This window comes from Anabrus simplex, chromosome 1 (genome assembly GCF_040414725.1).
Source record: "Anabrus simplex isolate iqAnaSimp1 chromosome 1, ASM4041472v1, whole genome shotgun sequence".
NCBI lineage: Eukaryota > Metazoa > Arthropoda > Insecta > Orthoptera > Tettigoniidae > Anabrus > Anabrus simplex.
This window is the reverse complement of record NC_090265.1, coordinates 742201961-742346139: the sequence shown is the minus strand read 5'-3', so window position 1 is coordinate 742346139 and position 144179 is coordinate 742201961. Positions and strand designations below refer to the sequence as shown.

At 40.0% G+C, this 144179-nt stretch overlaps 1 protein-coding gene across 1 annotated transcript; it reads left to right on the top strand.

Annotated features, from left to right (window-relative positions):
• The first annotated feature begins 39545 nt into the window (after window positions 1–39545).
• Window positions 39546–115376, top strand: Msr-110. The gene is made up of 7 exons (XM_067146673.2): window positions 39546–39695; window positions 64068–64244; window positions 95206–95385; window positions 98589–98779; window positions 104535–104805; window positions 107184–107595; window positions 115104–115376. Exons 1-7 carry the CDS (start codon window positions 39603–39605, stop codon window positions 115196–115198), a joined length of 1419 nt encoding a protein of 472 aa, XP_067002774.2. The 5' UTR covers window positions 39546–39602; the 3' UTR covers window positions 115199–115376.
• Window positions 115377–144179: the final 28803 nt, after the last annotated feature.

The following is a 144179-nucleotide window of genomic DNA, read 5'->3' as shown; positions in this document are numbered from 1 at the left end:
ACCACTACCCACCATTTTCCATCTTATTGATACTTTTTATTTATGCATGTCCTAGCTAGGATTGTGTCGATTGTATTTCTCTGAGTGACTTTAAAACAGGTTTTCGCTCCGTATTTCACTTCTGGTTGAACCACCGCCTTGTGACGTTTTAATTCTGTTTTGGTCGATATACATTTTATTGTATGAATGCCACTTTATTATATTATACAGGTTTGCTCTAACGACACAATAAAGTTTGCACAAAATAATATATACTTTACTACTGTACCATTACAGTATTCTAAATGTGAACTTTGAATCAAGTCAGAGTAAACGCGATTACCCGTAACGAGATTAAGTAGATGGAATAATTTCATTGTATGTCATAGAATTCTAGATTAACATAATATCGAAAGATATATAATCATGATGTCAGTATAAAGACGAAAACATGGGATTTGGATTGTTCAGAAGACCAACACTGAGAAAAAAATGACAAATTCATTGGCAATCCCAGCATACGGACGTATTGAAGATAACAGGTAAAATTATTCCGATAAAAGCTTCCTAAAAGAAGAGAATCGAACAAAAGGAGCATATTAACCATATTGATCCATTGAGTTATCTCAAAAACAAGGCCAAATATAAATAGAAAACGCGTAAATTCATCTTAAATACGTAACAAGACTAAAGAACACGCAGCTATAAAATGCCAATTAAAATCAAACGACCAAAGAAGAAAGGGGCTACAATAACGCGTTCATCTTGCCAAAACTTGTGAAACAGACCAGTTTAATGTAAATTTCGTGATAACTGCCGACATATTGAAGGTCTGAGCATACAAATTAGAGACCAACCCAAGAAATTTATAAAGAAAAATAGTTGATCAATTAGAAGGCCTTGAATACTGTATTTTTAACATGTGTCAGCTGATATAAATTATGTATTCTAATTGCTGTGCGCATGCGCGTGGCTCGCTCTGACGTCACGCTGCAAGCTTGAGCTTGCCATTCTAGCATCTGACGTCATGTGTACTAGACGTTACAGGAGACGTTTCCCTCTTTACAGAGCTCCTAGAGCTCCTGTTAACCCCTCAGCGCCGACCTCTATACGTGGTATAGACCCCCTTTTCTTCCGTAGCCGCCGACCTCTATACGTGGTATAGACCCATACATGGTTTCGCATTTACGGCTATAGCGCGAAGAGTTTTGGTGTTATGGATATGCAAATTGTTTTGTTTCCGAGAAGACATTTTCGGGTTTAACAGTGTTCTAAATAAGTATTGAAAATCGTTAAATTGTAGCTGCGTTTGCAAGGATAAGTATTTGTCAATTATGTCTGAGCACCAATCCCTGCTTTTTTTATAGTCCGTTTGCTTCATTCTTTCCCACAGAATAAAATAAAGAAATGATGAACTCAGAAGTTTTTCTTTTCGTGTGATGTTCTTTGCTCTAATTTTGTATTAAGAGTGCGGTTTATTTATTATATTTGTCTTTATTTCTCAGCTTGTAGTCTTTTCGTAACTCTCTACGAGTACTCTGTATAGGCATCAGTTAGTGCTGCTTTCTGTCATACGACACGAGAAGCAGTTGTGCATGGTATATATCTCGTTTGAAAGACGATGTATCGACCTTTTAATCTGAAATATGTATCGAGTTGTTTTGATTCGTCATAAATGTTATTCCCCTCATTCAGTTTCGTCCTGCCGCTTTCGGTCCCGCTGCAGCTTCATCAGCTTGTGTGACGCACCGCGCTCAATGGCTAGCTCCTGTTGAGTGTAGCGTGCTTGAAATATTGTATAATTCAAATGAAAGTTTAGTCGGAAGTAGTAGTGGCAGTATTAGCAGTAGTGATAATGAAATAGATGATGTAGCAGTGGTAAATGATGAGAGTGACGATGAGGAGGAACCAGTACTTGAAAATTTCGTATAGGAGGCTATAGGTACGCATACAGGTCAAAGGGAAGCTTTCAACAGTGAATTATGATTCCTAGATTCTCCAATAATATTTAGGCAAGTCACAGGGACAAACATTGAGCAGTTATCTTATCAGTTTCAGCTGATGGAAGGTTTGTTTACGTAGTACAAAATACGCTTCTCGGGCGGGAAACGAAATATTCAAGGCCGGCGCGCATCAGATAATACAGTTCCAAGGTTGCAGGAAATAAGTTTTATCAGGAAATTAGCACCCAAGAGTGAGAAATCCAAACCTCAGAGACGTTGTATCGCGTGTTCAAAACACGGTGAAGAGAAGACATCGGTGTACTGCTGCCAGGAGTGTGCCTTGGGTCTCTGTCTCGAAGAGTGCTTCGAACTCTATCACACGGAACTAAATTACTAAGGAAATGTGAAACAATTATGTAATTATCTTCATGTACATAGTTCTACCATAAGGAATTCCAAATTTCGTGAATATCGGGCCACTCTTATACTAGTAGTAACGCTTTAAGTGAATCAATGTATTTCAGTCGCGCGTAGTTGAAATCTCATCCGGCCGCGGGATAGGAAGCTCTTTAAACGGCTGCGACGCTGAGGGGTTAAAAGGAAAATTATATATTTTGAAGGAAATGCTACGGGAGATGGGCTACATTGGTAGTAATATGGGCGACAGGCTACCCGAGGTTATCTGAGCCAAACCATGACGAGCCCGAATCGCAAAGAACGTCTGCCTAGCCAGCCAGCCCCCACCACGAGGAACTCTCCCAGCTGCAGAAAATGAACCATATCTAGGCCATTCCAGGATCGGGCGGGAATAAGATAAGTTTCTTATATTAAATTATGTAATTTGGTAAATAATATTTGTGTAGACCATGTATAGTCAAGTTTTGTAGTAGTGCAGCTTTTGTTCGTCAAAAATAACCTACAAAATGTTAGATTCTCGCGAGTGATTTCAGTATAGATGGATGTAAAAGGAGTTAGGTAGTCATCCAAAAAAATAAGCAAATCCCAGTTAATTAAAAATAAATTATAATCCAAGAAACGTTATGCCATAGCTGAAGTCGAAGTTCTTATAAGAAGAATGTGTTTTTAGATTATGTAGATTCCAAGTAGTAATACGAAAGGAACGTAGGTGATATATTCTGAGAATGCAAAAAGGTAATATGTTGTTATTGTAAGATAAGATGTTATGAGAAGTAGAAACGTCATCAGACAGGATAAATGGTATTACGATTGAAGAAGATATTGATCCTATGTTAATAGTATATGGGAATAAGATTAATTGTGCGTCGAGGGCAGTCATTATTATGACAAGTTGATGTTAATAAGAAGAAATATGAGTTGAAAGGGATAATTTATGAAGGCATAAGGTTATTATAGGAAATGAATGAAACATGAATTCAATGAAAGGATATACTACGATGAAATGAAAGAAGAGATGGAAGGTTTAGAGTAATGTACGTAACGATTGACGCAAAGTAGGATCGCAAGTGCTACTAATAGAATAATATTGTATGATATAAAGAATCCACGCTTTATAATAATGACAGCGTATAGTTTAAACCTCCATGAAGTAGGATGATAGGTCGTGGTCATCAAAGGGTATCCTTACGAAAGCAAATATTTGTTGTACTTGGACATGTTAAGTAGATTTTCTGTTAAATAGTTACATACTTTTAAATGAATCATGGCATCATTAGATTATCATAGAGGATCGTTGTTACTGCATATAAGAATACGTACAGGACTGATATCGTATTATATCTTCAAGTATGCGTTTTCCCTAACGTTAGTTATTTCACGCGAGATATGATAGTTCTAGTTATAATTATTCAAGGTTGTATATGTCAATCCAGACTTTATGGTAACTTGACTTTGAACAGGAATATGATATAATTATGAATGATAGAATAGTATTAATTTATTGTCAGCATATATTTGGTTGAAAGAGCAAGAAACTTATCGAATTTCCCGATGCTTGTGAAACTAGAGAAAATAATATGAGATAATTCAAGAATACAGTTATTAAGCATTGTTTTTAATGAACTGTGATATAAACATGCTAGAATATTGAAACGAAGTATATTAACTTAAGAGAACGTTATAGTAATGAAACGTAATTCTTTTTTCCACGAGAAGATTGCACGTAATAATTGTTATTGATCAATGTTGTAAATAAGAGGAGTTTTTAGCCGATTTCAATGATGATGAGCAGAAATTACGGATAAAATGTAATCATCAACAAATTAATTGAGCTAGTAGAAATTTATCAAGCATTCAATTTCGAATTTTAAGTATATTACATTAATTTTCTCTTCCTAGATGTTTATATTGTTTCTTAATAAATGATAGTAAGCTAACAGTAACTTGAAATCTTTTCTACAGTAGTATAAGATACTTTAGATTTAAGGCGATGAGTCTTCGAGTGATAACATTGAACCACGGGTACGTCGGATGGAGACGTCCATCGAATTTACTATCAGATAGGTAATGTAGGATTCGGCGAATCAGATTTTCTTAGATCGCACGTAAAACAACTAGACTTTCAAGAACCCTGAGAAGCTGGTTGGGATTCCTTTTACGTTCACCATCCCGGACGCGGGCAGGGCGTATTAAGTATCCTTATGAATGCTATATAGCATAGAACTGCGAGTGTCACTCGGAAGCTGCAATATTTCTCTGACCGCACTTTTCATCATACTGTCAGCTTTCATTGCACTCTTCTTGGGAGTTTTATACACTGAAGCCATTGGAAGGGTTTATTTACGTGGGACTAAAACTGGTTGAAGACTATCAGCTTCTGATATGGATGAAGTAGGTTCCTCCAGGACTCGATTTCCAGGGTCTGTTTGAAAGTGCCTCCCAAATGTTTGACCTTGTCGTTTTCATGCTACCGTTGACTGCTAGTGTTTACCATCATTGATTTATCGGTATTAACATGCAGGCATGTTTCTCCAAGAACGTTGTTGATATTATTTATCAATAACACCCACGGTAACAGCTGTCTTTCGTAAAAGGCGACTAAAAGGGGCCCCAGGAAGTGTTCACTTGGGAGCGTGGGTTGGCGACCACGGGCCTTTTAGCTGATTCCTGTCATTGCTTCCACTTACTTGTGCCAGACTCCTCACTTTCATACATCCTATCCGACTTCCCTTTTTAAATGCTATTTATTCGAGGCGTCGATCAAAGAAGATCTTTTGTCCCTACTTTTCACCATATGTTATGAACCTGCGTGTGTTTGGAAATGGTGGAAGTGTAAAGTGTTGAATGTGAGGAAAGGAACATTAAGGACGACATAAACACCCAGTCCCCAGGCCAGGATTATTAATCATTTACAATTAAAAACCCTTGACCCTGCCGAAAATCGAACCCAGATCCGCCGGGTGACAGGCGGATGCGTTGCCCCCTACACCGCGGGGCCGGACTCTGACTTCCCTTATTCAACTCTTGTTCCGAGATTCTACAGAGTATTTAATTTAGCGCCCTTCATGGCCTTTGTCTTACTTTGGCCGATACCGTCATTTCTCGAAGTCTTGTTAGATAAATCTTGTTAAAAGCAATTGACTTTTTACATTTCTGTAATTTTATGTTCCTAACAAGTTATTGTAAAACGTACCGCTTCATGTAATTCTTGGAAGAATTTATGCTGGAATATTGAAATAACAAGTTACATTTAAAGAATCCGTGGCTGTAATCGGTCGTACCGCGCTCTCTACCAGCCAAGCTTCTACACGACGTGTATTTGAAGTAGAGTTTTCCTTACCTTACACTTATTATTCATTTTAATATTTGTTTGGCGTATGGTGCGTATATGACAATCTCTTACGAACTAATGTGAAATGGAACAACATCGTAAGAGAAATACAAATTAATAAACTTAAACAGCGATTATCTGTACTGCACTTTGAACTACAGTTATCACTCGAGCGAATTATGACTCAAGTGAAAGTTCTAATTCAGGATCCGTCAGAATTAGTACATCGGTTAAACAGCAGCTGAACGAAGATAGTAAAAACGCCCTGAAATTTTTTATATGTTGTATATTTACGATTTGTCTTATGTCGCACCGAGACAGATAGATCTCATGGTGAACGATGGGACATGGAAGGACTGGGAGTGGGAAGGAAGCTTCCGTTGTCGTAATTCAGGCATAATTTGGCTGGTGTGAAAATGGGAAACCAAGGAAAACCAACTTCAGGGTTGCCGACAGTGGGGTTCGAACCCAGTATCTCCCGAATGCAAGCTCAGAACTGCAAGCTTCCTAACTGCACGGTCAACTCATTTGGTATAAATAAATAAATAAATAAATAAATAAATAAATAAATAAATAAATAAATAAATAAATAAATAAATACATATAAACAAACAAATAAATAAATACATTTGTATACATATTGCTCCGTTCTCGCGTCCAGGTTGAGTCACAAAGAAATCCTGACTAGCTCAATTTATCATTATCTATCAACCAAGTATCGATTTCGGGTCGTAGGTTCCGAGAGTAGAGTCATCGGTGAGATGAACGGTTAAATTCGCATAATATCAGCTCGTTGGACGTCTCCAACTCGTGAATTAATTCATATCGCTTCATAAATATCTATCGTAGTTAACCTACAGATACTTACAAGTATTTATTTAACCTAAGACATCACTAAAAGAGTGAATACATTCATCTGACATCTCCTTATTAAATTAAAAGATCTTGAAATAGAGTGGAAATTGAATATTTTTGAAAATCTGACTATTTCTCCAGCTAAATAATCTAATTAATATCTATATGAAAATATTTAAAGATCTATGATTTCAGAGAAAAATAAATCCTGACTATATACTTTACTTCTGTTAAAAAATAGAAAATCATTCAGAGATGTTCATCATTATGACAAATTATTAAATTAAAATCATGTTTAGGTTATTCTTTCTTTTCTCTTAAACACAACATAATTCCTTGAATTCTTCTCCTAAAATTGTATATAATGTATTGCAGATGTATTCACAAGTTATCAGTCTATTTGCCTGCATGTATCTGTCAATATTTTACAATTATATTCATATCACGTTCACTAATCGTTAGTATAATGAAAGCATTCGTTTTCTTATTCATTTTTCGAGTATTTCAGATTGAATGTCTTTTATCTTCATACACACAAGGAAAAAAGATAAAGTTAAGTCATTTAAACATTACTTCATTTTAAATAATAAAAAATTTCCATTACTAATCATTATGTAGATCATTTATCACAAATAAAAATAAATTCCCAAAATTAAGTGCCTATTATTTATATCACGTGCGATCTGTCAGCGTGTCACCAGTAACTCCTAACACCTTATTCAATGTTATTTCTGGAAATTCTGTGGTCTGTCATCTCAGAATACTTTAATAACCAATGCCATCATCATCTAATTATGGAGAACCTCTTCAGTGACATCACTGAATTGAGCTAGTAAGCATCCTAACTCTATTTATTTAAATAATCATGATTGTGGTTAAGAATTCTGGATAATATGGGCTAATTCCACTCACTCATCCCTATATGGATTCATTTTTGATGATCTACGGGTATCTATCCGACATATGTAAATTACATGGATCATATTTAATGCTGGATGTGGAATACTGAAGGATTAATATACGTTACGGAACTAATTACATTCACTCTTAACCTTAAATAGCGTCAACTAACTTAATATCACCATTAAAATACATCCATCTCTTCTATCTCGACGAAATAGTAATATCAGTATCATTCTTCTTCTTATTACACAACTATTCTTCATGTATATAACATCTGTTTCATGTTCTTTGTATCATTTCTCATCCTGCATTTGAATAATCCAAATAATCTATCTTAACTTGACGCATATGACTTCATAATTATTATTTATCCACATATATATGACGTACCAGTAAAGCCTAGGTCCTGGTCCATAGTTATCAAAAGAAATGTTGTTCCAGCATATAAGATCCGTCCGACGTACGAACATCTAAGTAAAAGAATGTTCCAGTATGTACCAGACTCCATGAGTGCGCTAGGCCAACACTGCCTAGATGACAAAGCCTTCCAGCTCAACCATGACGTCACTGCTTGTAGGCGAACGCTGCCTATCTGACATCCGAGAGGACCAATAACCAAATCGAGTTTCGTTTCGGAAAAAAGCCGCCACCTCCTGTATTATTCTTCATAATAAATACAATGCAATAATAATATATGGAAATGATTCAAAGTTAGCATTTAAAAGTCAGGAATTCAATTTTAATTATGGTGATTTATCACGTCGTAAGTTTCTCACAAAAATATCATTTTTAAATTGGCTTTATTACCATAGCATAGTAGCAATGCTCGTGTTAGATATAGCCTACATTAATTTTTTTTACCACATTTTGTGTTAAAAATAACTGAAATATACAAACAATATTGAGTCATTACCTTTGAAAGGAAAACAATCTGACCCTCTACGATTTGAAAAAAATACTTTAAATACCAGATAATTAACTCAAGAGTCATTGATAAATGAATTACTGAAATATTGCTAAAATTAGAGATGCAGCATTTCACATATTTTGATATATCTTTGGTTTTGTTTAAGAAACTCAATTGAGTTTCAACTTATTTTCAAAGAAAAATATCGGTCTTTCATTTTAAGCACCTTTCAAGTCCCATATTTTTTTAAAGTTTTAATTTTCAAGCACAAAATGACAAGAACTATAATTTTAATTTCTCAGAATCCTATACCTTACATTTAAAATAAATATATTAATTAAAGTCTAAAGTTGAACGCAAAAATGTGCCTACCATACTGTATTCTTAAAGTCTGACGCAAGAACTCAAAAAATCTTGTTATTATTTATTTTGTTAAGTGGTGTGTTCATTCTGAGTCTAATTACTCTCACGATGTTTTTGTAACATACCTACAATTAAAAGTTTGATAGGCCACCACTACTGAAATTTTGAACTTTGCTCTTTCTGAGAAAAAACAAGAAAAGGTAAAATTGAAACATATATACCATTTCTGATGGATCAGCTGCACAGTGTAGGAATAAAAATTCTACCTGCTTTACGTCGCACCGACACAGATAGGTCTTATGGCGACGATGGGACAGGAAATGCCTAGGGATGGGAAGGAAGCGGCTGTGGCCTTAATTACGGTACAGACTGGTGTAAAAATGGGAAACCACAGAAAACCATTTTCAGGGTTGCCGACAGTGGTGTCCGAACCCACTATCTCCCGGATGCGAGCTCACAGCTGCACGCTCCTAACCGCATCACCAACTCGCCCGGTGGAATAAAAGTGATTTGATTAACCTTTGTAACAATGAGGCTGATTTTAATGTGTATGGTTAATGGCATTTCTACGCAACATCCAATGGGACGAGTGCATATGATGGTGTGGCAGGAACTGTTATGCGACTAGCTACACATGTCAGACAACAGCAATCAAATTTTGGCAACTCTTCAGCTTTATGATTGGTGCATAGAAAATATCATAACAAGCTGTAATTTTGCATACCTTACAACTTAAAAGTATTGCCAAGAAGAGCTTATTTGTTTATAAACCCAAGAACACTGGCAGGAACTTTGAGATTACATACCTTCATTCCGATCAGTTTACACAAATTACCAACAAAATGTTACTCAAATGCTAATAAATACTGGAAGAAAACATAACACTGCAACAGGAAGAGTTAAAGTTTGAAGATATTTCAGCATTTGTTGCTTGTTTTTGTTTTTCTATATGTTTTAAATCATACTGACACAGACAGGGTACATGGCAACAAGCATGCAACTGTGTTCTTAATTAAAGGACAGCCACAGCATATGCCTCGTGTGAGAAGGAATATTCAAGCCTGCGAATAGTGGGGTTTGAACCCCTACCTTCTGAATGAAAGGTGACAACTACGTGACCTGCGTAGCCATCTCACTCAGTTCATTTGTTATGATAATAAATGATTGTTGTATGGGGTAGTTTCATTTTATTTCATTTCATTTTATTTGTGTCCCCCAAAACCAGGCATTCATAATAATTTTCAGAAATCAATTATAAAAGTTGATGTGAAAACTATTACTGGAAGTACCTACTGTATTACAGCTGCAGAGACTTCCACATTATTTACAAATATGATTATAATGTGCTGAAACATAATACCTACTATGTATAGCACAGTCAAATTGAATTACCAAGTAAGAGTTAAGTTCTTATATAAATAACTTGGTGCATGTGGAATTACAGCTCACTATCTTAGTCTATGTAAAGATGTATTTTTAAAAATAAAAAATTGCCTACACCTGATATTCTAGCAGTTTAACTGATTTTATAAAACCAATAACTCCAAAAGGCCTATCTAGGAATATGCTTGTAATACTCTGTATAAAGTACCAGTTCCACATATTATTAGGCCTACGTTTGTGTCAAACCAGTAAAATCCAAAATGGTTTGAAAACAGTACTTTGGTTCATTAATTTCACATCTTAATCTTATTAGCACAGTGTTTCCAATATTTACACCTTAGCATTGAACTAAATGCAATTTTATTTTCATGAAAATATTACCATTGGAATTATTCTTCACAATAATTAGACTACAACAGACAATTATGATAATTATAACAGACTTAAAATGTAAGCAAATCAAGTTTTTTCATACGAAAATACTGTATAATGAAGTATCTACAACCTAATAGCTCTATACTTATAAAATATAGGCCTACCATAAAATAATACTTTATCACTATTATAATAAGCCCACATAACTAAAATTATTTTCCACAATCTAATAACATGAACATTTTATTTACAATGATTATGTGCAGGAGCTTTTAAGTAACAGTGTGGAAATTAAATTAGTTTCTTTCTGATAACACATGGGCTTATTTTGCTGGTCAGAGTACTCAACTTTCTTTTACCAATATGTTTTTTGGACAGATTTGTCATTGTTCACCATTTTGCAATAATTGTTCATCAGGATATTAATACAAATCCATGTAATTTTTCCCCAAACCTCCTTACATTCATGCTGTGCACAAAACTGATACATAACAAATTCATCAATCGACCAGATTAATTCAGATATCAGTTTCAAAGCTGTTGGCCTTTGATTTTTTAATTTAAAAAAGGTTTCAATGTTCTCCTCACCTAACAGCTTCTGCATGAACACATATGTACACATAACAATCATTACTGGCAATTCCTGAGGATATTTTAATCCTCCCCTATCTAACTCTGTGATTAACTCATGCTCTTTACCACATGCCAATTTCTTATCCAGTACTAAAAATTCATAACAGTTTTGACACTTGAGCTTCCTTAAAATAGAATAACAGCAACAGCCAGCAACATACGTCAATACTGCCAAGTCTGAATCAGATATTTTCAAATCAGTTTCAGATACATTTTTGTGCTTGAAATGTTCAGTTTCTAAACAATCATTATGGAGTGGATAATCTTCTTCATCTACATTTAGTTTGCTGATGGTTAGCTTACTGGAAGTGCCATGCTTTAAAGATAGTTGAAGTGAACTTGGAAGTCTTAATTTTTTTTCAGCTTCAAATATCTGTCTAACAGAAACATGATACTGAGAACCAGACAACCGCCTATATAAGCCAAACCTTGCTTCCAACGCATCAGTTTGAAACTTACCAGGTAGAAGATATGACATTTTGAGCTCAGACAGACAATATTCAGCCAATTCAATTAAACCATAAGTGGTTAATTTAAGAGCAGAGTGAGTCTCTTTTGTTAGTGTTCCACCTGGTAAATTCATATTTTCCCAATCATCAAGCCAAAGCAGAAACTGTTTCAAGAAATTTCTTCGTTCATCTGATGGATTGTTAGTTAAAGGTTTCTGTATCTCCTCCCTTGATCGTAATCCTTTGAGTGGTGTCTTTACATTTACAATACTCCACCATTTGTTTATTATTTCTATAAACTTGGCAGTGCCTTCGTAGTTCTGGAGATTGTTCGTAGGACCTAGCTTTAAGAGACTGTTCTCAATATGACCACTAAACACTTGCATTACAAGCTTGACATTTTGCCTCTCTAAATTTGATGGCCATACAGCCTTAATAATCAAACCATATCCAAATTTTCACAATTTATGACTTTCTGAGTCAAACAGACCTCGAAGAGCAGAAAATGAAGCATAGTTAGTGTTGTCCCTTTCAATGAAATCAGGATAGACAAATGTACAGCCATCATTCTTCAAATTTATCCAATTATTTCTTATGCACTTAAATATATGGACAGCATCAATTAAAAAGAATAATGGCCTTGTAGGTTCAGCTTGGTGGGGGTACACAATACTCATTTGAGGTGGGTTTGCAAAATTATAAATAGCTCGCCTATTTATAGAGTTATTATCAGTAATTATACAAATTACCTTAAAACCTAATTTCTCCAAGCCAACCACAACATTTTTTGTTACATCAAACAATTTGTCTGCAGTCATTTTATTGACAGGCAAAATATTAACCACATCCTTGAGAGAGGAAACAACACCCTGAACCATAAACACATGTGCTGTTGTAGCAAGCATGGCTGTATCATATGCCATACCAACAACATTACCACCTTTATAATCTAAGTATGGTTTTAGGTGTATTTCATCTAACATGAGTGTTACTACATGCTCATAGTCCTCTAGTTGTGGTACCTTATCTTTCATGTATGACAAAAAGTTTTCATTACTAGGATTAACATTCACATATCCACATAACTTTCTTATGGTGTTTGGATGAGGTAGAATAATACATCCATAACTTCTTAAGAATGTATATGCATGGGCTGATATGAAAAACAGTAAAGATGTGAATATCAATACATTTGAGTCAAACCTATGTCTTTCAGGTTGTGTAACACATAACTGAAGTTGGTATTTTAAGAATTCAACAGTTTTTTCTCCACAATTTAAGTTGTCCATGAGTTGCACAATGAGATCACTACACTGGTGATTATTAGTTCTTTCTAACATGAAACTCTGACAGGTTTTCATGATATTTTCTATTTCTGAAATAGAAGACACTACTTTAGGAATATCTTCACAGTTAATTTCATAACCACCTAAAAATACACCAACACTGAGGTTTCCATCAATAATTATATATACAATATCATGTGGCACTTTGTCAGAATCTATGTACAGAAAAATAACACTCTGGTTCTTATTTACAACTGACCATTTATCACCAACACTTACATAACTTAATCTCTCAGTTAAGTCATCAAATGTTTGAAAGGAATATTTTTCTCTGAATTCACTTAATGTGTTTAAACTGTTGGCAATAGCTAACTGTAATGCTCTTGCTTCTTGCATTTCTTTCTTTTCTGATGGTGCACCTCGATGGAATGTGGATGCCTTGTTTAAATATGATGGGCAGTTTGGAAGTTTACATGGTATAGCTGTTTTAGTTAACTGCGGTTTACTTAATGGCACAGTTAAGGTCTTCCAAGTCTTTGAATCTACAGCTTTCGATTCCCACAATATGTCATTTTCCATGAAATGTAAGTGACACACCTGTTGAAAATTAAAAACATGGCATTAGCTAGGTAGATTACCATAACCAAATAAATTATCCTGACAGGCCTAAATGTACCTACTCCTGTTTTAAGAACCTTCTGTAATAACCCAGGGAATGACAGAACGTCACTTTTTATCTGCATGAGTCGGTCTAACTACACGGTTGGGTAAGTAATGTAGATACTTGACCTATATCATCTAGACATAACCTCATTGCTGAATCTCTTATTCTTATAATAATTATAAGCTATAAACCTGCTCATATCTGAGGAGAAGGGAAACTGGTTGTCCCGAACAGTATAACATATGCCACGATAAATAAAGTCAATAACTGTACTCACCACTGAATTCTTTGTAGGTTTCCTCTTAATGCCTCTTAACCATTTGTTCCTCAAATCTTCATTTTGGGGAAATATAAAAACATGCACTTTGTTTGCACTATAGTAATTCCCTCTGCAATTAGGGACACAGCACTTAAAAACCATTATTATATCAACAGCAATAACCTGTTAAGAATATTTCCACTGATAAATCAAACACCACGTGCACACCACTATCGACAATACGACCACGGAACTCACGTTCGCCTGTTGATAGTGACGTCACCAGCTTCAGAGCACAGAGCTGGTAGGCTTTGTAATCTAGGTGGCGTTGGCTAGGCGGAGTCAAGTGACGTCACCTGTCGTTTAAAGCTCACCTCCCCTAGAGATACTTCTCGAAAATATCTTTCTTTTCGCAAGTTTTCAACGCCTGTACTAATTTTAATGGAGCAAGCGCTAAATTGTAGCGGACGTCATGAAAATTAACCTCTATAAATTCCAAATTAATCCATCCTATGGTTGCTGAGTTACAATGATTTAAAATCTAACAGAAATTACGCACTCACGGTCACATGGCCGAGAGGAACTACCCCTCCCAGCGCCAGCTATATATGCCACTGGGTCAAGGCTAACAGGTAGTTGTGTGTTGAGTTGAGTTCAGTTCATTGCAAGCAGTCCAGTCTAGTAGTGCAGTATGTGTATGAGTAAGAGAGAGGGGAGACTGGCCCTCACATAGTATGTTCGTGCAGTCTCGAAGACAGTACTTTTCGTCGTGTTTCGCGGAGACGAAATTACGGGCTAGTATATCGCCATCATACTTGAAAAAAAAAGACGTCGCACCGTAAGTAGTCTATTGTGCCGCGACTACGATATAACTTACAGACATTTCGAAGTATAACACGTACGAAATCAGTGAAGTTCGAAGTTATATATTGGACATTCACAACATGACGTGTGGACTTAATTAACTGCACACAATATTAAATTACCAACAGAAACTGTCGTGTACAGTAACTTTAACTACTCTAGAACTTATTTTCTAACATAGCACATCCTTGGACTGTGTCTTTTTATTTATGTGCTATATTAGGACATGACGTGTTACAGTGATAAACTTAGTGAAAGTTAACAACTTTTTCTAAAATAATATAGTTCTCTCAACATTAGAGAATTAGTGTTATCTGTCAGGATAACGATTCAAAGACTGTGGTTAGAGACGGTAATGAGAAATATTACGTGTTTGCACTGTGTTGGACGTTCTCAGTGACAGTTTAAAATAGTGTTTTTTTTGCAACAAGGACTGCGATCACTCATTTGACGTCCTAAAATTAACATAGCATCTGTATATACTACTTGCATGTCCCGTGTGTTAAGATCATTTCCACGAGCAGCAGAAATCTTCAGAAAATTCTACAAGATCCAACTACCTTCAACATCATTTCATCTATGACGTCAACGTGGTTTCTTCGTGGAACTTCAAGTTCGAGTCATCATACGCACCCGCGGAATGTTCCAGATTCTCATCAGTATTCGTAAGCTAAGTTTTTTAATAAGTGAGTAGTCACAAACTGACTTTTTTTTTTCCTTTCTTACCAATCGTGAACAGTGGTTTACCCACTGCTGCGTGTGACGATACTTCGTAGTTTTCCACCATTACTCAAAATTCATTTTTTAATGATAAATCTGTTTTTAAAATCTATTTCACATAAGAAAACTCTAGGAGTTTCAAGTGTTCTATGTTTCAAGGCTCACAAACTGAGAAACTCTCAACAGAAGTTCAAATTCTTATTTTCAATTATAAGTGTGTTCATGTCATGTCATAATACTTAGAAAGACTTTAGGTGAAAAACTGACACTTTATGTTTTCGCAAAAGACTATTGGATCTGTGAGATTTATTTATTTTCACAAATTGCATTCAAGAAGATTTACGTTAACCCTTTTGATTTCAACAAATTATTTGCATTCTATATCGACATTGCAGGGTGGTGAATTGATTAACATTATTAATAAATTGTTTGAAAAAGGGTATAACCATCTATTATTCGCCCTGCGAGTCTATCCTGCTCTGTACCGGCTCCAAAAACCAACTTCCACTGCCTGAGATCCTTCTCACGCCTTACGCCCCGAACTTTTACTGGTACAATATATATATCATTTCCTTCTCAATTTTCTTCAGATTCATCTCATATTGCTCATATGTCTTCTTATGATCCCAATATAACCTGTATATCGTATCGCATCATATCCATTTCGTGGTATAACACCCTAATTTAATCATAACATTAACCACAATGTCGTTATAATATTCACAACCGAAGTAATTTAACCTCGTATTTAATATAGACAGCATTACGAACGCATAACCTGCTATCACTGATCAAATACACTGACTGACAGAGCAAATGCAACACCAAGGAGGAGTGGTTCGAAAGGGATGAAAGTTGGGGAATAAACAGAGACGGCACGGACGAATATTTGATGTTTATTTCAAACCGATATGCAGGTTACACAATGCGCACGGCATCGACTCAGTAGGATGTAGGACCACCGCGAGCGGCGATGCACGCAGAAACACGTCGAGGTACAGAGTCAATAAGAGTGCGGATGGTGTCCTGAGGGATGGTTCTCCATTCTCTGTCAACCATTTGCCACAGTTGGTCGTCCGTACGAGGCTGGGGCAGAGTTTGCAAACGGCGTCCAATGAGATCCCACACGTGTTCGATTGGTGAAAGATCCGGAGAGTACGCTGGCCACGGAAGCATCTGTACACCTCGTAGAGCCTGTTGGGAGATGCGAGCAGTGTGTGGGCGGGCATTATCCTGCTGAAACAGAGCATTGGGCAGCCCCTGAAGGTACGGGAGTGCCACCGGCCGCAGCACATGCTGCACGTAGCGGTGGGCATTTAACGTGCCTTGAATACGCACTAGAGGTGACGTGGAATCATACGCAATAGCGCCCCAAACCATGATGCCGCGTTGTCTAGCGGTAGGGCGCTCCACAGTTACTGCCGGATTTGACCTTTCTCCACGCCGACGCCACACTCGTCTGCGGTGACTATCACTGACAGAACAGAAGCGTGACTCATCGGAGAACACGACGTTCCGCCATTCCCTCATCCAAGTCGCTCTAGCCCGGCACCATGCCAGGCGTGCACGTCTATGCTGTGGAGTCAATGGTAGTCTTCTGAGCGGACGCCGGGAGAGCAGGCCTCCTTCAACCAATCGACGGGAAATCGTTCTAGTCGATATTGGAACAGCCAGGGTGTCTTGCACATGCTGAAGAATGGCGGTTGACGTGGCGTGCGGGGCTGCCACCGCTTGGCGGCGGATGCGCCGATCCTCGCGTGCTGACGTCACTCGGGCTGCGCCTGGACCGCTCGCACGTGCCACATGTCCCTGCGCCAACCATCTTCGCCACAGGCGCTGCACCGTGGACACATCCCTATGGGTATCGGCTGCGATTTGACGAAGCGACCAACCTGCCCTTCTCAGCCCGATCACCATACCCCTCGTAAAGTCGTCTGTCTGCTGGAAATGCCTCCGTTGACGGCGGCCTGGCATTCTTAGCTGTACACGTGTCCTGTGGCACACGACAACACGTTCTACAATGACTGTCGGCTGAGAAATCACGGTACGAAGTGGGCCATTCGCCAACGCCGTGTCCCATTTATCGTTCGCTACGTGCGCAGCACAGCGGCGCATTTCACATCATGAGCATACCTCAGTGACGTCAGTCTACCCTGCAATTGGCATAAAGTTCTGACCACTCCTTCTTGGTGTTGCATTTAATCTGTCAGTCAGTGTACATCCTAACCAAAGGATTTTCATTTTAAGTTAGATGACTACCTATTGTCCTCCCACGTCGTTATATCAATGCTATTTCACACATGAATTCACTCTTCTTGAATATAACTCTATGACAGCACTGCACACTTATATTACATGCAATCTGAAAATGGCACTTTTCAAAACAAGCTATTAAAGTTACTTACGCTAATGTTATCTCAATAAACTTATCTTCCCTTTCCTGTATTCCGTCGCTGGCGTGTCCTAATGCGTTAGGACATCTCGTCAGATACGTGTGCTACATCGTGCCGGTCTCTGGGAAACATATGGGTAGGTCATTCCTCCTTCTCCGTCATCTAGGGATAGCTCCACCGACTTCAGGTCACCATCTCCAGACAGTCCGCCTTGATCTTCTTAGTGCATGATGCTGGCCATCTCCTGCGCAGTTAGGACAAAAATACATATAAACATGGTCAGTTTCGTCATCTTAGTATTCAAAGCCTTCTAACATTCATAAACGTATTGGAAAGAATGCTACTTTTAATTAGATTCAGCTCAGGACTTGCAGACTACTGATATGGCTATTAAAATCTCAATTATAATTCGCTTTAGTTTCCTATATCTTATTTTCGATTACCGCACTATTTATTGTTTGTCGCTAGTAGTTTAGAATGATGTGTGCTACTTTCGCGCGGTGTTGTACCGATCAGCTAGAGATAGTTTCTTCTGGAATGATTTTTGTAATAATAAATTTGTAACAATCCTGTATCCTTCATTCTTTTTCACCGCCTTCTTGATACTATTTCTCGGCTTATCCCTGATATGAATATAATCTTCTCGACATTGGCGATTAACTTTGTGTGTCGTGTTTAATTTTCTCGCGTCATTTCGACCATTTTTGTCCCAAGATGTTGATTCCTAACAGTGAAATGGCACAATATATAAATTCATGTTTATATATCTGTCTCGAATGGACTTAAAAACTACTGGACCGATTTCGCTGCCAATTTTACGAATTATTACTCCTGGGAGGAGTTTGGGAAGTGGTTTGAGCGAAATTCGATGTGTAGTTCTTTTATGGTGAGTATTTTGATCTAATTAATTTAATTGCAAAGCCGCACCAGGATTTCGATCGACTTTATGGATAGATCGTCGCTAGGCGACAGCGATTTACCCTGTATCATGATGGTTCGATAATAAATACTGTGTATAGGAGAATAGGAGCACGGCGCCATGTTTATGAGGTACCTTTTCACATCTCATCCTGAACCACTGGAGCAATTTCAACCAAACTTGGGCCGATGACCTTCGATGTTAGGCCCCTTAAAAGAACAAGCATCATCATCATCAACCAAACTTGGTACTCTGCGTGTAAGTCATCGCTAGCACCCCTAGGTATGGGAGTGCGAGGGGTTGGCACATAAAAATAATCGGAAATAGTGTCCAATCCATAGTTTTGGGGGTTACTGAGATGAACAGTGACACCTCGGATGACGTTTAAGTAAAGGTTCAGTCCCCATCGGCAAAGGAAGAGAGAAGAATATGTCAAAAAGTAACCGAGATTATGGAAATATGTGTGTTCCTGCATAGCTCTCAACCAAAATATGACTTACTATCTGGAAAAAAACATGCTGTGAGGGTAAGCCACCATTAGTACACACTAGGCGAAGGGGTGATTATAAATCGAAAACGACCGATATTAGCCTCGACCTCATAGTTTTAGGGGTCGCTAAGATGTAATATTTATTTATTTATTTATTTATTTATTTATTTATTTATTTATTTATTTATTTATTTATTTATTTATTTATTTATTTGGGAAACCAAAAGAGTGAGAAGCCGAATTACAGAGTTCCGCATTGAAAAATATATTTACAATGGTGTAGCATAATGCAAACATAAAAACGTGTAAGTAAAAGAACAATGACGAAAAATCATCTAATGATAAAAGAAGCGGAAGAAAATTATAAACCAACAAAAGAGCTGTAGAGACACAACAATTAACAATAAAATATAAAGACAAAAGAAAAGAGCGAGGAAAATTAAGGATTGAAAGTAAAACGAGGAGAATAGATGGCACAGTAAGATAGATGTCAATCAATACTGATCTGCATTTAGGGCAGTCGCCCAGGTGGCAGATTCCCTATCTGTTGCTTTCCTAGCCTTTTCCGAAATGATTTCAAAGAAATTGGAAATTTATTGAACATCTCCCTTGGTAAGTTATTCCAATCCCTAACTCCCCTTCCTATAAATGAATATTTGCCCCAGTTTGTCCTCTGCAGACATTACACATAAGTAACGGTATAGTACAGTAAAAAAATAAATAAATACTAAATTATTTACAACAGAAAAGACAGCGATGAGAAGAGAAAAAATGAATATGAAGAAAATGAGCTAAGTTAAGGAAGAATCGATTAAAGGAGTCATAGGAGGAAAAACGTCCATGTTCTTGTCAGAAGATAAAGAGTTCAGGAGATTTGGAACGCGGATGAATACTGTCAAGTTCTTTAAACAGGAGGGAGGCAGGAATACGGAATATGAAGGGGTGGATTTATTCTGGTTTTGCGATATGACAATTTGGATGCCATTCAAGTTCATCCTCCATTGTCATGGAGGTTCAGAAGTGGTGAGCAAGAATATATCCAAAATGACTGATATTCCTGTTGAGCCCAGAGTTTTTTGTCCCTAGCCTGATAGTCCCAGTGACAGATGGAATGGTGTACATCTTACCTATTGCTCGCGGAATAAATACATAGAGTTATAACTAACTTTTATTATTTATTGGAAAGGATCACCTACCTCCCTGACAGTCTGGGTTGCCACAAATAAATAGTCTAAATTTACAAAGGAGTTCATGAACTATCAATCAACGTCACCATAAAGAAAGCTAAGAGAACATCACTTCAAACAGTTAATACCTAAAATTAATCATTCAAAGAAAGTGTCGCCTACTACTAGAAGTTGTGCCGTACAAGAAAGGAACTCAGTGTTTTATTTCACTTTCACGGGAAATGCATGCGCCAATGATTCCTGTTCTGCTTCATGAGCTGAGCTTCTACCGCAGTGATCAACGTGTGTATTATGTCCATATGACACAGAGAAAGTGCTGGGCTCAAGAAAAAATACGGGCAGCAGTGCGTGTTACTTTTCGATATTTCCTTCTGCATTCCATTTCAGGCTGTTTTAGTTTCTTACCTTCTGAGTTCGGTTCAACTTTCAGACTCTGCTTGGAATGCTTGACATATAAAAATATTATTATTATTATTATTATTATTAATAATAATAATAATAATAATAATAATAATAATAATAATAATAATAATTACAAGCAAGTGCAGAAAGACTATATGAAGCGAACCAAACTCAGTGAGATAATGGACTCTCCACGAACAAAGTGTTGGTGCTTGTGTTCGGCTGATGTGAACCATCATATTAACAGATCAGTAACGTCCGATCAACCGTTCTCAGTTCTCTCTGTGTATCAGCGGTAGAGATCGGGGGTTCAAACTCAGCACAGTTAGTGGGATTTTTGAAGAGCGGAAAAAAGGCCACTCGACACTCCATGTTGTATGATCGCTGGCTACACATTTGGGGTTTACCGGATAACAATAATTAAATATCAGTGATAGACCGCCCAATAGACATTAGGTCTACTATGTCATTTGCTACACTGAAACGAAACCTGAAAATTGATCCGGAACCAGTTATTATTATTATTATTATTATTATTATTATTATTATTATTATTATTATTATTACGGGGATTCTGTGGAACGCAGAGGTGAAGGAAGGTGTGGGCATGAATGGGTGGATATATAAAAGATGGAAGATTAATTTAAAAGTCAAAAAGTTGTGATATATTTCTTTCCGGTTTTTTTCAAACTTTACACTTTGCTAAGCAAATAAAAAGAATTAGGTACAAAGTCTAGCTCTTGAGCTTGAGTAACAATACTAGAATAATCAGATAACAATAATTTAACGTCATGAGCTTGACGCTCCATAGTTTCACATTTTGACAAGAGCAGTGCTGCTCCCTTCAAGCCACACACAAGGAGACGGAGCTCCAAATTTTACATCAGTAGGAAGAGCGTCTCTAGGAGACCATTCTCCAAAATTTTAACGTTCCAGACCTATGAAAGGCACAACTTACATTTAACAAAACAAACAGTAGACACGGTCTTCTATGCTGAACGGTCTGATTTACCTTAAAAGGAAGAGACAGAAGTTGACTTGGGTAACAAGTACATGGCCTTTGTAAAAACGACAGGTTAAAGTTACTGCCAAAAATCAACATGTTAGGAAGTGAACACTTGCACACGGAAATACTTAAAACCTTAGTGGGCTTATGGTTCGACTACACAGAGGCTACGGAGGTGACTAGATGAAAAGAAAATATTAAGTTACAAAATAACGGGATCAGTTTAAGTTTTATGAAAACATAGTCACCTCAATACCAACTTGAAGGGGAATACAAGAGGGTACCACTCTTTATTCCCTTAGTTAGACTAGAGTCCTCAGACTTACTTGAAATTTACATTACAAAATATTGAAACCTTCCCCTCAAACTGTCTTTCTGAGACTATTACATGATTACTCAGAGTCCGCCATTACCTTGAGCTGGTGTACCTCCCGGAGGTGGATGAGGCAGCCCTTCCTCCTGCCTCCGTTACGAACACACTCCAAAACCCATGACTGGGGCGATCACAAATTCAACATGGCCCGAAATGTCCCAGGTTTTATAGCGTAGAGAAAGGTTCCAGATTTCTCTGGGCCAAAATCCTAACACATCCTCAATTTTCATTGGACAATCATGTTACAAGTGAACTATGTAATGCGAGTGGAATGGTTTTTTTTTGAAGACTTTGTTTGTAAAATATGATATGATGTTTTATTTTTATTGACCTAACCTGTACTGTATAATGTTGTAACATAGGCATTTGTAAATAGTAGAATTCTGTCTATAGTTCCTGGAAAGATCCAGTAAGTTACATAACTTTTGTACAGCGTGTGTTACTTTGTTGGTATGAGTTCTAGAAAATGTTTTCTGTCTATTCTGGAAAAATACGACTTTCGCGATCATGCGTATTCTAGAATGTTAGTCAAAGTTCGCGATCGAAAGTAAGGTTGTGATTGGTGAGTCTAGGTGGCGATAGGGAACTCGTGCACGCTGATTGGCTGCCTCCAAGGCCGAAATTTCCTATATATAGTGAGTGAGGCAGTGTTCGAGCTAATGCTGTATCCTGAAATCTGTCGGTCTTTGTCTATCTGTCTGCGAGCAGCCTATCTGGATGACGTCCCCCGGTTTCCGGGATGGCACTCTCCTCGGGTAAGCACTCTTGAATTCCGTCCCTGTTAAAATTTCCGTAATGTTCGGATTTGCTTTTCATACAGTAGTCTGCCCTAACCTCGCCTAAATTCACCAAATTAGTTACTTATGACGCCTTAGTTTTTCAGCTGGACTTACCTGTTCGTTTCCGAGGCATTCTCATTTCTTGTTTCACTAAAACATGTATATTGTAGTTTAACATTATTTCCCTTGGGGGTTGCCTCTGGTAGTTCTGTATCACTTGAGGTACGCTAGATTTTGGATAACCTGTAAATTGCATTGTACTACTGCATTGGTAACTAGATGTATAGTTGATTTGAAATTTGAATTTACACTGCTACGAAATAACCTATGTATATCACTGAACTTATAGCTCATAACTTGGAATGTATTTGTAAAATTATCTTGTAAATAATATTTTTAAAATCTAAGGATCACGGTGATTTATTTCGGAATCCGCTATCTAAGCCATGTCCATGCCTTTGGTAGGTTCCCAGCTCTTTCATCTTCCCGGTTTGTTGTTCACTAGTTGGCCCTACTGATATTTACGTACATGTTTTGTTGGAGATCCGAGTAATGCAAACCTTGACACACAAAATTACTTCAAAAATTAATTGTTTATCCTTGCCCTAGAGAGAGCACCTAAGTTGATAGTAGAGACATCTGTCGAAAAACGTTCAAACTTCTTTTATCACATAGTTTGATGTCCCAGTTTCAGATAGCCTTCTCCATAGCGCTTAATTTAAATCCACGGGGCTGGTGTACCTCCGGTACAATTATTATTATTATTATTATTATTATTATTATTATTATTATTATTATTATTATTATTATTAGACACTTGCTCCTTCACAGCATTCGTTATAAATGGGTCAGATACGTGTTTTTATATGGAATTGCTCCATTCGCTGCCCAGGTATGTCCATGTACAGCTCAGGGTGTTGTACAGTATGTTTACATTTGGAGAAGAGTATGCATTTGGTTTTAGTTTTGGAAAACTTGAACCCTGTAACTTTAGCCCATTTTTTGATATTATGAATTACTTGTTAATTATGAGTGAAGTGATTTTTTTCTAGATTTCTTTATTGTGACGTTGACTGATATTCTACGAGCTACTTTGTAGTTTTAGGGTTATTGATGTATCTTTAATTTAAACTACTTTTTTTCTCGTGGAATGTTATACTTGTGGCAGCTCAGAGAAGTAGCTGAAATATTATGTTTCATCAATGTTTCAATTAGATAGTCTTCCCACACCATGTCATATGCCTTCTCAATGTCTAAACTAACAGCTATGAGGTGCTCATTATTCAGGAAAGCTTCTCGGATTTCTGATTCTAAACATCACAGTTTCTGTTGTTGAACGTGTTTTACGAAAACCATTTTGTGCATCACCAGAAAAGTGTATATGTTCCAAATACCAGCGTAATCTCTTGTTAGCAATTTTCTCCATTAGCTAACATATTGTATTTGTCAAGGCGATGGGACGATAATTATCTGGAATCAAAATGTCCTTTCCTGGTTTGAGTATAGGCACTACAATACCACAACGCCACTGATCTGAAAATAGTTTGGAACTCCATATATAGTTGAAAATAGCAAGCAGATAATTGAGTGCACTATGTCGAAGCTGTTTCAAACATTCATATGGAATGGTGTCTGGGCCAGGACTAGATCATTTGTTGAGTTCTGTAACAATTTCTTGTAACTGTAAAGTATCATTATAAGCATAGTTCAGTGTAGGTACAGTTTCACGTAAGTCTATTGGATCTAGAGTTGTTTTCAAGTGAAGAAATTCAGGTTCATAATTGTTATCGCTAGAGATGTTTGAAAATGATTTAGCCAGTTGATCAGCTATGTGTTGAGGTTCATTTACAATTGACTGGATCTCTTAGAGAAGTAATACAGAATTTATTGTATTTACCACTTATTCTTTGGATTTTATTCCACATAACGTTTTGTGAAGTTTGGGGGGTTAAGGAGGAGACGAATGTTAACCAGGAGGTTTTCTTACTTTATTTTATTTTATTTTATTTCGTGCTATTGCTCGTTATTTCTGAAAATTGATTTTATTTTCAGGCGTGGGATTTCTTTTGTACAGGTAGTAAGCACGGTTTTTATTTTTGATAGCCTCTTTACAGGAGTCATTCCACCAGGGAACCGTTTTCTTGAAGGGCTCAGGAGTTGTTTTTGGGATACTCTGGTCAGCAGATTTAATTATTACTTCAGTGAAGTCTTGAACAATATCATTGATGTTCTTAGAAGGAAATTTATTTGTTGGAATTAGATCATTTAAATAGTTATTTACAGTTTTTCTAAATGATTGCCAATTTGCCTTATTTAAATTCCATTTACAGTATTGGAGTTTTGAAGTGTTGTCTGGAGAACTTTGATCATCGTTAATTATGATGGGGAAGTGGTCACTTCCTTGTAGAGTTGAATAATGGACCAGTTAAATAGTGCAGCTATGTCTGGCGTACATATAGTTAAATCTATGCTACTGTATGTTCCGTGTGCTATATCAAAACGAGTTGGAGCAGTTGAGTTCAATAATACTAGAGTAAATTCTTCTAGAATCTTCTCTATTTCTTTCACCCTTGCATCAGTATTACGATTACCCCATAAACTGTTGTCGCTATTAAAATCATCCATCAAAATGAAGGGTTTGGGGAGTTGGTGTATTAGGTTTCTTAAATCATCAGCGTGAGATGTACTATTCGTAGGAAAATAAACATTACATACGCATATAGCTTGTGGGAGGTATAATAAAACTGCGACTGCTTCTAAATCAGTAGTTAAAGGAACCTCTTGATGGTGTAAATTATTTTTAACATAAGTAGCTACGCCTTCACTTGCATGATTTGGATTAATTCGGTTTCTATAATGTTCGTTTAACTGTCTTAAATTGGAAACAAAGTTGTCTCCAAAGTGAGTTTCTTGTAGACAGACATCTGAAGGCTGATGTTTATTTAGTAGAAGTTGTAAATACTCTCGCTGTGATCGAAAACTGTTGAGATTCCATTGAAGTAATGTTATAGTCATAAGAATGACAAACAAGTGTAGAGGGAATTTTATCATCATTATGTGAGGGAAGTAGAGTAATCGCTGGAGTAATCTGGAAATAAACTGTTAACTGCTTCACTTCGGTTTTCACTGCTAGCCTTAAGCAGTTTCTTGACTATTCGAGTACTCCTGTTCTTAATGGATTTTTCAGTGTAGTATGGATATAGTTTTTGAAAGGCTTGGGCTAAACCCTCTAGATCTTGGGTGTAATTGGAAGCTATTGTTGCTATGTCATTAACTCCAGTACTGTTTTCAAAAAAGGATTGGAGTTTTAGGTAACTGAGGGGAAAGGACTGAGGGTTGGCTTCTAGAACTTGCTTAATTGGCTTAAGCATATCACTAATAGTTGTGCTTTCTTTTTATGTCTTTGGTTTCTTGTAAGTTTGTTTTGTCTTGTGTTTCCCTGCCTGTTCACTTGTCTTAGGTTCCGTTGTTAGGGGAGGTTCCTTAAAATCAAGATCTTTTCTGCCTGTAGTTTCACTGCTAGGTAGTGATATTGGCCTCTTTGATCCAGCAGATTAACACATGGGAGGTTTTGAGGACATTCCAAAGGAGAGGTTAGAGTCGTTTCGACGGAGGGTAAATGCCCACAGTTTTTATTTGGAGACCACTGAAGAGACGTAGATGTAGCAGTTGTCTGAAAAGTAGTTTGCGAGGGAGTACAGGTAATATTTTCTTGACAGTATGTTTTAGTTTTTTGTGTATTCTCTGCTAGTTGGGGAGATTCCGTTAGATTGATCCTGCCACGAGAACGACTGTTTTGATTTAATGAGGAGCCTTCATTTATTATTTCATCATTATCAGGACTGTTTCTAGCTAAGTGCGCCTCAGTTTTACAAAGAAAGCAGGTGGGTGTGTCAGAGGATAAATAAATCTAGTAATTGGTACCCTCATATTCAATTTGGAGTGAGTCTGGAAGTTTGTTAAAGTCATTTTGAAAATAAATCTGTCTCCGAAAACTGAGAATGTGAGAAAATCCAGGGATTGTTAAACCTGCTCTAATAGGTGATATCTTTGACATTGGTTTAATGACAAGTTTGAGAAGTTCTTTTTCAATAACAATATTAGGAATCACAGGACAAACATTAGATAGAATAACTCGTTTATTTTTAGTTATGAGAGGTCTTATTTCCAAGGAAACATTATTTATGAGAATCTTGGGATGTTTTGACATTAATTCTTCAACACACTTTTGACTTGCAAGGAAGATACGTATTCTTCCATTAGATATCCGTGAGACAAATCGGATGTTACTAGGGCTAGTCACTTTTCCAATTGATAGAATATAATCTTGTATACTAATACCATCACAAGATTCAATAACAATAGCTTTATCTTTGGTAGGATAGGATTGCATTGCTGCAGAGTAACTTAACCTTGGATTGTTAGGAGATTGGTTAAGTGTGTTAGGAACAGTAATAGAGGTTGTCATGAGGTTACCTGGTTCACCGGTACGGGTGGGAATTATGCTTTCTTTATTCTGTCGATTCGTGAGGTTACTTGAGACTTGCTGATTTTCATTATTTAGATTCAGTGAGTTAGAAAAATCTTGCCAACCTACATCAACAGAGGCGGCCATTATCGGTTAGCTAACACGATGAGGTTATAGGTATGAGATTGATCCTTTAATGAACACTAATCTCCAAAATGAAGGTTTAAAACCACAGTCACTACAAAAGTACTTAGCAGCTTCACTCTGGTGATTCAGACGGGAAATTTTAGCTTAGAATTATCGATTATTCAATAGTTCCAAGCGACAATATTACACGCGAACATCATGTAAGTCACTGCCATCTTGATCGTTTCTTTTCTTTTCAAACTAAGCAAATAACAAACAATCAGGTACAAGGTCTAGCTCGTGAGCTCGAGAAATACTATAAGAAACAGTAGCGGTGATTGGGAATTAAAAGTGCGGGGGCCCAAGAAAAAGCCGACAACAAACAGTACCCGGGTTTGTGGGATATAGCGTAGGGGGAGAGGGGGTATATACATCAAAACTAAAAAAGGCCAAAATTGTAAGTTTTTAATGCTCTCAGCAGATTTCGACACAGAGGTAAAGACTGACAATTTATCAACTTAACTGCAATAATAATAGTCTTTTGACGTTTTGATTCAACACTATACAATGAAACTTCGAGCAAAAGAACAATATTACACATTAATTACAATAAAAAAGGAATACGGTGTGATTATACAATGAAAATAATTTAGTATTTGACTATTCATTAAAAATTTAGACACTGAAGAGACCGCCAGACTGACGAATGCACGTGGCTAGGTGGTGGATCATACCTCAGTGTCTGTGACCTTAGAAAAAAATACGGCCGTGCTACCCTTCCTCATACCACAGGCAAAAACTTCACTATTTGCTGTAGCTCTGTACAAATCGGTTAGCCTAGACGAAGGACATTTTGTGCGTATTTCTGCCAATAATTTTGGTAATGAATAAAGAAAAGAATTATTTGATAAGACAACACGGCTTGTAAAAATGCCACTGCTCTCTTCAATAAATGCTCAAGGAGAGTGAGCTCCAAAGTTTACTACAGTAGAAGGAGACTATTCTCGAACATTCACAGTTCCAGGCCTTCTTTAAGGCACAATCTACATTGAACAATAACCAACAGTATTCACTGTCTTGTTTGCTCAGCAGTCGAAATTACACGGGGAAATAGAATGGAAATAATGAACTTTAACAGGGGCAATATGTGCCTATTCTACCTGGCCTTAGTTAGAAAAGAAAAGGTTAAAGTTACTTTTTCTTTTGCTAGGGGTTTTACGTCGCACCGACACAGATAGGTCTTATGGCGACGATGGGATAGGAAAGGCCTAGGAGTTGGAAGGAAGCGGCCGTGGCCTTAAGTAAGGTACAGCCCCAGCATTTGACTGGTGTAAAAATGGGAAACCACGGAAAACCATGTTCAGGGCTGTCGATAGTGAGATTCGAACCTACTATCTCCCGGATGTAAGATCACACTGCCAACTTGCCCGGTGGTTAAAGTTACAAATGTTATGAGGCGAACACTTGCACTCACAGCGCCATTAAAACCCTGTGTGGGCTTTCGCATTAAGTTACAGAACCTGAGCCTATACTGTGGAGGTGACTAGATGAAAAAAAAAATTGTTACGAGAAAGATTTTAAAGGTTACAAAATCCTAGTCACCTCAATGCCAAGTTGAAGGATTCCCACTCTTTATACCCTGAGTTACGTCACGTTCTTTAGATTCGTTTGAAAGGTTATATCTAGAAAAAGAAGTTTGCATTATCTTCCCTTCCCCTCGAACTATCTTTTAGAGATTGTTACATAATTACAAGGAGTCTGCCATTACCTTGAGCTGGAGGACCTCTCGGCGATGGACGAGGCAGCTCTCCGCTACGAACACACTGTAAACCTCTTGAATGGACTGATCGAAAGACAACATAGTCCGAAATGTCCCAGCTTTTATAGCAGAGAGGAAGGCTCCAGATTTCTCTGGGTCGAAGCCCTGATTCACCCCCAATTTCCATTGGACAATCAAATAAATATAAAAATGTTCTCATTGGTGAATTAAATAAATGTACAAAATTCCCTGTTGGCTTCAATATTAAGTTGGCGGGACGAGACAGAAGGGTTGATAACTTAGAACACACAAAAAAAATTATTTAGAAACAATTTCGTTTCACCAACTAATGACTAAAAAAATTTCTCTTGAAATTTATTGTCTATCCTCTCATCAGAGAGAGTACTGTACCTAGGTTGACATTAGAGACGTCTGTCGAAAAACGTTCAAACTTCTTCTATCACATACTTTAAAGTACAAGTTGCAGATGGCCATATAAACGGAGCTTAATTTAAATGCACCGAGTGGGTGTACCTCCAGTACAATTATTATTATTATTATTATTATTATTATTATTATTATTATTATTATTATTATTATTATTATTATCAACGTTTGGTTGTAGTTATTGGACTATAAATTGTCAATGCTTAAGGATCTAACTGTACTACGTTTTATTTTTTAGTAGGTATTTCGTTTACCCTTCAAGCAAGCTCTTCCTTCTCACTAGCATTGTCTGTGAACCAAGGACACTTGTTGTTGTTGTTGTTCTGATTTGGGGAATCAGCGCATACACTGGTTTGATGCAGCCCTCCAAGTCACCCTATCCTGTGTTAAGTTTTTCATTTCTACGTAACAACAACACTCTGCATCTACTCTAAACTGATCTACCCCTGTCGTCTTCACCATCTACACTTCCATCAAACACCAATCGAACAAGTGCTGGATGTCTTAAGATGTGTCTTATCATTCTATCTCTTCTTCTCGTCAAATATCGCCGAATCGATCTCCTCTCACCAATTCGATTCAGTACCTGTTCAATCGTAATTCGACCTACCCGTCTCACCTTCATCATTATTCTGTAACACCACATTTGTAATGCTTCTATTTTATTTCTTTGTGAACTGGTTATCGTCCATGTTACACTTCCATACAATGCTACCCTCCAGACGAAAATCTTCAAAAACATATTTCTAATTCTTATGCAAATAGTTGAAGTGAGCAAATGTCATTTCTTAAAAAAAGGCCTCCCTTGCTTGTGCTAGCCTGCATTTTATGTCCTCCTTACTTCTTCTACCCAGGTTACAATATTCATTTACTTCCTTTAAGACTTCATTTCCTAATCTGATATTTCCTGCATCACCAGACTTCATTCGACTGCACTCCATTACTTGTGTCTTACTTTCATCTTGTACTCCTCCTCCAACACTGTGTCCATACCATTCATCAACTTCTTCTGCAGACTTAGATAAAATAACAATATCATCAGCACCTCTCCTTGGATTCTGATTCCCTTTCCAAATTCCTCTTTGATTTACTTTACCGTCTGTTCTATATAAACATTGAAATAGACATTGGCAAACTTCAGCCTTACCTTAATCTTTTCTGAAATTATGCTTCTTTTTCAAAGCCATCGATTCTTATCACTGCAGAATGATTTGTGTTCACACCGTAGACAATTCTTCTTTCTCGGTACCTGATCCCGATACCTTGATAATCTCCAACAGCATGGTCCAATCAACATTATCGAATGCCTTTTCTAGATCTATGAATGCAACGTATATAGGCTTGTTCTTCTTAATTCGATCCTCTAACATCAGACGTAAAGTCAGGATCATTTCATGTGTTCCTACGTTTCTTCTGAAGCCAAGCGAATCTTCTCCCAACTCAGTTTCAACTTGTATTCCCATTTGGGGAATCAGAGTTTAATACTATGTCCTCAATTGAGGACAGGGTGACCAAAATGGCTAAACTAATGGTGCGGTAGTTTTCACACTTGTCATGACCTGATTTCTTAGGAATAGATATAGCAACATTCTGCCTAAAATCGGATAGCACTTCTCCTCTATCATACATCTTACACACAAAATGGAATATACTCCCCATTATGGTTTCTCCTGAAGAATACAGTATTTCTAAGGGTATGTCATAAATTCCAGGTGCCTTGTTCCTATTTAGGTCTCTCAAAGCTCTGCCGAATTCTGACCTCAAAATTGGGTTTCACATTTTATCAGCATCAACATCCTCTTCTTGATCCAGAACATAATCACCTACTTCTTTCCCTTGATATAACTGTTTAATATGGTCCTGCCATCTTTCCGGCTTGTCTTCTTTCCCTAGAAGTGGTTTTCCATCTGAGCTCTTAATATTCATACACCTAGTTTTCCTGTCTCCAAAGATTTCTTTGGTTTTCTTGATGACCTGCACTTTCTATCTACTTCATTTTTTAATCCCCTGTATCTCTTCTGCCCTCCCCATTTTTGCATTCTTGTATTTTCGCCGTTCATCAATCGGGTATAATATCTCCCGAGTTATCGACTGATTCTTACTTGAACTTTACTTTCTACCTAACCTTTCTTCAAGCAGCCCTATTGACCTCATTCTTCACGACAGTCTACTCTTCATCTGTTGTGTTTCCTTCAGTCTTTCCATTTAGTCCTTGTGCCACGTGTTCCGTGATACAATCCGCTACTTTCTTCAACCTACAGTATATAGATCCCATCTTCTTGCATCTCCACCTTTCTTCAATTTCTTAAACTTTATATGACATTTCATGACCACCACGTTGTGATCAGACTCCCTGTCTGCTCCTGGGAATTTCTTGCAATTCCTATTTCTTTTCATTTTCTTATTCATTCTTAAACCAACTCCTGCATTAACCCTGTTTGATTTTGTGTTGATCATAATTCCGTAGTCGCCTGATAAAAAGTCCTGCTCTTCCTGCCAACGCAGTTCACTTATGCCGACTACATCTTACCTTATTCTTTCCATTTCCTTTTTCTGATTCTCTAGCCTACCACAATGATTCAAACTTCTAACATTCCACGTTCCGACTTGCAGAATGTCAGTATCCATCTTCCTGAGATTGTCCCCTCCCGTGTAGTGACTATTTTTTCTCCCGATTATTTTACGCGGAAGTAAGCCATCATTGACTGATACAGAGAGAGCTGCATGTTCTCGGCTGTAGCTTACCGTGCAGCAGTATCAAAGCAGCTAATATATGTTAAGTATTATTCAATCATCTAGACTGCTGCCCTTGCAACTTCCGAAAGGCTACTACTCCACTTTCGATGAACCAGTCGCTAGTCTGGTTTCTCGGCAGATACCCCTCCGATATGGTTGCACCTGCGACTCGGCTATCTGCTTCATTGGGACACGCAAGCCTCTCCACCGCGGCAAGTTCGCATGGTTCGCAGGGGAGGAAGGACACTCTCGAGGATTTAAAAGAAATAAAATGCCAATATCTACTATAGAGGTTGAGACTCTTGATTAAGACAACCATTCGTATTTATATAAAAGACTTCTTGAGATCAAGCTTGCTTAGCTTCAAGGACGATATTATATGGATGCTTTTTTCACAGGGGGCGATGTAAAAAGAATATGAATATCAAGTCAGTTATTTTAAATGGATTTAAAGTTTTATTATTTACATCTTAATAGTGCTTCTTCTATGGATAGGGGGACTAAGAGGGGGATCAGTGGATCTAAATTTGTGAGTGTGGGTTGGTGACTGCCATTCTGCTATATAAGTCTGGCATTGATTCCACTTACTTGTGCCAGTCTCGTCACTTTCATCTATCCTGTCCGACCTCCCTTGGCCAACTCTTGATCTCTTACAACAGCGACAGTATTAGGATCTCAAGGCCTAGGGAGTCTTTCATTTTTATGCTCTTCATGGCCCTTCTCTTTCTTGGCCGATACTTCCATTGTTTGAAGTGTCGGACTTCTGGCTAGTGTTATGCCCAGCTCCATCTTAATTGTGCCTTTGAAGATGTCTGCAATAATAATTTATCGAAGTTCTTTTCTGGAACTTACGTTTGGTTGTGTTCATAAGACGGATATAACTGCTCGGTCACAGTCATGGAGCAAGGCCTCGTCTAGGACAAGGTCTAACAAGCAAAGCTATGATTGCACGGCGAACTGAAAGCGAGTCTCCAGCCAGACAGAATGTTCAAACTTTAGCAGGAGGCACTTTTGTTTCTATTCAGTCCAAAATTCTCCTCAGTTTTGATATGGAGTAAGAGCATATGGTACCCTTCATGGTGATTCGTCCCTCGGGTGGGATCCGATCCCCTTTGTGCTCTGAGGCCATGTATCGGCACCGGATTTCACTCTCATATCACATGGCATGAACTTCCCTGATGATTTTGACGTCAGGAAGTGTATCCGGTCGTAAAGACTCGCTGCGAAGAATTATCTCACTTCATACCCGACCCCGTAGAGCAACGGGATACGTATGGGGGCCCGCCGTTAGGGTGTCTTCAGTGTTGTATGTGCTGTATTAAGAAACATCCATTCCCCCAGATAGACGAATTAAGCATGCGCAGTCAAATCCCTGGCCCGACTGGGAATCGAGCCCCGGACCCCTACCGTGATGATTCGCCCAGGGGGACGAACGTTTTGTTCATTTGAATATTTTTACATAATAATATAAATTAACGCCGTGAAAATAAAATACTCCCTAGGTGTGACAAACTAGCATTATGTGTGTTCGTGGTTGGAGGCGTGTGGATCTGTAGAATCCAACTGTACTCTTTGTTATCTACATTGTAGGCGCTAGTCCACGAACTTATTGACAGCAGTACCTAAGTGTACTCTGTGTTGTCTACACTGTAGGCACCAGTCCACAAACTTATTGACAGCAATACCTAAGTGTACTCTGTGTTGTCTACACTGTAGGCAACAGTCCACGAACTTATTGACAGTAGTACGCAACTGTACTCTGTGTTGTCTACACTGTAGGCACCTAATAAATAATAATAATGCTATTTGCTGTACGTCCCACTAACTACTTTTACGGTCCTCGGAGACGCCGAGGTGCCGGAATTTAGTCCCGCAGGAGTTCTTTTACGTGCCAGTAATTCTACCGACACGAGGCTGTCGTATTTGAGCACCTTCAAATACCACCGGACTGAGCTAGGATCGAACCTGCCAGGTTGGTGTTAGAAGGCCAGCGCCTTAACCGTCTTTGCCACTCAGCCCGGCACTGTAGGCACCAGTCCACAAACTTATTGAGAGTAGTACGCAACTGTACACTGTGTTGTCTACACTGTAGGCGCTAATCCACGAACTTATTAGCTGCAGTACGGAAGTGTACACTGTGTTGTCTACATTGCAGGCGCTAGTCCACGAACTTATTGACTGCAGTACGCAAGTGTACACTGTGTTGTCTACATTGTAGGAGCCAATCCACAAACGTATTGTTTCATGCTAACTAAAGAGCCAGTTGAAAAATTATAGCTTAATAACAATATTCACAAAATGATTATCGCTATTTCTTGCATTGTTATTCAGTCTGAATTAGCTTTCTTTCAGTAACAGGAAAGCTCATTTTGAGTGGTTTCTCGAAAATATTCGTTATTCTTCCGGTTCACGATATCTCTGTCCTGGAGGTAATTCTTAAATTCTATTAATACAGGAAAGAAGACAACTGGGCGGACTCAGCTCCTGTGAAGTGACGAGGAAGACGACGGTTGGTTGCTAGGTAACTGTGTATCACCGTCTTACAAACTCTACTAACATTTGAAAGTCGAACTGCAGCGTCTACAGGGTGTAAGAGAAATATGGGACATAACTTCATCAGTAGATTCCTCATGTGTAATATCCACAAGGGTTCCTAGTGTATGCAATACATTATTGCATGTGTATTTGTGTTGGTTGAATTGAACGACACTACATGAGGTTGTTAGACTTGAAAAATGTCAGAGCTTGTACAGAACTCAAGAAGGCGACGATATGAGGTTTGCACTCACATAGTGATTGAATATTTTGAGCATCATTTCCGGAAATAATCACATTGGAACCCAGTGAAGTCATAATTGAGAGTAAGATAATGCTGTCGTATTTGAATGCCTTCAAATACCACCGGACTGAGCGAGGTTCGAAGTTACCAGCTTGAGCTCAGAAGGCGAGCGCTCTATAGTCTGAGCTACTCAGCCTGGCGACGGCATTAGCAGGTTTATTTTAAATATCCTAATAATATTTGAGATGCCTGCTTGTTCCTTTTCCACTCTGGAGCTGCTTGAACACTTTTCAACTGGCTTCGTGCCAATTTCAAAGTCTCATTTTATTTGCCGGTGTATACTGTGTTCGAGTAAGTAGCCCGCACCTGGAGGGCCTGTGTTAGCTCTCGGCTCCTTTTGGATTGAGGGCTGCTGTGACCCACACGGAAACCGTCTGTTATGAGAGGCAGCGCAGCCGGCCAGCAATAGTGATGACCACATGGCAAGTGCTATATCGTTTGCTTTTCTTTGCTTTGCTTTGTCCCTGTGATCCTAAAGTTCAGTTCTACACTAAGCTGTTAGAAAACCTCTCGTTTCGATTTAACATTGCTAGGTGTCACCCTCCAGTTCCAGAACAAGAGTGTAAACGATTTCCTTCCCGCTGAGGCTTCCAATCCTCTCTGTTTTGAATCCTTTTCTCTTCGCCCAAGTTTTCCTTCTCATTTCTATTGTCTACTGTCTTCTTCTTCTTTTTCTTCATATATAGGGGCTAACGACACCACCATCGTCTATGTTGTAGCTAACAAACTCGATATTCCAAACCTGAATTTGTGAATCTGGGACGGCAGGAATGTATCGAACATGAGAGGATTTCCCATAATTTTAGTCATGGACACCTTTTAGACAGAACGAATATTTCCAGAGATCTTCAGAAGTTTGTGAAAGTGTAATAATAGTAAATCATGTATCTCCGTTCCTATTCCTCATGAGGCAAAGACATCAAACATCAGATATTATATTTTGCATACATTCTGTTATGTAAAGTTTTGCGATATAGTTAATTTGTGAGAAATTTGATGTTTCTTGTTTTGATACCGTTAATATTGCCACGCAACTAGAAGTAGACAAGGAAGCAAACAAACAAACAAACAAACAGGCGCACAAACGAACAAAACGAAAAAATCAAACAGACATGCAAATCTCCAAACAAAAGTAAAGAAAATCAGACAGACAGACCAAAAAACAAGCAAACAAATGGACAAAGAGACAGGTAAGCGAAAAAATAGACTAACAAGCAAACAGACAGACAGACAAACAGATAGATAAAATTATAAGCAAAGACAAAAAGAAATACATACAAACTCACAAACCAACACCCATACAAACAAATAAATAGGAAGTCAGTCAGAAGAAAATTAAATTGGCCTGTTGAAATGAGTATTGCAAAAGATGAAGTACTCCACTCTTTGTTCCTGCACGTATTCTATCACAACATCTCTCTATATTGTTATTATTATTTATATTCCTACACATATATTACCGATCGATCGCTCTTTAATCACTGATTGCTGGAAGTCCGTAGCCATGCTGATCTTCCTTGCACGAAGAAGCTTCGTGTCGGTAGATTTACTGGCGCGTGAAGGAACACATGCGGACAACATTCCGGCACCTCGACATCTCCGAAAACTTTATAAGTTGTTGATGGGACATAAATCCAATATGTTATTATTATTATTCATCACGATTTCTACTGGACAATAGTTAGTAATAATCAACATTTTATTGAACACTGGAGAACGAAGTGAGAGGTAAGACAGGTATCGTTTACAATTTAACTCGTTTTTTACAAAGAGTCCAACACTGCCGTATTATTGCTTCCTCAGATGTACTTCTGCTCTTATTCCATCTCTTATTGAGTCTAGCTGTCGAACTTTATCCGCTTATTAGTCTTATATTTGGACACTCTTCAGTGGTACACCAAAATTCATCAATATTCTGTAATTGCGGTCATATTTTATTTTCCTGGTCCTTTTGATAAGTGTTGTGGAGATCATTCAGACGGCATCTACACGCCGAGCAAGAAGTGAGTTTCCAATGCCATGCAATACTTTTTCAGCTATAATGTTCTGAAGGGTTTCATCGATTTTTCACTTGAGACCCACTGCCCCAATTTCCAATACGTCTCAATCTGGCACGGATGAGGAGCTGTCCCACTGGGTTTTCCTGACGACAGTCTGGGTGAATAGAAAGACACATTAATCGGTTCCAAAAATTCAGTGAGACACATATTCAGATATCTGTAAGAAGCACCCGTACTTCTGACCCCAGCATATCCTTCCCCATATGCTCTCATTCGAACAGTTCTACTATGTGAATCTAAGGCGTGAAATTCTTTACCTTCTTATGAAACGGCATAATCCCAAAAGCATATACAATATCATGTCCATATTAATACTGATTTAGTGTCTCGTTTGGTTTTGCAGCTATAATCGCACACCAAGTAATGTGCCTACCCCTAGCCCACTGTGGCGCACTGACTGTCATATTTCCTCCAATGTTCTACATTTGCCATCAATCGACCAGTCCGATTAGTTCTTAAGTTGGAAGTCCCAATACAAGCACATGATGTATGCAACCTGTCAAGTCAAAAGTTCACGTTCTCAAGTAAAATAGTCTGACATAGTCGAGAACTTGAGATTCCTTAAATCACATCAAACAAGGTTTCTAGTTGGTTTGACCACGACAGTGGTAACGTCACCACACGACTTGTAGGTCTGAATTATAAATAAATATTTGTGTGGAGAACATTAGTGAGTTCTTTTAGGTATCATTCCCCTCTTGGGAGAGGGAATAAAACAATTACTTCGTAAGAGTTCACTCTCAACTTTGGGTTGACGACTACTAGACTGGTATTTCTTCACTTACTTGTGTCAGCTCCTTCCTACCCTACCTCAGTTCTCATCCCGACTGTCTGAGGTTTTCCTAGATCTTCACTGTTCGATAGTCTTTTTCTATTCTAATTTCAATGTACGGCCTGCTTATTTGGTAGTACTGTAAAACAGCTCGAGGTTAGCGCGCCGGTCTGTAGTCCAAGGGGACCCGGGTTCGGTTACCAACCTGGTCGGGGATGTTAACCTTCATTGGTTAAAGCTAATGGTTCGCGCGCTGGGTATTCTCACAGATACGCAGGTTGCCTACAGGCTTCAATTCGAAAGACAACACACGCCTCAAAAGAAATACTTCCAAAATATGCTGACTGCCATATCACAATTGCCACATTATTTTCAATTTCATAACACTACACTGCAGGTTTTCTTCGATATAGACAGGCGTAAAAGGCATGTGGCGGTCTACTATTTGTTCCAAGATCACCACGTTTTAACACCAATTAGGGAAAAATACGTGCGTACTTACTTAGTTCATCAAAAAGGTTATAAATAGGAAGAAATCGCTTTTTAAAATTCACATTTCTGTCACAACTCTGTCTACAATTTTGAGTCATAATACTTTTTGTGCAGTTAACAACACCAGTAAGTACAAATGTAACTAAAGTAACTAAAAAGTATACTACCCTATTAAAACGGGCTCTCAAAAAAAATTCCATAAAAAATTGGGATTGGTTAGTAGCATCCGTCTTCTTAATCTTATTATTATTATTATTATTATTATTATTATTATTATTATTATTATTATTATTATTATTATTATTACACCACCGCTTACCGTGCACCTGTGGGTTTTAAGGAAAAACATAATTTTCACAAGCCTTCCTCGTGGTTCTTAGCCAATTAATAAGTCAACTCGGTTATGGTTTCTGATAAAATGTACCTAAACATACCTCACTTTCGGAAATATAACGTGTCGCCATATTTAAGCAGTTACTTTTTACAGGAGCATACACATACTGTAATAAGGAAAGCGAACTGTATTATAAAAGTAAAAATCAAAATGTCAATGTTTATGACCTCTCACGTGCAAATGCCCTTAAGATCACGTCACCGCCATAATATGAACTACATATTAATCTAACTGAACCTAATTTTGGAATTTTGTGCTCTTCTGTAAATTATTGTTGAAGATTATGAATAACAAAGGTGAAAGATTATAGCCTCGTTGAAAAACTTGCAACGTAAACATTTCGAGATAAAATTCAAAATCCAGTTATTCGAGTGCCGAGTACAGACGTGTCAAGTAGTGTATAAGGAATGATAATAATAATAATAATAATAATAATAATAATAATAATAATAATAATAATAATAATAATAATGCTCGAACGTGGTAGTAGAACAATGGGCGCTTTCTCTGGCAGCAGTGGCCCCGTTGGCACAGCCAATGGCAGGCGGGGACCTACATCTGGCGAAGAGTGGTATAGCGAGAACTGGCCGTTCTCTCGGCAGTGCGCAGACAGCCGCAGAAGGAACACCATGGAGAAACAAGACACGCAACCCGACAGCCTGGCTACTGTGGCCGTCAAGGAGTATGCGCCCTCCGAGTCGTACACCTCCGAGCCGCCTCCGGTAAGTGCAGACTCACAATGACTTTACTGCTTCACCATCCGAGGTGCTAGGGTGATACACATATCTTGTTCGTCTACGCTTATGAGATAATTTTTAAGGGCATACCAATGTGATGTTGCTAAAGGCTAAGTGAGCTAAGTACGAGCGCCTTTGCTCCTGGTGAACCTCGGGGTCATGTTCTTCTTCAGGAACGGAGATCTCCATTGTAACTTTCTCGACGTTCTGGTGGTGAACCAGAGACGCCTTTAAGGTCTAAGCTAGGCAGCCCGTAATGCAACTAGACAGTTCCAAAGAATACTCGTACTTGTTAGAGTCAGAACGAAGAATTCTATCCTCCCTGATCATGAAAATGTTTCATCCGGCTCCATGGCTAAATGGTTAGCATGCTGGCCTTTGGTCACAGGGGTCCCGGGTTCGAGATCCGGCAGGGTAGGGAATTTTAACCATCATTGGTTAATTTCGTTTGCACGGGGGCTGGGTGTAAGTGTCGTCTTCATCATCACTTCATTCTCATCACGACACGCAGGTCACCTACGGGAGTCAAATCAAAAGACCTGCACTTGGCGAGCCGAACATGTCCTTGGACACTCCCGGCACTGAAAGCCATAAGCCATTTCATGAATGTTTCGATCGATCGCTTATATAATCTATAAATATGAATCGAATTCGTCGAATTTCATGTAGGATCAAACCGATAACATATGATTACATATTGAGGAAATAGAAACTATAAAGTGTCCAGTTCCGAGCGACTGCGGACTGGTGTACCTAGGGGATGATGGGTTCGAACTAGCAAATTGGCAGCCTTGAAGATTGCTTTCCTGGGAAGTCGCCAATTCACCCCAGTCAAATGCCGAAAATCTATGTTAATACGTTATTGAACGGCAAAAAGAAAACAAATTCAAACAACTTCCATGTAAACATCAGGCGCAGAAATGGCACAAATTTGTAAATTATAAAGTTGTAATATTTCAACTCGGTATATTTATAGAATCCGGCCCCGTGGTGTAGGGGTAGCGTGCCTGCCTCTTAGCAGAAGGCCCAGGATTCGATTCCCGGCCAGGTCAGGGATTTTTACCTGGACCTGGGGGCTGGTTCGAAGTCCACTCAGCCTACGTGATTAGAATTGAGAAGCTATCTGACGGTGAGATAGCGGCCCCGGTCTAGAAAGCCAAGAATAACGGCCGAAAGGATACGTCGTGCTGACCACATGACAACTCGTAATCTGCAGGCCTTCTGGCTGAGCAGCGGTCGCTTAGTAGACCAAGGCCCTCCAAGGGCTGTGGTGCCATGCGGTTTGGTTTTGTATTTATAGGAACTACTTATCTCAAGTATTAAGCTTAGGCGGGATGTTTATTCTAATAGATAATGAGATAACAGCTTTTAAAGAGCACACGACAGCAAGTCCTCAGAAGAAAGATTCTTCTCACTTTGCGGCGGGGTGCGCTCTTATATATTACGCCAGTATTCGCTAACCTTGTTCACCTTCTTATTATCCTCGTTGTTATTAGCCGGCCTCTCTCTAGGGGTAGCGTGCTCGACTCTCGCCCGGAGGTTCCGATTTCAATTTCCGAGCAGGCTTTCCCCATTTGGGCGCGGGGTGGTAAAACAACATCCACGCTAACCCCGACCTTTCGTAAGAGGTAACTAAAAGGGGCCCCGACGGCTCTTATCTTTAGAACGTAGAATGGCCAGCATGGGGCCCTTAGATGAGTACTTGCATTGCTTCCACTTACTTGTGCCAGGCTCCTCAATTTCATCTCTCCTATCGGACTTCTCTTGGTCAAATATTGTTCTTTTCCGACCCCAACGGTATTAGGTATGGAGGTCTAAGGAGTCTTTCATTTTCACGCTCATTGTGACTTTCATTTTTCGAATTTCGGACCCCTTCAATTTTCCCCTCCAGCTAGTGTTAATAGAGGATGGTTTACCAGTAGTCTTGAAACAATAATCACCACCACCATGCCGGGCAGGTCACGGACTGTCACCAACATCTGAGGGCTTACTCGAGATTTATTCAGCCTACTTAATTGGAATTGAGGAGCTAAGTGACGGTGAGATAGTGAAACCGGTCTAGAAAAGCAAGAATGAACACCGACAGGAATGGTCACATTGACCATGCATCACCTCATATCCTGCAGTCTTTTATGTTTATCAGTGGTCGCTTGGTTCGCCAAGGCCCTTCAGAACTGCAGGGGTTTCGTTTATTATTATTATTATTATTATTATTATTATTATTATTATTATTATTATTATTATTATTATTATACATCCCTTTCTGGGTCAGTGGTACATTATCGGCCTCCGGATTCCAATATGGCGGGTTCGAACCCGGCAGATTTATTTGGATTTTTAAGCGTCTATTCGACACTCCATATAGTGCGATGTGGGCAAGTACTCACACATTTGGTGTTTACCTGAAAAATGTCATTAAAACTCAGCTACAGGTCGCCCTACTTAGGTATGTTTTCTACACTATCTGGTGTGAAAAACTGAAACTTGGAAATTAACACGCAGGCACTCTAAAAGCTTTGGATTGAAATCCCTACAGACGGTGGCTGAGTACGTGCGATTATAAACTGTTATAATGACTCGTTGGTGTGTCGTGAACTGTGCTGCCTTGTGGTGTGAAGAGCACGTCACGAACCAGGAGGTCAACCCTCGTAAAACTCAGCCTCATACGACTGGTCACAGCAGTGTGGTGGTGATTATTGTTTTAAGAGGAAATACAACTGTGCAGCCATGCTGTAATTAGAAGGGATGAAGTGAAGGGCTTCGACAGTTCGAAAACTGAAGATATCGGCGAAAGAAATATACGGGCCACGAAGGGCGCTAGGCCTCCATACGTAATATCATAGGCGTCGGAAGAGAGCAAGAGTTGTCCAAGAGATGTCGGATAATATAAACGGAGCCTGGTCGAAGAAATGGGGGGACCACTGGTCGCCAAGCCACGCTCCCAACTTAAGAGCACCCCTTTTAGTCGCCCCTTATAACAGGTAGGGGATGCCAACCCCACCCACAAGGGAAACACAGAAAGGCGAGGAGAAGATTATTCTGGAGGCGGAACCTCGAACAGTAGTTTTTTTTTGGCTAGTTGTTTTACGTCGCACCGACACAGATAGGTCTTACGGCGACGAAGGGACAGGAAAGGGCTAGGAGTGGGAAGGAAGCAGCCGTGTCCTTAATTAAGGTAATTGCCTGGTGTGAAAATGGGAAACCACGGAAGACCATTTTCAGGGCTGCCGACAGTGGGGTTCGAACCTACTATCACCCGAATACTGGATACTGGCCGCACTTAAACGACTGCAGCTATCGAGCTTGGTCGTACAGTAGTTGGACGTCCTTCATTACGCGACTCTGCTAGTAGTTACTCCATGACAGTCACCAAGGTACCGCTATAATAATAATAATAATAATAATAATAATAATAATAATAATAATAATAATAATAATAATAATAATAATAATAATAATAATAATAATAATAATAATAATAATAATAATAATAATAATAATAATAATAATAATAATAATAATAATAATTTTATTTTCAAAATATTCCTCCACATGGAGGCTGCCTAAAGCAAAGAATACAATAAAAATTTCATTTTAAAAAATTGGAAAATTTAAAGTAAATTTTAGGTCTGGCGAATACAAGTGATGTTTGAGTATCAAATAGAACAGTACATATCCTGTCCTCCGCCTTCGGAGATTATTTTATTGAAATGCCAACGTCAAGTTAATATTTTTGTGCCGGGATGAGCTGGACTGCAGCATAAGCGGGAAGTGCGCGCTGGGGAGGTTGTTGACTTACGCACTCAGCATTATGCACCTACGGTGAGTGTGACAGTACAATAGCTTTTTTCATTGTGGTAGTGCTCTTGTGTCATTTCAATCAAGGCATGGCCGGAAAAATGAAAACAACAGGCTACGATAACAAACGTCTAAAAATAGAGATAAAAAAACATCAACTTAATTAATTTTATTTGTTGTGATTTTTATGTTTGATTTGTATATTTTACTTAAGTTTTATACTGTATTTAATTACAGTACTATGTTTGATTTCAATACATAGAGTATAATTAGGACTATTTACAACAGGAAGCTTTATAAAGTCTAGGTATACCGAGCTCGATAGCTGCAGTCGTTTAAGTGCGGCCAGTATCCAGTATTCGGGAGATAGTAGGTTCGAACCCCACTGTCCGCAGCCCTGAAATTGGTTTTCCGTGGTTTCCCATTTTCACACTAGGCAAATGCTGGGGCTGTACCTTAATTAAGGCCACGGCCGCTTCCTTCCCACTCCTAGCCCTTTCCTGCCCCATCGTCGCCATAAGACCTATCTGTGTCGGTGCGACGTAAATCAATTAGAAAAAAAATGTCTAGGTATGAATTCGGCTGTATTTAAAGAAAGCTCTTTGATATCCGGACTTCGTGGTATCCGGACCACCCCGTTGCAAAGCAATCTGGATATCAGAGGTTTTATAATAATAATAATAATAATAATAATAATAATAATAATAATAATAATAACGACCGTGTTAGATACATTCACATTGTTTAGAGATGGCCGCTTTATGCTCGTATTATTCCGCCACCTTGTCACTTCACAGCTGATCTTAGGGGTACAGCCTGCCTTTGTTTCATGTTTTTGACACAGGCTGCAAACAATCGAGTATTATGTAACCACACGCTCACGTTCACGCTTGAGATGTGTGATTAGTAACTCCGAAACCAAAACACATACCAAGATTGTGTCTACAGACGCCTTGCATTCGCATAACCAAACGGTCGAAAGAAAACAGCAGAAAAGGAGCCCAAAATTTGCACTCGAAGATGCCTACCTTAAAGATCCCTCATGTAGAGGGATGACGTGATGGTAATTTAAAAGTTACCCTACAACCGTCACAGTCAAAGTTATGCACCGTGGAACACCGTGTTCTTAAGATGATTTGTCCCAGATAACTGTACCCTTGCGGAACACTTAGGACAATTATAACACAGATTACGGCATTACTAACTGCTTCAAAACATTATGCTCACGCTATCTCACGACTAGCCAGATAACAGAGTTCGTAATAACTTCACATAAGCTGTAAAGACATTATTTTTTTTTTTGTTGACGTGGCAAATTACGATGCTATTCGTCTCTTAAGTCGTTCATTTCTTACCACACGAGACTTACGCTGAGCTCTGTTATATGACGAGGGATGGGTTTCCAGACGAATCAGATAAAATTAATATAAGTTTATAACATCGCATGCACCATGGAAGGAAACAGCAGACTCATTGATGATTGTTTGATAGTGTTAACATTTAAATCTAAAGATGCACGACAGAGCCAAGAAACGAAACCAAAAACAGGGGAAAATTAGAGAATTCATGGTAATAATAATAACAGGATCCACAAAACTACTGTCTAGGAATACGACTGCAACCTCAATGATATTCCACAGAACGGTGGGTTGAGGTCTCTCTCACTGTCTACCCAGCGAGTAGTCACGAGAGTAGACGAATGATGACGAACATGGCATGACGTGACTGCCTTCGCGGTGTGTGCGCAGTTGCTAACAGACCACGAAGTTGCGAGCTATGAGGGAGCCAGCCACTCGCGGAAGAACATTACCTCCCAATGTCCAGTATATTCAGTTATTTGAAAAGTAAACGGAAAAGTTTAATGGACAAAAATATTTAAAATAAAGGGATGTTTTACAAATGAGTCTATAGGTTTCACAGAACATCAACAGCACACAAGAAAACATTGAATAACTGTTTTCATTTTCCTTTAAACTTGCAATATGTAGAGAGATGCGTAGACTCAAAATATTAAGTTTGATCGAAATATATAGAGACTTTTTCTCGTAATGGTGAAACAAACAAACCAACAAACAAACAAAGACGAAAGCTGAGGACCTGAAGAACAGAAGACAGGAGCAGATAAATATCCTAAGATACTGGAAAAGAAAATAACGTACAGACTACAGGTAATAGACGTCTTTATAGTCATTAATCAGTGTTTTATTAATAATTCTTCTCTGTGGGTGAATGGGAAGTGTCATGTTCACAATGTGGTGGGTTCGATTCCAGGTCGGGTTGGGGATTTTATCCGCGTCTTGCTAATTATTTCGGCTCGGAGACTGGGTGTTTGTGGTTTTGTCAGATACCCACCTCATCACATTTAAACAATATACTGCACTAGCAACCAGCGCAGAAACACACGACAGCGAATCTATCCTCCACATAGGATTGCCGTCAGGAAGGGCATCCTGCCTTAAAACAGAGCCAATCGACACAGTGAGCCCCCGCGACCCCATAAGGAGAGGGGAAAATGGCAGAAGGAAGAATTAATATTTATTGATAATTTATTCATTACCAAGTAGCGTAATTATTAATAATATAATATGTAGTGCACCTTACGTGTTTGTAAATAACTATGTCCTTTCAGACACAGTACCATACTCGTGTCAACAGTATGATAGACTGCAATGGTGTATGGAAAGACGTCACTGGGGGCAGAAATGGCAGCATATAGTGTTTTCGGGCGAATTCAGGTTCTGTTTGTTTGAAAATGATGGCCACATTTTGGTTCTCCGCAGACAGGGGGAGAGGCATCACATTGACTGCATTCGCATAAGACATACAGGCTTTATGGTGTGGGGTGCTATTGGGTACAACCACGTGTCCAGGGCACTGTGACCAGTTTAACCTACGAGAATGACATCCTGCGACCCGTAGCCATACCCTTTCTGCACGACACCCCAGGCCCGATATTTCAGCAGTACAATGTGCGACCACATGTTGCTGCACGAACATGTGCCTTCTTGTTGTCACAGATGTCAGACTGTTGCCCTGTCTTGTCGCTAATCGAAAATGTGTGGGATGTGGTGAAATGACGGGTGCGGCGCTGTGACCCATTGCCAACCACCAAAGATGAAGTGTGGAACCATGTGAATGCAGCATGGACGGCTATACCCCAGGACGCCATTCGCGCCTTATACGCGTCGATGTCATCACGCATGGAACAAGTTATCAGTGCCCATGGAGGACCCAGTGCCTACTAGGCAACAGGGCACATGCTGAACCTAGGTGACTGAAATGCTAATCGTTTCTGCAGAACATACTAATGAATATGTCCTGTGAATATGAACTTCCTATCTCTAGTCTTTCAAGATGTTCTGTTTTTATGAACATGAGTGTAGTTCATTACGTGCTCCATTTCAAGGGATTGTACATAAAGATGTTCTTCATTTACGGCTACCTTTGTGAGAAAATGACGAAAGAAGGGTTGGCAGTGTTGGCACACATCGGAAAAAGTTTCTTTCAACGTCAATAAGTCCTGTGAGTTCAAATGAAAGTGTTAGTTTCAATATCGCATATTACTTTTGTTCCAGTTTTAATACAGATTTCTTACAATTACAGGCTGACAGTCTGTTCCTGTCACCGCGAGCTACCCTTCCCCGTAATTGTCGTTTCCTGAAATTCTGCTTATAAATGGTTGTGACAAACAACGTGAATCGGGCATATGAGCGTTAGAGGTTTGGTCACACTGATATCGATATCTCGTGTGTCTTTTATGAGCTGCTGAAGTTAGCCAATCAGATCGCTTCGTGGGCGAATTCAAATGGACTTTGCGAGGCGATGTGGCTAAATCTCCGCGTTGCTCAAGACCGGCTTTGGAGCGACCATAAACACGAACAAAGTAGCGTGTTCCTGTCAGCTCGGAGGTTCCTGGTGCTCTTATTGCAGGTGCACCGCCTTGCAAAGATCCTTTGAATTCTCCCGCGAAGCGATCTGATTGATTAACTTCAACAGCTCATAAAATGACAACGACGCGAGATATCGAAGTAAGACCAACTCTTATGTAGGTGACTCACGGTGTTTCGGACCACCCTGTATGAATTCGCGGCATGCGTCGACATTTTCAAATTTTGCCACTAATTTTTTGACACTTTGAACTAATTTTTGTGAGATCTTGCGCTAATTTTTGTAACTTCAAGTTGCAGTCGTAACTTTATAGTTCGCAATATTCTGCACAAAATGACTTTTACTTGAGTTGACTCGTGTCGCATTGTCAAAGTAGAATGGCTGCTCGCAAGTGATCTTCAATATTCTCGAGACTCCTGCTCAACCGTGCCGTTCATACTTTCTAAGTTCCTAAAACCCTATCTGTTTTCTGCTCGCTTAACTTTCCAATCTGCGATGTCAACAATTAAATTGTATTTTGTTTATTATTAGAAGACATCATTACTACGTTCAGATTTGTCCCAAACTGCATCAGAGTTGTACTTCACGTGAGTCCTCTTGACCGTTATTCTTGGCTTTCTAGACAGGGGCTGTCAGATAGTAGGCTGAATGGACCTAAAACCAGCCCGCAGATCCACTCAAATACCTCTGACCTGAGTGCGAATCGAACCCGGGGCCTCCGGGCAAGTGTCAAGCACGCTAGTCTTACACCACGGGACAGACTAATATTAAATGAATGTTCACTACATGCACATAGTAATAACACCAGTGATGTCTGAAGCGTGGCCACTACAAATTATTACATTTTGCCAAGAATCTGTTGAGAGCAATATTTATTTTGTTAATCAGTTTTTGGACTGCCCTGATGTAGTTATCGTCTTACTCTGTCCCTCCAGTCCTCCGGTCTCTCGTAGCGATCCCTTGGCCAGTTTTATCCGATACCTGTTCCTTCAAGGCTAATGAACAAGTATTCCGTGTCATTTTACAGTCAAATATCACCAATTCGTTCTCTTTACACGTGGGCCTACTTGGTTATTTTGAACTTAATTTCCAGTGCGACTCAAGTGACGAAACCTAAATATGAATAATAATACCTAGAAGGCGCTGACTTTGATATAATCTGAGTGACATTCTAAATGTTTCCAGTAACTATGATGTCGCCAACGAGGCCAACGTGTGTTGTACAATAGGCAGTGAAAGCTACCGAGATGTTCAGTCCACTGTGAGGGACGCGGCTCTTCTTACCCAACGTGCTAGTGACCCGTGCGTAACGGAAAACACCAACATGTTCATCATTCTACTAGTAACTCTTGTGTTTAGCCTCTCCCAACAATGACCTAGTTCTCTGCACTGTTTTCCCCCTTTGAACTCAGACCTTTCTGAGATATGGTAACCATTGGATACTTACGAGAGGAGAGATACCAGAAAGGTTTTTTAATGGAAAGTAGAAAAGGTCATTCACAGGATTTTTAAGCAATTTTAGCACTGAGTTTCTACCAAATAATACAAACATAACAAACAGTTTTCTCTAGTGCATGCTTGCACTTTAGCACGCATTTCACATATTTTCAACTGAACTTCATGGCGGAGGAAAATGGTAGTCAAAATTTCGCTCATCCTGGGGGAAAAACCAGGTAAGTAATTTTTCGAGGCTTTTTTTTTTTTTTTTTACAATTTTTCAATAACCTGCTAAGGTGAATGCTCTCCGTCCTTTGACACTAACAAGATAAGTCATTTCATCACAATATTGAAGAAACAGCCAAATATTATTTCCAGATTATTTCGAAATGCAAAACAGTCACCGATAAGAACCAGATAAGTCGGTTTTTCTTGTGTGTAGTATAAATTCAGTTGGTATTGTGGGCTTGGACATTATTATATTGCAAATTAATTATTGGTAGTGAATTCACACAGCTGTCTTTGTTAAAGGGAGCTGCTAAATCTTACGAGCTAACAATACAGAAATGTGACTTACACGACTTTTGCTGAATCGGTGATTTTCTATTGTTTAAAAAAACAAAATGTACTTCCCATAAGAACTAAAACTTCTTTCAATTATCCTGTTATACCATGGGATGTGATTTAAAATCAGAACACCCAGTTATGCATAAATCAGTTCAAACAATTTGCGTGATTTCAGTTTTGCAGGTCAGTATTATGTGCAAAAACTGTTCGAATAGGCCACAATTGGCGACCTAGTCTTGTCATCATTGGTTCTGAACAGTGGCACATACTCCCCATTAATGGAATCTAGACATGACATCTGTCTAATTTGTAGCCTCATATCTAAGAAACTACCACAGTGAAGAATAGACTCATAATGTCAGTGTATATCTCCTTGCTTCAGCAACAAAGATGTAAATATAAACAAGCCACGTTTTCTTGCAGAAAGTCACATACAGTTTTGACGGAGTAATAACTTTTTTGTACAGAGACTTACAAGTGTATCCAAAAAGTATTTCACTCTAGTAAAATCGACTCTCAGAAACAAAATATATGTTCCCTTGGAGGTGGTGAGTACCGTGCTATTTACAATTTAAAGAGATATATATTTTTTGAAAGATTAGTATATTTTCGGCCATTAGGAAAGTTTGATTTCTCTAAATCCTATGAGAAAATTATATCTAAATATTAAATAGCCATTTAAAACATATTTTTATTAGAGGAACGTACACATATTGTACTCAGGAAAGTTAAAACAAGGGACAAGTCGAATGGTGAAGTTTTGACAACTTTCCACGTCGTTAACGACAGTGAAAGGTACTATAACAACAACAACAAGTGCCATGACTGGAAGTTTTGACATTATGCTGCACCAAGTCATGGTCATACACTTTCACTGCTGGGAGACTCAAACCCAGAACCTTCTCATCCTTGTGAGGAAGTAGGTCGAGCGGGGCAATGACACCACCTCTCTCAGAGCTAGAAAGTGTGAGTACTGTTCATGATCTAGCTCCTTACATAACTCTAGAGCTGCTTTATGCGCACTCTCTTGAAATATTGTTTGCTATACTCGGGGCAGTTGAGGCAGCTGTGTTTTTATGCCTGTTGTTGGTAGTTCTTAGGTTTGGTTCTCTTTGAAATGGGACAGACGGGCACAACTTCCGCTCCGTAACGGCAGAAATACTTCACTTATTTTTCACGTCTAGATTACTCGACGTCAATCCAAAAGGTAGCTACGTCGAATGCGCCTTCCTTTGCAAGTATTTGTGCAAGGATGACCTGTTTTAATGGTGAAAACCTTTTTTAGCAGACAAAGTAGCGATCCCCAGACTACGAAAAACATTTCCTCAATCGTGCCGAAAGTTAAAAGGCTAGAGCGCCCTACAATTGTGAGTCTTGGATAGCTCTATCAAACTAAAACACAAATTTCGAAAATCACTTCCACCCTAAATGCATTTCCGGTAAAACAGCCTAAAATCTCTCCTTTCTTTGCTCGTTTTGTTTTGTATTCAAATCCTAGCCATATTAACGTAAGAGATCCTCGTGGCTCAGGCGGCAGCACGTCGGCCTTTCGCCACTGGATTCCGTGGTTCAAATACCACTCACTCCATGTGAGATTTGTGTTGGACAAACCGGAGGTGGGACAGGTTTTCCTCCGGGTAGTCCGGTTTTCCCTGTTATCTTTCATTCCAGCAACACTCTCCAATATCATTTCATTTCATCTGTCAGTCATTAATCACTGTCCCAGACGAGTGCAACAGACTTCGGCAGCCAGCACAGTTCCTATCCTCACCGGTAGATTCCTTTCCTGACCCAGTTGAATGACTGGAAACAGGCTGTGGATTTTCATTAGTTGTAATTTAAAACAGACACTTCAGTCTTGGTAGTAAGTGTGAAAAGCCTTGACACTAGGCGCAGAAGAACTAAAAAACCTCCAAAAAGTTTGTAAGTTTACGTACCTGGGTTCGACACTCGAAGACACAGGTAGCTGCGAATGGGAAATATAGCGTCGGGACTTACTGGAACGTGCAGATAGTCTACGAAGAAAATACAAGTCCTGTCACTTGTCTTCTCGATCTTCCTGTATGTATGTAAAACTTGGACCACAAAATTTGAACACAGAAACGGAATTAACGCCTTTGAAATGTGGTGGAGGAGAAGGATGAATGGCCAGACGAACAAATGATTCTGTCAGCCAGGAAGTTGGTATTCAAGTGGTACGCCAGAGAATCTTGCAATTGAAAAACACTGATTATCCAAGGAAACTTTATGGCAAATATCACCAGGATGGTACACAATAAGGTGGATGAATCATCTGGGGAGGATTACAGACTTGCCATGCAGATCTACTGTCCGGAAGAATGACACCAACTTATGAACGAAACGACGAAGCCCTTGGGCCACGATACTCAGTCCTGAGAGGAACAATTAGACAGAGAGTGGCACTTAGTTAATCTGCAAGGTAGAATTAAATACACACTTTGAAAGCTCCTGAAGTAGGAACGACAATATTCAACTGTCCAAGAGAATGCAGCAAGTAAATTCTCCTTTGCACATGTGCAATACTGGGCACTTAAGGGTTATGATAAAGTTTGGAGTCAGCGTGCTGAATGTGTGCAATGCCTGGAGTGTTGCATGGTGAACATTTAGAGCACTTCTTGTGTTGCGTACACGTAGTTGGCGACAACTACTCTGCGTAGGATGTGGGATTATCCTTGTGAGTGGGTGATACAATGTGTCCTGCTTGACTTCCCGGGGACTGGAGTGGGGACAGCCTCCTCATTTTCATGTATTCTATCCTACTTCTCGTACAAACGTAGACTACAACTTCCTAACTTCTAGTTGCATATATTTCCTCGTTATACTTCTTTTCGCACTTTCCTCATTTTCTGTGTTCTCCTTCGTTTTTAACATCCTCCTTTTAATTCAGTGTAAAGAGCAAGTTCACATCTATACATATATTTTCTCTGATTTTCCACGTCTATTGTTTCTTTATAGTCGTTTAGTGGGTGCGTCACTTCCATACCTTCTGCATAACATTCACAGGTGACTAAGTAAAGAAACACAGGGAAAGACGTTTTGTTATAAATATTCAAAGACGAAATATTTTTGCTTTTCAGAAAGTAGCTCCCAGAGAGTTTCCTTGACTAAAAATTAACTGATATGTAATCAACAGTACCAATACGTCAGATCAACGAAGAACATTGTTTTTGAATAGAGGATCTCCTTGCAGTCCCTTGTTCAGTGATGGCTCACTGCTTGGTTTACCTTGGCCGAGTTAATTCCCAACAGAAGAGAAAGGGACATCAATGAGGACTCGCTGTTGTTCGTTGGTATCTGAACTGTAATATTGATTATTTAAGTAACTACGTATTTATGAAGAAAAACTTCTGAATGAAATATGATCCTCTTACCCGAGCGTTGAACTCTCCATTTATCAGGTCAAGGAATACAACACTACCTCAGAGCTTCTATGGCATGGTTTATAAACTGTAGGGATATCATGAAATTCAGCCTCGTGGTTCGAACACACATGTTGCACCGCCATATAACACGATAATTCTTAATCATTTTAACGTGACAAGCTCAGACTACACAAATTCGAATTTTAGAATAAGGAAATTATGTGCTCACACTCAGGTTTCTACTTCCGGAGCTCATCCGAACCGTTGAATATGTCTGACGACTTTCAGGTACACGATTGTGTTTGCGAGGAATAACTCTGTACATTCTCGTACAGATAGGAAGGGGCTCAAATTATTTAATTTTGATTTTTGAAGAATATCGTCTATTTGATCATCTAGATGTACAGTTGGAAAGCAGAAGGGCTACCCCACAATCCTGAGAGACAATGTTATCCGGGAATCGAGGACGTGAGATTTTCTTAATTTGCTTCATATCGACTTGTGAATGTAAAATGTGTCACTGAATCCGGCAGACTTAGCACAATACTGTAGGAAATGATTACCGTGTTCGGCATCAAACTCTTCTCAGAAGTCAACTTCGTAAACTGTGATCGCATATAAACGCTCGTGCCGATCGGTACTCATTGCTACGGTTCGAGCATGCGCCGTGCCACAGGCCAACCAGCCACATAAATTGTTCGTAATTCGTCTCTTAACATGAGCCAATTGTGAATTAAATTGTATTGAACTGACGTGTATTTCACTTCACTAGCGTCGCGAAAACGCTGCGGGACAGTCAAGAGAACTATGAGAAAGTTGTTCAGTAACTGAACTTGTTCTGAAAAGAACCGTTAGAAATTTTAGTTAAACTTCTCAATAAATTTTATTAGTCTGGAATGTGGCAGGCAAGGGCGAGGCATGTCTGAATGTATATTTTCTGTTGCTCTGTTTGGAACTGAAACACATCAGCTGCTAATAAACCAATAATATTAATGTTGTTATTTACTTTACATCACACTAACTACTTTTACTGTTTTGGAGACGCCGATGTGCCGGAATTTAGTCCCGCAGGAGCTATTTTACGTGCTAGTAAATCTACCGGCACGAGGCTAACGTATTTGAGCACCTTCAAACACCACCGGACTGAGCCTGCCAGAAGGCCAGCGCTCAACCGTCTGAGCCACTCAGCTCGGCGCTAATAAACTAAGTTGGTTGGGTGTGGACATGTATCCAATATAAAATCAGAAGGATCAGGGCTGTAACTGAATGGTTTTAGTACCGCTACTTTCATCCTAGCTGTAACTCGTTGGCTGAACGGTCAGCGTACTGGCCTTCGGTTCAGAGGGTCCCCGATTCCCGGCCGGGTCGGGGATTTTAACCTTAATTGGTTAATTCCAATGGCCCGGGGCTGGGTATTTGTGCTGTCCCCAACATCCCTGCAACTCACACACCACACATAGCACTATCCTCCACCACAATAACACGCAGATACCTACACATGGCAGATGCCGCCCACCCTCATCGGAGGGTCTGCCTTACAAGGGCTGCACTCGGCTAGTAATAGCCACACTAAATTATTATTATTATTATTATTATTATTATTATTATTATTATTATTATTATTATCATCCTAGCTGTATATTTTTAATGGGCTATTTCCGCAAAATATGATCCCCACATTCTTGATATAGAGCCCTACAAGATCAGTCTCGAGATCGCACTCCGTCGATATATATCGATATGAAAGGCAGGTTTTCATTGGTTGATTTTTCTCATAATCACCACAGAGTGCCGAATGTCATTTATGCAATTATAACGTTTACAGCGTAATCATAAAAGTAAGATTGTGAATAAACGGAAAATGGAAGGGGAAGTTCTCAAAAACATTTGGTGACAGAAAGAAGACTTGTCTGTTAATTCAGTAAGAGAAAGTGAGGTGGTAAACAACCCCTGGTTGTAGAGCGAGCTTTCTCTGCTGTAGCTTATTTGTGTGCCTGCAGTTCCGTCTCTCTGTGACCTTCACACGCCTTTGTTATGGTAATATATCCGGCCACACCTTCCCTGCACCTAACGCTTGACGTAATGCGCGAGGCTGAATTACTGACCTCACTCCATAGCTGTGCGTTATTGTTTGGCTTCCACCTCACCGATAGGTTATTAAAGATAACAGACATGAAATGTCACCCAAAACACATTTTTTAAAAATAGAACAACCTTTTGTGAATCCGAATATGTCTAATATACGTATGTTCTGGAATCCTTAAATCGGTTCCGATCTGAGAAATCAAACATCTTTTCATGGGTATCTATGCTTCCAACAGGATGGCTTTCAAGGGAAAGGTCTGATACTGTGTTGCTCTTAATTCTTAGAACGTGGCCTCTCCGATTTTTCCTTTTCTAACTCCTTCATTTACACAATATATCAAGTTTTGTTATTTCTAAAGTAGTTTTGTGATAGTCGCTTAAATGCGGCCAGTATCCAGTATTCGGGAGATAGTAGGTTCGAACCCTACTATCGGCAGCCCTGAAAATGGTTTTCCGTGGTTTCCCATTTTCACACCAGGCAAATGCTGGGGCTGTACCTTAATTAAGGCCACGGCCGCTTCCTTCCAACTCCTAGGCCTTTCCTATCCCATCGTCGCCATAAGACCTATCTGTGCGGATGCGACGTAAAGCAACTAGCAAAGTAGTTTTGTTATTCTTCGAGGGAGTATCCGTTCACTAATCTAAGAAACGAACTTTTAAATGAACTTGTTGTGTTTGTACACTCCTGTATATTAATTCTGGCCCACGTTTTATAAAATTTAAGTTTGGTGTCATGTTTTAGTGCTCGTCGGATTGTTCTCCACCACCACTGACATCTTCTTCGCCTCACCAACCTCATTAAGAACCAAGGTTCTAATGGAATTGTTTTACCTATTAGGTCGTGTTCCTTACATACAGTACGTTTTGAATAGATGTTAACTGTAAGGTACAAGGTTGTAGTGGAAAACTCTGAATTACTGCTACTACAGTAAGGTAAGAGTTATTCTGCCCGACGGCAGGTCCGAACCTCCGCAGAGGTGTTCCTGAGCCGGAGTTTACGTGCGGTAGGGTGGCCAGTTCCTTTCCGCTCCTCCATTCCCTGTTGGGTTGCCACCAACAACGCGTGGCAACCCATCCAAATCCTGACCACGCCCAATGTTGCTTAACTTCGGAGATCTCACGGGATCCGGCGTTTCAACACGGCTACGGCCGTTGACCCCATACTACGAAAAACGTAAAATTAACCAATTTTAGCATAACTTGAAGGGAAAAACGGCCCACAAAGGTTTCAAATTGCGAGTCTTGTATAGCTCTATCAAACTTAAACAATTAAAACTCACTTCCGGCCTAAATGCAGTTCCGGAAAAACAGCCTAAAATCACTTGTTTCTTTACTCGTTTTCTTTTTATTAAAATTCTAGCCAAATTAACTTATTTAAATAATTATTTCTGTAATGTGTTTCTTGATTCAATATCCTCACGCTTTTCTGATTTTTTGAATTATGTCCACACTGAATGTAGTTATAAGGGCTTAAGTGAAACTCTGCATTGACTCACATTACCGCCCGTAGTGGTGGAAAGAGGCAAACTGCTAATCTAACTCACCGGATAAGGATGATTAAGAAAATTATTTTAATTTTTAGAAATAAGGAAATTATATATTTTCATCATCATCATCATCATCTGTTTACCCTCCAGGTTCGGTTTTTCCCTCGGACTTAGCGAGGGATCCCACCTCTACCGCCTCAAGGGCAGTGTCCTGGAGCTTCAGACTCTTGGTCGGGGGATACAACTGGGAGTATGACCACTACCTCGCCCAGGCGGCCTCACCTGCTATGCTGAACAGGGGCCTTGTGGAGGGATGGGAAGATTGGAAGGGATAGGCAAGGAAGAGGGAAGGAAGCGGCCGTGGCCTTAAGTTAGGTACCATCCCGGCATTCGCCTGGAGGAGAAGTGGGAAACCACGGAAAACCACTTCCAGGATGGCTGAGGTGGGAATCGAACCCACCTCTACTCAGTTGACCTCCCGAGGCTGAGTGGACCCCGTTACAGCCCTCGTACCACTTTTCAAATTTCGTGGCAGAGCCGGGAATCGAACCCGGACCTCCGGGGGTGGCAGCTAATCACGCTAACCACTACACCACAGAGGCGGACATATATTTTCATACTGTACTTTATTATGCTTTATATACCTAAAATTCGTAGCTGATATCCCTGGGATGTTTTCAACATTGAGTTGCTTGACTGAAGGACTAGAACTGTGGATTTTCGCTCTGGTAGGGTGCTTCCCCTGCCATACCTATATTAGTCTATTATTATTATTATTATTATTACTACATAACTTGGAAGCCAAATTTCATTACACCATATCCTGTTATTGCGCTAGAAAGGACGTTTTAGTTTCCTTTTCAATTCATTCCAAATTTCTGCTCGTTTAACCGGCGAGTGGAGTGTCTTGTGCTTCATTCGTCCAGTGAGAAGATGACGGTGGTCTACAACATTATCTTTTAAATATTCTCATCAATCAGTCTCTGTTTTTTCACTACTAACACAATTTTTTCATATCTTACACCCTTTTTTATCGACCTTATTGCAAAATTATGTTCGGATACTAATTTTTATGGATGTATGTTGTTCTAATATTGAGGATCACATTTTACACTTTGTCAAATTAAAAGCCCAATAGTGTCAATTAAAGAGAACTACAGATGTCTTCTGAGGAATGCAACTATAAGGTTCTTGAATATAAAAATCGAACCCACGGCCTCCTGTCCTACATACCGAGCTATGGGAGCATTTCTTCTTAGAAGAGAAATTCGTTTCTGTTGAGTTCCGAGAAAGGTCTTGGTGACAGGTGACCTCGTTACACGGTCCACCCCCGCTAGGATCACACCACCCAGCGAGAGCATCGGTAAGTGGCATGTGGGAACAGGCTGGCAAGAGAAGTCTCGTCAGACAGAGAGAGTTTCATTTGTAGCATCACAGGAGGGAAATTTATTGGAAAAGAGTGAAGAGAGAGTGACCAAGTCTTTCGTCTATCGAGAGCAATGAAGTGCAGCTCCTACGCGGAGATGAAGATGCTTTAGTAAATAATGCTGATCACATCTCTCGAAAATGAAAAATATCGGCTAAAGAAATAAAGTAAGGTCATGCGGAGTGGCAAAATCACAAGACCATCTAAACCTTATTTTCTGCCACTTTTACACACATGCGACCCAGTTTTACGCCCTGCTCCCCTTCATATGGAGGGATATATTCAGTATTCACTGTTTCTCTCGTGGTTGGTAGCATCAGGTTCAAGACGTACAGTTTCATAACTTCATACCATTCTTCTTCCTCTGCTTTTCCCCCATCTGTGGAGTCGCTGGTGCGCATGTGGATTTGGCCCTGTTTTACGGCCGGATGCCGTTTCTGGTTGGTAGTGTGATGTGTTGTCTGAATATAAAGAGGAGAGTGTTGGGAAAAATACGAACACCCAGTGTCTGGGCCAGAAGATTAATCAGACGTAATAAAATCCCCGACCCGGCCTGGAATCGAACCTGGACCCTGTGAACCGAAAGCGTCAACACTGACCATTGAGCCAACGAGTCGGACAAATAACTTCACACAATTACTTGAAATAAATGGAGCTGCTAAAGGTTGAGCGGAGTACGACTAAACAACCATCGTCACTCTGTTCTCGTAAGCTAAAGATCTCCTGAAACACCAGTATCACCTGTCGTGACAGCGCGGCGAAGGGCAGTGAAAGGTGAGCCTAGTGACCTTCAGTGGCTGGCACCGCCTCCTGTCGTGACTCATACATACATATTGGTACTGCCTTCAACTCCCAGTGCGAGACAAAACTTCTACGTCTACGAACATAGTCTTGGAGAAGGAGTACAAGGCGAAAATAAATAAATGCAAAACATTTCATGGGGTATAATCGAACGAAAAGAGGTGATGCAGGAAATATGAAGCGTTAAAGGACGTAGATAAATATTGTTGCTTGGGTAGTGAAATAAGTAAAGAGGATATAAGAAAGATGTTTGGCATCGTATGGAACTGATATATGCTCGATAACTATCTCGAAAAGGAAGAGAATAGAAGCCTGTGAAATGTGGTGTTACTGAACAATGAAGAGGTACTGGATCGAATTGATACGAGAACAACAAATTGGGGGAAATTTGATGGGAAGAAGAGATAGAATTGAATAAGACAAAGAGGAGTTGTTCAGTAGGTTTTCGAGGGAAGTATAGGTGGTAAGAACGGCAGAGGTAGAAATATAAATTACTTTAAATGAATAATTTGAAATTTGTGATGTAGACTCACGTTACAAACGAATGAAATGAAAGCTGTGTGGTGCGGCACAGTAAGCTGACGAACAAGAGGAGTTACAATTTTAATATTAACTTTGAATGAACTCAACAGATGTTTAAAGTCACTTAAATCAATTATCTTTTTACCTAAACGTAAATTATAGACTGAGACTAAAATAGAATTAAAGTAAAATATGAAACAGGAATATAAACTGCTTAAACAAACTAGCAAAAAACAAGAATCAAGAGAAATAGAAATTAAGATTTGTTCTGGAAGAAAACCTGGAATTAGCTATTTTAACTCAGCTGATGCGCACACCGCTAAAAGACTGATAGCTCCTCATCTGAATGGTCTGCGTACCGAGGGTTCTGGGTTCGATTATCAGCCAGCCCGAGGAATTTAAGTGCTTATGGTCTGTCTTAATACAACACAAAATCATCACATCAGGAAGGGCATTATGCCGTAAAGCTGGGCCGCTTGCTGGCCCTAAGTAATCCTCATTGGAGCCTGGAATTCAATAAATTCCTTACTTTATGCAAAGTTGTGAGTAACTAGAACCTTCTCTAGGAGTAGCATCCTCACTGTAATCCTCCTTTACGATTCATTCGTCTTCCGTTATCTTCATCAGTGGTAGTGATAAGGACCCCGCAGACCCCGCCCATGGCTTGTGAGGGGCCCATTACTGTTTCTTACTTCAGTAGCTGAAAAGTGATTTTGCATACGATGAAGGTACAGCACACAACACAGTATCATTTGTATTACAGAGGGTTATTTCAAACGTAGGCCGTCGTAGTGCAGAGATTCTTCCTTCCTTCAATAGTACGGTAGTTATTACAGAAAAAATGTGGGTTTTCCAACCTGTTCCAATAATAACCACCCGTTGCTGCCACTCACAACAAGGCTTTTGAAGTAACATCCAGTTCTAAGAACCCAAGTAGTCAGCGAAGATGCGACAACAAAGACATCCTCCTTATCAAAACTAAATGCTGAAGTTTCGAGCCTGTTTATAACTCTCGGCAGTCAGTGTAGCTAAGTAGGGCTGCGATGAACGGTTGAGTTGTAAATTATTTCGTCCTAGGAAGGAAATTATTTCTTAATATTGTGACGGTCAGTGTGTTTTGGTTACACATAATTGGAATATGTATTTCGTGTGTGCGTGTGTGTGTTCGTACCATATAAGTGTATTATTTTAATTCCTTTCGGATTTGAGAACTAAATTATGTAATTCTTCTTATTATTTTTATCGCTGCGTCGTAGTTGTTCTTTGTAATAATATACAGCCCTCTACTACGAAATAAGGTTGTAAATATCCTTATCAGGAAACGAGGGGCCCATATTCTGTTATTGCGAGGTTATTGCGAGCTTCTTAGCGCCACTACTGATCTTCGTGATCAGTAAGGACTGATGACCGCGCGGTTTATAATATCAACCTTGGCGGATAAACAATAAACGTTAATGTTTGCATTATTATAGCTTGTACGACAAAAATGTATCCGATATGAAATAAGATTTCCTACAGTGTTTCTTATATATATATATATATATATATATATATATATATATATATATATATATATATATATATATATATATATATATATACTTTTCACAAAGTAATATTTCCAGAGATAATTTGAAGCTTGTTGTAGGTTAAAAACATAAATCATGAACTTAAAGTTTATACAAATGGTATTATGCACAGTTATCGCACGAAGTTCTGGTTCCCGCAATATTGCCACTCACAACCGGGCGATTCCTCAACTTAAATACCGAGTTGAGAGACATTCTGTTTGTGTATTTTCCGTCATAGACAAATGTTGAACTGAGTCTATTTTCCACTTAGTATACCTAATCCGAAATAAGTACGAAGTACCAGGCACATATTATTATTGGAAGATCCGTGCTGCTGCGGAACATTCGTTATAACGAGGTGCAATAATGCGCCATGCATTGGCCAGGTACTTTTTTGGATGTTTACCCATTTTGGTTGAGAGCTACGCTGGAACATACATACATACACTCATGTTCATAAAAAGCAGAACACCTTGAAAGACTAGAGATAAGTTCACATTCACAGGACATGTTCATTAGTATGTTCTGCAGAAACGATTAGCATTTCAGTCACTTACGTACAGCGTGTGTCCTGTTGCCTAGTAGGCACTGGGTCCCCCATGGGCACTGATAACGTGTTCCATGCGTTATGGCATCGACGCGTATAAGGCGCGAATGGCGTCCTGGGGTATAGCCATCCATGCTGCATTCACATGGTTCCACAGTTCGTCTTTGGTGGTTGGCATTGGGTCACAGCGCCGCATCCGTCGTTTCACCATATCCCACACTTTTTCGATTGGCGACAAATCCGGTAATCGGGCGGGCCAAGGTAACAGTCTGACATCCTGTGACAACAAGAAGGCACGTGTTCGTGCAGCAACATGTGGTCGCGCATTGTCCTGCTGAAATATCGGGCCTGGGGTGTCGTGCAGAAAGGGTGTGGCTACGGGTCGCATGATGCCTTTCTCGTAGGTTAAACTTGTCACAGTGCCCTGGACACGTGGTTGTACCCAATAGCACCCCACACCGTAAGGCTTTGACTTGGCGCTATATGCCTTGTGCGAATGCAGTGAATGTGATGCGTCTCCTACTGTCTTGGGCGAACCAAAATGCGGGCATCATTTTCAAACAAACAGAACCTGGATTCATCCAAAAACACTATCTGCTGCCATTCCTGTCCCCAGTGACGTCGTTCCGTTCACCATTGCAGTCTAGCATGTTTATGCACATTAGTCAAAGGTAGGCGGAGAAGTGGACGACGCGCTGGTAATCCAGACCGTAATAAACCACGACGGACTGTCACTCCTGATAGTGTACGATGTGTTACACTATTCCCTTGCTGCGCCAGAGCCGAAGTGGACGCAGATCTGTCCTGCAATGTCATTCGGATGAGGTGACGATATTCTCGGGGGGGGGGGGGGGGGATGGCTGGTGCTACCAGACCCAACTCGTCGTGTTCTACGGTCTTTTCTGAAGCATTCTGTACACATCCGTTGCACTGCTGACACACTTCGTCCCACACGAGCAGCAATTTCTCGGTTGGATGCATCACGTTCTCTCATGCCAATAATGCACCCTCTTTCAAACTACCTCATTTTGACGGTACGGTTCTCGCATACGTCTGCGTGGCATCCTGCACGTCTTCTCAAGTCACACTGATCCATTACCTTTGGTTTATTGCGGCAACGAGAGCTGCATTCACATTTTACCATTCGGTAATGGTGCGTCGAGATAACGATGTGAACCTTGAACCTGAGGGCCGACATAGTTCAAACATTAATCATTTCTTCAGAACATACTACTGTGCATGTCCTGTAAATATGAACTTCCTATCACTAGTCTTTCAAGGTGTTCTGGTTTTTATGAACATGTGTGTACATCCATAATCTCAGTCATCTGAACATTTCTTCCCCCCCCCCGCCCCCCTTCCCCCAATATCGATGAAGATTCAAAAGGTATCGTGAGAGCCACTATTCATCTTAGCCATCCCGAGAAATATCAATTGGTGATGTTCGATTATGTTTTCATGTCACTCCCTTCTAACTCCCAATCCTAGGGGGTGCTAGGGGGACTTTTCTCAAACACATTTTTATCCATGAACTAAATCGTATATGTACCAAATTTGGTTGAAAGCTATGCTGAAACATGCCCACGTACATCCATAATTTCTGTCATTTTGGAAATTTTATTTTTCACCTCCAATGCCGATGGAGACTTAAACGGCATCCGGAGTGTCACTATTCATCTCAACGACCCCGAAAACTATGGAATGAACACGAATACAGGTCGCTTTCGATTATTTTTACAATTCACCCCCTCCCCACTCCACCCTTACAGGTGTCGTAACTGCGCAGTTTCTTTCTCCAGATGTTTACCAAATTTGGTTTGAACTGGAGGTTTGCCTATAGACGCCGGCCATTGTTAATCGTTTAATTTCGCCGATATATTTACGTGAACTGTAAACCCACGAAGTACAGTCATTTAGTGATTTGATTTTAGGATTACTTGAAGTTGGTTGAACTTACAGACCTATCAATACCTGATAATTCATCGTCAGGTAATTCCGGAGAGAAGCAAATCTGTCCAGTAGAACTTACGGACTGGACATCGGTGTTGTAGTAAAGTTTTTAATGGGGGACCAACACTTTTGACCGACCAAAAATGCGATTTTTCAATTTATTTTTTTCATTTAAATTGAACTTTTCTCTTTTATAACAGTGCAAAATTTTTGTTAGTATCTCCAATACTTCTGGAGTTATGAAAAAAGCATGAAGCCCTGTCACCGAAGCAAGTCCTTTATCGGTAAGCTTTTTGCTTGTGTCCCGTATCTTTTGTTTTTTATAACCGTTTCCCTGATAAATCTGCGAGTTTTTAAGATATTAAGATGGCATTTTGCATGAATGTATATTTCATAGATAAGGAGATATATTGGTTAAGTTTAAATATTTTCAAATGGCAATTAATTTAATAAATGCCTACTCGAAAATAGCTTTACGAAAAAAAAATATACTAGATGGACTTCACTGATTCTAGTACATGCTGTAGCTATATCATTTCTAATCATAATGAAAATGTACCATAGAAAATATTCATGTGTTTAGAAATTGTCAGGGAAACGGTAAAACCGTGGCCATGATACACCGCCATTTTGAACAATTAATTATATGTAATGGCATACTGTTATATGATTTCTAAATATATAGACAAATTATTACGCAACAATGTGTTTGTTATACTAAGTTTCCTTTTAGTATTAATTTCCACTACTGCGGAAAAAAGTTCAATACACCTCATTTTTCTATGTTCACATGTGTAGGTTCCCCCTTATTATTATTATTATTATTATTATTATTATTATTATTATTATTATTATTATTATTATTATTATTATCGAAGTGGGCGTTGTGTTCCAGGCGTACCAGAAGCCGCGCTCCACGGCGGTGCAGGTGACTCGTATCGTGGCCGTCACCCTCATCCTGATGAGCTTCATCCTGGGCGCCTTCATCCTCGCCGCCGCCTGGGTGCAGGCTAGCACGTCCTGCCAGCATCTACAGGAGCAGCTCATGATGCAACAGCAGCAACAGCACCAGGTAGGAGACACGCTATTCCTTCCACTGGCCAGCCTTCAAATTGCCAGCAATGAGAGAAAACTCAGTTTGAATAATTCAAAGAAAATTACTTTCTACTTGTTTGAAAATTACCGGGCGAGTTGGCCGTGCGGTTAGGGCCGCCAAACTGTGAGCTTCCATTCGGAAGAAAATGGGTTCGAACCCCACTGTTGGCAGCCCTGAAGATGATTTTCCGTGGTTTCCCATTTTCACACCAGGAAAATGCTGAGGCTGTATGTTAATTAAAGCCACGACCGCTTCCTTCGCACTCCTATTCCATCGTCGTCGTGAGACCTCTATGTGTCAGTACTACGCAAGGCAAATTGTAAAAACAGAATTAAAAATCATATTGCACGCTTTTAGACACGTAGTTCATGATGTAACCGCACAAAAAGCTGCAGTCTTGAAAGATAGATCGTGAAGGACTCAATTCTTCCTCCACATGATACTGTTATGAACACATAATTTAACGAAAAGGGTTCAGTACATCGATACTCTATGGAAAATTCTCTGTAAAGTTAAATATGAATGAGCTTTTCAAGAGATCTACTGGCAACAAAGATTCCTACTCTCCTGATTTAGGAATTGGAATAATTTATCAACGGAAATGTTCAATAAATTTCCAATTTCTTTGCAATCGTTTAAGAAAAAGCTAGGGAAAAAACAGATAGAGAATCTGCCACCTGGGCGACTGTCCTAAATGCAGATCAGTAGTGACTGATGATGTAGATCTGTGAGGGCACATTCAGTGCAATGACTTCCAGCAACAGCACTTTGAAGGATGACATTCTTGAAAAAACATTTTACATATTTCTCGCACTACAATACATAACCTATCCGCCTTGTGAGGTTGGTTACCATGCAATTATATTTTTCTCAGTTTATTTTCTAGTTTCTGTGGATAACATACCATATATATAAATATATCCGACAATGATTTAAACTTGTTTGTTTAAATATTGATTAACGTGAGGTTCAGTTAAATAATTTAATATTATAGTATCTTATTTCCATATTTTCACTTTCGGCCACTGAGTACTCCAAATGCAGAATGTTGCAGTATGTTGCCCAGAGATGAGTATACTGTGTGTAACACAATTCTAGGCATAATAAAAAGAACGTTTTATTAAATAACCGAAAGTTAGGTTAGAATGGAACTATTTATTGTTCAAAGCTCACCCCAATAGTTCATATTTACAGTTGTCGAACGTGTGCGACACGTGCCACCTCAAAGATGGCAGCAGGAAGAAGTAAGGGATCAATCCTTCACATTCCTATTATAGCGAGGTCGGGATGTCAGAATTTTGTCCGGATGAGCTCTCCAACGTACCTGAAGCTGCTTACTAGATGGGATTGTTACTACTAACTTGATGATACAAGGACAACGACTGACCTATTACCTCACTCAGTTTGACTTTTAATGAACTTTCATTACGGAAAAATATATGAGATGGCACTTCTTGTACGATGTCGTGAAGTGCACTCCCCTACTATGAGACCGGAACAATCACGATGTGTTTTACCGTTGGGAGGTTCCTGTCACCGTGAAATAAAATACCGCTAATTGTGCCGTTATTAGCGCGCCCTCTCTGTCTCGAAGAGTGTTACTGCAGTTCAGCTCAATTGGAATCCCGGCCAATGGATGTGTGACTTTTGAAATGACAAGGCACGCCCCTGTCGTAAGACTGGAGACACCATCGCTCTGATCACAGTCACGTAAAGAGAAAAGTTTGCTCAAAACTAGGATATCCATGGCCACGTAGCTATACACGGGCGGTGGATTGGCACCATCACAAGCGCTCTACTTGTAGTAACTAGGGAGCCGTCAAGAGGGAGAGTAATTCGCTTATCAGGGTTTTTCTTTAAATTTGCTTTACGTCGCACCGACATAGATAGGTCTTACGGCGACGATGGGATAGCAAAGGCCTAGGAGTGGAAAGGAAGTGGCTGTGGCCTTAATTAAGGAACAGCCGCAGTATTTGCTTGGTATGACAATGGGAATCCACGGAAAACCATCTTCAGGGCTGCCGACAGTGTTGGGTCGAACCCACTATCTCTTGAATGCAAGCTGACAGGTACGAGAACCAAACCGGCCAGCCACTTGCTTGGCGCCGGGGTTTTAAGCTGCAGGTGGACAGGTCTTGGGTCCGAAGCCCGACTCTATCATAGTTTTCTCATTGAGTAGTTCTGCTTCACCTAGTCTCGTGCCTCTTACAGGAAGGCCCCGGGTTCGATTCCCACGTAGGTCAGGGGAATTCTAACTCGATCTGAGAGATTGTACAGACAAAGCGAGAGGAGCTACCTGACTGAGCAGGTACAGAAAGTACCCGTCACCTCGTAATCTCCACGCCTTCGAGCTGAGCAGCGGTCGCTTATAAGCCAAGGCCTGTCATGGCTATTGTTTTATTTATAGTTCTTCTTAGCACATGCAGTGTTCCCAATAAGCACGCTCTACACCCACATCTCTCACCGCTAGACTTTCTCTCACACGGTCGCCGCGCCGGCGCCGGGGAGATAAGACTTCTCTGTGTGATGTAGGGCAAGTCACCAGCACGCGCCTACGTTCACATCTAGTTGGAAGACTACCGAACTTGGAACGAACCTGCCACAACACTTCGCACATCTCACGCCGCCAGGTGGCTACATATTGGGCACATTTCTTATCTGTTGACCAGAGGTGGTTTATTATCTACAGGACCGTTATGAACAATGAGTGCGCACATTTCGAACACTTTCTATACCGATGTGTTGCATGTTATAATGTAATGGCTTGTGGCCTCCAAAGAGGCCTTTCGAGCTGTCGCCGTGTAGGTGACCTGCGCGTCTATGTGATGAATTCTAGTGATGAAGACGCGGAGGCATCGGAATTAACCAATCAGAGTTAAAATACCCGACTCGTCCGGGAATCGAACCCGGGGCCCTTTAGACCAAAGACCAGCACGCTAACCATTTAGTCACGGAACCGGACTACATGTTTAAATGACGTATGTCGATGTTTAGAGCATGTCTGCTTCTTTTGTCGCATACTATATATTCGTCTGTTCTTGATTATCCATACGGACCCAAACAGGAACAAATCACGTTTAAAAATTCCACATTCTGGCACGAACTGTTGTTTCATGCACTCGTGGATGGCCACGTGGATCCAAAAGAGAAAACAAATAGTCATTTTCATCGAGAAAAGAAGTTCTAAAACAAGTTAGGAAACTTTATTTACTAAAACATGAAAATAACTTTACGAACAATGAAAAACTGAAGGACACTAACTATAATACAAGTGTGTGGATAAAATGGATAAAGAATTCCTCAGAATCATAAGTGATGGACGTTGTAAATTGTTGAGTCTTAATCCCACCTAATTGACGACGTACTTTACCGCTCTGCTCTCAAAATAAAACATTTCCCTCTCAAAAATTCGCAGTGGACGGAACGTATTTTCTGCAAGTCTCTCTTGTTGCTTTGAATTTGCAGTGGGCGAAACGCACTTTGTGCAAGTCTCTCTTGTTGCTCTCAGGCAAATAAAATAGTATACTGGGTTGTATTGCTCACGGTTCCTGATAAAAATGTACGTAAAAGTGTTAGTGTCATATTTAAAATACACTTGTGTTCCACGAACATATATTATATACTCTCTATCAAGAAAGTGAAAAAAAAAAAATTGTTTGCATGACTTCCCCATGTTTTACAGCACTGTGCCAGGTGTTTGTCAGAATAACGTATATCTTTAAAGTCACGCCACTGAAACTTGTAACTGAGGAAACTGCGTAGGTGATGGAGCGAGGGTTCTTCACCCTCTTAGGTCAAGGTCCTTCTGGATGGTGAATCTGAAGGGTTGAGCCGTAACAAGCAGGCGAGGGAAAGGATTAGTTTGGGAGTGGTGAAGGAATAATAATAAGGAAGGTGGGACTTGTAGACATTGGTGGTGATGGGATCTGCGGTCTGCGCCAAGTGGGAACTTCCACCGTGTGTCTAATTCAGCAGAAGGACAAACTTCCGGTGCGAGGCGTTGCTGGCGATTCATGAGTAGAACAGTTGAAGGCTGCGGGTGGTACCGGAGGAATACTTTCTCCACCCACCACGCTTTCTCTGGACTACTTCCGCAGCAGGAAATGGGGCTCGAAGTGGAGACAGCTCCGTCTACACTCTGTGACAGGAGCTTTCTTTCAGCCAAGATTGAAGAATAGAAATATTTGTTTTCACAGCCAGCTACAATGTAAGCGCATCCTCCATTTTGATGCTACAATGATATCAGTCCGACTCGTTGGCTGAATGGTCAGCGTACTGGCCTTCGGTTCAGAGGGTCCCGAGTTCGATTCCCGGCCGGGTCGGGAATTTTAATCAATTCTGATTAATTCTTCTGGCTCGGGGACTGGGTGTATGTGTATGTCCCAACACTTTCCTCATCATATTCAGACAACATACCACACTACCAACCACCACAGAAGCACGCAATAGTGATTACATCCCTCCATATAGGGTTGGCGTCAGGAAGGGCATCCGTCCGGAAAACAAGTTCAAATCCACATGTGCGACACAGTTTGCACCCGCGACTCCACAGCAAAAGAAGAAGAAAAATGCTACAATGATATCAGTCTATTAAGAGAGGTCTTTCGGTCCTGGGTTCATTCCGTGTCAAGGTTGTAGAACTTTACTCGTCAACTGCCAATTTCGTTGCCTAGAAAACATTCCTGCAACTCACACACTGACGACACTAACACAGCAGACGCCTCCCTTACCCGTCTCATGACCTCGCTTTTACGGGTTGCACCCTGTGGATCTCTGAATCCCAAGATTAGGGGTCCAAACCTGTTAAACGGCACGAGAAGTTAGATAGATAGATAGATAGAGAAATGTCTTTATTGGCGTAGTTAAGGCCATTTGGTAAAGTAAAACAAAACGTGGAAATTGATTCGCAGGCAGCTCAAAGGGCGTCAAATAAAATGTCAGCAGCACAGTAGTTGAGGTCGTATGGTTATTATTATTATTATTATTATTATTATTATTATTATTATTATTATTATTATTATTATTATTATGTGAGACGAAAGGCAGTTGACGCGGTCAAAAAAGTCATTCAATAGGACTGAGGATGTCTTTACCGTGACCAAATGGCCCAGGGTAGCTCAAGGTTCTAGCGGCCTGTTCATTAGTCTGTTTGTTTGTTTGTTTGTTTGTTTATACTTATCTTTTCAACTGCTTTATGCGAGACTAACATTACTGGTTCATCATAACACCTCTACTCTCTACAAAAAGACTATAGTACAGAGACAGTCAGGAGGAATGGCTGCTTCTGGAAAATTACTGTAGAAAAATTCTATTTGCCTGAAGCATGAAGCCATGAAAGTTAGTTCAGTGCTTTTAAATCTTTGCGAAGAAATTTACGTATTTTGAAAAAAATCCACAAGTTTCTACAGTATTTTTAAAGCAAGTCACAGTGATAATGCCATAGCTGAAGCATCCTAATCTGTGGAATGAAGAGTAGCTTAGATGTGTGAACGATTACAAGACATTCTTATATAAAATTTTAAAATGCTACTTTAAATGAGGTTTTAAAGTAAAAATGTTCTTCTAAATTTGGGTGAGTGCCTAATGCATTTATTTCTGAAATACCGAGCGAAATGCTATGGAGCCAAGACTAGTGGGTTCGAACCCCACCGTCGGACATCATGAGAATGGATTTCCTGGTTCCCTATTTTCTACTCCCAGGCCACAGCCACTCTCCTCACCCATCTTCATTCACCCTCATTCATTTCATCTGCATTAGCTCCTCAACTTAGGTCGGCGTCAGGAAGGGCATCCGGCCGTAAAACTTCACATTACCTCATCCCCGACCCCCCATCAGGAAACAGGACACACATTTATTTCTCGTATGCGTTCCATTTTCTCAAAAAATATTTGACATTCTCGAAAATGTCACTTTTATTTCGTGATCCTCTCGTACGGGTCGGAAGCTTCTGTTTCACAAATGATCAGTTCTTATAAATGCTATAAGACCCAGGAAGACCTTGTCTAAGGTTTACCGGCTGTAAGACAGTAATGAGAGATCCACTTAGCGAGAAATGGCCACTCGCCTATTTAAATATCCATTACAGTTGAAGACAGAACAAAGAGGACTACCTCAAGTACTCTCACGGCCGCAAATTAATATCGCAATGAACACTTGATGCCCGGAACGTGCCGGGGTACAGGAGAAAGTTCTCTGGTGCTATATTAGTGTAGCTCTCGGAGAAAGTGGTATTTCGCACGACTTTCGTTGAACCGAGAAGATGAGTTCACCCGCAAGAAGACAACAATAAATCACGGTCCGTCATGCTGAGTCGTGCGAGTACGAGGGAGGGTCGTACACATGTCAGTCGGAACCACAACAAAGCTTTCAGCAAAGGACAAAGCAACATATCAAGGCCTTGGTGTGACAGTAACGTAACGACGAGAATTAAACTGTTGGAAGATACACTTTTTAAATACAAAATTGTTGAATGAAATTATTTAAGAATCAAAATATCACACTTAAAGTAAATGTTCGTTTTTATAGCATATGTTTAGAACGTTCTTAAAACATAAGTAAAGCTTTTAATAATCACTGAGATGCGTCACCAAACAAGCTGAAATTATTCAGCTACACTGCTGTCACTATGCATATCATCTGCTTGTTTCTGTCGCTGTAGGATTTGCTTCACATGAAATAAATATACCGTCATTTTTTGAATTGTCTCAGATGAAAGACTTTTCAGAACTGAGATACGCATTTCTATCTCCAAATAGAAGAACGAATTTGCAGTTCTTACAGATAATTTTAAAAACTGAGAATCTACTGTGTAGGTCGTCATTGTTGGCATATTACGCAGTCGCTGTAATCGACTGTTTCGTTTCCAACACCAGATGACTCTCTCCACTACTCAGGCACCGTTCCATTATCTTTAAACAACATTTTTCTTGCAATTTATTTTACGTCGCACCGATACAGATAGGTCTTAATGGCCACGATAGGTTAGGAAAAGGCTTACAGTGGGAAGGAATCTGCCGTGGCGTTAATTAAGTTACAGCCTCAGTATTTGCTTGATGTGAAAATGGGAAACCACGGAAAACTATCTTCACGGTTGCCGACAGTGGGGTTCAACCCCACTATATCCTGGATGCCAGCTCACAGCTGCGCGCCTCTAACTGCACGGCCAACTCGCCCGGTCAACATTTGTTTTAATGTGAGAGCTCTAATGTGGAATTTTAGGTCGATTTAAACAATATAATATTCGAATTAAACACCGTGTTTATAGAAATGTCAAGGAACCGTGAGAAAAGTTCAAATCATTCACGAATTCGGACTTAAAACATTCAAATTAACCTAGTATTAACATACCAATTGTATGTCTTGTCGGATGTTTCAAATAATTTATAGAATGCAAAACTATATCAAAAGACAGAATGTTTGTTGTTTTCTTGTGAAATTTCGGAGCTAATAGTCCTCTGCGTTACCCCAGTACTAGTGTTGGCTACTGAATGCATGATTCGAAGCAGTGTATCGATTCAATCAAGTGTCCGAGTGAATCGATTCACAGGAACGGCGAGCTCACGGCACACGATTCAGCTTACTCCCAGCGGACAGTGCTGAGTGGCGCACTCACTGGACGTTGGCGGGGAGCCGAGCTTCCGCTGCAGCGAGACAGTGAATCATGGCACATCGAAAGAATTGCGAACGAGCGCGGCTCAGTGAGACACAAGATACACACGGCTCCTTATCGGCACACTGGACAGTGGACGCTGGCGGAGAGCCGGGCTTCCTCTGAAGCAATACATACAGAGCCATGGTACATTGAAAGAATCGTACGCTAAATGGACTCACGAGCTCAGCTCATTTGCAAATAATATCCACTTGCATTCACTGTCCTTTTCTTACAGGGAGGTTTAAATAATATATGGATTTATTTTCAGAGTTAAAAAGGTAGTCAAAACATAATTCTAAAGTAGCTAGTAAGTAGGTAGGCTATTAGGTTATACTATTTATTAGTTTAATGAATCTTAGTATTATAACTTAGTTGACATTTGACAATTAATTAAACTCGACTCTAGCCTGCCCTGTGACTATTAGTCATTCTCATGACCACTCAAAAGTACCTGTTTTATATTGGGAAGAACGGCTCAGTATTGTCTCAGTTCGTATGTCACATCGTTGCACAAGACTTCAATAATATGTGGACAGTAAGTGAACCGACTGACGCAATAACTTAACCAACAGTATGTTGAATCAGAAAACCAGTGGGCTACTGTACATCTCGGGTAGCCTATACAAAATATGACGATTTAAAAAATCCTCTGCTGATAGAAAAACAGTACATATTTTCAAAAATGACTTAGCGAGTTGGACGTGTGGTTAGTATCGCGTAGCTATGCGTTTGCATTCGGGGGATGGTAGGTTCGAATCCCACCGTCGGCAGCCGTTACGATGGTTTTCCGTAGTTTTCCCATTTTTACACCAGGAAATCCTGGGACTGTACCTTAATTAAGGCCATGGCTGCTACCTTCCTAATTCAGGACCTTTCCCATCCTGCGTCGCCGGAAACCTTCGATGTATTAGAGTGACTAGCATTTATTTTCCAAGAAAGGAGTTCAGATGGCAGCAGCGAACAATGAATACTGTTGCTGCTGTCTTAGCGTTACATACTACACAGATGCAGTAGGAGCGGTGACTCTAATGTGCTATGAATCGGATCACTGTATCGATTCAGTAACGTGAACGGAATCAAATGAATCGAATGTCCCATCACTACCCAGTACATGTCACTCATACGGGCCTTGAGCGACGATGATATTATGAAGCAACCGGGGTTTCCCCTAGTGCGAAAATAGGAAACCACGGAAACATATTATCATAGTGGGGTTTGAACCCACTATCCCTCAAACAGTACAACGTGGCCAAATCACTTGAATTTTAACAAGTGCTGGGGGATGATGATCACAATGCCCTTTCAGGCCCAATTTTGTGTGTCCTGTACAAAAATCAGTATCGTTTCCTTATCATAACGTTCTACAGAATCCAATAAATGAATTAAATGCTTTCCGAGAAATGCCATGTTGAAAATCCAAAATGTTGATGTGATACGTTAATTGTAGACGGCGGTTACCACACGTTTTACCCGCACATCCTTGACGAGCCAGCGCAGACGCTACGTCTAAATGATTTTTACAGCCAAATCCAAGCTGGTAGATGTACAACGGTCACTTCAGGAAATGTGAAACTGCATAACGATATGTGTTCCCTTTAGCTTTCATCAGGAAATTGAGCAAGATACGTCTTAACGAGATTCTCTGTGTCTTCGAATTGCAACACCACACATGCACCGGAAAAACTGCCGACGACTATCATAAGAAATGTATTGTGCCACAAATTAACAGCTAACATTAAGAACAAATCTTCTTAACGAATACTATTCTGTTTATTGTGAGGACCACAAACAAGTGGCATGAAAGAAATAATATTTAAACGTTTCCGTTTCGACGCATTAATATTGCAGTTCATCGAATAATAATAATAATAATAATAATAATAATAATAATAATAATAATAATAATAATAATAATGGCATGTGGATTAAGAGGAGAACAGCGGACGTCTACTCATTAACTGACAGGTTCACTGATGCCGTACGCAAGAGACGCCTGAAATTCCATGTCCATATCTATAGAGTGGACAGCGACAGACTCAACAAAAATTTATTTAAAGTAATCAACTCAAAGAAGATGAAAATAAACTGGCTAGCAGAAACTAAGTTGGACCTCCAAGAAATGAATATTACAGGTGATATCATAGAGGATCGTGGAGCCTTTAGTACAATAGTAGCCAAGCACAAATTCGTGGAGAAACCTAAAAATAAAACTGGTAGGAAGTGGTCCACTTATCGCAAGATGCATCACAGTGCATGCATGAAGAGATTCTGGGAGGATGAAATGAATGAAAACCTACAACTGTTTTCCAGTCATTGACCGGGTCAGGGATGGAATGAATGAAGCAGATATAGGCTGTTAGTACGATGGGGTCGCCACTCACAAAGTGATGTATTAATGAATGATACATGCTATGAAATGAGAATGGAGAGTGTTGCTGGAATGAAATATGACAGGGAAAACCGGAGTACCCGGAGAAAAACCTGTCCCGCCTCCGCTTTGTTCTGGGAGGATAAAAAGGCGAAAACCATCAGACCGACGAACAAGTTCAAACACGCTCTTTGAAGAGGCATGGCGAAGAAATAATAACAATATGGATGGTATGAAGGGCAACACAAGGAATTTGTGATGGGAATGCAATACTGTTTTTAGATTAAGGGGGTTACGAATAAGAAACACAAATCTCCAAGAAGTGTATTAAAGAACAGAATACGTTTATGTTGTGGTGTTCCGGTGGGGTGGACATGAGAGGTCACGGCTCAGTGATTCTGATAGAGCAGTAAATCTGTTTACGCCGTAGTTAGTGATCTCTTCATTAAACGACGTTTGGTGGCAACATGCTCTAATTCTGGAACGTGACTCAGTCCGAGGTGAAACACCTACTTTTCTCTCATGCTCAGCGCGGGTTTCCAGTGAGAGGTATTTGTTTCTGGGGCATCGATCAGGACGGAGTGAGTGCAATGCGCTATTAGAACACAAACCTCAAGTGAACGAGAAAGGAAGCAAAGGAACTTGTTTGAATGCACGTCATGTGATCACAGCTATGAGACGAAGCGGGAGGAAGTAAAATTTGTACGAAATTTCACTATACTATCATGGCCTGCCTTATAGCTCAGCAGGATAGAATCTCAAGTAGCAGTAGACTTAATTTCATTTCCTAGGATATGTGAAATGTGAACATTCAATAATCTTCCTAGTAAGATTTTGAAACGTATTAATTATTTTTTACTTACTAATTACGTAGATTGAAATAAACGTTGAAAGTCTTGCAGCCTACGATCTTTCTACTGTCTATGGGCAACATACGCCTTTGAATTGGGCTTTCATTTCCTTTTCGTAGAGGCTGTGTTGATAGGGAATCATATTGAAGTAGTCGAACTCGCTAGATGAAGTGACCAGTGTTTCTCGCCAGTGTGGTGGCGGGATGGCCAGTCTTTATGCCGCCGTCGAGGCGACTGAAATGCCGCAAGCAACACTTCTACTGTTCTGCATTTTGCGTTTCCCTTACGTACAGAAAAACTTGTTCTCTCTTGTGGAAAATAACTCATTTAAATACGAATATTTATTTTTCCAGTGAGAGCCATCCACACAGATTGTTTCTTTTCTATTACGGAGCACAACTTTACATGAGTGAGGAGATTGGTTCGGTAGTTATCACTAGCACTTGTTCATTCATCAAGCAATAAAAATACAAGTTTTTTTAACATTTTCGGAACAATATGTTCATTTCATTTCTGTTTCGTTTCTTAATATTATCATCTCGTCGCTGCAACTGTTCTTTGAACTGGCCTTACCATTTCTTCGCAGCCTGTGTGCCTTTTGAAATTTTCACCCTTTTCCTTCATTCTCTAATACTTTGCGTTCGATGATTTTTCGTTGTGACACAACTGTATAATACTGAAATAGAATCAGTTTGTTGTGCAATTTCGGGACATGTTCCCCACTTACTTTACCGTTCCTAAATATGTACTTCGCTATTCGGCACAAACTCTACACTACAATTATGTTCATTATTGCTAATCTGTGCATGGTGGAACTCAGACTCAGACTATCAGGTCCGCTATATAATCTAAACAATGTAACTGTTTAAAATTAAAAGTAAATTTAATTTAGCCAGGGCTGTGTGACTCAGACGTTCGAGGCGCTGGCCTTCACAGCCCAATTTGCCAGGTTATATCCTGGCTCAGTCCGGTGGTATTTGAAGTCTCGTGTGGATAGATTTAATGACAAGTAAAATAACTCGTGCGGGACAAAATTCTAGCATCTCGACGTCTCCGAAAACAGTAAAATTGTAGTTAGTGGGACGTAAAATCAATGATACTAAATTTAAAATTGTACATAACATGTAACTTAATTGAGCTTTATATTAATATAACAACTAACGTTGAAACTATTAAAATAAATATACAGTACTATAAAAATAGATCTTGATAAGTTTCAACTGTAATGTTACATGAAATGTATATAATGATCTGAGTTTTTGAAGATGCGAAGTGCTTTCTTTAAGCGCAACTTCCAGCACCTTCTTTTGGTCTCTAACTTCACGGGGACCGAGCTCGATAGTTGCAGTCGCGTAAGTGCGGCCAGTATCCAGTATTCGGGAGATAGTAGGTTCGAACCCCACTATCGGCAGCCCTGAAGATGGTTTTCCGTGGTTTCTCATTTTCACACCAGGCAAATGCTGGGGCTGTACCTTAATTAAGGCGACGGCCGCTTCGTTCCCACTCCTAGCTCTTTCCAGTCCCATCGTCGCCGTAAGACCTATCTGTGTCGGTGCGACGTAAAGCAACTAGAAAAAAAAATCACGAGGTAGGGGTGAAATTTCATGAACGTACTGTATGGTCCCCGGTACAAATGCGTTCTTGTACATGAGGAGTGGGGAGGATTGTGTTGATGACCTTGGGAATGTCCTCATCACTCTCACCTGATTTCATGTCCAACAATAAATAATCCTCACCTGGGAACCTCTTAACTACAGCAATCATGAACAGCTCTTTCCAATTTGTTAACACCATTATCGTAGCTCACACACGTATTGTATGTAACAAAGACTTTTGTTCCGGCGGTTTTGATCCTTTTGATTATTGTCAAACTAAGTGCAAAACCGAGCTCGCTTAAGTGAGGCCAGTATCCAGTATTCGGAAGATAGTAGGTTCGAACCCCACTATCGGCAGCCCTGAAAATGGTTTTCCGTGGTTTCCCATTTTCACACCAGACAAATGCTGGGGCTGTACCTTAATTAAGGCGACGGCCGCTTCGTTCCCACTCCTAGCCCTTTCCAGTCCCATCGTCGCCGTAAGACCTATCTGTGTCGGTGCGAGGTAAAGCAACTAGCAAAAAAAAAAAAAAAAAACCAACTAAGTGCAAATGTACTCTTCAAAGGCACATCACAGACCTTCGTTCCGTAGATAAATCCGTTTTAACAGAAATGTAATGTAGACGTTTGTGATGTTTAACGGGCATATCACTGTAGCTGTATGCAGAATGTAAAACACAACGAGCTATCTGTAAAAGAAGAACTGGACATCTCCAAGTGGAGCGATCGTCCAGCGTGTGAGTACTCTCTCAAAGACAGGAACGACCTCCTTCCTTCGGCTTTCACGACCCTTTCACTACTCAACGTCAACATAGGAGAGAGCGGGGCATTGTGCATTACCGTAGAGTTAGTTTGTGGTTTTGTTTTTGTATAACGTCCCACGAATACATCGAAGGTTTTCGCCTACGAAAGACCTGCCGCGGCCTTAATTAAGGTAAAGCCTTAGCATTTGCGTGCTGTGAAAATGTGAAACCACGGAAAGGGCAGCCGGTGGTGGAATTCGAAACCACCTCTTTCCGAATGCAAGCTCACTAATACACCAAATCAGAGTAAAGATTCAGCAGAGGTCATGGCATTGCTTCCACTTACTTATGCGAGACTCATCTATCCTGTCCAACTCTTGTTCTTTTCCGACCCCTACGGTATTAGAGCACTGGAGGCCTAGGGAGTCTTTCGTTTTCACGCCTTTCGTGGCTCTTGTCTTCCTTTGGCTGATACCTTCATTTTTCGAAATGTCTGGTCCCTTTTTTCTCTCTGATTAGCGTTATGTAGAGGATGGTTGCCTCGTTGTTCTTTCTTTTAAAACGGTAATCACCACTACCACCACCACCACCACCATTCAGCAAAGGGCCATATGACTCGTGAGGAGTGAATCTACCACTTTCTAACTACTGTACTTGAAGCTGGTCCCTCCCATCTTACCATCACTTTTGTTTTCCTTTTCTTCACGCATTTTATATTTCTCCGATTTTCCAGCTTCTCATTTACTGTGCCAGGCTCCACAGTTTCTCAAAGCACAGTATTGTGTCAACTCTTGAGTTATTTGCGCTTCAGTTCATGGCACCATCCATCACATAAGCACGCCGCCCATCTGTCCTGGTGGTGACCATTCAGACAATTACTTAAAGAAATACACCTGAAGCTTCAGACAGATGTTCCCGCAAACGTTTAATATCGCGAGATCGGCTAACGCAGCTGCTACGTTGGTAACGCTGTCCACTCAGTCCTGACCTAAGAACAAATATTTTGTTGGTTCAGTTGAGGCAATAGTAGAAATCCTTGAGAGATCCTAGATGCGAACTGCACGACCTCCACGTGAAGGTAAAAGTGCACTCATCCATTGACGGCTAAATACTTGCCGTTCTAATGAAACACCATTGGCCGATCCCTCCTAGCTACATCTTCCTCTAGTGTTCTCATTGATTTATTAGGTTCTTAAACCTTCATAGGGAAAAATGTTTCTAAAGAAATTATGTCATATGGAAAAATCAAATGATCATTAATATCTCTCTCGGTCATGGCCATCCATGAACGGCTGCCAATCGTAGATGACCGCCAGCCGTAAGACATAGACTGTACAGTTGCTAGGTAACATTGTCTGGTCATCCACCATACCTTACATCACAGCCTGTACAGTTGCTAGGTAACATTGTCTGGTCATCCACCATACCTTACATCACAGCCTGTGCGGTTGCTAGGTAACATTGACTGACCATCCATCCATACTTTACATCACAGCCTGTACGGTTGCTAGGTAACATTGACTGACCATCCATCCATACTTTACATCACAGCCTGTACGGTTGTTAAGTAACATTGACTGACCATCCATCCATACTTTACATCACAGCCTGTACGGTTGCTAGGTAACATTGTCTGGTCATCCACCATACCTTACATCACAGCCTGTACGGTTGCTAGGTAACATTGACTGACCATCCATCCATACTTTACATCACAGCCTGTACGGTTGCTAGGTAACATTGACTGACCATTCATCCATACTTTACATCACAGCCTGTACGGTTGTTAAGTAACATTGACTGACCATCCATCCATACTTTACATCACAGCCTGTACGGTTGCTAGGTAACATTGTCTGGTCATCCACCATACCTTACATCACAGCCTGTACGGTTGCTAGATAACATTGACTGACCATCCATCCATACTTTACATCACAGCCTGTACGGTTGCTAGATAACATTGACTGACCATCCATCCATACTTTACATCACAGCTTGTACGGTTGCTAGATAACATTGACTGACCATCCATCCATACTTTACATCACTGCCTACATGGTTGCTATGGTTACAATTCCATCACGCATTTTGTGTCAACTGAAAAACATAGTCATACACCTTCCAACATAAATAAAATCAATTTACTTCGCCATCTCGTAGACTAAAATGGAATGACGGCAATTACCCGCAGGCAGCCCAATGGCGTCACAATAGCCGAGGCCATAGGATTATTATTATTATTATTATTATTATTATTATTATTATTATTATTATTATTATTATTATTATTGGTATCTATTACTCTGACAGGGAAGCTTGGTGGTGTTTGAGCTGTGTCACTTGACCTATCTCAAGGAACTCATTAAGCAGCTAGGCGTTCTACCGGAGGCTACGTGGGATCTAGAAAGCGCGCTTCTCAAATGTCAGTTTGCAAGGCCTTCAGTGTTACACAACTCTGTGTGGGAGTTTATTGTTTTTGCAGTCAGGAAGTGTGAAGAACGAATGAATTCTCCCCATGTCTTAGAGACATATCCCAGGTGTCGTAACTTACTTGGCGATGTTTATCCCAGGACTTGTCGCAGGATAAGCTGGGCCCTGGATGTCCAGGAATGAGTTCTCCTCGATCACCTCCATAGCAGTTAGTGTTTTGAAGGGAGGTACTTCTTGACTCTAAAAGAAGAAGGAGAAAGAATAAGAATGAAAGTATCGGCGTGTGAAAGTCCACCCGGAAACATATCACGGAAGAAAACAGAAGTTCGAATAGGAAAGACGAACTTCGAGGAGTGGTTCCCTTTTAATGTTGAAAACACTTCTTAGCAGAAAAATTAGGGCTCCCAATAGTAGGAAAAACCTAAAATTAAGCAATTTCCTCAATTGTGCAGAAAGTGGAAAGAGCCCGGAAATGTTTCAAATTGTAAGTCTTGGCTGGCACTATCAAACTAAAAACAATTTCGAAAATCACTTACGGCCTAAATGCAGTTCCTGAAAACAGCCTAAAATCGTTTGTTTCTCGACTCCTTTCCTTTTGATTCAAATCCTAGCCAAATTATTAATTCTTTCTGTAATGTGTTCCTTGGTTCAATGCCCTAAAGCTTTTCTTTAATGTCCACACCGAATGTAGTTATAAGGGCTCTGGTGAAACTCTGTTTAGTCTCACATTAGCGCTCGTAGCGGTGCTTAAGTGAAACAATGCATTGCGTCATATTAGCGTTCATAGTGGTAGAAAAAGGCAAACTGTTAATCTAATCGACCGGATAACGTAAGAAAAGGATTATAATTTCTAGGAATAAATATTCTCATACTTTATTATGTTTTCTTTACCTAAAATTCGTGGCTCATATCCCTAGCATGTTTTCAACATTGAGTTGTTTGCGTGGAAGGCTAGAACTGTGCAGCTTTAGTAACCTCTTGCAACAGGCACAAGATGTTTCAGAGGCGTGACTTATGATTGTATTAACACTATCAATTTCTAAACATAGGTGTCCACTACGATGTCATGTAGAAAAGAAGTTAGACATCATTACATTGACATATGTGGTGGGTTCGAGTTCCACTGTCGGCAGCCCTAAAGATGATTTTCCGTGGTTTCCCATTTTCACATCAAGCAAATGCTGGGGCTGTACCTTAATTAGGCCACGGCCACTTCCTTCCTATTCCTAGGCCTTTCCTTTCCCATCGTCGCCATAAGACCTATCTGTGTCGGTTCGACGTAAAGCAAATAAAAAATGTGGTTATAAAGTACCATGTTTGTTTTAATTCTCCTCTACGCGCGCCATGCCTACTTGTCAATATTACGATAACAGCAGAAAAGTGTAAGCTTTTTCGTTCTCTTACTAGTGTCTTGAGTTCACATGAATAGCCGGGGACGCCACAAGGGAAAGGCCACGATCGGCCTTAATTCGGGTACAGCTATTGCCTGGTGCAAGCCTGCAGAGAGGCTGTGAATCAGAACTACCACCTCCCAAAGGCACCAGGACACTTCGCAAGGGAAACTACGAGACGAATCACCTCAAGGGCTTTGTGACCTATTCAGTTCTGTTTCCCGATACGACGTGGGGATGAGATGAGATGAATGCACTTACCGCCGCCAATCTCAGCTCAGGAGGTAATCAAGATAAAATGAATGATAATGGGTAAGGAGGTGGCCTGTGGATAGGAACTGTCCTGATATTAGTCTGAAATTGAAACTGGAAAATTACAGAAAAGCATTCTCAGAACATCCGACAATGGAGTTCGAATCCAGTCGTCTCCTGAATGAAGGGTGGACATCCAGCTCGGTTGTTGGTCACTACACCGTTTAAATCTATATCATGTTTACATATGCCGTTGACAAGTTCAAAACTAACTAGCAACTTGCAGGCATTTTATATGACGCCATTGAAGATGCCTCCGTGTCAATTTTGACGTTTCAGCTTATTCTACCAGATGCCAGAAACAGGAATAATGTTGGGAGACCTGTGCGTGAGATATTTTTGTGAATAAACAGGAAATGTCTCAGTAGAAATATCTATGCCACGACATACGCAGACACTAATGGAGTGTTTTCCTCTGAAAGCAGTAAGAACCAACACCTAACTCGAAATCATAAAAATGTCGATTCTTTCGATACTGACACTCCGAATTGTCGATTATAAAGAGCCTTGGCGCACGAATTATGAAATGACCTTCTCTTTGCCAGTGGAGATGCCATCCTTCTGACTCAGGCTATATCTCAGGAATGTGGTAAGGCAACTTTTTACTTATTCTAGGGATTATAGGAACCTAAAAATAAATTTGCACTGCTTCTACATGATGGCCGAGAATGGAACGTGAGCGAGCTATCTGACACTGGAGTACACCTCTTCAGAGATTAAGATTTGTATTAAATTCGAGTCGGGATACGAACCAAGACCATTTATGGGAATCAGCTAGAGAAAATAGTGACAGCTGAATCAGGCGTTTGTTTTCTTGCTATCACTATGAATGGTGAAGATGGTTGTCTGTTCGGCAAACGTGTTTAGTGTTTCACAATCTTGTTGGTGTAGCTTTGACTTTTAAATGAAATATATACCTTACCCTGGCAGTGAAGTCGACTCAACTTCTGTATTCTGTAGGGAAAACATGAGTGAAGCAATGATAAGCGCACGTCAACAGACACGAGCGATACTGTATACTCGTACCTATTGTGGAGAATACAAGTACAGGATCATGGGCATGTCCAGAAGCGGAGTATTCTTTTCTAAATTTCTCGACTTCCTGACAGAGTATCGAACCGACGTCCTTGCGGCTGAATAGAGCTAGTCTAAACAGTCCCGATGTATCAGAATTATTGTATAAGAAAGTGGATCCATTCGTGTGCAGCCAGTTCACTGACGTGTCGGCTCGACACACTGGTACCTCGGTCAACTCATTTCCCTAGTTGTCGGTGAAGGTCTCGGAATTGTCCATTCTTCGGTTTACAGAGGACATTGAGGTCTAATTGATTACACAAACAGTGACGTCAGGGCACAGTCGTTAGTCTACACTTAGCAGGAACTGCTTCAGAACAATAACAGTCCTCAGAAGGTTTTAACCTATATTTACATGAACTAATTTGCATTGCAAATTTGTTGAGATCCTCGACATAGATTGTTATGCAAGCTTCTACGTTTAGATTTTACCCCTTGATGACGCTAACCCTATGAAGAGGGTTGGCTTTCTGGATGTTGTGTGTGAGTGGAAAGATGTGCACTAACACAAACACAACTAGAGCAGCCGGGAATCGAGCCCGTCACCCTCTGAACTGGAAACCCTCTAGTTTAACCATAGTCAACTTAACCTCAGACTCAAGTATCGTCGATAAGGGAAATGAAGAGTGAGGTAGTTTCCCGTTGCTTTCCTGAGCACAGAACGCCCACACAGGGACAGTCACAGCATAGCATCAGACTGAGGCAGGGCAATGGAAGTAGGAAAAACCTCACCTCCATTGGTAAAATGTCCTCCCCTACTCATAAGCCATCGTGTTCACCTTTCATTCCCGTATTCTATCGGAATACCGTTGAGCGCAGCACTGCTAACTGGGATTCAATCCTCAACTGACCGATGGTTTAAAGTGAAACTAACGTAAATACACATCAGAGACAAAATAACATTTTAAATACAAAATGGTTTGTACTCCAAAAATCATGAATTTCAAAGAAGAGGCATTATTTCTGGAAGAAGCACAACATAAAGGGAGTATTTATTTATGTAACATGTTTCATAATACTATTTAAATATCAGCAACGTTAATTACGTTAGTAATTGCTGAGATTATGTCACCCGACAAGCGGAAGAAAAAATGTGAATTTACGTTAGGTTTTGTTTATCTTTACCTTTTGTTAACATCCTACATGTACCCTCTTTCTCATCTGCTGGATTCTGGTTTTAAAGTTGAAGACATTTCTTAGCGGACAAAGCAGGGGACCTCATACTAGGAAAAACCTAATATTCATCAATTTCCTCAATTGTGCCGAAAGTTGAAGAGCTAAAGGACCCGGACATATTTCAAATTGTGAGCCTAGGACAGCTCTATCAAACTAAAAATAAAATAAATTTCGAAAATCTCTTTCTGCCTGAATGCAGTTTCAGAAAAGCAGCCTAAAATCCCTTTCTTCCTTACCCGTTTTCGTTTTTTATTTAAATCCTAGCCAAATTAACTTATTTACATAATTATTTCTGTAATGTTTTCCTTGATTCAATGCCCTCAGGGTTTTTTGAAAAATGTCCACACCGAATGTAATTATAAGGGATAAGTGAAATTCTGCGTTGTCTCGCGTTAGCGCTCCTAGTGGTAGAAAAAAGCAAACTGCTAATGTAATCGACCGGTTAACGATGATTAAGAAAAGGATTGTAATTTTTAGGCATAAATAAAGAATATATTCTCATACTATATTATATTTTCTTTGCCTAAAATTCGTTGCTCATATCCCTAGGATTTTTTCAACAGTGAGTTAGTTGCTTGAAGAACTAGAACTGTGGATTTTTTTTATTTCCGCGTAGAATTGCTACATTCACGTTAAAATGTTGAATCTCTACTCACAACGAACTTCTTAACATACTGTACTGCAGCCTTAATTCACATGGAGTGTTCTGTAGTTGTGATATTTTGTCTCCAAGTGGAATAATGAATTTGCTATCTATAGTTGTGTGAAGAATGACAATGAAAAGCGTGTGTGCTAACATTTGCCATTCTTAAATGATGGGTATGTATTAACAGAAATAAAACGGAGCTGTTGTTATGAATATACAAAATAGAACTGAGTTGATGATCGAGGCATCAAGAAAACACGGACCTGAGCGGACGCTGGAACAAGTGAAGAACTAGGACAGAGTTCCCCAGGGAACTATAACGCCGTGCAGCTCACTTTGAGATGGTAATGATTGCTATGACCTCGCCGATGCGTGACGAACGATTCACAGCTTTCTCCAGCTTTAGGTTAAACTGAAATAAGCAATAGATTTCTCCTTGAAAGCAGCCACGAGCGTTCCTTTATCACAATGGAAGATATTTTAAGTGTTGCAAATTTAGGAACCTCCTTTTTCTACTCGGTTACACGATCTCAGTCCGAAACACTTGTTGTGAAAGCGCACTAGGGAGACGCGCCTTCTGCTGTCACATGCTGTTGGCGGATAGTTTCAGGGATTTAGGGCATTCTAGACCACGACCCTCCTCTGTCCTTCACTTCAGAGAGCCCTGTTTCGATTGATGACTACGTCGGGAATTTTAATCGTGAACGGTTTATTTAAGGCAGGAGGCGCATATTTCCTCCCGTTAGCAAATCTGGACTTGTAGAAATTCAGGAATATTATGGACAAGGCTACAAATATATATATATTACTGAATATATTCTCCACTGACGGCAAAGTTGCAATGGAACTGTTATAAGGTAAGGTAGTCAATATTTGGCATAAAAATAAAAACGAAACTACCAAAAATGTGTTCGTAATTTCGTCCCCCGCCAAATTTATGAAAAGGACAATTAATTTTAACATTCGTTTCCTTTCTAGCCTTACCAAACACTTTCCCTATAATGAATTTATGAAAAATGTTTATTGGTATTCTTTTAACGTAGTCTTTTCCTCGTGGGATGTTAAATGCTTTACTTCCACGTTTGTATCCCGTTATCTTGTCCCTCACTGCCTTAATAACCTTTTTCATAGCCTCTGTATCCCACTGCTTGCGTTTTCCCATATGAAAATAATGGTAATAAAATTCATAAATAACAAATAAAGTGAAGGGGAACGAAATTACGAACATCGCTGATTTATTATAATGGCCGCTAGAGTACCTCATGCCAACCCCTCACTGTACGGTGCGATTACACCACACGACTGAAATGCAGTCCAGTATTCATACACTCTAGGAATAACAGGCTCTTAATTTAAATGCTGCACGAACTCAACTCAGCATGAAGAATGAATCCTCCTTGTAGCCTACACAGAAACTAAACGTGGTGCACACAATCAACTCTCACAACAAGACCACGGGATGAGGCTACGCGTGTGCGCGTGCTTAACCCTAGGGAAACGAAGTTAGGCGCGGGGACGAAATCCCCGCTCACCTTACTTGGCTCGGGGACTGGGTGTTTTGTGCTGTGCAACTCACACACCACTCTAACAAGGGTCTGTACCAGTCTAGGAGGTGCCACACGACATTTCTTTTAAAAAGTGTTAATGATTCTGAAAGAGTCGAGATGCATTGTACTGTCACGTCGAATCGAATTTGTCACAACGAACAAAGGAAGGAGACAAGGCGCACCGGAAACAGGAAGACTTGTTGAAATCAAAACAGTGCGTTACAAGCTTGAAGTCAAACAAGCTTTTCAGCTTTTGACGATTACAGGAGGGTTTCGGAGTTGACTGAGTTATCAGTCAGCCTGCAGAGCCTAGACTTCGCGGGTTCGATTCTGGCCCCAGCCTTGTGATGGAAGATTTACCGGCATGTAAAATATGCCCTCGGTACAAAATTCTGGCAGCTCAGCGTTTCCTAAAACCATAAAAGTATTTATTGGGAGATAAAACCAATAACTAACAATAGTTTTTATGAAAGTCCAAAGAAAACAAGAAAACTTACAGTAAACAAGGAAAGGAGGTTGATATTTGGAAGTCGTGTAATATTTACCTCTCAAGGTTCGGGTTTGATTCCTGATAGTGGCAGAAATTAAAGATAGGTAAAATGTTATATGTGTACACTGCCATTGTATAATACTTGAAATGCTGACCGCTTGCCAGACCGTTGTAATAGGTTCATCACACCATGCCGTGGATTTGAGCCACTTCATAATAAGTAGAGAAAACGTTTCGTTACGTAGGCAGTAAATTTAGATGGCACAACTTCCCTTTCCACTACGGACTGGCAGTTTAATACTGTAAGCCGTGTTGCTCCGGAGTTATTTGCAAAGATCTGGTGCATTTTAATGTTAGTATTATGTATTAAAACAGGAGTTCGCATTCTTTGTTATATATTTGTTATTTAATTAAGAGGCAATAAAGGTTTACATGAAATAACTGACGTGGTGAAAAAGTATGCATTCAACCATTGGATGTCAATACAATTTCCATTTGGCGCCAACTAACACTCCCACTTTACTAAAGTTTTCATCACCTTTAATCAATAAGTTTTTTCCACGATTGCTACTCCCTTGAATAGATTAACGTCCGTCTATCGCGTCACGACTTCCGGACCCTACCCGAGCCTGTTCTCCCCCTTAACCTCAAACCTTTTCCTCAACAAGAAAACTACTGTAAATTTGAAGTCAAACGGAAATGTCTCATAACCATTATCATTTAACAGACCTCACTCAAGTAAACAACATTGTTGCGCAAACTCACTCACACAATGTACGTTCCGTGCGTGAGTATGTATGCGGTGTTTAATTCTAAGTTTTACTGAAGAATGTGGTGTTCTTGCGAAGCTGCGTTGTCGGCAACTAAACAGTTTTATTTTCCTTTAGGTACGTCTTCTGGTTTCTTGTACAACTTCTTACTTCCTTGTTGACAATAATACAAATCTATATGTTAAGTCATCTGTCCGGTGGTTGGCTGTATCCTCAGATTATAGAACCGTAAAAAGCGAACAGTGAGCTACAGTGAGGTGTACTAGCAACATAAAGAGTGAGGTAACTTGCCGTTGCTTTCCTCACTGTGACAGAAAGTGCTGTTGTAGTACGACTGAGTGCTATAGCATTCGGCAGCTTCCATAAAGTCACAACCACCCAAGTGGTTCGCTAGGCCCAATGGCGAGAGATAGAGAAAAAGAAACGGGTATTAAAAATAACATTGAACGTAATTTTGAAAATTGCGAACAATTCATGTTGCATTCTGTGTTTGTCAGTGACTGTGGCGATCAGTAAAAACTCTATGGAGAAATAAAGGTGCTTTATGGTAAGTAACTGGAGGAAATTTTCTGCTCGTGTGGTAGTGAAGAGGTTAAATACTTCCTTAATATTTGATTTCGCAAGAAGCATGAGTTGCAAAATTTACCTGAGATGAACTTAATGTGTGGAGGAGTTCGTTGCCCCCCACTCCTCAGCCTGTTGCTAAAGACCGACCTGCGATATCTCCTACCTTTTACATCACAACGGAAAATTGCATCGCTCGTGCTGGTCGTTGACCTGGTAGAAAGTGGGCAGCTCTCGCAAGTACACCTACACCGCTGATATTACAGTGTCCATCAATAGCGGTTCGTGACGCAACAAGCCCCCAGTGTTCAGTATTTCAAAACACAAAGCATTCTAATTGTTTTACATAGATGAAGAATATGCTTGCAAGTTAGGCACTTCACACATTGATCATCAAACTTGGCGATTGGCTTAAAGATTTTAACTGCTGCCAGCTTTAAGCTGGTTCAAGTAGTTGATGGCACGGAAATGCAGACTATCTTGCCATATCCATCAATGATGCCTTGATTTATCAATATACTGCCATTCTTTTCGTCATATTCCAAAATCGACTTGTAGATTTAGTTTACAAGCTGTCCTTTCCTGCGTAGTATTGGCGGCAGAAAAGACAATAATTCAGAGGAAATTGAGGGTGGTTTGGACAAAATAGTAGCAGATGACGCGACTGATGCGGTGCAGTGAAGACACGGAAAATGGTTGCTAACAGGTATTATATAGGTATAACTCAGACGGCTATATTCGATAAAACTACCTGCAGAAACAGATTGAACCTAGTCATCGAAATCGTGAATTTTTCACTCAGTTTTTCCAATATTTTTGAGAAAAAGTTTAAAAGTAAACTTACACAAATGTTTGGTTGAACGAGATCCGATACCAGTAGTGAACATGGCGGTGAATGTTTTTGTAGTGGTGCCGATTGTCGTTTAATGTAGAGATATGCGATTATCAACTCCTGTTAACTCAAAGGAAAAAAGGGATAAACTCGTAAACCCCGTTAAATATCAGAGTTTGTTTTAATGTCCCAGTGTTTGAGTTTAGTGCAGATAGAACGACATTTTCACTTCATTGTGGTTCCTGAAAGTTTAGTGTCTGATGTATCTTCCCGTTAGACTGTTGTTATCTCATACTAATTTGCTCTTCGAGGACAAGAACGAGGTGTTACATAGTTAATTATGGAATGTTGATGCGTTAGGACTGAAGGTGAGTGAATGGGAATACAGAGAACAATGGAGACTTTAATGCACCGAGACGTGAAGCTTGCCCTAGTCTCCGCGTGGGAAGTTTCCCACAGCCATCCTTGGCCTGGTTCGAGTCTTCCTCGGTAGATATTAATAGCAAAGGCGTCTTATGACCAGGGTATCTTTTGAAAACTTCAGTTAAATTAAACACATTAAAAAAACAAGAAAAACACTTTAACACGCTTCTCATTGCTCATATAGGCTACAGCCAATGGACATTTTACCAATAAGTCATATTTGACCAAAAATGGTATAAAGCCTTTCACCAAGTATTATTCACACGTTTTGTGCCGAAAATGTCAAGTGAATTTATTTGTTGGGTCACTTTGTACTGCCTTTCTTGAGAAACACTTCGTGGTTAAATAAAGTTTCGTGAGCAGGAGATTGTGAAAGACGAAAGAATGTTCGAAAAATGGTTAGGTTGCTACTGGACGGCCTGCCTACAATCCTTCAGTGGTTCTGTTTCCGCGTAATAACTCTGAACACTCTGATAACATAACTGTGGAAACGTTAGTTGTGCAGAGGACAGACGCTGGATGTTTCGTTAGAATTGTTTCGTTTTCTCTATAGTAAAGGGTGAATTTCTTTGCATTCAAATTCTTGTTTCCGCAAGAAACATTTGTTACTTTCATATGCGTTTTTTTTGTTAGTGGATTTACGTCGCACCGACACTGATAGGTCTTATGGCGACGATCGGATAGGAAAGGCCTAGGAGTTGGAAGTAAGCGGCCGTGGCCTTAATTAAGGTACAGCCGCAGCATTTGCCTGATATAAAAATGGGAAACAACAGAAAAATATCTTCAGGGCTGCCAACAGTGGGATTCGAACCCACTATCTTCCGGTTGCAAGCTCGCAGCCACACGCCCCTAACCGCACGGCCAACTCGCCCGGTACTTTCATATGCTAAGGCAGTACTTGTCCTTTATTCATGTATTGTTTTCTTAATGCTTTCCTTAATGTTTTTAAAGACACGAACTTGAAACTTTGAAGCAATAGTTTCATCTGCCAACAAACTTCTAATGCGATGCTAGATAAGCGAACGGTATTGTGAACTCTTTTAAAGAAATATAAACACTCGATTTCTGCATTTCGTCATTCAGTTGCACTTAAATAGGCTTATTTCACGTCATTCACCTCTATCAGCTCTTACCTTTCCAGACATATGAGAAGCATTTCTGAAAATGTGAAATTCATATCGATAGCATGCAGGCCACGAAGATCGTTAGGGGAGCACTGCGGGTGGTATAGCTCTGTGTCCTTGGCACTTACCTTCCAGAAGAGCAAGCCTCGTTTCCGAAAGATGAATCGAACCCACGTTCTCCCGAGTCAACCGAGCACGCCTCACCTAGGGAGCTCCCATGTAATCTCTTGCATTTAGAGGGAATGCTATAATCCAAGCTTTCCACCACGACAACTGCGTGCGTAACGAGGTCTAGCAAGACTCTTTGGTCTCGTGACGTCGGAGCGGGAAGAGAACAGGAGATGGGACAGGGAGGACAAGTGTCAGGATCAGCTCAGGGACCCGAGGACTCTCCCTCAAACTGAGAGCCCTTTACGAGGGTAGCCAAAGTTATCATTTTGGATATTCTGTTTCGAGCTAGGAAGTTTCAGAAGAAATATTTTGAGTCTGGAAAATGGCAGTGATGAAATGTCGTATGGCTTTTAGTGCCGGGATATCCCAGAACGGGTTCGGCTCGCCAGGTGCAGGTCTTTCTATTTGACTCCCGTAGGCGACCTGCGCGTCATGATGACGATGAAATGATGATGAAGACAACACACACACCCAGCCCCCGTGCTATTGGAATTAACCAATTAAGGTTAAAATCCCCGACCCGGCCGGCAATCGAACCCGGGACCCTCTGAACCAAAGGCCAGTACGCTGACCGTTCAGCCAACTCAATGCTAAGTCGCACGACGAAGTTTTATGGTAAAAGCAAACTACAGAAAATGCTTTATTGTATCATGAAGTTTAGCCATTCTATTCTGTAGCTCAACTGTTTCTGTTAATCCTTGTCAATTATCTATGCAAGTTAAGTTCTTTCGGTTTTTTATTCTGCGACGGAAATACAACATCTTTTTATGTCACTGAGATCAAGAAGATGATGGAAAATATCTACCACATGCTGCTTGCGATACATCTCAATGGTGGGGGTGGGGGTAAAACAGGAACCCTATAATTTCTAACTTACTTCACGTCGAGACAAATTTGTCAAGGTTTGATACAATCAGAAGAATTGATCATAAGACGTTAGAGGAAGTAGTTAATGTTAATTTTAATGTAATTATCCTGGGCATTGCGTGCTTAAAGGCCTTTGGTCATTTAAACACATTCAAGTCTTGATCTTGAAGGTCATCGTGTGTAGCGGACTGTGAGCCACAGTTCCTTCAGAATGTAAACAGGGCTAGTCATCAGGTCTTTGACCGCGCTCCTTACCCAGATCAGCGGAGCAATTAGCCTCCTTTCCCTTTCACTGCCAGACCATCTCCTGAGACTTCACAGGACAGCAATTTAATATTTAAATAACATGGTGTACAGTAGATCTCCAAGTGATTTGCCCTGATCCGATCTCTCGAGATTAATGGGCATCACTTCTGTGCTATTTCAGAACACCAATCATACGATCATTGCTCGTGGAATTCGAACTTGGTTCTCTGGCATAACGGTAGGTGGATGTCCTGATCAATGATCGATGACTCCATGAATGGATAGTTGGTCATTATTTAGGAAGTCTCTGTGAACTTACTGTTATAAAGTATACAGTCCTCATGAACACAACATGCGTAGACTAGTTTGTTTGTTACAGTAGAACGACAAAAATGTTATTATCCAACGTCACTCACTCCATTCCACAGGAAGTTTCACTTACAATTAAAATCAACGGATTAAACTCAGATATCATTCATATTTACAATGTTTAGACTGATGCTGTCACAGTCCGGCAAAAGTCCAAAATGTTACAACGTCTTTATAATTATTACAGTTTTGTTCTAATTTGCCCTAGAATTGTTTAAAATAGACAAATAGATAAACAGAACACGTAGTGTGGTGGGGTATACGGGTGTCCGTTTGTCGGTTGTCACCAGGTAAGTTCTCCGACAAGACGTAGTCTGCGTTGAAAAATAACGAGGGCTTCTCTCATTAACAAGTGCTATTACTGAGCGCTGGCGTCGGCAAAGTACATCAGTAATGATCGAAACATGATTGTAAATAATAATTACAGCCGCAAGACATTCAGGCTACGAACGAGCCAAACGAGAAGGACGTGCATTTTTCACTTCTTTAAATACGACATGCATTGGCATTGTTTTTGTTTACATCTGTCAGTGTATTTAGTTTGTGTTGTGTGGTGTCAGTAAGAAGACTAACTACACTTGATCATGAGTCACACATGATGGGATAAAGACAATGACATGCAGGAGGGTGGGATAAAAAACGAGACGAGGTCAAATAAAAACAATCTCGTCATCAGTCCCATCTCTTCTCAGCATGATTCCTCCTTTCGAACTTCATCAGAAGGGAATGAGGGGCCATCTTGGCAGTTGATGTGGGAAGTGTGGGAGAAGAAGGAAGCCAAATAAATGCAGGAAAAGGGAGGAGACAGATATATGAAGATGAGTCCGTTAAATAAACATGGGACTGAGATCGATGCTTGTCATATTTGCGTGTTCATGCCCTGAACTCATAACTTTTCGATCAGACTACGTTCTGTGTTTCATTTATTGATCTGCTTTTTCTATCTTTAGTTTCGCCCTGTGTGTCATATGTCGAAGAGACTGAATTCAGTTTCCTGTTTAGTTCTACATCTTGTTTCCATCTCCCCTTGGAGACTGTTGGACTCTCTTCAGCAGCATTAGTAATTCAGATGTGTTCCACTTAAGCATCTCCATGAACGTTCTTCACCACGAAGAGTCCGACAGAACAATGACTTACGTAATACCTCCTGAATTCATTTCCAACATCTGTACTGATGTATCACTGCGATGAGTTACGACATGTAGCCTACTAATAGACACTAAACAGATTAGGGCAGCCGAAATTTCTCATTAGGACGACTTTGTCCGACTCAGTGGCTGAATGGCCTTTGATTTAAGGTGTCCGGTTTCGATTACCGCCCGGGACGTACTTAGTTCCACTATTTCGGGGACTGGGTGGTGTTAAATCTGCCTCTTTCAATAAAAGTTTAATTTCATGGGCTTGTTTCCTACTTATAACTGTTACAGTCTGTATTGTATTAAATTCCAGATATAATTTGCTACATTTTATTTATACGCAAATTAGTTTCGACCTATTGAAGAATGTAACAGTTATAAGTTAACCGAGTCCATAGACTTGTTTGATGCAACTCTCCATGTCATCCTATCCTGTGGTAACCTCCGCTTGTCTACATAACTACTACATCCTACATCTGATCCAACCTGTTTGTCATATTCATACCTTGGTCTACCCCTACCGTTCTTACCGCCTACACTTCTAAAAAACCAACTGAACAAGTCCTCGGTGTCTTAAGATGTGCTCGATCATCCTGTATCTTCTTCTCGTCAAAGCAAATCGATCTCCTCTCACCAATTCGATTCAGTATCGCTTCATTCCTGGTTCGATCTACCCATGTCATCTTCAGCATTGTTCTGTAACACCACATTTCAAAAACTATTCTCTTTATTTCTTTCTGAGCCAGTTATCGTCCATGTTTCTCTTCCGTACAGCGCCACGCTCCAGTCTTCAGAAACATTGTTCTAATTCCTACATCAATGTCCGAAGTGAGCACACAATTAATCTTCTACTTCTTCTTTTCCTGACACAAGATTGACTTCCATTATGGAGTAGTTCTCACAGTTACTGTGTTGGAGGATCCACATCCTCGTCTCCCTTCTATCTTCTCTAAAGTAGTATTCATCTTCTCTCTCTCCTTTATCTCAACTGTTATTGGAGTCGCCACCTGACATGCATTTGCCCTATATGTACGGCCGGCTGCCTTTTGCTATCTGAAGGGGTGCGTGTTTGTAGTACGCACACGAAAATGTGTATTAAAAGGAACAAAACCACCCACCCCGATCCAAGGGAGTCATTGACCACGCTCGGGATCGAACCCGGGATCATTTGATCCTAAGGCCAGTGCGCTGACTATTGAGCCAAGGAACGTCTATAATAATAATAATAATAATAATAATAATAATAATAATAACTTTCAGTGGCATGTAGAGGCCTAGAACAGCCATCCAACATGCTTCCAACAAGCAGATAATGGACGGGGCAGATCTGTTTTAACTCATCCCGTGTCAACTACAGTGCCAGAGTGGCCTTCTTGATAGACAGCGCGGTTCCACTGAACCACAATATGCAAAACGCGCAGGCGGAGACAGCACTGGGAGATAATCAAAACTGCTGCTAGTCGAAAGTTTTATTAAATCATTTAATCCACTTCACGTTTCAGAGACTTTGATACACCCGTCAGTTGGTGAAAATAGTTACACAAGTCTTCGTCTACTTGATACTCGATCGTTTTCATTTAAGAGTAGGAACTGTGTACATCATACATTTATTACATCTATGTTGGGTCAACTACACGTATGTGTCGTCTCGGTAGCTACAGTCGGTTAAGTGCGACCAGGATGGAGCGGTTTCCAACCCCACTGTCGGTAAACCTGAAGATATTTTTCCGTGGTTTCCCATTTTCACACCACGCTGTACCTTAATTAATGTCACTGATGCTTCGTTCCCACTCCTAGCCCTTTCCTACCCCAAGGTCGCCATAAGACCCGTCTGTGTCGGTGCGACGTAAAGCAACTTATAGAGTTGCTGCTAAACTTTCATATTGTTTTTAAATATCAGTTTTTCAATTTTATCGCTCAGTGTGTTGAGGATCGATTAATTGATGTCTGTAAATGTCTAGAGTTTCTTATCCTTATGTGACGGAATTCTGTATATTTTCTACTTCATATCGTGTGTCATGCAGACGTATAACCCGTGAAATCTGATGTCAAATCCTCTTCCGGGTTGTCCAGTGTAAGAACATTCACAATTTTATATACACCAGTGTGTTTTAATTTATCTTGTGTAATAATGGTACGCCCTGTCTTGTGTTCCAGGATGAAGGAGAGGAGGCGCCCAGCTACCAGCAGCTCGTGGACCCGCTGCAGTCCGAGGAGTCCGTGTCCGGGGACAAGGCTCAGAGCGTGGTGCCCCCGCCTCAACAGGAGCACGAACAGGAACACAACCCTGTGCATATCAAGCTGCCACTCACCCTCGACTTCGACGAGCTCGCAGGGGTGAGTAGTCCTGTTGACAAGAATTCTTCATCTCCTCGCCAACGGACGATTTTGCATAATTTTGTCCAGATGATTGGTTTTTCAGAGCGATGGCAGCAGATTGTTTAACAAGGTGCTTCAAAGAGTGAGAGATAAACAGTAAATAGAGAAAGTAACACTAGTACAGTAGTGAGCACAAATATGGCAGTAAGAACTGAAATGCCAACTAGAAGGGAAATGAGAGGTACACATTAGAGTATAGGCCCTCATATGATAGACATCTCATTTCTTCTACTCTGCTTTTGAAGTAGGGGAATCTTGGCCGGCCTCTTGGTTCTCTGCCTTCAAAGATGTTCTTGTCGTGTCCCAGAATATGACCCTTTCAGAGCAGTTTTCATCACAACTTGTCTATTGCTTTTCTCTCTATCCAGCTTCTTTACGTAAGCCGCCTCCAAAGCTACATTTCAGCTGCTCCAATCTTGTTTTTTCTTGTTTTTGCAAGGTCCAAATTCGGCAGCCATAAGTCATCACAAACGTTTTTCGTCTCCAAACTGACGTGTGAATTTCGGAGCAAACTTGTTTTGTTCTGGAAAGGTTGTTTCAGCATAAGACAAGAAAATAAGGAAAATCAATGCATTTTGTGTAATAATAATAATAATAATAATAATAATAATAATAATAATAATAATAATAATAATATGGAAATGGCACACACACTAAAACACTGCAAACAAAGAAGAAAAATCAGACAATAGTTATGTAGAGATGGGGAAGAGGTAGGTAACACTGAAAAATATATTGGATTATATGTAAACCAGGAATCATATTGAGCAGGAGATAGTAGGAAGAATAGTATTAGTTGATAATTAGAGGTACTAAGATAGAATTAGGAATGAGGGGAAAGGGGACTCAGGATATAACCGTTAAAAAGGGGTGGGACGGGCCCACCCGAAAGATGTAAGTGCCAACTTAGTAGAGTTAGACTGGGCGTGGTACCCTGCGTGGAGACTGGTATCCCGCTCGTGCGGGGGGCTACCAAGTATGTTGTAAGAGTATAGGGAAGTAGGGTTGGCCCTCACATGTGGACTGGTCATCCGCCAATGCGGGGGTCAACTCAGTAGTTCTAGTTGGTAGGAAAGAGAGCGGCTTCAGCTTTACGCGCCAGGCAGCAATGGAATGGTGAGAGGGACACACGGTCATCCGGTAAGTTGCGGGGGCCCTTATTACGGCCTAGTAGATAGGGCCGGTCGTGTCATCATCGGGAGGGCGGCTTCTTCTCACCAGGGGTGATGACACGGCCGGGCAGTAGGGGTAGATGCTTAATTTTGGCTCTTGTTTTACCTTAGATTAGTTTTTATGGTTATAAGGTTGGCACTTTCATGTGGTATGGTCATCCGCCCATGTAAGAGGCCGTCAGTAGATTTAGTTGGTATAGTTATGCTTATACTGTTTTTTTCTTTTTCTGTTTATGTTATTGGTTCCTTTTGGTATTAGTAGGGGCAAATTAGTAGAATAAGTCTAGGGTGGTGCCTTACATGGAGACTGGTATACCGCTCATGTGAGGGACCACCAAGTTAGTTGACAGGATTGCAGGGTTGACCCTTACATGTGGACTGGTCATCCGCCCATGTAGGGGACAGCTCAGTAGATTAGTTGGTGTGCTTATAGAACTGTTTTAATTGTTTAGTTTAGTTTATTTTATAGTTCTTTCTATTTCTGGTATTACAGCACTCTGAACATGTATCGGGGCGATCAGCCTGTAATGTTCAATGTTCAATAAATAAAGTAACACTGAAAAATGTTAAATTATTAAACAGAAAATAGAAGAAACACCGGAGAAGAATAAAGTTATGTAATATTGTCAGTAGAAGGAAGGAAAATAAACCTAAGCAAGTTGAAAAGAGAGAAAATCCACGGGGCTTCCAGTAGGAAGGTATACTAGTATCTATCACTTAGATTAACTCTAGGAAATACCTCAAAAGTTTGTTTGATTTATAAAGACATATCCAAGTAGTATTTATGGAACAAATATAGGTATTTCTTTGATGATAGGAAATTAATCCGTTATTATCACCCATTCTGTTCTTTCGCGATCCTCGCATATGTTCCACGATAGTCTGACATACATTCTGTCATTAGGAATCAGATGCCGCTAATAACGATATTCGGCCGCCAAACTTCATTGTTACAAAATTGCAAACTCTGCATGAATTGTTAAAGTGGTGTCAAGAGAAACGAAGTTATTCATTCTGAAGGAAATAGAAAGAAGGAAAGATATTCTTTTCGGTGCATTCAGCGAGAGTCTGAAAAAACAAGACGAAATAAATGGTTGGATGGAAATATTTGGCTTGGAAAAAGCTCATAGAGGGGAAAAGTTGGACGTATGTAAGAGATATACTGCTCATCAATGATTCCAATAATGTCTTTCTTGGAACATGTTTGTTCAGTATTTTCAGGCCAACGAACAATTTGAGGACATTTTATATTATTTATTGCAGTTACTACAGAATTTATTGACCTACAGACCGAAGATTTTGCCATCCCATGCATATCTGTAATACCATGGTACTGACCACCATTTCCTAGACAATGTAGTGTTGTTAGTAACTGTTGTTTAGCAGAGAGAGATTTATTTCTGTTCGTAGGATGTTTTAACCTATGCCCAATGTCTATCAAAAGTTCTTCCACTTGTATTGTGCTTAACCTAAAACGCTCATTATATTCAAATTCAGCATTAAATTGGAAATTTATTCTTTCCCTATACAGACGGTAGTTTTTATTTTCATCACCATCACTATCACTACTGCTAGACCACATATTTATCAAAATGTATCTGAAATAAGTATATTTAGATAGCACTAGTACATTTATAAATTATTGTCCTTTCACTGGTAGAGAATACTTCCCAGTTCACTAGTAAGTTACAAGCACTAGTACTTTCGTAGAACACACCCATAAAAATTCACTGATAATTTGTAAGTATGGAGTAGTAAAGTACAAACTGTAGAAAATTATTTTGTGGAACAGAAACTCTGATATTTGTACTAGTTACTAGAGAATTTACTTGTAATGTACAATACCATACTTTTGTGGAATAGACCCCAGCTGGTGGTAACTCGCTCACGCGCTTTACCACAAAAAAGGGGTTGACTTCCGGTACGAGCTTCAACGGTGCTCCTCATTTAGAAGTACCCCGCAAGGTGAACAGTTTGTTTGTGTTGCAGTCACTGGTGGAGAAGAACCAGCGGTCTCGCATGAACTGTGTCGTGGAGAAGAGGAGAGCTGAGGAGGTCGTGGACCACGCTCCTCGCACAGTGAAGCTGCCCTTCGGCCTCAACCTCACGACCGACCCGCGCTACGAGCACGTCACCGGCGAGAGGATGGCCATCTTCTGCGAGAGCGGCAAGGACCAGCGGTGAGTTCCACAGGGCATTTCACAGACGAGTGTGTGGCTTCATACCACAGGATGGGATTTCCAGTATTAAGTAAAGCAAAAGGTTGTTAGAGAGCTTGTGGGATTAAGGTACGTTATTACTGACAATGGAAGGCATATATACTGACAGCGGGTAGCAGTGATGACGGTAGAATGAGTTCTTGGTTCAAAGTAGTTATATTCAGTGGCGTGTAATGAACATATTCGTTACCTCGGCAGCAAAAAAAAATCCGCAGCCCCACCACTCTCGTTAAAGCCAACATTACTATTTTATAAACGCACTCGATAACTAATTGCAAATATAACAAGCAAACAGATCAGACAATGAATAAGACAATTTAGGTATTACAAAACTTATGAAATTTTAACTCAGTTGAATAACGATATTTTCAACCAAATACTGGCACATGTTTCCAAATTAGTATTCATGGCAGTGATGATACCATCATAACTTAAGGTACAGCATATTTTACTAACAGTTTCGCCTGCTGATGCTTCGTAATACACTCATGTTCATAAAAACCAGAACACGTTGAAAGACTAGGGATAGGAGGTTCATATTCACAGGGCATGTGAAATAGTAAGTTCTGCAGAAATGATTAGCATTTGAACAATTTCAGCCCTCAAGTTCAAGATCCACATCGATATCGCGGCGCACCACCGCCGACTGGTAAAACGTGCCTGCGGCTCTCGTTGTCGCTATGCAGTGTGACTTGAGGAGACGTGCAGGATGTTTCTCAGACGTATGCTAGAACTGTACCGTCAAATGAGTGAGTTTGAAAGAAGGCGCATTATTGGCATGAGAAAACGTAATGTATCCATCCGGGAAATTGCTGCTCATGCGGGACGATGTGTGTCGACAATGCAACGGGTGTGTACAGAATGGTTCACAGAAGGCCGTAGAACACGGCGAGATGGGTCTGATCGCACCGCCCAGAAGATGACACCCCATTCGAATGGCATTGCAGGACAAATCTCCATCCTCCTCGGCTTTGGCGCAACAGTGAAACAGCGTAACACATCGTAATCAGGAGTGACAGTCTGTCGCCGCTTATTACAGTCAAGGTTACCGGCGCGTTGTCCACTTCTCCGCCTAACTTTGACTAATGTGCACAAAAATGCTAGACCGCAGTGGTGTATGGAACGACGTCACTGGGGACAGGAATGGCAGCAGTATTGCTTTCGGACGAATCCAGGTTCTGTTTTTTTTTAAATTATGCCCACATTTTGGTTCGCCGCAGATAGGGGGAGAGACATCACACTGACTGCATTCGCACAAGGCATACAGCGCCAACTCAAGGCATTATGGTGTGGGTACTACTGGGTACAACCAAAAATCACAGTTGGTGTATGTCCAGGGCACTGTGACAAGTTTGACCTACGGCAATGATATCCTGCGACCCGTAGCCATACCCTTTCTGTATGACACACCAGACGCCATATATCAGCAGTACAATGTGCGACCACATGTTGTTGCACGAACACGTGCCTTCTTGTTGTGACAGGATGTCAGAATGTTGCCCTGGCCCGCCCGATCACCGGACTTGTCGCCAATAGAGAATGTGTGGAATATGGAGAAACGACGGGTGCGGCGCTGTGACCCAGTGCCAACCACCAAAGATGAAGTGTGGAACCATGTGAATGCAGCATGGATGGCTACACCCCAGGACGCCATTCGCGCCTTATAGGCGTGGATGCCATTACGCACGGAACAAGTTATCAGTGCCCATGGAAGACCCAGTGTCTACTAGGCAACAGGACACATGCTGAACCTAGGTGACTGAAATGCTAATCGTTTCTGCAGAACATACTAATGAGCATGTCCTGTGAATATGAACTCCCTATCTCCAGTCTTTCAGGGTGTTCTGTTTTATATGAACACGAGTGTAGTACAGTCAAAGTTTTAACACGAACGTACGGGCACTAACTTTCGGTTTTTTAATTTAAAAAGAATAACCTAAACTGAAAGAGCAAAATTTAGGAGATATTTTACCGTCACCGAAGCTTTACAGTTTCCCTCGCTTGCTGAATGTACATACAACAATGACAAACGAGAGAAAATGTTCCTCACGATCTATACCACTATTATATTCACGAAGAATGACACAGAACTCTCGAAAACGTCACCTATAATCCAAGAGGAACGCTACAACAATTTACAATATAACACCATTACAAGCTAACCCGCTAGCAGAGAGCAACCAAGTACAAATTCTTTTGTACTGTACTTCGCGCTTGGCTCTGTGTTCATGCTAGGCGACCTAATTATATTTCCGCGTTTGTGAAAAACGTCCTCTACAAGAGTGATCAACGAATCGCTCGCACCCCGAAATCCAGAAATAAAATAAATACTTTTAGTACAATTGATTTCATAAAATGGCTATTATTACTAGCAAGACCATGTGCAAGCGGCTAGCGCTGAACACTTCGAGTGTTAGCTGTTACAACTAACATGCACCCAAGCTAGCTGTTCTGCCGCTGTAAGATGCTGTTAATCTCGAGCGAGGCCGACAGCTATCATCCCGCCTCCCCGAGAGGAGAAGGCTAGGCGCATGCATCAACCAAGCCACTTGAATATATTTCGCTGGGGTAGCTCTCTTTCGCTGGAGAGACCTAAACTGCGGTAGAGCGAACGGGTTATCGAGACAGCTGTTTGGAGTTATTTTTTTAACTCGATAAAGAGACATTCTGAGGAAGAATAAGAATGTAAACACAAATTGTTTTGCCCCAGCAAGACTGGGGTAGCTGGGGTTTAGTGCACGCCACTGCCTGCTTAGCTGATTTACCGATAGGTATAATATGGCAGGGAGGGAGTTTGGTATTAACTGCAGAATGTGGTGAAATCCTTCATATAATTACCAAGAATAAAGTTAATTGGACGGATGGTCAATTTAGAAAACGCAAGGGCATGTGTTGAGAAAACATATTTTGCATCAATATTATTGACAACATATAATATTTATGTTAAACTCTAATAAGAGGTTAATAATGTCTGTGAATCTGTAAATAGTATGTGTGAAATTAAATGAATAATACAAAGATTAAGCAAGTGGACAAGAAAGACATGTGGTGAACTCCGCAAACAAACTAAGTTCAATTAATTTCGAGATATCTCAGATTTAACCATTTTGCGAATTTTAGTACTTTTTCTTCTTTTACAGAATGTACGACATTACAATTACAACCAGGACATTATTAAGCAAGTTCCCCCTGTACACGGAGGAGCTCGAATATGATTTTCTGCGTCCCAGGGTGCGAAATCAGGAAAAAGTGATTTTGGGAGAGGGATAAGGAATCATAGACTTAATTACTAGTGTTTATTTCAGGTAGTTCCTGGCGATGGGAGTAGGTATATAATTCTCAATTAAGCCATTACCCGCTCTCCAGAAAATAGTACATTTGAAATCTTTTCGTTTGAATTCTGTTGTTATCACATTGGAAAGTTATTTCGTTTGTACACTCATTAAGAAGTATAGGAGTAGTGTAAGATCGAGCTTCTTACAGTGATGGCAAGGGAGGAAAGCTTCAAGTAAGTTATAATTTTGTCCAGGACTTGCCAGGCTGAAACATGACCAACAGGTTGCAGGTGCGGAGATGCTACCACTACGTCGCTTTATTGATCGCGGTCTGGCAGTAATTATAGTATTTCTACATTATGTGTATTATTGCTGACGTTTTTATGAAAATATACACAGTAAAAGGCATTAATTTCAATAATGTACCGTGTTCTATATTTTTCTCATTGTTTTATAATGGAAGAATCCTCCCGGGCAATTTTAGTGGGGAGAAACCTTTGAGATAAATCGTCGGTGGGGGGGGGGGGCGGATACCTCCCTTCCCCTGGCGATTTGGCACCCTTTCTCGTCCTGGTATACATACGAAGGACGTACACTAGTGCTGACGAAAAATTATCGACTAAAAACTGTCCAGAATAATTCTAAATAGACCCCGCAGCCTTAAAAAACATGTACATGCTAAAACTAAAGATTTTGTTCACTAGTGCTTGCCAATTTCTTCTATCTCGATCTTGTCGCTGACGTTCTGATGACTCAAGTGAACACTTGGTCTCCCACTAGGATGAGCCCAAATAAACTGAACTGCTTCATCAGGTTACTGCGGAATCTCCAGATCTACATTTCGTTTACAGGATTAAACATTTCTCCCAGAATTTTACTTTAAATGTGAACAAATCCAATTTTTATTTCGCCTCCTTTGACAAGTAGTACTTTACGATCTGTTGACGGGAATCTCAGCTAAACTTTCAGCTTATATCGACAATGTCTAAGGTATTGAGTTTCGCTACTGCCCGTAGCTCCGGGTCACACAATTGGAAGCTGGGGTGGAGGACGCCATGAGATGGAGAGTAGGCAATGCTATGATCTTAACTGGGATTTTAATTCAGGTACTGAGTTTCACAAATAGGAAAAGTCCTCTCAGCTCCAATAACTGCGTTTATGGGGTAAAAGTTCCTTTTTTTTGCTATTGCCTTTACTTCGCACCGACACAGAGAGGTCTTATGGCGACAATGGGAGATAAAAGGCCTAGGAGTTAGAAGGAAGCGGCCGTGGCCTTAATTAAGGTATAGCCGCAGCATTTGTCTGGTGTGAAAACTGGAAACCACGGAAAACCATCTTCAGGGCTGCCGACAGTAGGATTCGAATCCACTATCTCCCGGATGCAAGCTCACAGCCGCGCACCCCTAACCGGCCAACTCGCCCAGTAAAAGTTCCTTCTGGGGATCACTGTAAGTAACTAGGTGTTCATATAAAGAAACATGTTCATTGGAGCAAACACATAAACGGGATTGTAAATAAAGGGTACAGATCTCTGCTCATGGTTATGACGGTGTTAGGGGTTGTAGTAAGGATTAATGGAGAGGGTATGCAAGTCTCTGGTAAGACCCCAACTAGAGTACGGTACCAGAGTATGGGACTCTCGTCAGAATTACTTGATTCGAGAATTGGAAAAATCGAAAGGCAGCTTGATTTGTACTGGGTGATTTCCGACAAAAGAGTAGCGTTACGAAAATATTGCACAAAGTTGGGGCTGGGAAGACTTGGGAGAAAGAAGACAAGCTGCTCGATTATGTGGTATGATCCGAGCTTTCAGTGGAGAGATGGAGTGGAATAACATTAGTAGACGAATAAGTTTCAGTGGTGTTTTTAGAAGGAGGAAAAGAAAGTTGGAGTTCAAGTAGAAAAATTGGGGCAAATATTCTTTTAGAGGAAGGTGAGTTAGAGCTTGGAATTGTATCAGTTCTTTGCAATTATTTAAGAAAAGACTAGGTAAACAATGATCTGCCTCGTGGGCAACTGCCCTATATACCGATCAGCGGTGACTGATTGGTTGAATCTTTCAAATAGACTATTTACTATACCGAACTCGAGTGCGGCACATGTTCACAAGCAACGCATTCAATATGGCTGTTAGTTTCTGTCACTCTGTAATTTTTCAACCTCATGGGGCGGAGAACCCCTTGTTTGGGAACAGAGATATGGATAATATGAATCAGTTTCATTGTAAAGCAAAGCAAGACACACAACAAGTACTGAAGTTTTCCTACAGGGTAGCAAAATCGTAATCTCATAATTCGTACGTGCGAGGTCGACAGACGTTTCGCCATTGTTCGAGGGCGGCAGGTTGCTAAGGGTATTACTTAGGAGCTGCTCCCATTCTGTGCTGTGGACTGTGATCAACAACTCGTTTGTGAGTTGCATTCTGTTCGCCACTGTTACAGACACGTGCCTATGGAGATGATGGCTACTCCGGTCGTAGTCCCTCTGCCCGGTCCAGTTCATCTGCCCCTGCAGTTCCACGGACCCACACCTCAGCAGCAGATGCAGCTGCAGATGCAACACCAGCAACAGATGATCCAGCAACAGCTGGTGCAGCAGCACCATCAGCAACTGCAACGCCAACAACAACAGCATCAACAGCAGGAACAACAGAGGGCCCGCGCTGCACAACATATCCAGCAGATCCCACTTCCTCTACACGCTGCCATCCAGGTGAGATCCATAATCCCGGTGCGATGAGCTGTCCACAGCGGGACCGGGTTGCTCTGTAGTGAACGGTACGACTCGGGGTTTTTAGCAGAATTTTCTTCACGCCAGAGATGGTCTGATTAATAATGTCGTATTAACTGCGGAAAGAAGGTAACCACCAGAATAAGTTTTTCAAACTGTGTGCCACCGGGCCGCAACATTTGACAAATGTTCATGAATGACTGAATTACTCTACTGGCATTGCCTCATACTTCTTTAATAACATGGATTTAACTTCGTTGTCTGCCAGGGAATAAGTGGAAATACTCATTGCTTTCTGTCAGGAACCTCTAATTTGCCTCTACAAAGAAACGGTGCGTCCCTAAAATACAACTTTTGCAATGAATATCTCAGTTGGTAAATTTATATTAAAGTAAACCGAAGTTCTTAATATATCTCTGAGAAGTTATTTTGAAAACATTAGCACACCATTTCGATTTCTTTCTACCGTATTTTAATATTAATACGTTTGTCTGAAGGATAAACGACAATGATGAATATGACAGGTGTGAAATGGAACGAAGCATATTATATACATAAATTCAAATGTAGGCCATAAACTATACGTTATTTCAAATTACCAAGATCATCGAATAAATAATAATAATAATAATAATAATAATAATAATAATAATAATAATAATAATAATATTTTTTTGCTAGGGGCTTTACGTCGCACCGACACAGATAGGTCTTATGGCGACGATGGGATAGGAAAGGCCTAGGAGTTGGAAGTAAGCGGCCGTGGCCTTAATTAAGGTACAGCCCCAGCATTTGCCTGGTGTGAAAATGGGAAACCACGGAAAACCATCTTCCGGGCTGCCGATAGTGAGATTCGAACCTACTATCTCCCGGATGCAAGCTCACAGCCACGCGCCTCTACGCGCACGGCCAACTCGCCCGGTAATAATAATAATAATAATAATAATAATAATAATAATAATACCCGTGTTCTTGGAAGGGGTACTGGATGATGGTGAATCAAGAAGGTTACGTCCCAAACTCAAAGGGGTATTCGTTAATTGTCCACTGCTTGTGGATGACTTGGTCATCTTTGCCAACATCAATTCAGCAATAAGGAAGATCAACCGGTTAAAAGAACTGCTAAGAGCTGCGAAAGAAGAACGCGGGTTAATACAACAGGTTTTACACAACGGATGGGTAGGGACGCTTCACATCTAAGACAAGAGATAGCAAAAACAGATCCAAAACATAATCAATTAACAAGAATTTTTCTATTCTACAATTTGTTTTACGTCGCACCGACAGAGATAGTTCTTATCACGACGATGGGATAGGAAATGTTACGAATGGCCTTAATTAAGGTATAGCACCAACATTTGCCGGGTGTGGAAATGGGAAACCACGGAAAACCATCTTCAGGGCTTCCGACAGTGGAGTTCGAAGCCACTATCTCCGGAATGTAAGCTAACAAGAGGAGATTGCATCTCTTCCTGCGTGTCAATTTGGATGTTTTGTTTTACTCTGTCATGGTAGAGAAACAGTCTATGGCTGAGTTTGTCTCCTAAACACGACTTGGTGGGTCGAATGGACTTCTTTCAAACCCAACTACCTCTGTGGGGCTTGAACCCGCGATCTCCGATCCAAGGAGAGGAAAGAATCTCCATATTAATGAATTATTTGGCGCTGATCGGTTAACTTCCTTATTTCGTATCTTTTACAGTTGCAGTTACTAAATTCCCAAGTGCAAGGGAGAACATTCATTTACTGCTGTGTCAGGTGACTCCCATACTGATTGTCGTAGCTGTTACTAGAGTGGAGCAAGTGTTCTTCCGTCCAACAGTAACTAAGTAGGCAATCCCTGAACTGTAACTCATTGCTGTAGGCTTCATAGTTACGAGATTTCAGTGTCAATAAGTTGGCTTTTATGAAGAGCAAATTGCAATTTCCGGAAGTAGATCCAAGGTCTTCCTCTGAACATCGTGTAGCAGCTGGTACCGAAATAAGAGCAATGGCGTCTGAGGTTTAAAATTATGTTCTTATGAACTTACCAAGTTACACGGCGTCACTACCGAGCTCCGCTCCACTCTCCACCGCCCGCTGCCCGAAATGAGAGCTGTAGCCTCTACTATTTCTTGTGTGAATAATTCAAGTATTTATTGTGAAGCGTTTCAGTGCACGTGGTCTCCTCGTAGCACATCGCCTATATCAACAACGTTTCTGCATGAAGTGTGTGAAGTTTCCCGGAGAGTTTAAAGAAGTAGATGGACAGCAGTTTCGCTCAGGCATCCTGGAACCATGATTTCTCTTGCAGCAGTACCTAATCAATACACAAGATCAAATAAAAAACATTCATGGTTGCGTGTATATTTGTGTTTCAGGTGACGGAAGCCCGTCAGTTGCCCGTGCACATGGCTGAAGCTCGCCGTATCCCCATCCAGGTGACCGAGGCCAGACACATCCCCATCCAGGTAGCTGAAGCCCACCACATCCCCATAGAAGTCGCTGAGGCTCACCACATCCCCGTCCAGATGATGGAGGGTCGCCACATCCCCATCCAGGTGACCGAGGCCAGGCACATCCCTATCCAGGTCGAGGAGCGCCACATCCCAATCCAGATCACTGAGGCTCGACCGATCCCCATGCAGCAGCTCCAGGAACCCCGCGAGGAGCCGCAGGTGATGCGTCTACCCCAAGGAAGGGAGGGACGCGCCTCCCCCTTCCCCCGCCTGCCCGTCCATGTTCCAGTACCCATGATGCAGCAGGTTCCTGTGGAGCAGCCAAGACCACACTGTGAGTATCTAGAGGTCACGTGTGTATCACTATCTATCACTGTTATCAGCGAATTATATGCACTTTCTGCTCTACAGTTATATCCAGGGGTTCTGATAGTTCCTAACATCTCCCCATGCTTCAAACGTCTTGTTAACAACGAAATAGAGGTCGCTAGTATGAGAATCAATATTGTCCGGCTCCTTGGCTGAATGGTCAGCCTAGTGGTATTCGGGTTCAATTACCGGCCGGGTCGGCGATTTTAACTGCATATAGTCAATTCCTTTAGCTATGTGGCTGGGATTTGTGTTCCCCTTTACGTACATCATACCAAAGAAACAAATACATCCATTCACATGTGGTTCGCGTCAGGAAGGGCATCCATTCCTTAAACTGCGCTAAATCCATACACAATCCGACCTCACGTCGTTGGTTTAGTTCATAAAGAACAATCAACATAGTAGTCATATAACTGGGATATAAATGTATAATTAATTTGATTATGACAAAAGGCAGAAATGATAAAATACAGTACAAGACAGGTTGAATGAACGAGAGAAGTTCGTAGAAAGTCGACAGTTCGTTTATGCTGGACCCCTACATACCAGGTGAATCAGCTGTCCCTACCCAATACTTCGTTCTGCAACCCAACAAGCACGTGAGATCAATATTTACCTGCTAGCTTCCCGTATGGTACATCCTGCAAACTATTCTGAGCACTATTATCGTTCCCGCAATGTGACTGTAGACCACTTTGAATAATATGATATCCTTTCAATCATTCATCAGACGTCAGTCTACCATGTAACTACAGTATGTTAAGATGTCGTACCAAATGACCGGGATAGCAAAATGCGTAATTATCGCTTAAAACTGACACACAGTGACGTGGACAGCGTACGAAACAGTGAACTGCTGTAGGGCATTTCACAGCAGTGGCGTAGCGTACGTAGACACACATTAGCCTACCAATTAACGAAACGTAGTATTGATAGTTGGAATCACACATCGTACAAGAAGCCTGTTTGCTTCGTCGCTTAAACACAGGCCCTGAAGATGGTTTTCCGTGGTTTTCCATTTTCACACCAGGCAAATGCTGGGGCTGTACCTTAATTAAGGCCACGGCCGCTTCCTTCCAACTCCTAGGCCTTTCCTATCCGATCGTCGTCATAAGACCTATCTGTGTCGGTGCGACGTAAAGCAACTAGCAAAAAAAAGAAAACACAGGCCAGTGTGTGCCACACGCAAGCAGGAAAACACCGATACCATTGTATTTTGTGCGCTCCGCATACTGCACTGCTAAACGGTAGGAATGGAGTCACTTCATTCATTTGCCATGTATTCCACGGAGGAATGCTCCTTAGCTACGGGGAAGCAAGAAAGAGTTCGTTGCTGGCACTACGTCTGTATCAGGAAAGCTATTCGATTGCAAAAACTTTCCGCTGTGTTCAAAGACGATTACGAACAAGAGGGCTAACTCAAACGAGAGAAGACCGTAACGCATAAAGAGGCTGTTCTAGACGCAGTTCACACGAGTACACGTCCTATTGCACATAGGTTTTTTTCCTTACAGAATACTGTTTCTTTACTGATTTATTTACAAACAACAGTTAATACATAGGTAATAATTTTCAATCGTTTAACAGAATGAACACTGGAAAGAAAGAAAGAAAAATACAATCAAAACCACCTTTGCAACTTCCTGTTGCCCGAAGTTCGTGAACTAAATATAATATGACTCGGTTTTTTTTGCGGTGTTTTGAACTTAAAATAATATGTATACCTTTAAAATGACAAACAACAAATTAGTAATTGAACAATAACTAACCAGAAAGGTCAAAACACTTTTTGTTTTTAAAGTTCCACACGAATTTCAAACAAATTAGGCACATTCAATACATTCACTGTTCCTTTCGTCCGTTCCTGTTTCACGTGCATACTGTATGCCGGAGCGCCCAGTTTGTGGAACCACACTGCACTAGGTTAACACAGGCCAGCTAGTTTACTGGCATATTTCCCGAGCCACTTCCTTTTCGTCAGACAAGTAAGAGCTTTCCGTATCCAGACAATCATATCCGAGAAGATATATTCTTCGCTACCAGGATTTAGTGTGTAACACGCTGTGCACTGTTCAGTTCAGATGGCCTCAAACTGAAGGTTGGACGGATTAGCCAGTCAGATGCAATGTAGGCGTCTGACTGATTTATAACGATTTGTAATAGCCCCCTAAATTTTCTCCATACCTTTTGGATGATTTCACACTGAGCAAACCTGTGATGTATAGTATCACTACAGTTCCTACAGAACATGCACAAATCGCTTTCTTTCATATAGATGGGGTGTAGCTCACTATTCGTGGGTATTTGATCATGTATTACCCTGTACCATGTGTCCGAGGTGTTTCGGGAACTGCACGATTCGATGCATTCCTCCAGACACGGTACCAGTTGACAATCAACGCCGTCTTCATGATGTTGTTGTCGGAGCATATGGTTGTACAACTTCTTCGTTATTTCTGTAGACGTAAGGAGGTCCCGGGGAAGATAACTCAGTTCAGATCTTAAGTATCGTGCATACGGCGCGTGGTGATTGATATCATACACTGCCGGTGGATTGCTACTTTCACTGGGGTTGCACCATTGCTGTAGGAATATTTTTGATGTGGGGTGTCCAGGTGATTGCATAAATTGCAAATTTCTTTTAGGAAGAGCGCTTTGGTTTTTTTATTCACGTCAACAAGAGCGAGACCTCCTTCAGATCTAGCTAGTGAAAGTGTAGCTCTACTGATCCGGAATATGGCACCCTGCCATATGTACCATCCTATTGCTGAAGCTATCCGAATGCCTATCAGTCGTGGCTTCGGCAAGATTTGGCTTACATACCAGATTTTGCTGAGCGCATGTATGTTTACATACTGTATTCTGCTCTGCAGGAGTTGTAATTTATATTTAGCTTGTTGTAGAACGCCTTTCAATTCTGCACGCTATTGAAAATTGTCACTCCTAAGATCTTAATTTCTTCTGTTACATTCATATAAGGCGGACGATCTCTGTACTCTCTACTTCTATTACCTATCAGCATGGTCTTGGTCTTCTGAAAGTTCAGAACTGCTCCAGAATAGTGACTGTAAATCTCTAGTTGCGTGTGTACCTGTTGGAAATCTGTATTGTGGTCGAAAGTTAGAGTGACATCATCTGCATAAGCAAATATATCCAATGTTACTGGTGAGAATGTGCGCTTTAAATTACTACTGAAGGGTTCTAACGAGATAACAAACATTACCATAGATAAAAGACAATCCTACCGAACTCCTCTCCCAATTCTGATTGCACCTGTTAGGTAGCCATTCACATTAATCCTGGATGTTCCACCAATCACTATTTTCTCAATTATTGACGTAAATTGGGCATTGAAACCCAGAGATTTAAATACCTCCAGCAGATATATATGATTTACTCTATCAAAAGCATGGTCAAAATCCAGTGAAATGAGCTGTCTACGTTGATTTTCCGTCAATGATTTGCTTCTTGTGTCTCGAATGTCACAGACGGTATTGAGGATACTGCGTCCTCGGACTGCACCGGATTGATGACTGAATGTTGTGTCCTCAACAAAAGCGCTAAGTCTACGTTTCAAACATCGGGTGAGTACCTTGTAATCGAAATTTAAAAGAGTTACGGGACGATATTCAGCTGTAGTCTTGGGATGCGGCATTTTTGAAACGAGTACTATTACACCTTCTTTCATCCGATCAATATTCCTTCCCGGTTCTAGATTATTGTTTAAAGCGTCAATTTAAATTTGTGGCAGTACCGGGAATCGAACCCGGGCCCCCCGAGGACGACAGCTAATAACGCTAACCGTTACGCTACGGAGGCGGAACAGGTGAACATCAGCCAGGCTTGTGTACTAAGAATGCTGCATGCTAATAAATATAACACCCCGCCATCTACAGTTATATCAGGAGCGCCGCGGGGCATTTTCAAAGCTCAAATGAGGCTGTTAGGAAATCTGGAAAATGAACCAGTATTCCTGTCGAATATCCTGTTCTTGGAAGAACTGTGATTCCACAATAATGGTGCTGTCAACCGCCACAACATGCTCAAATGGAATCTTGACCATCCCCACTGGCAGTCTATCAAGTGCAGTGGGGTGATTGAATGCATAGTGTGGAATTTTGGGTGATTGCTTTATTGGACTATATTTTTTCGAGGTCCATGAACTCCCACTTCTGCCGGAGAATGTGCCACTTGGAGAATTTTTAAGTGTGTGGTTTGAACAGGACGGGGTTCCACCACTTTGCACGTTAGCCGTCGGTAACTATCTGAATGAGATGCAACCAGAAAAATGGGTAGGAAGAGGAAGACCTGTCTCTTGGCCCAAAGGTTACTGGATTTATCGTAGTTAGATTTCTTCTTGAGTGGAAATTTGAAACAAGTAGTTTACACCCAGAAGCCAGAAAACCTTAGCGCTTTCAACAGTTCAGCACCGAAACGCAGAGATCTATAACACTGACTATGGTACAGCGAACTACAATATCCATTCAGCTGCGTACCCGGATGTTGATAATCCAAGCAGGCCATCAGTTCGAGCACTGTTTGGTCCCCTCCCCCTCTCTACTACCTATTCCGTCTCCTTCCCGCCCTGATAACATATCGGCTCTTCTTAGCGCCACATGCACTTTCAGTCACCGAGGAACGTGGTTTATTTTATTTAATATTATCGTGTCATAACAGCCGTAGCATGTGTTTCCTACGCTTACCGAAAGGGAAGATGTTTTCACGATGCATATAAAACTCCAGTTTCCATAAAGTAATATTTATAGGGGCAACTGAACTATCAGTTCACAAACTCGTCAGACATGGCAGCAAATAACAGTAACATAAAGTGTGGACTTTCGACATCGATGCCGCACATGTATGTGTCAATTAACTACCGAATATCGACACGAGAGTGTAAAATCTTGAATTATATTGTAGATCAGTTTTAGAGTGAAATAGGCTATAGTCTTCTGGACCATCATGGCGTAAGTTCTGTGTTTTGCGGTATCGTGGTGGTGGGAGATTCCCCATCCTGAATAATCCATGTTTCCCGTCTGTGATCAGTTGTAGCAGACTGCATGTGACCGGCAAAACGGAGTTGAACATCCACATTTCAAAGGCCCGGAGTTAGTTTAGACTGGAAACTTACTGAAGAAAGTAACAATGTATTGGTCTTACTCTGTTTGCTGTGGATACCTGAAGGACAGATGTTTTCAGGATGTAGGTGTATAAAACTGTGGTTTGCATACAACAATATTGGTAGGGGCACATGATAAACCGGCTTGCACAACGGTTGTGCTGTAAACATAAGGGGTACGGCCTATCGCTACATTGGGGAAGAACGGGATAAAGGAAAACACATCACGACACACGAGGTCACAGTTACACTCAGGATACTTTAATTTCAGAGACACATCATGCTAGATGCTCCCCTCGTGCTGCTGGACACGAGGTCCTTAGGCGACCACTACTCTACCTCAGGTGACGCATGGTCAGCGCGACAAATCTTCTCGGCCGTTATTCTTGGTTTTGTAGGCCGGGGCCTCTATTTCACACTCAGATAGCTCCTGAATTGTGATCACGTAGGGCGAGTGCACCTCAAACGAGCCTTGAGATCAAGATACAATTCCCTGACCTGCCCGGGGACGGAGCCGGGGTATCCGGGTGAGGAGCAGGTACGCTACTCCTAGACCTTCTTGCTGATTACCAGAATTCTCAAAATGGTTATTTTAAGGTGAAACTCTTTCTTACTTTCTTGGTGCTGTTCAAAAGCAAAAGTTTAACTGTAGTTTCGAAATTTTATACAAAATACTCCTTAACACTAGAACCGCGGCTGGGTCATAGCCGTTAGTTATTTATGCTCTATACTCTGAAAAAATTTGTAGCAAGTGTACACAGCCAATGAATATACCAGTACCTGCGCTGGATATTTTTTGAAATGTATTTTGATGTAGAATATTAACCATACAAATAAGGAATATGTGGACGATAGCATTGCCCCATTTCGCTGACCACAATGAGTCCAGTTCTAAGCCCTTGCTCCTATGGCACCACGAATGTGCAGTATAGCAAGAAAGGCTTCCATCTCCTCAGTTTTTAGAGACCATTCATCTGACATCAGTACACACGATGTACATTACTCTGCATATAGCTTATTTGTAGGAATGGCACTTCACATGACGTACACGTTCAGAATACATGATATTCCTTGGCTGTACACATGCTACAAATATTTATTTTCCTTTTGGCAGAAGATAGGGAACAAATAAGTACCAGCTGGGTCACAAATGACCGAGCCGCGGTTCGAGTCTTAAGTACACTTAATATTGACCAAAACCTCTGTCATTTAATGGAAGTGGTCTGGTGTGTTCTGGTTGGTGAGAAAAGAGCTGTTCTAAATATTAGGTTCGTGAAAAATAACTCTCCGTACTGTACTGTGCTCGAAGATAACCACAACAGACAGCCTGCTGGTAGTGTCATGTCCGTACAAGGTGATTTGCTGGTAATTTTGAAGCATGAACGTGTTGTGATGTGGAAACATTTCGTGCCGGGACCAGTCGATACTTTAATGATGTGTGTGATCGACGTTCTGTATTACGTTTCTGACTCTGCTAACACATCTCTAAGATGAAAAAGCTCTAACATCACTACACGTCATACAGTATTGTCAATTCTGAGAGTTGTGTAACTCGATTGTTCCATTTCCCACTAGTCGCATATGTTCACAAGAAGCCCTTCCTACCGGAAAGTATTCATATGTTCTATGAAATATTTCATCTGCGTATTCCGAATTGTTTCAGAGCAAGTAACAACAATAAGTTGAACATACGGTACAGTTTATTGCTTTATGGGATTCTTGCATTTGCAATGTTATATTACACATCCGAAATCCAAATCAAATTACTACCTATGAAGACACCAAGCAAGCGTATACTCTCTCACTAAAAGTTATATTCACGCAGAAAAACGATATTTAGGAAATAATCAAATAAAACGGATCATGTACTGTAATAGAAAGCAATATTTACTTTGTTAATCGCCTTAGCTGTACCTTGTAAGGAGAGCCGCCAAGGTGAGTTGACTCGCTAAATTAAATGACTCTCTCAATAATAATAATAATAATAATAATAATAATAATAATAATAATAATAGGCCAGGCGAACTGGCTCTTCGGGTCACTTGGTCATGACCTGTATACGAGAGATGGTGGGTCAGAATCAAACCATCAGCAGCCCTATTTTCCTATTTTCACACTAGATGAATGCTAGGTTTGTATCCTTATTAAGCCCAAGTATGCTAGCTTCCCAGACGTAGCCCTTTCCCATTATTGTTTTGCCGAAAACCGTTCATGTGTTAGTGCGATGTAAGGAATGACAAAAAAGTTTTGAAATGACAGCATCGTAGTTAGCCAAGCCCCTGATCGGCGGATACCCGCACAACAAGCTTGTAGGAGAAGTTGCCTCTCATCCTCACTTGTTTCTGTTCCAGATGTGCAGCCCCGCTCCGTGCGCAGCGTGGACGACGTCTTCCTCCACAAGCGCGAGAAGCGCATGCGTCGTTGCGCTTGTGACTGCTCCTGTTGAGTTGCTTCACTACTTTTTGTTTTAACAATTTTATAATTTTAAAGTTTTGTAGAAACTAAAAAAGTCTGAACTTTATTATCGCCGCATTTATAGTGACGAAAAGTAACATTTATTTTTTAAGTTTTTATTTGTAAGATTGTATATAAAGAATAAAGAGTTATTTTTTTCTTTTCTTGGATTTGTCACTCCTTGTCTGTGGATGTCTGTATTTTTTCTTATTACCACATCTTTATCTTCGGGAAATAAAATGCATACTAACCTGGAAACCTGATTCTGTGTCGACATCCATGTGATGTATTTATTGCTTGTGATGAGCTGGCGAACTGTTCGTGCCATGTTTTGTCTCTGCTCTTCTTCACTTAAGTAAACATATACGGAACATTTAAAATAACCACAAATAATGTGCACGGAAGTTTGCTGATATGTTGGTAGCAAGATTCTTGTGTTCATTGACCTCGAACCTTTGTTAGTGTTGCAGCGGCTAACCAGCAAGATTTAACAAATCGATAGCCCTGGAAATTTAGCCAATATTTACAATTAACCACAAATATTCATGTAATTATATTCCTAGTGATTAGGTAAAAATAATTTAAACGCAAGCATTTCAAGCAGTGTGAAACGCTTATTTTTTTGCATTACTTTTCATTCGGATGAAATCGCTTATAGTCGTACATGTATACGAAATACGAGTATAAAGCTGAATATCTCTCCGTCCCTCTGTCTTTTATTTATACAAATGTATACCGTTGCACCATTCTGAACCAAATTGTGTATACTTACCCCATCTACAAGACATTTTAACAGCCCTCTCCATTCCCTAGTTTTAGACCCTTTCGCTCATTAATATAGGCTAATATAGACGAAATATCGAATTTGTCGCACAGGGACGACACAAAGCTCATTTTAAGCCTCACGACGCGGAGAACAATAATCGGTAAAGCCGCACGGGCTCCGAAAACCACATTTTAAAGGCCCAAGATCAGCCGTTTTGGAGACATTGGCATCACACTACCCCGCTCTACGAACTGGATGAAGAAATGACCAGTCTTAACCATGGCAACGTCATCTCAAGGATTCTGCAGTAGAATACAGGCCTGGTGTTCGAAGTAGGCACGTGCGTAAATGTAGGGTGGGCCAAGGAGAGATCCTGCTACACATGACTGCCTGAAAAAAAAAGCACTGTGGGGGTAAGTCACCCCTAGGGGCGGAGGTGGGAACGGGGTGGCATATAAAAATAATCGAAAATATTGTAGAATCCATAGGCTTCGGGGTCGCTGAGATGAACAGTGACACTCTGCATGCAGTTTAAGTCCAAGTTCAGCCCCCATCGGCATGGGGGTCAAGAAGGGGTGAAAAATGTTCGAAATGGCCCAGATTATAGATTTATGTGTGTGCACCCCTCTGGGCAGGGGTGGAGAATCAGTCAACATTGCAATAACGAAATCTACAAAACATCGTTTCACACATAATAAACAGGTGATAAAGTACCTAAAAGTAAAATAATCAATGAAGTGCCCAAGCAGCGCCGGGTGATATAGCTGGTTAAGCTATAAAATTAAACATATCATTTGAAAAGTTTTTTCCGTTAAAAGTATTAAATGTAGTTATATTGTAATGATACTTCTATATTACAAATGATGTGTTGTTGAAGAAATCGTAATATTCTATTTAAGTTAAACAATAAAATCTGTCTGACGTTATGAATTGCGGTTTGATTTTTTCTTTGCGCGTTTCGCACCCTTATAAATTGAAAGGCGTCATATATTTCGTTTGACAAACCTCCAGCTCTGAATGTCTACCAGCAGGTTGATCTTGTTGAACCCATCAATGAGGGATGATTCAGAAATCACCGCTGTCCTCTTCTGACTACATAAACCCAGTGACGATGTCATGCTAACTCACCGCAGTCCGCTCTGTGCCCGGTGGCTCATTCAGAACAACCCGTTGTCGCCAAATTGGCTGTAACGAGTCAGGACAAGAGCATTGCGCAACAATCGCCACCATCGAACATCGATTGCTCAAGTTCACTGCCTGACATCATCCGAAAGGACAGTAGATCCCATCGTTCGCTCTGAAAGAAACTCGCATCAGGACCAAGAAAATCGAGCGGCTTATGCACCATGCTTGCCGTAGCGGTCTGTTAAATATAACATACCTGTAGACTGTCAGGGGCGTGCCATTCGGGGCATGGGACAACCTTCCTGGTCAACCTTACAACAACATTTGAAAGTTCAATTTTGCGAAATAGAAAAAAAAAAAAACAATAATATCGATTCATTTCGAACTCTGCCCGAGAACATGATTAACACTTCTCCCCAAAAGAAAAGACAATATTACCATTAAATTTACACCTTTTGATGTTTGTAAATTCTGTTGAAATTGTAAACTGATTGTATTCCAGATCGGAATGGTCACCCTCATTGGAGGAGGGACGAGGTATTTTCTTTAATGTGTCTCTCTCTGGCAATATATCATAATTATTTCATCTTACCTAAAGAAATCTTATATGACTGATAGGACCCACTTGTTTCACAGGTCTACTGCAGGTGTCACCCTTCACTTCTCTCCCAAAAACTCACTCATCGAGGGACTAGAGTCCTATAGTGACGAGTTAGAAATTTCAAATTCAAACAGATCTCATGTATATCGTCACTTAGGAACCAGTACGGTGAAAGGATGTTTTAATGTTACTCCAGAAGGAAAGAAAGAAACAAATGGTCCACAGCTCAAGTACCTGTACCTATTCGTCCGAGTAAATTACGCGATACTGACCCGCTAGCTGCACGGTTTTTCCCATAAGTGGGGCTTCACTGGTCCGCTAGGAATACAACGGTCACAGTTTGTGCACTGACTAGTTCACATTCAAGCGAATAAAAACCAGTTCATGTTGGCCACTAATTCCGATACAGAAACAGCAATAACTTGTATTTCCCCCAATCTTTGTCCCTGTTGTCTTTTCCAATGAATTCTTCAAAACGTTAACTTATTTTTGATTCTCGGGTAGCTGGAAGATTTCAGAAAACTGAGAGTACTGCCATCAAGTTTTATATACTTTGTGTTGTTACCAACTTTCAATCTTGATTGACTGAGAAATAAGATCGCCTTCGGTGAGTACGTTGATGTCTTTGAAAATATTGCAGTGTTTATGAGCCTAATTTCTCGAACAAGGGAACTCAGAAAATTTTAGGAGACAGTATAGGGTATCCCACATCAGCCTATATCGTAGTACACCTCGGCACCATCCTCTACTTACACTAATCAAGAGGAAGGGGGGGAATGGAATGTGTCCGACACTTCCATAAATAAAGATATGCGCCAAACAAAGATGAGGGCCACGAAGGACGTGAAAATTGCAACGACCCAAGAACATAGAAAATGGACACAGTCAAAACAACCAAAAATAACAACAAGGCACAAAGTTACTTACCTTGGGTGCAGTAAGTTACGAACATAAACCGTGAAAGGGGCCCAAAATTAATCAAAGATAAAGAGAAAGCAAAATTTACAATTGACTAGTTGCCAGGTTAATGGGACTAAGTGCACCAAATGAGAACACTAACTTAAAGGTGCAGTTAAAATATTTAATTAAAGAATAATCATTAATAATTCATGAATAATTACAATGAAGTAGGACTGAGGAAAATAGAAAAAACTGGTACCTTTCCAATTATTACAATCAATTAAATCTAAAGGAAACTTGAGAATCTGATACCTTTTACCCAAGATTAAACAAATTAAATCGAATATGTAATAGAACATATTCTTAAATAAACCTAAAATACTGGCCAGTAAGTTTACATTGATTAAATCTACTTAAATTGAAACTTACTCCAACCTAATTGAGTTTCACGTAAATGTTTAAAGAGCATTCATGGTGACATGGTGACATACTTCAACTCAAAATATTGCACAGATTACTAAATAATCAAATGAAATGATTAACTAATAAACAGTAGGAAAATTCCCCGAAACAATTACAAAAAATTTAAAGGAAAAATATATTAATGTTCCACAAATACTACCGATCAATTACCCACGAACAGAAAAATGCAGCTTCACAAGCCAAGCTATCATTAACAACAGGCAAAGCCTGCAAAATTAAAGCGTACACAAAACGATAAATGACGCAAATAATAAGGAGGAATAAAATAAAAAACGGATGTGGATAGCTCAGATGAACGTTTACCAAAAGAGAATTTAAGAATTAGCAGAATCAAATTTCAACTCACTACTAACTGCGGTGTTACAGAAAATAATAATAATAATAATAATAATAATAATAATAATAATAATAAGAAGAAGAAGAAGAAGAATCGTACCGCGAGGGTACACCTGCCCCGTGCATTCAAATCAAGCGCCTTGTGAAGTGACATCTTACTCCTAAAACTTGAAACAAGTAGTGCAAGAAGTTTCGACGTTGGTCAACAGATGTCACTACTAACGTGGTAAAGTAATTTGTTATTTTAAGGTTTTCTAAACTGGGTTGACTTGTTTTTGTTGTTTTGTATATCACAGTTGTCAACACTTCGATCTCTTTCGGCCAACCTCAAAATTAACCAATCAGAAATTTTAGGTATTTAATTTTCAATCAATCAGGATTTTCTTGTACATGTTTAATTAGCCAATAAAATTGGGGGGGGGGTGTCAGGCATTAGTCCAGATCTACCTTGTCTTCTTGATCCTCGAGTGTACTGTGTGTGCTAATAGTGGAGGCGGTGCCGTTTCCGCCCTTCATCGAGCAGTCCAGCGCAATAAGGTAATGGCAGCCATTATCAACTAGGTGATAGCCCCTGAAAGCTAACCCGAGGAGAAGGTTTCCTGTCCTTAATTATCTAACCTTTATTGCCAACTATGTAAACTTCATATTCAAATGTAAATGTCAAAACTAGCTTAGGAACTTAGGCAAGTTTCGGGAACAGAGAGTGTGACACCCTCTCGAGTTCCCTATCAACTTGTATTTGAGGTGACTATGTCTTTGTAACCGTTTTCTCTTTGTAGCCTTGTAACTTAAATTTTCTCCATCTAGTCACCCGAGTAGAATGGGATTAGCCCCTGTAACTTCGGGCCAGGAGCCCAAATAGGGTTTTAATCTTGGATGCAAATTTCGAGGGGTGCAAATATCTGCCCCTGCACCATTCTGGTTTTTGGGCCAATAACTTTAACCTGTGTTTTCCCTTCCCACCAAGGCCTAGTAGAATGAGTATTCGATGCCCCTCTAAACATTCTTTATGTTAAGTGGTTAAACTGTTGAGAGTTTAAGACAGTGAATTTTCTTTGTATTGTAAAATGTAGATTGTCCCTCGAGAGGCCTAGGAAATGTAAATTTGAGTGATTGCTGGAGGTTGCCTCAATAAGGCAGTAATGGTATTCGGTTTGGAGGTCAGTCACCTAGACATTTATAGTGCATAGATGCTCTTTCTGTCTTTGTTGTTATTCTATGTGAAGGAAATTGGGAGACATGTCTCCTTAACATTTGGGTGTATGGAGCAATAGTGCTCAAATAACACTTGTAAAATTGTATTCTACTACTGTACCTGAAATCTTGTACAGCGACAGGTTTTGTTAATATAATTCATAAAAAAGAAAAAAGTCCACTAGAAATATAACCTTGGTTATTAAAGCTTTCAATTAATCTTTTGACTGTAGTAGATAGACCCGTTCATGCCCGCATTTTCTTTTACTTCTGCCAACCACGGAAACTCCGTAACAACAACAACAACAACAACAATAATACTAATAATAATAATAATAATAATAATAACTATATTAGATGCTATGATTTAAATTTCATTCCACATAAACAAAAGATTTAACATAGGGCAAAATCGTTGTTACTGAATTTAATGTAAGCTGGCCTGGGAAGCGGAATAATGTGCATATGAGATAGAATTTAAACACCTGACCCCAGATGAAGGTGAAAAAGAACGATCCCATCACGAGAAATCACTTAACACAGAGCATCACGCAATAAATAACGATACAATTAGAGATCTCTTTACAAGACTGGTAAAATATGATGGAGTGAAATACACCAATAATAATAATAATAATAATAATAATAATAATAATAATAATAATAATAATAATAATAATAATAATAAACCCAAAATACAGAAGTAGAAATTGAACACAAACAATAATTCCAACAAAATAAAACTAATAGGATGACCTTTACACTTACAGGCCCATATACGGCGATTCCAAATTACCTCATTAATAATATAACTACTTTTACATAACATGGTTTCATAATATTTTAAGAACCAATTTAATTTATTAGTCCATGTTATGAAATATTTTGGTGGCTGAAGAAAGTACTAATACAATTAAGTGCAGAAAATCGTTGCCAATAGTCTCTTTGGGTAAGTAGGCATACATGTTAACAACGTCCCATGGCGACATTAAGAAACTTAGATAACGGTTTTCTTTGTTGAGCCAATTTACGGTAATATCTTCTTGAATTAATCCACCATACTATATATCCTCCAAAAGTTTTTAAAATGTATTATTACATTATCGCTGCAGCATATTTAAATATACTTAAAATATTGGCACACAGTCAGTAATTTAGAACTCACATGACTGAACTCTATTAAAAAAAATGATGAAAAGAATTAAATAAAGGTGGTAGGAGATATAGGCATGGCCCTAATTTTTGATTACCTTATCCCGGAGTATCGCACTCCATTCCGCAGACTTGCAAAGATGTATTCTTGGATACACGCCAGCGCACTTCCATCTTGGACCGAAGTCACAGAGCAAGTCCCCTAGAGGAAGAAGGTCTCAGTCAAGAAACAAGTTCAGCGCATGCGTGCCAGTATTGATTTCTACATTGAACGAATAGCATTCACCTCAGCTTCGACACAATAATTGCAGATTACACATTTAAATAGTTTGAACGGTAGATAGCACCAATTAAACAGACGCAGTAGGCAATGGACAATAAAATGGAAATAATATCACAGTACACAAGTCAAATATGTTCCAATAAATAAAGTGTCGCTTATTCACGTTACAGATTCTCCACTCCTGAAGTCAGAACGCAGAGGAGGTGAAAAGTTTAAAACGGTGGACACAAGGTTATATTGAGTATTTTTTATGTCCAAATAAAAACTTCATATATTGATCATAGGAAGTAACGGTACAAAGTTTTAGCAAGTGCAATTAACATGGAATGGTCTTACTTGGTTGATAAAAATCAAATCTTCACAATATACCAGTTGATAAACACGTGAAGTGCGACCAGAAAGAGACGTCAACGTGACCATCGTCGCATCACATACCACGCAGGTTGACAACACATAACGTAGAAGTTCAATCACACCAGTACAGAGTGTAGTAAACAACCATAAGTATCATACATTCTTGCTCTCCAATATAGTTGCATAGATGTAAAATCGAGCGAAAATGTCTGCAACAGAAATATAGAGGAGCACAGAACATGGCCAATAAGACCAAAAATAATTTCGTGGGCCCGAATACAGAAACACACGCATTAATAATGTAGTGGCATGATATGCCTCATGACTACAGTCACTCGTGCAGTCAAAATGAAGCAGCGCCCGAAAATGTTCAGAGGAGAATACCATTAATAATTTTGATGCACAGGGTTCGATATCTCTTGATGTTTAGTAACACAAATAATTCATAAAAGACTACCTCAGATACCAATAAATGACAATATACCCAGTGTATGGATGTTACATAATTTTGAACAGAAGTTGTAAATGTAAATTTACAAGGAAATACAATTTACATGATCGTAAATTAAGTTTACAAAATTTTGGTGATTAAGTGGGTTTTATTTGACTCAAGTGTACTTCGTCTAATGCGTTTGACAACAGGGTCATTAACTAAGAAGAATACTGGAATTAAAAATTATATCACCGTACAAGGACCGTGATAACGAGCAGCTGATTTTGCAGAAAATTTATTTGTAGCCTTACTACTAGGGTAAAACTTGACTAAAAGAGTGCCACCAACACACAGATTGGTAGGTCTGAGACCTCGATCACACTTCTTTTGCACGTTAGCATAGGAAACTACAAATTTAGCTCTCGTTCTGCCCCACATTTTGCGAATTTCCTCCGGATCTGGATTGTCAAGAAGGAGAGAATCGATGTCAAACACATTAGAGATGGGGAAAAGGGAGTAAATCCAAGCATCAGGGACATCGGTGTTTGCCCACGTGATTCATGAACAGAAGATTTAAATGCATAAGTAAGCCAATGAATGCAGGAATCCCATTTCGATTGCTGGTTATGATGGTATGCAATAAAAGCAACATGTAAATTAAGGTTAACTCTTTCGGGAAAACTTGGGTTTGGATAGTAATTTGTGGTAGTAACATGAGATATAGATAAATCAATGCAAAATTTCTTAAACAGGTTACAAGCAAAAGACCCAGAATTGCCAGGTACAATAAACTTAGGAAGACCAAATACAGAAAAATTCGAATTGGGATGGCATATAATGGTCCGAGCATCCATCTTTCTCGTCGGGAAAATCCATGTAAGACGTGTAAAACCGTCAACACATACAAGTGCAAATCGATTTCGTTTAGAGCGTAGGGGAAAGGCTCCAACATAATCAATGAAAAGTCTCTTCATTGGTTTGGCAGGGTGAGAAGAGAACAACAAAACAACACGGGTATTCAAACTAGGTTTACTTATACTGCACAGTCTACATGCCTTGACTATTTCTCTGAAGTGAAAATCCATATTCTTCCAAATGAAGTGAGTCCGAACATTTTGACGAGTTTCAAAAAGATCTAGATGTCCTCCAACGGGAGATCATGGTAATAATTACATATTTCAGGAATTAGGACTTGCGGACACACAATCTTGTACCCATTGCGATTCATAGCTTTGAAACACAGAATATTATTAACAAGTTTATACGTTTAACAACATTTCCATCTTCTAGTTGTTTAACAATAGCATTAATTTCAGGATCACTAGATTGAAATTTAGAAATGTCATGGAAGAGCAACGGGGAGTCTGTTAAGATTGCGTTAATACAATTCGAATGCCATGTAGAATGGTTAGGAAGGATATTAACATCGAAATCAGAACGGTCAGGTAATTTATATCCGAACATCCTGTTCGATCCATCAGCTACAACATTTTCAGTACCACGAATGTGGAGAACTTAAAAATTAAAAGCAGAGATGCGGATTTCCCAACGGGTTAGCCTACCCGTACGCTTAGGCCTATTCAATACCCTACTGGGAGCCATGTTATCAGTTTCAAGAAGAAATTTTGAGTGCTCGACATACATGCGAAACTTCTCAAGAGCAACAATAACGGCTAAGCACTCAAGCTTGAATATGGAATACTTCATCTCATCAGAATTCAACGTACGTTAGGAATAAGCAATGGGTCACCAACCTAACTCATCTTTTTGCAGAAGAACACCAACAACGGCATAACCAGAAGCATCGGTTTGAATAATAAAAGGTTTTGAGAAGTTCGGGATAGCTAAAACAGGCTCATTTGCCAAAGCAGATTTAAGTTTATCAAAGGCAGTTTGCTGAGAATCCTTCCAGACAAATTTAACATCCTTACGCCGAAGGGCATTAAGAGGGGCAGCAATTTTGGAAAAATTAGGAACAAATTTACGAAGAAATTCGCTATACCATCAAAGCGGGCTATTCCCTTCTGATCCTTGGGTGAGGAAAATCATAATTGACCTTGGTTCTACTATGGTCCACAGCTATGCCATTAGGTGATACGATGTGCCCTAGGAAAGACATATTCGGTTGTGCAAATAAAACCTTAGAAGGTTTAACAGTCAGACCAGCTTGCTTAAAGCTATGAACAACTTCCTTAATATGACAGAGATGTTCTTCAAAGGTTTCAGAATACACCAGAACATCATCACATAGGTAATTATACACAAACTTGAATTTAACGTCAGATAGTATGGAATCTAGTAGCCTGGTGAGTACAGCTGCGCCCGTGCTAAGGCCAAACGGAATTCTTTCATGCTCATACAAGTTCCAGTCCATGATAAAGGCAGTTAAATATTTACTCTCTTCAGCCAGAGGTATCTGGTGATAATCCTGATTGAGATCAGACACCGAATAGAATTTAGCACCATATAAAAATATAAAGCAAGTATGCAAATCAGGCAAGGGGTTAGATTGTAAGATGATCTTCTTATTGAGACCCCTGTAATCAACAACAGGCCTAAAGCCATCTTGAGACTTAGGAACTAGGAGGATGGGGGAACCATACGCAGAAGTTGAGCGCCTTATAACTCCTTCCTCAAGCAACTTATCTATAATTTTCCTTAGAACCTTCATACGCAGAGGAGACAGTCGATACGGAGGTAAACGAACAGGAATGCTCTCACATCAATTTTATGTTCAATCACTTTAGTTAGACCTAGCTTATCAGGAAATACTTCAGGGAATTCATTACACAATTCATGTATCTGTTGAGTTTGTTGAACTTTCCTTCAGCAACTTGGTTATGTAGGAAGTCATTCGGAATTGCCCAGGGTAACGTAGACTTACTTTCTGAGATTGCTAATCTAGAAATTACAACACATATTTTATTCATAAATTACAACATATATTTTATTCATCTTAACAACATTTTAATGTATTGAATAAGGTGGATACAAATTTTAATAAATTGTAATCTTGGTTCAATACGGACGAATAATGAAATTTATTAACTTAATTGCTAATCCACATATTACTATCCCTGAAGTGTCAGAAGCAGAGATTGGTGAGTCTGTTTTACTTATTAGTGATGCCATAGATGAAATTAATGAATTAGCAGAAGCCTTTAAAACATCATAACCTTCTGAATATCAAGTACAGAGACAAATTGATCGTGTAACACATTACGAGAATCGTCTCCAGGATCGGTTTACATTGAAAATGGATCAGTCGACCTTGAATAAATGTACTGTTCTACTAACTATGGTTGTCACTATTTCGGCAAATTATCAACATTATCAGGATACGAGGAACTGACAAGGGGCGAGACTCCATCATAGACATGAAACAAACAAAATGCTAATTAGACCCTACGCTTCGTCTTACACACTTGAAGTTTACAAGGCCTGTCTCACTTGGTAATTAGTAATGTTGACCTAAGCAACCTGTCAAGTTCATCAGTACAAACAACTTCAACAACTTATGCAAAGCCACCGCGACGCTACCACAACTACTGCAACGGCCCAAGCACACAGAAAATGGACACAGTCAAAACAAGCAAAAACAACAACAAGGCACAAAGTTAATTACCTTGTATCTCGGTATTCACTAGCGATAGTTGTTGCACAACATGGGACATTCACATGAAAAAAAATTCACGGGAGATGGAAATGTACTTACCAGAATAGTCTCAAGGTAGAAGCGTGAATGAATTAAAACAATCTGGGCCCTGAGGTCAGGTGGATTACTTAAAAAGTAAATCAAACATACTGACTTAAATAAAAATGACCGTAATTCCAGAATACATTTTTATTAATTTCAAAATCAATTAAAATGAATTATTAATTAAGTTTTGAATCTTCTTTCAAAATTAAAACACTAAAGTGAAAACGTCGATCCTGTTAAATAACTGTACATACATTATAGTCTCCAAGAAATGAAATAATTAATTATTTAGAAATTAAAATAGCTTGACATCATTTACACCCAATTAATTAATTAATTAATTAATCTGAATAGGATGAATAACTTAGATATATTACAAGTTAATATTGAGAAGAGAATTGTTTCTCCATAACTTCCAATGGTCTCATAAAGAAATGCAAATATTAAACCGCCACACGGTTTAAATCTTGCAACATCAAAAAGAAAAAGAATGATGCATTTAATAAGCTTATAACTCCCGAAGGCAATATTATTTTAAGATATCAAAGCAATCAAAACCAAATCGCATACAGATTCAGGCAACTCAAGTCAAAATGCAATTCACGACATCAAACTGTACAATCACGACTCAATCGTCGAAGCTCAAACGTTCAACAGTTAACAGAGGACACACTCCCCTTTAAAATGTTTACGAAACATAACGCATGGCAACCAGACCACATGATCAAGAAAACGGAACATGGCTGCCATAGGATACCCAGATAGTCACCAGAAACAATTTCCAACTCATTGGGTTTACATATGATTTCTGCGAAAGTTTTCACGGTCAAACATGATTTACAAAAGAAGATTATGGAAACCAAATATTACCAGATGATGGGAGGCCCGAAAATAATGCCTAACACCGGCACGTGATTAACTAACACCTTTCAAATTTTAAAATGTTCATTATTCAGGGTCTAATAATTTTGATGACTTGACAAGATTTTGAATTAGTCAGTCCGAAATAGTTATACTCGATATTCCTAGGATATCACTGTAGTACAATCTGGACGACCAATAAAGCTTTAAACAACTACCTACAATTAGTCCATAAGATAAGAATACATGATGTGGGAAAACAACCAAAAACTCGGCGTATCGCCGGGTGGCAATTGAATCAAGCCGGATCAAACATTCGCTCCATATCTTCTCCTATCTTTACTTGATTTTTCTTAAACGTATCTCCAGCGACCAGGGCACAAAGTTACTTCTTCAACGGTCGAAGCGGAAAAACGACACTTAAATAATTGTCGTTTTACAATCGACTCGACAAATGACGACAGAAGGAGTAGTATGCATGCGGCCAGACAGCACCACAATGCAGCTGAAATAAAACTCACTGATCGAACTTTTAGTGCCCAGCGTCAATTATGCGTACTACCAAGAGTTCAGTAGATGGCATCACGAATTGCATGCAATAACTTTAAGGCCAACAAATATAATTATGCATTTTGATACCAATTTCTAACTATTCTTGTCAATCAAACGTACATGTATCTCCCAAATACGTAATAAACACGTTATAGCCTCCACCCACAAAAGGTCAATTATGCGTACTACCAAGAGTTCAGTAGATGGCATCACGAATTGCATGCAATAACTTTAAGGCCAACAAATATAATTATGCATCTTGATACCAATTTCTAACTATTCTTGTCAATCAAACGTACATGTATCTCCCAAATACGCTATAAACACGTTATAGCCTCCACCCACAAAAGGCCATCACGGGTTTAGGCGTATTAGTTCACAAGTGAAGAGTGTTCAACAGATGATAAGGTACCAGATGAATTATCTTCATTCGAAGGTTTAACATAATTTGAAATTCTTACTTGATACTGGTAAAAGTAACATACATAATTGGTTTGCTAAAATATGCCAGTTGACATAGTAGCGGTGCGATGTCGACGGTTACCAATTTGGTTGACATTCTTTTGAGTACATGAGCTAGGATTATTTATTGCACCAAAACACATCTCCAACTCTGGTACTACCTCACAATACTGCAACAGTCAATTTTAATAGTGGTAGCACATCAATAAGTAAGGTTTTATCCATTTAACATTACACCAAGTTTCGAAGTGACATAAAATTAACTGAAAATCGGGACTCGATAGTTATTTTTGACATAGACCTAGCATTTAATCTATCAATAGAGTTTCGGGGTTTCCTTAATAGAGAAAGGCACGATTTCTTGTGATTATAACATATTTGGTTACGCAAATTACACCCTCTCCCAATACAATCTTTAAAAAATAGAAGGAAGGATGCAGTACTGCAAACCAGTGAGTCAGTGCACAAAATGTCAATCAATTAGCAAGCCTAATCATATTACATCTCAATCACTTCATCAGCAGGTACCAAACCTCAAATAATACAAGGCTAAATGTAGTAGGAAGAGAAAAGGTACATATATAAATTAGTAAGGAATCGTTAAGCTGCTAAGGGAAAATGCCATATCAGGTAATAATAGGAAGAATAAGGTTGGGACTTAAAGTATGTTCAGAAATGTAAATTTCCGGATAAGCTAGTCAGCAATAATGTATCCATCAAACAAAATTAACCAACAGGGCAAAGCAAGATCAGCAACTGCACTCATACAATGGATGCCAAGAAATACAGGACATAATAAGACCATAGCAAAGTTTCAATACAACAACAGCAAGGAGTTACAGATGCCCTAACATTAATCTTCTCCACAGAAAGTTTTATATTCAACTCATCACACGGCGAGAACATCCGAGAAATATAAAAGATACATCAAATATCTTGATCCGAGTTCTTACTCTCGACAAATGCAATGCGATAGAGACAGATCAAATCACATCATCGCTCTCTAGAGGCACAGAACATAACTTTGCATAGGGACATTCAGTAAACCACTTGTGTGGCATCACACAGTCACAGATATTGTCTTACAATAATTAACTTTACAATAGATAGCCCAAAATTATACAGAAGGGTCCAACTCGGTGTTAACGCAAATTAGAGAACTGGAGAAGCACTTAATCAATTCCAAAGATCTCATACTCTTTTGATAGGAGAATTAGTGAACAACAGCGATCTTACATCAATATACCTCGGTTGTATTTCAGAAGGTGGTAAGAGGTAGAAAGATTAAAAAGACAACCATACTTAATATAGCTATGACATCAGACAAATGCAGTACATTAAGCCACGGCAAAATATGAAGAAACGATCCCTGCAGATACTCAACTCTTTCAATACCTAATACTTGCAATAGGTTACGCAATTACATATGCATACGGAGTTTCATACAATTACATGTATATCACATGTACACACAACCTTAAATACATTAAGATCACCTTTCAAATATTTCCCCATACATCATAACCACACTTGAGATGATGTGTGCTATCCCTTAAAATCGAATAGTTTCATCAATAGACTTCACAGAAAATATTTTTACAGTTTCAACAACATGTTAATTGATCTGGGGGATGAATTTGGCTTAGCTATTAAATTTTCCAATACCGGAGAGAGGGCACAGCAATGGATGACTGATTACATGACATTGAGGCATACCAGTAGGATTATCTCGTTCCTAACTATCACATTAATCGTTTTAGACTCATTCATAGACAGATTATTAAAATTGTTAATGCTCATTATTAAATCAAGGTCAACAGAAAGGTTGATCCCAAATGTTAATTACTTGGTTCATTGGGCAAGCAAGTCAGGTTCAGGTCGTAAGGTAATTAAATCTTGAATTCTGCAGATGTAGTGATTAGTCCTGGCCTTCATTCTTTTAATCTGATAAATTGAGGGTTGCATTTCTTTTAATTCACTGATTACATTGGCAATTTCAGAAACAGAATAACTAATTACTTCCACTGACTCACCGCTTCTGCAGATCATACTACCAGGTTTAATAGGATTATCAAGCTTGGCAAGAAGTAGGGCTACGTCACCCGAAGTAGACCCAGAAGTCTCCACACCACGAACTTCCAACTCGTAAAATACCTATCCTTTTCTCAACATGCGGGGATATAGTACGGACCGTGACGACATTTTGACATGAAACAGAAAAAAGTCACTTTACAGTTTAAAATAATGGTGCCTTTCGCTTTACACACTTTATGTTATAATTCCTAATTCCTATTTCTTATTTCAGTCAGTATATTAATTTGACAGGACAACACCCCAAATTAATACTTGAAAGAAAAACAATAACTACGAGCACCAGGCAAGTCAATCACGCTCGATAGTTATCAAAACACTGTAGTAATAATAATAAACCAGCGCGATGCTACCAAAACACTATCGCGTATCTCCAAGGTATTCATTATAGATAATTGTTGCAAAACATGGGGCCTTCACACAAAATCACAACGAGAAATGTACTTACCAGAACTGTTCCATGGTAGAAGTGTGAATAAATTAAAACAATCTGGACCCTGAGGTCAGTCGGGTTACTTAAAAAAATTAATCAAATATACTGACTTAAATAAAAATAGACCGTAATTCCAGAATAAAATTTTAATTAATCTCAAAATCAATGAAAATGAATTATTAGTTTTGAATCTTCTTTCAAAATTAAAATGAATAATTAAGTTAACTAAAGTGAAAATCTCGACCCTGTTAAAAACTATACATACATTAATGTCTCCAAGAAATAAAATAATTAATTATTTAGAAATTTAAATGGAACTTGACATCACTTACACGCAAACAATTAATTAATTAATCTGAATAGGATGAATAACTTGGAAATATTACTGGTTAATATTGAGTAGAGAATTGTTTCACAGAATCGTCGCCATAAGACCTATCTGTGTCGGTGCGACGTAAAGCAACTAGCAAAAAAAAAGAATTGTTTCTCCATGACTTCCAATGCTTTCATAAGAAATGCAAATATTAAACTGCCACAAGCTTTAAATCATTCAACATCAGAAAGAAAACAATGATACTCTTAATAAGGCAAAATTATTTTAAGATCTCAAAGCAATCAAAACCGAATAGCATACAGATTCAGGCAAGTCAAGTCAAAATTCAATCCACGATATCAAACAGTGCAATCACGACTCAATCGTCGAAGCTCAAATGTCCAACAGTTAACAGAGGACACACCCTGTTAAAGTGTTTACGAGACATAACCAACCCATGGCAACCAGATTAAGTGATCGAGAAAAAGGAACATGGCTGCCAATTAATACCCGGATAGTCACCAGAAACAATTTCCAACTCATTGGGTTTACATGTGATTTCTGCGATATTTTCTACCATCAAACATGATTTACAAAAGAAGGTTATTGAAACTAAATGTTACCGGAAAATTAACTTAATATGAGGCCCGAAAATAATGCCCAACACCCGTATATGATTAACTAACACCATTCACTTTTTAAAATGTTCTTTATTCAATTAATCATCAGAGTATTGACTTAACGAGATTTGTAATTAATCAGTCCGTAATAGTTATGCTCGATATTCGGAAGAATCTCTGTAGTACAACCCAGACGACCAAGAAAACTTAAAGCAGCTACTTACAATTATTTCATAAGATAATAATATAAGATATGGGATAACAACCAAAAAACTCGGCGTATGGACGGGTGGCGATTAAATCAACCCGGGTCAAATATTCGCTCCACCTCTTCTCCTTTCATTACTTGATTTTTGTTAAACTTTCCTCCAGCGACAAGTGCATGACATTACTTCTTGAACAGTCCAAGGAGAACAAACGACACTCAAATCATTGTCGTTTTACGATCAGTTCGAGAAATGATGACATAAGGAGTAGCGCGCTTGCGGCCAGATAGCACCACAGTGCAGCCCAGATGAAACTCACTGATCGATCTTTACCGCCCGGCGTCAATTATGCGTACTACCAAGAGTTCAGTAGACCGCATCACGAATTACACGCAATAACTTTATGGTCAACAAATATAATTATGCATCTAAATGCGCTTTCATATCAATTTCCAACTATGCTTGTCAATCAAACATACATATATATCTCACAAACACGTAATCAACACTTTATACCTTGGGTGCAGTAAGTTACAAATATAAAACGTGCAAGGGGCCCAACATTAATTAAAGAGAAAGAGACTAGGACCTTAAGCAAAATTTTCACTTGACTAGTTGCCAAGTTAATGGCACTAAGTGTACCAAATGAGAACACCAACTTAAATGTGGAGTTTAAACATTTATTTAATGAATAATAGTTAATGATTCATGAATAATTACAATGAAATAGGACTGAGGAAAATCGATAAACTGGTACTTTTTAAATTATTACAATCAGTTGAAACTAAAGAAAAATTGAGAACTGATACCTTTCTCCTAAGATGAGGTAAATTAATAATTAATACGTATTAGAACCGATTCTTAAATAAACGTAAAATACTGGCCAGTAAGTTTACTTTGTGACAATAAATCCAACCTTCAACCTTGTTCCGGGGATACCGTGGAACGCAGATCCAAAGTTTGAGCATCAGACAGATGATCAAGGTCTATCCTGTTGTGTTCATCATCCTTACCATCCTCGTCCAACACACAAGCAACATTATCTTGAAACATTCAAACATCGTTGAAATGAAATTCTCGATCAGGGCAGAATTTAAAGAAAATCTTGCTATCTTGTAAGTTCAGGACAATCCCAACTTTAGCCATAAAGTAAGTACCCAATATGACTTGGCACGACAACTTAGAAGTCACTAGACAACTTATATTCCACGTAAATTCAGCAATTCTAATTTTAACCAACACAGATTCAAAAATTTCGAATATACTTCCATTTGCAGTTATACAATCAATCCTAGATGGTTCACTTTTAGGCAACTTACCGCAACATTTCATTCTCTGTTACCAACTAGCAGATGGCAATTAAGTCACCGAAACAATATTTTACTGGGAGACAGTGACTGTTTTTATCGGGAGAGGGTTTGTTTATGTTTGAGATGGCGGTGCAAATAAGGCGGGCGGCATCGAGGGTGAGTGTATGAAATGCCGGCTAGGTTTGTTGAGGCAGGGACAAGGTAACGACAGACGGGAACCGAAGAAAATGTTTTACTGAGGGGAAGGTTGTACAAGGTGGTGCATAAAAAGGTCATACCCTAGATATATTTTAGCAGGGTGGAAGGCCTATTCTTCTCAATTTACAAACTAAATTATGAATCTTAAGATTCTAAGGTTTTAAGGAAAAATATAACTATTTTCTCACTGTCATGACTTAGTGGCCTACACTAAAAAACAAGGGATTTCATACGGGCTTTACTTGTGACAAATGGACCCTAAAAATTTAAGCGGTGGTTGGATTGCTCACCAAAAGGTTGACCGGTGTTAAAAATCCAAGATAATAAACTCTCTCATGAGAAGCGTTAAGGTTACCTTTAGCCTTCCTCCACAGGTCCCTGATATTATCGGGATCTATCTTCTCTGGAAAAATCTCATTGATGGACCATGGACTAGACAACGGCGTATTGAGAACAAACTTAAACATGAGAGGCAGGAATAAACTTCTGTAACTCGTGAACAGCCGAATTTAGCGCGAAAGATAACCAATGCAGAGAAATATCCCATCTAGAATGATCTACATGATGAAAGGCTGTTAAGGCCGATCGAAGATTATGATTAACCCGCTCAGCCAGAGCAGAGCAGAAGCAGTGACATAAGATATGGATTCGTCAAAACAAAATCTTCGGAATAAATTAGATGAGAATGCCTTAGCATTATCGGAGACATTATTGACAAGACCAAAAGAGCAAAAGTAGTATTAAGACAAGAAATTGTGGACTAGGCGGTAGTCATCTTAGTCCGAAATAACTATGAACATCTGGTGAAACCATCTACACACACAAGGATGAATTTGTTCCCGTTCCCCTTAGATTGAGGGAAGGGTCCTACGTAATCTATATACAGCCGATCCATAGGGCGAGATGCTTGATGAGATGCCTTAGCTTAGTAGACAAGGTGAGCTTACTAAGCAAGCAAGCTGACAGGCTTTAACCATTTCCCTGATTTCGCCATCCATACTCTTCCAGATGAACATTTCTGTAATTTTCTCTCTGGTTTTGTAGATGCCTAAATATCCCACTAATGGGGTCTTATGATAGTACTTGAAGATCTTGGGCACAAGAGCAGCCAGAACTACTAATTTTATCCTCTGATCATGCCTCGAAGTGTAACACAAAACTCATTTCCTCAGCACATAAGGGACAACATGTTCGCCAGAAGAAATAGTTTCCTTTATAGGAGCCACCACTGGATCTTCCCGTTGATATTTTTCGATATCACGAAATAACACAAGGGCATCCGTCAAAATAGCACTAATACAAGATGGTACGTAAATTGAAGTAGAAGAACTTTCCTAATGATCAATGGAATCGACGTCGCCAGAATATATGTGACTTAAACCATCTGCGACCATATTCTCTGATCCCCTAATGTGTCGCACGTCGAATTGAAAAGCTAAAATACGGATAGACCAAAGGTCGACACGTCCTGTACGACGAGGCCTAGCTAAAATCCAACTTAAAGCCTGATTGTTATTTGCTAACTCAAATTTAACATGCTCCAGATACAGACGGAAATTCTCCAAAGCAAATAGGACTGCAAATCCTCTTAATTCATAGATGGATTAATTGGCTTCTTGAACCGATAAGGTCCTAACCGAATAGGCAATAGACATCCTTCCGAGTTCGGATTCTTGAAGAAGGACAGCAGCAACTGCAGATGAAGAGGCATCAGTTTGAACAATGAATCTCTTAGAGAAATCTGGCATGGCTAATACTGGGGCGTTACAGAGAGCTAACTTGAGACCTTCGACCTTGCTGCGATGGCCGCCATTCAAACTTGACACCTTTCCTACGAAGTAGGTTTAGGGGCGCTGCCCTATCAGCGAAGTTGGGAATAAATTTCCTGAATAAATTCACCATGCCAATGAACCAAACGATTCCTTTAACGCCGTTAGGAGGCCTGAAGTCACGAATAGCCTGCATTCTAGAATGATCGATAGAAGCTCCATCGGGCGACAAAATATGCCCTAAGAAGGACATAGAAGGCTTAGCAAAAGCTACCTTGGATAGTTTACCATTCAATTTTACAGTGCGAAGAAGGTTTAGGACTTTTTAAAGATGATCTAAGTGTTCTTCACAGGTTTGAGAAAACACCACGAAATCGTCAAGATAATGGTACAGATATTCGAACTTGATGTCAGAGAAGACCCTAAACAGCAGTCTGGTAAGAACAGAAGCGCCCGTGAGGAGCCCGAAATGCACGTAAGTTTTATTCGTACAAATTTCAATCAGTAGCGAAGGCCGTCAGATATTTTAATTTTTCCGCCAGATGAATCTGATTATATGCCTGGTTATGATCTAAGATGGTGAAGAACTTACGAAACCATGAAATACATGAATGAAGCTCAGGAAGGGGCACTGATTGTAATACTATCTTACTGTTTAAAGCCCTGTAATCAATGACAGGCCTGAAATCACCTTGGGGCTTCGGTACAAGAAAAATGGGCGATGAATACGCCGACTTTGACGGTCGAATAATGCCATCCTTCAACATTTGGTCTATAATCTCATTATGGGCCTTCATTTTAGGTGGAGATAACCTACTGGGAGGAAATCTTACAGGAATAGAATTCGTTACCTCAATCGTATATTCAGTTAGATCAGTGACACCAAGGGCTCCAAAAATACAACGGGAAAAGACTAACACAACCTTCGAATACTCTCAGCCTGATCCTCAGGTCTAAGATATATCGACATCTCCCTCTGGTTAGGCGAAATAAATGGAGATGACGTAGAATTACATTTTAAAAGGAATATTTGCGTTACTATTAAATTTGAATGTGCAAGACTTGCTCTGAAGATGGAGCACAAGACCAGAATGCAACATGAAACCGGCTCCCAAAATCACAGGGTAAGGCAAGTGTTTAGCAACGCACAACTGAATTTGCCAAGTAAATTTCGAAATGCGAACTTTAGCAAAACTGAAGCCCAAAATTTCTAAAGGTGAAGAATTTGCCGAAACACATTTGATAGAAGACAAACAATAATCTGGAAATTTACAGCAGGCTTTCAATTTAGGTACCACTCCTCAGAAACAATGGAGCTAACGCTTCCTGAATCTAATAGCGCAGTGACGGTTTCATTATTTGCCTCAATTTTAAGAAATGTCACGAATCCTGGGATCTCAGAAAAAATTCTAAGGCATTCCCTTGGGCCTTCAAGGTATAAATTATTGTTAAGTTTGAAGTTCTAAAAGAAATATAACCTTTGTTAAAGTTTTGAATCAATCCTTGATATCGTAGTTATACCCATTCAAGCCCTCAACTCCTTTAACTTCTTTCTGCTCCACGGGTACCCCCGTAACAAGTGGTAGCAGAGCGTGGTTGAATGGGTCGCAATTAAGCCCCTTTTGACGGCTGAACATAGGATTCGATCCGAATTCTATGAATTTTTTCAGTCGCTGGATGTTTTTCTCCTTAATTTGTAAATTTTCTATCACCATGTCTGGCCCTCGTGAAGTCCTCCATCCCGGGTACTTGCGCAAGGAGGAATTAATTTATGAATTACTTATTAGGAATGTTCAATCTGGAGGCACGGTTGCGGCAGATACCACCAAACTTAAAGAGTCATTAGAATTACCTATTTGTATCCCAAATTTGGGGGAAACAGAAATTGATGAGGCTCTATCCACTATCACTGACAGTAACACTGAACTAGCATCGGTAGGAAGTTTTTGAAGTAACCGATCCATCTCCTAATCGGCTTAAGAGAGTACAGGCTAAACTATTCCATTTTTATAACAGGGTTAGCGATCTAGGGTCTCTAAAGTTAAAAGAAGATCATGGTAAGGAGGCTAGCAATCTTGTTGAGCACCTTTCAAAAATGTCTAATAGAGTTAATCAATTGTTTAGTGGGGCAGCTGCTCCCAAAACTGACATTGTGAGTGAGGAAGATTCTTCCAAAATTGTTGAAACTAGAAAATCTGTAGCAACTCAACAAACATCAGCCCCATTGGAAACTGAGCCGGATCATTCAAAACAAACTCCACCTTTATCTTTAAATAATGCTGTGTCTGAAGCTTCTCAAGCCCCTAGACCATCACCAATTATGTCACTCTGTTTTGGTAGTCTTCCTCATCCACTGGTTATGTTGCTTAGGGGAATTTCAAAATTTTCCGTAAACTCCACCAATGAGGTCATTTCATTTCTAAGATTTTTAGTTGAATTTCAGGATCGTGCACTAGTGTTTTCCCTTTCTCACTCTCAAATTCTTCAAATTGTGTACCCATATTCCGTAGGCGTCCTATCGGACATGATAGTTAACGCTATAGCGGATAGATCAAGCATAGAAGACTTCCATGCTCACCTTTTGGCAAATTTCATTCCGGCTAGGGCAATGCCATCTTTAATACAGAAGTTCTATTTTAGGGTACAACGTCTGGACGAAAATCTTGCGGATTACATCCAAGATATCAAATTTTATACCCGAGTGTTCGCCCTGCATTTTTCCGAAGACCAGATTGTGCAAACTATTGTTGAAGGTATCTCACCACCTTATAGATCTTACTTATGTTTTGAGTCTCGTCCCCAAACCTTGGCAGAATTAGAGGCTATGGCTGTCTCAGCCGAAGGAGTGGGGTATGCAGACACCTTAAGGGTTACGAAGGAACCCCCTCCGTCTTCTAATAATTTTCGGCCTTCACCTCGCCGAAATTTCACCACCCGTAAATGCGATGCTTGTGGGTCTACGGAACATCTCCGTAACAAGTGTCCTTTGATCAAACCCAGTGGGACAAAGAATGGGGCAGGGTCATCTCAAGGATATTTCAAATGTGTTTCGTTTACCCACCTCGCCAAGAAATTTCCCTAATGCCAATAGCAACCCGTCCTGCTCAACTTCTGGTGCAACCTCCGCGAACTCCAATAATGGAAAATGACTAGCGTCATTGGCTGTGTCGGCATGTTCATCTTCCCAAAACTCAGCCCCTGTTAAATCAAGCGAAAACTCTGGTAAGGATAAAGGGTCTTCTAATCCATCATTTGAATGCCCTAAAGAATGCCTCAGGATTGCGGCGGAGATCCCCGCACTTGCACCTTTTCTTAAAATTGAGTTGAACAATGAACCGGTCACGGCTCTATTAGACTCTGGGAACGTGTGTTCAATAAATGCGGCTGATTGGTATTCTAAATTAAAGACGATTTGTAAGTTTTCTGATTATTGTTCGTCTTCAGTCCAATGCGTTTCGGTTAATTTCTCTCCATTCGAAATTTTAGGTTTCATCTGTGCCAAAATTCGTATTTCTAAATTCACTTGGAAAATAAAATTGTTTGTAGCTAAGCACTTGTCTTGCCCCGTAATATTAGGAGTGCAGACGATTTGTAAGTTTTCTGATTATTGTTCGTCTTCAGTCCAATGCGTTTCGGTTAATTTCTCTCCATTCGAAATTTTAGGTTTCATCTGTGCCAAAATTCGTATTTCTAAATTCACTTGGAAAATAAAATTGTTTGTAGCTAAGCACTTGTCTTGCCCCGTAATATTAGGAGTGCATTTTATGTCATCTACTGGTCTGGTGCTCGACGTTCACAGCAAGTCGTGTACCTTCAAATTTGCTAATAATTGTAAAATTCCTTTGTTTAAGTGTAATTCTGTGTCATGTTCATCTGTTTCGCCTACCCAGGATGAGATGTTGTTAGACCTTACACATATACCTGAGGAGCAGGCTGAAAGTATTCGTAAGTTGTGTCAGTCGTTTCCGGATGTATTTTCCGGTACTCTTGGTGTTACTGACCTTATTGAATACAAGGCTGAGGTTACGGACTCGATCCAGTTAGGTTTCCACCCTATAGGCTGTCTTCACCTAAAATGAAGGCTCTTAAGGAAATCATCGACCAGATGTTAAAGGACGGCATTATTAGAATCAGCGTATTCATCGCCAATTTTTCTGGTGCCGAAACCCCAAGGTGGCTTCAGGCCTGTCATTGATTATAAGGCGTATCGGAACGTGGTGTTACAATCTGCGCGTCTTACTGACCTTCACTCTTGTTTTTCTTGGTTTCGGAAAGCTAAGTTCTTTACCACCCTTGATCTCAATCAAGCGTACAATCAGATCCCTCTATCTGAAGAATCGAAACATCTAACAGCTTTTGCCACGGATTGGAACTTGTATGAGTACAACCGCGTGCCTTTCGGGCTTCGGGCTCCCTTCGGCGGCAGCTTTTCTCACTAGACGCTAGATTGTTGCGGATGGTCTAAGCCGCATGTTTTCTCAGGATGTGGAGACCACTGAACAGGAAGATAATTCGTCTCTGCTTACGCCCATACTTTCGGGCGTTAATGCCATTCTAACTTATGCCCCCACGTTGTTTAGCGATATTGAAAAATATCAACGTGAAGATCCTGTCCTGGCCCCTATTATTGAAACCCTTTCTTCTGGGGAACATATCGTCCCTTATGTATTGAGGAACGGGATTTTGTATTGCCCGTCGAGACACGATCAAAAGATGAAGGTAGTGGTTCCAGCCGTGCTTGTACCTATGATCTTCAAGTGCTACCATGAGACCCCATTAGAGGGGCATTTAGGCATCTTCAAAACTCGGGAAAAGATCCGAGAGATGCTCATTTGGAAAGGTATGGATGGCGAAATTCGTGAATCAGTAAAAGCTTGTAAATCTTGCTTGCTTAGTAAGCCCACCTTGTCCACTAAGCTAGGTCTATTATCTTCTCATCAAGCGTCGAGCGCCATAGAGCGCCTATATGTAGACTACGCCGGACCCTTCCTCCCAGCAAAGGGGAACGCCAACAAATTCATCCTAGTGTGTGTAGATGGTTTCACGAGATTTTTCTGGTTATTTCCGACTAAGCTGGCAACCGCTCAGTCCACCATTTCTTGTTTAAATACCATATTCGCTTCTTTTGGTCCATGTCAATATATAGTTTCTGATAATGCTAAAGCCTTTACATCCAACCTCTTCCGTAAATTCTGTTTTGATCTGTCGATATCACGTGCAACTACTTCGGTTTATTATCCTCAACCATCTCTGGCTGAGCGGGTCAATCGTAATCTTAGATCGGCTCTCATCGCCTTTCATCATGAAGATCATTCCAGGTGGGAAACGTCCCTTCATTGTTTGGCCTTTGCTATAAATTCGGCGGTTCATGAATCTCACAAGTTCACACCAGCTTTTCTGATGTTTAAATTTGTTCCTAACACGCCGCTCTCTCTAACCTTTGGTCACTTAATGCGGTATTTTCAGAGACAAAAGATCCCGATAATATTAGAGATCTATGGGAGAAGGCTAAGGCCAATCTTAAGTTGTCCCATGAAAAGGTTAGGGAAAGATATGATCGTGGACGGAGGCCCACCAATTTAAAATTTGGAGATCAAGTCATAGTTAGGAATTTAGTTCCTGCGGGCAAGCTTGCCCCTATTCCACGGGCCGTTCGTCATTTTAGATTTTTTTACACCAGTTACATTATTGGTAAGCAATCCAGCCACAGAGAGGATATTTAGAGTGCACCTCTCCCAGGTGAAACCTGTGTAATTCCATTGATAAACTTGCCACCAACATTTAGGTGGAGTTTGAATGTTATATTTTTTTATTGGAGGCTTTCTGCCCCAAATTATTTTATTTATATATATATAATCTGTATGCACAATCTTCCCCTCTGGTTTTCGTGCTATCTATTCCTTAGTGGCCATTACCGAGCCCCCGTCTCCTGCATTCACGCACTATTGGCACACAAGCAATTTCCACTTCGCCCGCCCCTCTGCATCACCAATAAAGATCGTACTCTCAAGTCTCCAACAACACTTCTCTGTCGCCTAGATCTTACTGTTTCAGTGCCCCCTCAGCCGTTCGCCGCCGTACTGCAACACCTGGTGAGGAAAAACAGAAGTGGGGTAAGGGCCCACTCCACTCCCGTGAAGACTCCTTGTGAACGGGGTGCCGGAGTCCATCTCCCAGCAAAGGCTGCAGTGCGGCGACTCAACCGCCAACTCATCTGGGGACTGTACATATACGTCTAATCTGCGGCGACCATCACCACGACTACCCCTCTCACAGTAGCGGGAGAGGTGTATCTGAGGGTACACGGGGGTCCGGGCGACCTCAACTGGGTATCGGCAAGCGGCGGCAGGTCTTGCCGTCATATCTAGCAACATGTATTTAACATTCAACAAGAACAAGGGCACTCTATAGCTGGAGGTAAACAAATTGCTACTTATCAAAAAAACTTAGAAATTTTTCTTCAACTGAAATTTTTTAAAATTCTTCTGTGTCACCCCAAGGAAGGATATTTGGGGGGGGGGAGGCCTGTACCGGGAGTTACACCTCAACGCCGCGCATTCTAAATCAGCGCCTAAATGAATTCCTCTATTGGTCAAACAGTGAAACTGAAACTACACCAACTTGGAACTTTAATCAGAAGATGTCACTAATAAAATATTGAGTAATTTTGTTATTGTGAAGTTTCCTAAACTGACAATTTCTCCTAGTTTTGTTTGCTATACATCAAGAAGTTTTGGATATTTCTCCGCAGATGACACTACCAAAAAGCTATATGATGCACCCTCGTGCAAAGTGAAAGAACTTATAATTCAAAGAAGTTTTCTATTTATAGGCTTTTGTGACCGATTGATGTTCATTTATTTTTCGGTTGGAAATATTTCCTTTTCCTTTCCGCCAGTTTTGAATCTGGCCAATGAAAAATTTCTGTAATTAATTTCCAACCTATCACAGGCTTCTTGTTCGATTTTGAGTGTTCCTTTTGAACTCAACGAATAAAATTGAGAGGGTGTGGCTAGTTTAGTCTTGAATGATCTCGAGCCTTCCCTGAGGGTTTATAAACTGCGGCTTTTCACGTTTCTTGTCCAACTGATCGTCGTCTATCTGAGCGTGTGTGTTACGCAGGAGGCGGGCGGCCTCCTTCGTCGGCAGCTAGGTCATCTACAAGGTATTGGCTACATAACTTTATTCTTTCTTACTACCTCCGCAGTTTAATCCGGGGGAAACTATGTAACCTACTTTTCTAAAATATAAATCATCTTTCGACTAATGTAAAACCTTCGTAAACCCTTTAATTCTAAATCGGGGATGGAGAGTGAATTACCCTCTCGAGCCCCCCTTCATCTTGGATTGAGGTGACTACGTTTTATAACTGTTTTTATTCTGTAATGTGGTAAGGTAATTTCTATACGAGTCACCTCAGTGGTTTGGGAATAGCCCCTGTTTCATCGGCCTAGAGCCCTTTATGTTTTAAGTTTTCATTGTCTTGGAGCGCAGTGTATGCCTCCATTCCTTTTGTGTTTGGACCAGTTATTTAACCTGTTCTTTTCCATGAAGGCCCCGCAGGTTGGGTATTAAATACCCCTGTATAAACTCATTTTTAAATTGTAACTTGTGCCCCGAGAGGCCAATGATTGTAAGTTGATGTTGCCTTGAGCAGGCTTGGAAAACTGAGAGCCTGTTAGCTCTTTTTCAAAGCTTTTGTAAGATTAACGAGTGCCACTAGAAGGCTAGAAATTGTATTTTGGGAGCAAGTGCTCCCATGAATTAGGGGATTTCTGCCCTTGAATAAATTTGTGCTCGTTTGTAAATTTGAGCTGGGAGCTCAGAAATTGTACAGCGAGGGCCTTGAAGCCAAGGATCTGTAAAGTTCACTAATCTTGGATTTTCCTAGACTTGTTTCAAAATTGCCATTGTACCTGATGTTTCATTGTTATGAAAAATTGTTAAGTTTGAAGTTCTAAAAGAAATATAACCTTTGTTAAAGTTTTAAATCAATCCTTGATATCGTAGTTAGACCCATTCAAGCCCGCACCTTCTTTAACCTCTTTCTGCTCCACGGGTACCCCCGTAATAATAATAATAATAATAATAATAATAATAATAATAATAATAATAATAATAATAATAATAATAATAATAATAATAATAATAATAATAATAATAATCCGGATATTTCACCAAAATCGATCTCTTTAATTTTAATAAAGGGTGATAATGCTTTCTTTTCTCCCAGGACGTGTACTTCAGGCCGTGTTGTTGTGGTCATTTTAATCGGGTTTAGGAAACTGTACCTAGATTGTATACGTTCCAACTGACTTGATATCAACCAGCTGTTTTCTGTTATATTATATACAATATACCCACACGTCAGATTTCATCAGTACATACAACAACACGTAATATATATTTTATAAACAAGCATACGATATTAATGAACCTTGCACAAATAAACCAAAGACTAGAACGTTTCCCACACACATTTGAACATATTGTACATAACAAAGGGAAAAGTACGTGGTAAAACATGGTTCATCTTGGTAGTCCGTAATTAGAACATAATTTCCAAATGTTGCACATTTATATGCAAAACGTATCCAGTACGGAAAACCTCCAAACTTCTACATGTAACATATCAAATAAATTAATTCTGAATGTCACGTAACAATGTATGTCTCGGGGTTGTGATATCTGTCTCAGTACATTAACATAGTTCGTAAGTATCACTTTACAATGCATTAAGCATACAACATAAACACTTTGAGAATGATAAAATAATGAAGTTTGCACTTTCTATCAAAAACCTTCAAAGAAATAAATGCAAATTTTGATAG

Coding starts and splice junctions, on each gene's coding strand:
- Msr-110 (XM_067146673.2), top strand. CDS start 39,603: ATGGAGAAACAAGACACGCAACCCGACAGCCTGGCTACTGTGGCCGTC. Junction 64,245..95,205: donor AACAGCAGCAACAGCACCAG/GTAGGAGACACG, acceptor CTTGTGTTCCAG/GATGAAGGAGAGGAGGCGCC. Junction 104,806..107,183: donor CTCTACACGCTGCCATCCAG/GTGAGATCCATA, acceptor TTTGTGTTTCAG/GTGACGGAAGCCCGTCAGTT.